The 142,650-nt window shown below is 43.1% G+C and overlaps 3 protein-coding genes and 24 non-coding genes across 27 annotated transcripts; 8 read left to right on the forward strand and 19 right to left on the reverse strand.

Annotated features, from left to right (window-relative positions):
• Positions 1-5,364: 5,364 nt before the first annotated feature.
• On the reverse strand, positions 5,365-21,767 carry LOC120049735 (phosphatidylinositol 3-kinase catalytic subunit type 3). The gene is made up of 25 exons (XM_038996105.1): positions 21,346-21,767; positions 20,144-20,332; positions 19,704-19,847; positions 19,333-19,462; positions 18,216-18,302; positions 15,917-16,015; positions 15,731-15,802; positions 15,441-15,545; positions 15,258-15,350; positions 14,703-14,888; positions 13,430-13,569; positions 13,124-13,202; positions 12,975-13,042; positions 12,714-12,819; positions 12,398-12,514; positions 12,102-12,233; positions 11,686-11,814; positions 11,357-11,426; positions 11,204-11,268; positions 10,791-10,875; positions 10,582-10,656; positions 10,208-10,376; positions 9,990-10,080; positions 9,734-9,859; positions 5,365-5,608 (listed from the first exon to the last, which is right to left on the reverse strand). The coding sequence occupies exons 1-25, from the start codon at positions 21,408-21,410 to the stop codon at positions 5,594-5,596; spliced, it is 2,637 nt and encodes an 878-aa protein (XP_038852033.1). The 5' UTR covers positions 21,411-21,767; the 3' UTR covers positions 5,365-5,593.
• On the forward strand, positions 20,817-26,824 carry msmp1 (microseminoprotein, prostate associated 1). Its single transcript, XM_038996106.1, has 4 exons — positions 20,817-20,936; positions 25,044-25,446; positions 25,750-25,858; positions 26,259-26,824. The coding sequence occupies exons 2-4, from the start codon at positions 25,323-25,325 to the stop codon at positions 26,431-26,433; spliced, it is 408 nt and encodes a 135-aa protein (XP_038852034.1). The 5' UTR covers positions 20,817-20,936; positions 25,044-25,322; the 3' UTR covers positions 26,434-26,824.
• A 7,434-nt stretch (positions 26,825-34,258) lies between these two features.
• trnav-aac lies at positions 34,259-34,331 on the forward strand. The gene has a single exon. It is a non-coding gene; the product is annotated as a tRNA-Val (tRNA).
• A 1,457-nt stretch (positions 34,332-35,788) lies between these two features.
• On the forward strand, positions 35,789-35,860 carry trnad-guc. Its single transcript has one exon. It is a non-coding gene; the product is annotated as a tRNA-Asp (tRNA).
• A 3,310-nt stretch (positions 35,861-39,170) lies between these two features.
• Positions 39,171-39,244, reverse strand: trnan-guu. Its single transcript has one exon. It is a non-coding gene; the product is annotated as a tRNA-Asn (tRNA).
• A 1,438-nt stretch (positions 39,245-40,682) lies between these two features.
• On the reverse strand, positions 40,683-40,756 carry trnan-guu. The gene has a single exon. It is a non-coding gene; the product is annotated as a tRNA-Asn (tRNA).
• A 1,803-nt stretch (positions 40,757-42,559) lies between these two features.
• Positions 42,560-42,633, reverse strand: trnan-guu. Its single transcript has one exon. It is a non-coding gene; the product is annotated as a tRNA-Asn (tRNA).
• Positions 42,634-43,580: 947 nt separating this feature from the next.
• On the reverse strand, positions 43,581-43,654 carry trnan-guu. The gene has a single exon. It is a non-coding gene; the product is annotated as a tRNA-Asn (tRNA).
• A 1,441-nt stretch (positions 43,655-45,095) lies between these two features.
• trnan-guu lies at positions 45,096-45,169 on the reverse strand. The gene has a single exon. It is a non-coding gene; the product is annotated as a tRNA-Asn (tRNA).
• A 1,441-nt stretch (positions 45,170-46,610) lies between these two features.
• Positions 46,611-46,684, reverse strand: trnan-guu. The gene has a single exon. It is a non-coding gene; the product is annotated as a tRNA-Asn (tRNA).
• Positions 46,685-48,126: 1,442 nt separating this feature from the next.
• trnan-guu lies at positions 48,127-48,200 on the reverse strand. The gene has a single exon. It is a non-coding gene; the product is annotated as a tRNA-Asn (tRNA).
• A 1,439-nt stretch (positions 48,201-49,639) lies between these two features.
• On the reverse strand, positions 49,640-49,713 carry trnan-guu. The gene has a single exon. It is a non-coding gene; the product is annotated as a tRNA-Asn (tRNA).
• Positions 49,714-51,154: 1,441 nt separating this feature from the next.
• On the reverse strand, positions 51,155-51,228 carry trnan-guu. The gene has a single exon. It is a non-coding gene; the product is annotated as a tRNA-Asn (tRNA).
• Positions 51,229-57,940: 6,712 nt separating this feature from the next.
• Positions 57,941-58,014, reverse strand: trnan-guu. Its single transcript has one exon. It is a non-coding gene; the product is annotated as a tRNA-Asn (tRNA).
• A 1,439-nt stretch (positions 58,015-59,453) lies between these two features.
• Positions 59,454-59,527, reverse strand: trnan-guu. The gene has a single exon. It is a non-coding gene; the product is annotated as a tRNA-Asn (tRNA).
• A 1,439-nt stretch (positions 59,528-60,966) lies between these two features.
• On the reverse strand, positions 60,967-61,040 carry trnan-guu. The gene has a single exon. It is a non-coding gene; the product is annotated as a tRNA-Asn (tRNA).
• A 1,439-nt stretch (positions 61,041-62,479) lies between these two features.
• Positions 62,480-62,553, reverse strand: trnan-guu. Its single transcript has one exon. It is a non-coding gene; the product is annotated as a tRNA-Asn (tRNA).
• Positions 62,554-63,992: 1,439 nt separating this feature from the next.
• trnan-guu lies at positions 63,993-64,066 on the reverse strand. The gene has a single exon. It is a non-coding gene; the product is annotated as a tRNA-Asn (tRNA).
• A 1,923-nt stretch (positions 64,067-65,989) lies between these two features.
• trnad-auc lies at positions 65,990-66,061 on the reverse strand. Its single transcript has one exon. It is a non-coding gene; the product is annotated as a tRNA-Asp (tRNA).
• A 12,407-nt stretch (positions 66,062-78,468) lies between these two features.
• Positions 78,469-78,540, reverse strand: trnad-guc. Its single transcript has one exon. It is a non-coding gene; the product is annotated as a tRNA-Asp (tRNA).
• A 1,694-nt stretch (positions 78,541-80,234) lies between these two features.
• Positions 80,235-80,308, forward strand: trnan-guu. The gene has a single exon. It is a non-coding gene; the product is annotated as a tRNA-Asn (tRNA).
• Positions 80,309-80,833: 525 nt separating this feature from the next.
• On the reverse strand, positions 80,834-80,907 carry trnan-guu. The gene has a single exon. It is a non-coding gene; the product is annotated as a tRNA-Asn (tRNA).
• Positions 80,908-81,018: 111 nt separating this feature from the next.
• trnak-cuu lies at positions 81,019-81,091 on the forward strand. The gene has a single exon. It is a non-coding gene; the product is annotated as a tRNA-Lys (tRNA).
• Positions 81,092-81,937: 846 nt separating this feature from the next.
• trnak-cuu lies at positions 81,938-82,010 on the forward strand. The gene has a single exon. It is a non-coding gene; the product is annotated as a tRNA-Lys (tRNA).
• Positions 82,011-88,280: 6,270 nt separating this feature from the next.
• Positions 88,281-88,353, forward strand: trnak-cuu. The gene has a single exon. It is a non-coding gene; the product is annotated as a tRNA-Lys (tRNA).
• Positions 88,354-88,718: 365 nt separating this feature from the next.
• Positions 88,719-88,791, reverse strand: trnak-cuu. The gene has a single exon. It is a non-coding gene; the product is annotated as a tRNA-Lys (tRNA).
• Positions 88,792-111,749: 22,958 nt separating this feature from the next.
• On the forward strand, positions 111,750-129,117 carry LOC120049737 (UPF0687 protein C20orf27 homolog). The gene is made up of 5 exons (XM_038996107.1): positions 111,750-111,839; positions 114,830-114,984; positions 116,421-116,559; positions 121,379-121,504; positions 127,496-129,117. The coding sequence occupies exons 1-5, from the start codon at positions 111,821-111,823 to the stop codon at positions 127,594-127,596; spliced, it is 540 nt and encodes a 179-aa protein (XP_038852035.1). The 5' UTR covers positions 111,750-111,820; the 3' UTR covers positions 127,597-129,117.
• The last annotated feature ends 13,533 nt before the right edge of the window (positions 129,118-142,650 follow it).

Raw genomic sequence — 142,650 nt, forward strand, 5'->3', positions numbered from 1 at the left:
AGGACTACTGTGTCGTGGCTAACTTCTCCATCAGTCCGACCACCTTCCCCCAGGCCTCGTCTCCTCCCTCGGACCCCAGCTGTGTCCACCATGCTGGCCCAGGACTAGGTTAGAGGTTTACGTTATGTTAAGGTTGAGTCGGGGTGTGGACATGAAGCTCGGGTTATGAATACAACCCTAATTACAAAATGACATGTGTTTGTTTCCCAGGGTTGCAGCCAGTGTTGTTGGGGATAGGAGTGTGTGCTGTACTCTTCTCTCCTCTCCTTGCTCTGGCTCTGTACCTGCTGAAACAAAAACGAGATGCACCACACGTAAACCGACTCCCCAAGACTCTAGTAAACTGTCCTTATTCTTTTGAAACAAACACATTATGAGTATTTAATTTCATTTGTGTATAGTACTATATAAAATACAGTATTATCTTGAAAGTCCTTGGGTATATCATTACACTGTATTTTTTTAACGCAGGCATCTCTTCAGGCATTCCTCCAGGACTTGCCGGAGTCCCCTTCAGACCCTGTTGACCCCAGTGACATTGTAGACGACCACCTCTCCATCCTGTCCTCTTTCTCCAGCTGTGTCTGCACCAAGGCCCAGGCCCCAAGCCTAGGTAATGGGTACAACAGCAACCCCTTCCTCAGTGACTATAGGTCAGGCAACATGCACTGGAACACTGAGGGAATGGAGCTGGACCTGAACTCTGGCAGCACCATATCCCTGCCATGCTCCACTGTGCCTATAGGCCTACATATGATCCAGTGCAGCTTTGATTCACCTCGACAACCACATCCAGGGCCCAATGTGCCAGTACTACCGTACCCTGGTTCTCTAGCTCTGTCAGAGGCCGTGGAGGGCCAGGTGGTCCCGCTGTGTTCTGTGAGGTTTGGGAGGGTGAGTGAGGGGGACGGGGGTGAGAACCTAGAGGGACTACAGTGGTGTAACCTGTAGCACGTTGCACTGCAGTACTCACAATGCTATGTTAAACATATTCCTATGAACGCCACAGTGCTGAGAGGAGTTAAAAAACTGTATTGACCATTTTTGTTAAAAAAAATAATTTTGTCCTCAGCTTACAGGCATACATTGTCAGTTCCAACCAGACTGTGGTAAGGTCCAGCACCTTACCAAGGTCAACCATAACAAGGACAATACTGGACTGTGTAATCACAAACATATACAGGGGACGATGGATGGGAAACAGTGATTGGCCCTATAGTTCTGGAAACCACATTAGCCTGTGTATGGCTCATAATAATATCACTGTGTCTGGGGGATTTTGATTTATTATGTTGGGGGTTGGATCATGAGTCCAAACTAAACAGTGTGTTTGCCTGCCAATCATAAACGTTACTTCTCAGGCATCCAACAGTGATCGCATCTAACCTTGAACTTTGTTTTTTGGAGCAGCTTTTTATGGGTTCTGCTATATTCAGTCAATTCATCAGGAAACCTGATCGAAGATGGTCGCTTTGTGTGCTGGCTAGCTCTGCAGCTGAGGTGGTGAAGTTGGATTGAGGATTTGTGGTGTTCAACAGGCAGTAAAAAATGTTGGGGGGGCTTGCCTGTTGCATGTTATTTTGGCATTAATAAGTGTCACATCAGTTTGCAAACAATACAATAAAATAAAATAAATCAATGAGTTAATAAAGCTGCATACAAACATGGTCTCTTTTTTGCTTTATAAGGCAGCTCCAAAATGCAGGTGTTTCAGCCTAGCTCAGTGCTTTCTGTGGTGGTGGGGCAGGCAGCGGAAAATACGGAGCGTAGGTTTTGGTAATGTTCTCTAGTTGCGCCGTGATTGGCTCAGTGTTCTGTCACTCATAGGGACACTACATCACCGCCAAGTCTAAGGGTAGAGCTTGAAAATTCAAGCCCCTTGGGTTCTGCCATAGAGTTATATTAGAACTGTCCATCCAAGAAGGCTCAAGGTCATTGGCCACAGGACTACATATCTATAGTATCTTTAAAAAAAAAAAGATATATATTAAAATTATTTTTTTATAAATTTTACCCCCTTTTCTCCACAATTTTCGTGGTATCCAATTACTAGTAATTACTGTCTTGTCTCATCGCTACAACTCCCGTACGGGCTCGGGAGAGACGAAGGTCGAAAGCCATGCGTCCTCCGAAACACAACCCAACCAAGCCGCACTGCTTAACACAGCGCGCCTCCAACCCGGAAGCCAGCTGCACCAATGTGTCGGAGGAAACACCGTGCACCCGGCTCCCTTGGTTAGCGCGCACTGCGCCAGGCCCGCCACAGGAGTCGCTGGTGCGCGATGAGACAAGGATATCCCTACCGGCCAAACCCTCCCTAACCCGGACGACGCTAGGCCAATTGTGCGTCGCCCCACGGACCTCCCGGTCGCGGCCGGCTGCGACAGAGCCTGGGCGCGAACCCAGAGTCTCTGGTGGCGCAGCTAGCGCTGCGATGCATACAGTAGCTTTGATTGGACTGATCATGTCAACATCTTACTTTCAAAATCTTAGCTAGCAGTCATCATCATGAATCAAGTTGACAATCTACTGGCAAATCCTTTTCAATCCTTGTATATGAAGAGAAATTATAGATAAAACGTATCGGTGCTCATCGGCCATTGGACATAAACATTACACAACAAGTTGGAAATCGCAAATTCAAGAGTGGTTTGGAAGGAGTCAGTGGCTAACTGCAAGCATTGCAAAGCAATCACTAGCCTGCTTTTCAGTGGAGTTGCTGTGTGGTCCCAAGTCTCTTTTCCAAGCTTAAAATTATAAACATTCAACGTTGGCCATGCTGTCAATGATGCATGATTCGTGCCATGCTCAAAACAACTTAACTCAGAACAGCGAAATCGTGAGGAAAAAACGAGTTCCGACTCGGAAAATACATTTTGAACGGTCATCCAACTCTGAATTGTAAATCGGAACTCGGGCCCCTTTCTAGAGCTACGACCTGAAGATCACTGACGTCATGATTCAACCTTTTTTGAGTTCCCAGTTGTCTTGAAAGCACCATAAATCCAGAGAATGCCAGACTTTGATGACAAAATTTGCCCACGAAGGACCGCCGCGCCACCTTCCTGTTCAAGTGAGCACAGCACAAGGTGAGTCCAAAAATGTCTTGTATGCTACTGCATAAATTATGTAATATGCCAGGGAGATATGTAAACTGTAGCTAAGAAAGTAATACTAAGTGTGTGTATTCATTTGGTCTATTTTTCCCTCTTAATTTTGCCTACTGTTCTGAATTCGTGGTGCACATATAGCCAGTGTAACGGATGTGAAATGGCTAGCTAGTTAGCGGGTATGCGCTAATAGCATTTCAATCGGTTACGTCACTTGCTCTGAGACCTGAAGTAGGGTTTCCCCTTGCTCTGCAAGAGCCGCGGCTTTTGTGGAGCGATGGGTAACGACGCTTCGTGGGTGACTGTTGTTGTGTGCAGAGGGTCCCTGGTTCGCGCCCGGGTCGGGGCGAGGGGACGTCCTAAAGTTATACTGTTACATTGATGCTGTTGACCCGGATCACTGGTTGCTGCGGAAAAGGAGGAGGTTGAAAGGGGGGTGAGTGTAACGGATGTGAAATGGTTAGCGGGTACGCGCTAATAGCATTTCAATCGGTTACGTCACTTGCTCTGAGACCTGAAGTAGGGTTTCCCCTTGCTCTGCAAGGGCCGTGGCCTTTGTGGAGGGATGGGTAACGATGCTTCGTGGGCGACCGTTGTTGATGTGTGCAGAGGGTCCCCGGTTCGCGCCCGTGTCGGGGCGAGGGGACGGTTTAAAGTTATACTGTTACACCTATAACCTGTTCTAGAGAAATGTAATCATTGAATATTGTAAGAGCTTTCATTGTCTGCTTATATGCCCCCTTTATTTATCCTACGGTTCTGACTTGGTGTACAGGGAGAACACCGTAAGCACGACCCGTGTTCTGAATTCTGTCGCTGTACATTTCAAAAGTGTTGAACAAGTAGTTATATTGACTACATCCGTCCTAGCTCGGTCATACATTTTTTTTTTTTTTTATCCATCCACTTGTCCCCTTATGCCATAGTTTGTACAGCTCAATTGTCAGTTAAGCAAGCTGACTTAAACATTTGTTTAAGCAAGTCAGCCATGTTTTTTTTTAATGTTGTAAATGAGGCTGAATGAACTTTCGCTGGCAAAGGCTCCGCTGATAGCCAGGTGCAGCAGTGGTAAGGTGTCAAAGTGAATAAATGATACATTTGCTTTCCATTCGGTGCATCCTGTTCTGTAAATGTCAAGTTTCATATTAACCAGAGAGGAGGGAGAAACAGATGTATATGCGAGTACAGCAGAGCTTGAAAAAAAACACCACCCACAAGCCTAATAAAAACAGCAACCATGAGTTCAGCTTTATAAGACTTCGTTGCACAATGCTAGATAAGTGTAATTGCTGAAGTTCTTTATGTATAGTTCCCATTCCAACACCATAAGGCCATGTAAATTGAGTGAATAATAAATTTGTCAAGTGTTTTTGTGCAATATCTTGCTTTTGTTTTTCATTTCCTAACCAGTTCTAAATGGATGACCTTAAAATACAGAAGTACTAATTGAGTACTACAGTTTTTTTTTTTTGTATATAAAATAAAAGGCATCTTAAGGGTTGTTACAATTCCACCTGCGATGGGAAATTCATAAAGTCCTGGTACCTTTGAACATGCAATGTGTAGAAGTGTCATGTTTTATGAGGTATAAGAAAGATCTGACATCTAAAAAGCAACTTAAAAATACTACAATAGTGAAGTCTATTCCCTTCAAACAAATTGTTGTGTTGCTCTTGGTCAGGGTGTCAGATCAAACACGACAGAACCACACAGGCATTACCACACAACTAACCACCTGTCATCTCCAGCTACAGCGTCTTCGACTGACCTAGATTTAGGATGAAACCAACCACTCGTTCTAAACTAAATGGACCTTGATTTGTAAAGATAAAACATTGCCTTGTATGATCACGGGGTGTTAAAAGTCCTCTGTTGGAATACGACGTGTAAAATAACCAGAAACGGCATATTGCCCTTTATGACCATGATAAATGACATTCAGCGCTACATATGAAGGAGCAATGGTGGTTCATCTCTCACACAGGAAATCCTGACTCACAGGATGAACTCACCCCACAGCATTGCCATCATAACAACCATCCCATTGTGTGTTGATGCTCAATGGACAGCGCCAGCCATCATAAGTGTCAAAGATTTGCATGGCATCCCTGGAGACAAAGCGGACCATGATACTCCAGTCCTCCGTCGGTTGATACTGGACCTACTACAATAACCATTGTACCACACAAAGGTCCCAACAGATTCTTTTGCGAAGTGTGTAAACGCACGAAAACACAACGCCAGTGTTGTACTGTATCAACATGGTTTTTATTTGTCCATTAGTTTTATATCTATATATAATATATACAAAATGAAAACACATCAGTCATTGTTTTGTTTTTGCAGTAGAGGTTGGCCTCGATCCATCCAGGACACTGCTGAATAATCTCAATCTCTCACACACACAAGGTCGGGGGACCGGGTGTTACTATGGATACAACCCCTCCTGTCCATCCATCGTTCAGATGATCTTTCGGTCCTTCTCATCTGCGCCAGTACTGGAGGAGAGATGGGAGACGGAACACCGCTGTTAGATGACCCTCGCACATCTACAACACACTCAGTCTTTTGCCAATACAGCGTTATAGAAATAAACACTGCTACCTACAGTTAATCAGTAATCTCGGTTAACCCAGAACTAAAGTCTCGCTTAATTGGTCAGATGCTCGATGAAGAATTGGGTCCATATGTGTTAAGAGGAGAGAACAAAGAGCTCCACTTTCTCTCTTTACAAGTCTATGGGCCAAATGTCCCCTCCCGAAATTTTAAAGATGCCAACACCTGCGAAATTGTGATTTGCCCAAAGCACCAGAACTAACGCGGCTAGTTCTCACACATCCTGTTGTATCATGAAAGATCTACGGTACCATTTATGTTTACGTAGTCTGTCCACAAAATATCAAGTAATCAGTCACCCCCCCCCCCCGATGAGAGAGACCCACTAAACTCCTGTTGAGAAAGACACACACACTAAACCCCTGCTGAGAGAGAGAGAGACACACACACACACTAAACCCCTGCTGAGAGAAAGAGACACACACACACTAAACCCCTGCTGAGAGAGAGACACACACAACCCCTGCTGAAAGAGAGAGACACACACACAACCTCTGCTGAAAGAGAGAGAGAGACACACACACAACCTCTGCTGAAAGAGAGAGACACACACACAACCTCTGCTGAAAGAGAGAGACACACACACAACCTCTGCTGAAAGAGAGAGACACACACACAACCCCTGCTGAGAGAGAGAGAGACACACACACTAAACTCCTGCTGCGAGAGAGAGACACTCAATAAACCCCTGCTGCGAGAGAGAGACACTCAATAAACCCCTGCTGCGAGAGAGAGACACTCAATAAACCCCTGCTGCGAGAGAGAGACACTCAAACCCCTGCTGCGAGAGAGAGACACTCAATAAACCCCTGCTGAGAGAGACACACTCAATAAACCCCTGCTGAGAGAGACACACTCAATAAACCCCTGCTGAGAGAGAGACACACACACTAAACCCCTGCTGAGAGTGAGACACACACACATACACATACTAAACCCCTGCTGAGAGAGAGAGACACACACACAATAAACCCCTGCTGAGAGAGAGAAACACACACAACCCCAGCTGAGAGAGAGAAACACACACAATAAACCCCTGCTGAGAGAGAGAGAAACACACACAATAAACCCCTGCTGAGAGAGAGAGAAACACACACAATAAACCCCTGCTGAGAGAGAGAGACACACACACAATAAACCCCTGCTGAGAGAGAGAGAAACACACACAAACCCCTGCTGCGAGAGAGACACTCAATAAACCCCTGCTGAGAGAAACACACACAATAAACCCCTGCTGAGAGAGAGAAACACACACAATAAACCCCTGCTGAGAGAGAGAAACACACACAATAAACCCCTGCTGAGAGAGAGAAACACACACAATAAACCCCTGCTGAGAGAGAGACACACACACAACCCCTGCTGAGAGAGAGACACACACACTAAACCCCTGCTGAGAGAGAGAGAGACACACAACCCCTGCTGAGAGAGAGACAACCCCTCCTGAGAGAGAGACACACACTAAACCCTTGCTGAGAGAGAGAGAGACACACACACTAAACCCCTGCTGAGAGAGACACACACAACCCCTGCTGAAAGAGAGAGAGAGACACACACACAACCTCTGCTGAAAGAGAGAGAGACACACACACAACCTCTGCTGAAAGAGAGAGAGAGACACACACAACCCCTGCTGAGAGAGAGAGACACACACACACACACTAAACCCCTGCTGAGAGAGAGAGACACACACACTAAACCCCTGCTGAGAGAGAGAGAGACACTCAATAAACCCCTGCTGCGAGAGAGAGACACTCAATAAACCCCTGCTGCGAGAGAGAGACACTCAATAAACCCCTGCTGCGAGAGAGAGACACTCAATAAACCCCTGCTGCGAGAGAGAGACACTCAATAAACCCCTGCTGCGAGAGAGAGACACTCAATAAACCCCTGCTGCGAGAGAGAGACACTCAATAAACCCCTGCTGCGAGAGAGAGACACTCAATAAACCCCTGCTGCGAGAGAGAGACACTCAATAAACCCCTGCTGCGAGAGAGAGACACTCAATAAACCCCTGCTGAGAGACACACACACACACACACACACACACACTAAACCCCTGCTGAGAGAGAGAGAAACACACACAACCCCAGCTGAGAGAGAGAGAAACACACACAACCCCAGCTGAGAGAGAGAGAGAGAAACACACACAACCCCAGCTGAGAGAGAGAGAGAGAAACACACACAACCCCAGCTGAGAAAGAGAGAGAGAAACACACACAACCCCAGCTGAGAGAGAGAGAGAGAAACACACACAACCCCAGCTGAGAGAGAGAGAGAGAAACACACACAACCCCAGCTGAGAGAGAGAGAGAGAGAAACACACACAACCCCAGCTGAGAGAGAGAGAGAGAGAAACACACACAACCCCAGCTGAGAGAGAGAGAGAGAAACACACACAACCCCAGCTGAGAGAGAGAGAGAGAAACACACACAACCCCAGCTGAGAGAGAGAGAGAGAGAAACACACACAACCCCAGCTGAGAGAGAGAGAGAGAGAAACACACACAACCCCAGCTGAGAGAGAGAGAGAGAAACACACACAACCCCAGCTGAGAGAGAGAGAGAGAGAAACACACACAACCCCAGCTGAGAGAGAGAGAGAGAGAGAGAAACACACACAACCCCAGCTGAGAGAGAGAGAGAGAGAGAGAAACACACACAACCCCAGCTGAGAGAGAGAGAGAGAGAGAGAAACACACACAACCCCAGCTGAGAGAGAGAGAGAGAAACACACACAACCCCAGCTGAGAGAGAGAGAGAGAAACACACACAACCCCAGCTGAGAGAGAGAGAGAGAAACACACACAACCCCTGCTGAGAGAGAGAGAAACACACACAACCCCTGCTGAGAGAGAGAGAAACACACACAACCCCAGCTGAGAGAGAGAGAAACACACACAACCCCAGCTGAGAGAGAGAGAAACACACACAACCCCAGCTGAGAGAGAGAGAAACACACACAACCCCAGCTGAGAGAGAGAGAAACACACACAACCCCAGCTGAGAGAGAGAGAAACACACACAACCCCAGCTGAGAGAGAGAGAAACACACACAACCCCAGCTGAGAGAGAGAGAAACACACACAACCCCAGCTGAGAGAGAGAGAAACACACACAACCCCAGCTGAGAGAGAGAGAAACACACACAACCCCAGCTGAGAGAGAGAGAAACACACACAACCCCAGCTGAGAGAGAGAGAAACACACACAACCCCTGCTGAGAGAGAGAGAAACACACACAACCCCTGCTGAGAGAGAGAGAAACACACACAACCCCTGCTGAGAGAGAGAGAAACACACACAACCCCAGCTGAGAGAGAGAGAAACACACACAACCCCAGCTGAGAGAGAGAGAAACACACACAACCCCAGCTGAGAGAGAGATACACACACAACCCCAGCTGAGAGAGAGATACACACACACAACCCCAGCTGAGAGAGAGAGAAATACACACAACCCCAGCTGAGAGAGAGAAACACACAAAACCCCAGCTGAGAGAGAGAGAAACACACACAACCCCTGCTGAGAGAGAGACACACTAAGCTGCGAGAGAGAGAGAGACACACACAACCCCTGCTGAGAGAGAGAAACACACACAACCCCTGCTGAGAGAGAGATACACACACAACCCCTGCTCAGAGAGAGACACACTAAGCTGCGAGAGAGAGAGAGACACACACAACCCCTGCTGAGAGAGAGATACACACACAACCCCTGCTGAGAGAGAGAAACACACACAACCCCTGCTGAGAGAGAGATACACACACAACCCCTGCTGAGAGAGAGAAACACACACAACCCCAGCTGAGAGAGAGAGAGACACACACTAAACCCCTGCTGAGAGAGAGAGACACACAATAAACCCCTGCTGAGAGAGAGAGAGAGACACTAAACCCCTGCTGAGAGAGAGAGAGACACTAAACCCCTGCTGAGAGAGAGAGAGACACTAAACCCCTGCTGAGAGAGAGACACACACACACTAAACCCCTGCTGAGAGACACACCTGGGCAAACTTGTGTATCTGCTCCACCACGGCAGCAAACAGAGCTCCCACACTCTCATCAATCAGACTCTGCATGTAATGCACCGCCTCCTCGTCCGACAGGTCCAATCGGAACTTGTCCTGCACCTGGGAGGGGGAGGAGACAGAATATTCAGTGAATGATTGGGGGAGTTCCTTCAAAATGGGACTCTTACAATTCACATAACCATTCGATACACAACATAGCGAAGTGAAATACACACACACACACACACACCTTCTTAACAGTCTTGTCAGGCTCCAGGGCGATGTCGGGAATGTTGGCGTCCACCATGAGAGAGAACAGATTTAGGATGAGGTTAGAGTACCTGAAGAGAGAGGGATGAGAGAAAGAAAGAGAAATTAAAAAGGTTCATCACAGCTGATATAAATGACCAATTAGTGGCAAAAGATCAGAATTGAGCTGCCGGTGTAAACGCAGCGTGTGTGTCCTACCTCCTGAGGTGTAGGAAGGCAGTGTAACACTGCTTCCTGAACTCCTGGTACTGTTCACTCTGCATGCCGCCCATCCCCTCCACCATCTCCTTACTCAACTTCATAGGAGGAGGCAGGGGCTTGGGGTCACGACCCAGGATGTAGCCAAAGTCTATGTGGAACAACTTTCCTGAAGAAACGGAAGATGGAAAGGTATTCAATCAATCAAATGTATTCATGAAGCCCTTTTAACAACAGCAGTTGTCAAAGTGTAGCCTGTCATGTAGAACAGAGTGGAGCAGCATTTGAAGGAAAGGACTAATGATGAGACAATGTATGGTAGCAATCCAACCATAGGGTGTTGGAGGTACATGACATCATTCCTATAGACTCACCAGTCTTTGTGAGCAGCAGGTTGTCCAAGTGTCTGTCCCCTACACCCAGGATGTATGTGATGACACAGTAACCAGCTGGAACAGGAAAGAGTAGAGGAAAGACAAAAAAGACGTGTCATCCCAAAACACACTTTAAAATGAACCCACGCCAAGGCCAGGGATTGGTCAGAGACAGTGAGGTGGGAGGGTGTTAGTGGTAGTAGACTCACCACAGCTCTTGACGTAGGTGTCCATCACCTCAGGGCTGATGCCATAGGGCCCCTTTTCACTGGGGGCGTGTTTTCTGAAAAAACTCTGGAGAGACACAGGAAGAGAGAGGAGTCTTACACAAATCCAAATGGCATTTGTCACATGCGCCGAATACAACAGGTGTACCATGAAATGCTTACTTACAAGCCCTTAACCAGCAATGCAGTTAAGAAAAATAAGAGTTAAGAAAATATTTACATTTTTATTTTTTTTAAAGTATAATAATAACACGATCACTTAAAACAAGTTAGGCCAGAGAAGACATCACAAGACGTGTCTGCACAGACATGCACAGAGCAAAGATGCTAGACAAACACCTTAGATAGCAAATAATGCTAACAGTCTCTTAGCCATGGGTACAGTAAATTCCTACCTGGATGTTTCCTTCAGTGGCCAGGACCTCAGCCACAGGCACTGACTGGACAAACTGCATGAACCCTGGAGGAAGGACAACACACAGGTCAGAGGTCACTTCGCACATGTCCTGACCCAGTATTCTATCGATAGCTACATCGGTGGTGCTCACCATGCTTGGTGCTTGTGGCCAGCACTTTGTAAGGTGTCAACTTCAGGTCCAGGTTCTCTTTCCTGAGCAACTGAGAGAGAATTTACATAATTCACAATACACCAACTCTTAACCTTCTCTAGAACCTTCTAGGCGAGGCTGAAATATAAACAGCAGCCTGTGTATTTACATGTCAGTCATTTAGCAGACGCTTTTATCCAAAGCGACTGACAGCAAGTTTGCAATAAGGTAACATGATAACAATATGCTTGTTTCAGACCATGTCTACAATAATAAATACAGTAATAGGTTTCTACGATAAGGACATGGCAATAATGCTAGTTTCTGACCTTGTCCATGAGAGAGATGATCTGTAGGATGAGCTGGTCTTGTCTCAGGTCGTCTCCGTGTTTGAAGATGACAGGGTACATCGCCCCATCCTCCGCCTTGAAGATCAGCTTGGCTGGCATCAGGGCGCTCTATAACACACGCACAGATATACAGCGGCGAGATAAGAACACGTATGTAAAGGCGCGTTAGCATACAAACATAGCAGCACGTGTATAAAAAATAAAAAAAACTACCGAATAACTGCTACATAACAAAACCAAAGAAGAGGGAGAGAAAGGGAGGATGAAGGAGGAGGAAGAAGAAGAAAATAAGAGGGATAAGTCGAGAGGGAGGATGAAGGAATGGAAGGAGGAGAGGAAGGATAGCGTTGAGAAGGAAGAATAGACCGCGAAGGGAGATGGAGAGATGGGTGCACCTTGAATAGCGTGGCGGTGTCTGGTACGATGCCTCGGATTCTGACCGAGGGTTCCAGTGGTAGCGGGATGGGGTCAATCTCACACAGGTTCACTTTCTCATTGTCCGCCAGCAGAGCCTGCAGTCGCTCCGTCTGAAACACAGGAGGGGGGGGGGGGGGGGGGGCGCCAGTGTCAACCAGCAATCGTAAACACCAGTTGCAGGGAAGACCCGGGTCATGTTCATTTGTGCACCAAAACGGAAGAAAACGGACTGACACAGGGAGGAGTGTACGAGTGCGTCATAGGTCTCTCGTACCTTCTTCTTGCGGTTGCCGCTCTCTCTCTGCACGGCCTTCATCAGCTGCACCAGTCTGTCCACAAACGTCTGTTGGGACGCCAGGAGAGACCGCATCACCCTCACACTCTTATCACCCTAGAGAGAGAGAGAGTACAGAGAAGAAAGTAGGATAATGAAAGAAAGGGAAATTAGTTATACTCATGGTTACCAAGCAAAAATACTTGGTTTGGCGTTTTCCCCCCCCCGACATACTGCGCTGTATCGTTCACTGCACAAGCAAATTCATAGTCCTGAAAGTGTAAATTAACGGAAGGATGAAGTAAGAAAGTCTAACCTTGAGCAGCGCCTGGCTAAACCTCCCAATGACGTTGAGGTACATCTTGTGGGTCTTTAGGTCTCTCTGCTGGGTGTCCTGGTCTTCACACTCCACTATTACATACCTGAGGGAGCACACACAGATTTAGTACACACTTGTGTTTATATATGCACACACACACACACACACACACACACACACACACACACACACACACACACACACACACACACACACACACACACACACACACACACACACACACTAATTGATCCTCACCAGTACAGGTAGTTGGCCAGTGTTGAGTTCTTACAGGCACGGGAGATGAGGAAGGTACACAGGTCCTGCTGTAGAAACACAGAACAAACATTACTACCTCTCTCGTCAGACAAACTTCTGTCCTTTCCTTTCTCCTGTACACTTTTTACCTCGGGATTCTCACTGTCCGCTCCTTCCTTTCCATTCGGGACAGGTGAGGGCACTGCTGGAGCAGTCAAGATCTGGGAACTGGAGACATACAGACAGTTCCTGTTACACTGTTAGAACACAGTTAAATAGCACAGCAGACAACCAACACCAGACATATCTCTAGAGACCAGGAGTTTTTTCCCCCTGTCCAACACCGGCCAACTACCTGACCAGAATAAACTCAGGGCCCTAGGCTATAAATTAGGGTCAGAGTTTTCCCTGATTCGGTCACAACTTTCAACCCTCCACCTTGACCCCCCTCTAACCTGTCTAGGTCCCCCAGGGTGGAGCTCTCTGCCAGGCCCTGGCTGTCCCGCTTGCCTCCTGGCTCCAGCCCACACTGGATGTCGTTGAAGTTCTCATATTTCAGAGCCTGGACCAGCTGGAGAAGGTACATCAGCAGATCCTGGAGCACAGGGAGAGCGATACGTAGATGTGTGTGTGTCTGTGTGTGTGTGCGTGTACGTGTACACACACACACATTCAAAAGTTTGGGGTCACTTAGAAATGTCCTTGTTTTTGAAAGAATAGCAAATTTTTTGTCCATTAAAATAACATCAAATTGATCAGAAAAACAGTGTAGACATTGTTAATGTTGTAAATTACTTTTGTAGCTGGAAACAGCTGATTTTCAATGGAATATCTACATAGATCACTCCTGTGTTCCAATGGCACGTTGTGTTAGCTAATCCAAGATTATAATTTTATGTTAGCACAGCTGAAAACTGTTGTTCTGACTAAAGAAGCAATAAAACTGGCCTTCTTTAGACTAGTTGAGTATCTGGAGTATCAGCATTTGTGGGTTCGATTACAGGCTCAAAATGACCAGAAACAAAGAACTTTCTTCTGAAACTTGTCAGTGTATTCTTGTTCTGAGAAATGAAGGCTCTTCCATGTGAGAAATTGCCAAGAAACTGACGATCTCGTACAACACTGTGTACTATTCCCTTCACAGAACAGTGCAAACTGTCTCTAACCAGAATAGAAAGAGTGGGAGGCCCCGGTGCACAACTGAGCAAGAGGACAAGTACATTAGAGTGTCTAGTTTGAGAAATAGACGCCTCACAAGTCCTCAACTGGCAGCTTCATTAAATAGCACCCGCGAAACACCAGTCTCAACGTCAACAGTGAAGAGGTGACTCTGGGATGCTTGCTTTCTAGGCAAAGTTGCAAAGAAAAAGCCATATCTCAGACTGGCCAATAAAAAAAAAAGATGAATATGGGCAAAAGAACACAGACACTGGACAGAGGAACTCTGCCTAGAAGGCCCGCATCCCGGAGTTGCCTCTTCACTGTTGACGTTGAGACGGGTGTTTGCATTAACGATGTCTACACTGTTTTTCTGATCAATTTGATGTTATTTTAATGGACAGAAAAATGTGTTTTTCTTTAATAATAAGGACATTTCTAAGTGACACCAAACTTTTGAACAGTAGTGTACATGGCTCTGCTGTGTCACTCCCCCTCCCTCCCTCCCTCCCTCTCTCTACTCACACACAACCCAACACACACTCTCTCTCCACCGCCCCCTCCACCTACCTCGTCGTCGGCCTGCTGCAACCTGGTCACAGCGTAGCGTCGTACGGTGGGGTTGGTGAACTGGGAGGAGAGCAGCTCTAGGGAGTCCTCTACATCCATGGGCCTCCACTTCCCCAGCAGCTCCAGGGCCTGCTTAGCCTCCCCGGGCAGCGCCCAGTTCACACACTTTAGGAACTTAGTCAGTGCCTGGAGGGGAGAGGGAAGAGGGGCTCTTAGGTAATCAGCTTAGGCAAGTGTCAACACTCATGGAGTGTATTTGAGTGTTGTTTTGGTGAACATAGGGCTCTGGGTTTTTCCTGACCCTGTGACTTAACCAAGAAAAACTCAGGGCCCCAGTTATACTGGGACAATGCTAATCTAGGATTCTTCCCTAGTCAGGTTACAAGGTCAGGAACACTATGGGCCCTAGATACTGTTCAACTTTGTTTCCATTTTGTAGGGAAATGTATTCTGCTATAAAAATGCACATACTGTGCATCTACATACTTTAAATCACAAATAAATGGACTAAAAAGGACAACCATAAAAGGACTTCAAACTTAGCAGGACGCACACCTTCTCCTGAGTGGTGAGGTAGTAACGGAACTTCCACACCAGGTCCTGTTCCTCTGAGCTCAGCTGCTTGGTCGGAGGGTAATTCACTATGACCTGTAGAGAGAGACATACACACAAGATTGAGTCCACTGCTAAAATCACACACAGACACACATACAGTTGTGGTTGACTAATGGTACTAACGTTGAGCTGATCTCGTGTGGCAGCGTTAGGCTTCAGGTCGTGGTCTGACGGGCCACTCCGAAGGCTACGGGCCAATTTATGGTGCTTGCTCTCCACAAGGTTCTCCTATGGCAGGGGCAGAGGGACATTATACATGATTAATACATTAAACTCAATACATATACGTCAATATTGATATGTTGAAAATAAAACAAATCTCCATTCTAACCCTGTGTGTGTGTGTGTGTGTGTGTGTGTGTGTGTGTGTGTGTGTGTGTGTGTGTGTGTGTGTGTGTGTGTGTGTGTGTTACCATGCACATCTGAGGGTCGGGGACTTTAACGATGTCAGCGCTGGTGAGCACTGGTGAGGCATCATCTCCATCCTGGAGGGGGAGGAGTTAGTCAGTCAGCTACCACATCACCACGGCAATCGACCAATCAATCCCTTTCAGAATTATGACAACAGCTCAATGTCACAGCCATACATATATACCTACCTTCTCATAATAGACAATACTGTACTCTGGCTTTTCTCCAGTTTTGACACGAGGAAACTCCACCATAAGATACATGAAGTTGGAGCTACGCTTCTCACTCTGTGGGAACACACAAACATAAGAGGCTGACTGACTTTAGATAAAAGAAGAGGTCTCGGGCAGAAATGAGTGATGGCCTTCACATATAAAGTACGTAATGTTATGTGTCACACATAAAGCATCTGTGATGAGGCTATTCAAATCAAACTTTATTTGTCACATGCGCCGAATACAACAGGTGTAGACCTTACTGTGAAATGCTTACTTACAAGCCCTTAACCAACAGTGCAGTTCAAGAAGAAGTTAAGAAAATATTTACCAAATAGACTAAAGTAAAAAAGAATAATAAAAAGTACACAATAAGAATAACAAGGCTATATACAGGGGTACAGGTTAGTTGAGGTCATTTGTACATGTAGGTAGGGGTGAAGTGACTATGCATAGATAATAAACAGCGTGTAGCAGCAGTGTACAAAAGGGGGGGGGTCAATGTAAATAGTCCGGGGGGCGATTTTATTAAATGTTCAGCAGTCTTATGGCTTGGGGGTAGAAGCTGTTGAGGAGCCTTTTGGTCCTAGACTTGGTGCTCTGGTACAGCTTGCCGTGCGGTCGCAGAGAAAACAGTCTATGACTTGGGTGACTGGAGTCTCTGACAATTTGATGGGCTTTCCCTGACACCACCTATTATATAGGTCCTGGATGGAAGGCAGCTTGGCCCCAGTGATGTACTGGGCCGTATGCACTACCCTCTGTAGCGCCTTACGATCAGATGCCGAGCAGTTGCCATATCAGGCGGTAATGCCACCGGTCAGGATGCTCTCGATGGTGCAGCTGTAGAACCTTTTGAGGATCTGGGGACCCATGACAAATCCTTTCAGTCTCCTGAGCGGGAAAAGGTTTTGTCGTGCCCTCTTCACGACTGTCTTGGCATGTTTGGACCATGATAGTTCGATGTTAATGGGGGCCTGTTCGGCCCGCCTTTTCCTGTAGTCCACGATCAGCTCCTTTGTCTTGCTCACATTGCGGGAGAGGTTGTTGTCCTGGCACCACACTGCCAGTTCTCTGACCTCTCAAGCCTACCACCGTTGTGTCGTCAGCAAACTTAATGATGTTGTTGGGGTCGTATTTGGCCACGCAGTCGTGGGTGAACAGGGAGTACAGGAGGGGACTAAGTACGCACCCCTGAGGGGCCCCAGTGTTAAGGATCAACGTGGCAGACATGTTGCCTACTCTTACCATCTGGGGGCGGCCCGTCAGGAATTCCAGGATTCAGTTGCAGAGGGAGGTGTTTAGTCCCAGAGTCTTTAGCTTAGTGATGAGCTTCGTTGGCACTATGGTGTTGAATGCTGAGCTGTAGTCAATGAACAGCATTCTCACATAGGTGTTCCTTTTGTCCAGGTGGGAAAGGGCAGTGTGGAGTGCGATTGAGATTACGTCATCTGTGGATCTGTTGAGGCGGTATGCGAATTGGAGTGGGTCTAGGGTGTCCGGGAGGATGCTGTTGATGTGAGCCATAAGCAGCCTTTCAAAGCACTTCATGGCTACTGAAGTGAGTGCTACGGGGCGGTAATCATTTGGGCAGGTTACCTTCGCTTCTTTGGGCACAGGGACTACGGTGGTCTGCTTGAAACATATAGGCATTATAGACTCCATCAGGGAGAGGTTGAAAATGTCAGTGAAGACACTTGACAGTTGGTCCGCGCATGCTTTGAGTACACCTCTTGGTAATCTGTCTGGCCCAGCGGCTTTGTGAATGTTGACCTGTTTAAAGGTTTTGTTCACTTCTGCTACCGATAGCGTTATCACACAGTCATCCAGAACAGCTGGTGCTCTCGTGCATGCTTAAGTGTTGCTTGCTTCGAAGCGAGCATAAAAGGCATTTAGCTCGTCTGGTAGGATCGCATCACTGGGAAGCTCGTGTCTGGGTTTCCCTTTTGTAGTCTGTAATAGTTTTCAAACCCTGCCACATCCGACGAGCGTCAGAGCCGGTGTAGTAGGATTCAATCTTAATCCTGTATTGACGCTTTGCTTGTTTGATGGTTCGTCTGAGGGCATAGCAGGATTTCTTATAAGCGTCCGGATTAGTCTCCCACTCCTTGAAAGCGGCAGCTCTAGCCTTTAGCTCGATGCAGATGTTGCCTGTAATCCATGGCATCCGGTTGGGATATGTACGTACGTTCAGGTGATTGTAAGTGTGTATGGTTTACAGTATAAGGCGTCAACGATTTTAAAACTGATCCCAGATCCTCTACTAACTCACCTCGTTGATCATCTCTATCTCTCTGAAGGTCAGGCGGTCCAACCAGTCTACCTTCACCATGTGACCCTGCCGGTGGGCCTTGGTCAGCTAGAAGGAGAGAAAGAAAGAGGGATGGAGGGAGGGAGGGAAAGAAAGAGGAGGAGAGATTGAGAGGTTAGGAATAAAGGATGCAATAGAGGTGGAGCAGAGATGTGCAGAAAGCTAGCTCGGCCAATCAGAGCGCAGCTTGGTGCCAGTGGCCAATCCAGTGCAAAGGAAGCACTGAACACACACTCAGCAGCCAATCCGCTCAGTCAGTGTGGGTGACAGTAAGCACACCATTCGCCAGGGCTATTAGAGTTCACTCTGAACTTGGTACAAACAGTTTCCAGTATTTACAGCCAGTCAACACACCCATGGGGCACCATTAATCCCTTTTATTTTGACTTCAGCTTGATAAAATGGTCAGTGGGTCTAATTCTTAGTAAAGTACTACAAAATGAAAACCAACACACCAAAGGCTAATGACACATTAGTGCAAGATTTAAATCGGGGTTTCCAAAACTCAGTCCTACAGGACCCCAAGGGGTGCACGTTTTGGTTTTTGCCCTAGCACTACACAGCTGATTCAAATAATCAACTAATCATCAAGCTTTGATAATTTGAATAAGCTGTGTAGTGTTACGGCAAAACCCAAAGCATGCACCTCTTGGGCTCCCGAGCACCGAGTTTAGGAAACCCTGATTTTAATGATATGCATTATACAAAGGTGGTGCTTCTTAGTTGTTTCTCTGGTAAAATGGCAGGGGTGTTTGACGCACCATATTCCTAACAAACATTAACAAGCCACACACACACACACACAAATTCAGCAAGAAGTAGCTATAGGGCCTAATATGTGCACCAACAAAGAAATAGACACAAACAGGCCTACACACACATCCAGCATTCCAACCCCCTCTCCCCTCCTTCCAACCCCTAGTACTCACATCACTGAGAAACTCCAGGTCAGGGGCCTGGAATAGACAGTGATTTAGACTGGTCCTTTCACAGGAGTACATCACACACTCTCTCCGCCGTCAAACACACAAGCCCAAACAAACCCCAAACTCCAGGGGACCCCGGACCCTGTGCTTACCTTGGCCAGTCGCCCCATCTGGTCCTCTGCCAGACTGCTGCTGGTCCTCCCTGGGGTGCTGGTGGGCTCCCCTCCGTCCCCCTCCACCCCCGGCCACACCTTCAGATCATGCATGCCCTGCCGGAACATCCTGAGAGAGAAGAAGGGGAGATGGAGAGGGGACGGGAGATGGCATCAGTCAATGTTCTGGTTGGCTTTCGGAGTTGTCCCCCACCCCAATAATAGCCACATACTTCTTCCATGTACAGTCAGCTAGGGTTGGGGTCAATTCCATTTCAATTCAGAAAGTATACTGAAATTCCAATTCCCTTCCATAGTACAGTAATATACAGTATATGGACATATATTTGCTGAGATGGACTTGGACTCACCCATATTTGCCGAAGAGGGTGACGGTGGTTCCCCCCACAGGGGTGGCTCGGCCCGGTCCGTACACATCCCACACAGTAAGGGCCACCTGGGCACTCTGGGGCAGGTCTGGGTACTTCACTGGCAGCTTCAGCCACTCATTCCAGCTGGGGAAGGGGGAAGAGGAAGGGGGGAGAGAGAGAGCGAGAGAGAGGTGATAGGGAGGAGAGACAGGAAGAGAGGGAGAGAAAGTTTACAGAACAGTTCACAAGGACTATATTATTTTGTATATATTATAGTGAGATGGGACTACAATGTGAGATACAAAGACCAACCAGGTCAAAGAGTTGATTACGGTTGCGTTCCAAATGGCACCCTATTCCCTATATTGTGCACCAACCTGGTCAAAACTAGTGCACTATGTAAGGAATAGGATTTGGGACACAGCCTGGGTGTCACTCACTTCCAGCGTGTACTGAAGGCCTTGTAGGAGGTGCGCACGGGCAGCGCCAGGGGCTTGCCCTCTGCGAACACCTGACAGGTAACATAGAGGTCTGAGCAGTTCTCCTGGTAGAGGCCAGAGAACCGCAACATTGGATCCTGCAGCAGGGCCTTGTAGCTCTTCTGCTCCCGCTTGCCCTCCAAACTGCCTCTGTAGGGGGGAGGGGGGGTACAGGCGGGAGATCATGTGAGACAGACAGAGGGAAGTAGTTTAACACCACCACGGTCACTTGTCATCCTTCCCTTTCAGAAGCAGTATTCTTAGCCACTCTGCTCAGCCAAAGTTCTAAAATCTAGACAAAAGAGTGTAGATCAACACTCGGGAGGTCCACAGATCTATGATCACCTGCAAGTGTGTTCACATTTGGCTAAATTAGTTGTATTGCCACTAGGCTAAATGACAGGTCATATCCCGGAACATATCTTTGTACATTCTGCTTTGTTGAGACAACGTTAACAGTCCCCTGACAAATTGTGACAAAACGCATCACCCTATTATTCCAGTGTGTAACGGCCTAACGGGAAACACTACACTGCACGGTTTGTTGAGAATTATGAACGTTATTTACGGGCCACCACAGCCGAGCCTAGCTCGTTAAGTGACGTCACGAGAGGAGCGCGAGGTAGATGAGCGGTTGGAATGTGCATGATGTCAACAAAAAGCGGATTTTCCGTGTTCCCAAATAAGAGCCCTCACTGGGCACGTTATGGAGCCGTTATACCGGTTGAGTCATGGTGTTGCCATGCTCGCTAAGGTAAATAGAAGACAAACAACTAACGTCAGCTAGGTAGCTAGTAATGTAACGGGATACTTTTGGGACAAATGTTGCAATCATTTTTCATGCATGTAAAGTGGTAGTAGACAACATTAGAGACTCGAGGTGCATTGTAATTGATGTCAACATGCTATCATTTAACAGTACGCAGTTATAGACATAAGTAGGCTAGCTAGGTCACTGAGGTATAATAAGACCTAGGTAGCCAGCTGTAGACTGACATTGTTTATTGTTGACATCAATCAATCACATGTATTTATAGAGCCCTTTTTACAGCAGATGTCAACGTTCTTCTGAGACCCAGCCTAAAACCTAAAAGAGCATGCAAAACATTTAAGGAGCGAACTAGATAGTTAACTTGCTACTTGTACAGTATGGAAATACTTACATTTTCAGTTGAACATTAATGTCCAAGTCACAACTGTAGACATAGTTAAACTTGTCTGTGTCCATCTTATTTAACACATACAAGTAAAAAGCTAGCGAACGTTACTCATAAATTCGCAGAGGCAAATTGGATTGTAGCTAGCTAGCCTTTCCTGACCGTGGGCTAGCTTGGAAGGCCTGAGTGCAAAAATCCCCTTGGTAGCGCACAAACAATAGTTTCTCTAGTTGGCTTGCAAAAATGCTGAAATACAGTCAGTTTACAGACCATCAGTCCGATCGAAATGTCAACTTTTATCGCTTCGATTCACGATAATGACATTATAGCGACACATTTATTTTCGGACTTGATTATGTTTTTTTGTGAGCACAACAGTCTGAAGCTGATATCAGGAAAACTTAATCAATCTCTAAGTCACTGTCAATGAGCGGGTGTGTTGCCAATCGTTGTTTTCAAATGTGGATTTAGCTGGTCTGATAGTTCACTTACTTCCTGGATGGGAACATTGGAGGCGGGGTTTACCATGTAATCTTAAAGGGATAGTCAACAGAAGTACATTTATTTAATTATTATTTTTTTAAATTTTTTTTAACCTTTATTTAACTAGGCAAGTCAGTTAAGAACAAATTCTTATTTTCAATGATGGCCTAGGATGTATGGGATTTGAGTTCCATTATAGATTTGCAACACATCTATTTGCAAATTAAATGTTTTACTTTGAATTGTGTATACGTGACCCTGTTCGTTGGTCTTCGGGTTGGATCACATGCCATGCCATCATACTAGCACAGTGTTTAAATTAAACTGCATCCCTTGCTCTCCACATCTCCATGGGGCAGTCTTGTGGGGTTATTGTCTTGTGTTGGGGTGATGGCAGCAGGTTTAAGAGTGTTGGGCCGGTAACCGAAAGGTCGCTGGTTCAAATCCCTGAGCCGACTAGGTGAAAAATCTGGTGATGTGCCCTTGAGCAAGGCACCTAACCGTAATTGCTCCTGTAAGTTACTCTGCATAAGAGAGTCTGCTAAATGACTAAATTGTATGTTTGAGTCAGCTCAGTCTCTCTTGTGGAGAGAGTCAAACCCTAGAAAGGGAGGGTTTGTTTGGGATTTGGCCAGGTAGAGTTGTTCTATCTGAGGTAGCAAGTTAACGCTCCCTGAGCTCATCTCCTTCCACTTTTGCTGTCAATCTGCAGACAAACAGAGATCATAGAGAAAAACCTGTGATGAGGGAACATGTTTTTCACAATGGACCCCGCGGGCCTCACAATTTGTGTTTTACGCCCGTGTTCCCTCCTACCCCCACAGAAGTCTGGCGGGTGTTGATAGTTCTCCCTCGTCAGCTATGGGTGCTGCTGACAGCAGGGCCCTGACGTGCTCTGGTCCTGTATTGGTGTGACTCAGTGTGTGTGTGTATGACAAAGTTGCCCCTGTATCCAGCTCCACAGCTTGACTTGTCACAGTCTGAGGAGGAACATGCCTCGACTCTGGGACCTTGTCACCTCAGTAACCTGTGCACATTATGGGTGAGTCCCAAATGGCACCCTATTCCCTATATAGTGCACTACGTTTGAGCAGGGCCTATATGGCTCTGCCTGCTCAAAAGTACAGCACTAAATATTCTCCCCTCCCAGAACCTAAGGGTCCTATACAATAAGACGATGACAGATGCTGACGGATTCCCACCCTTTGATTGACGCCATTTGAAGTGGTGCTGAGTAGGAAAACCCTCTTAAAACAAAGGAATTTGTGTCACACCCATTAGTGTCTTCATGGACGAGCAGTTAATTGGTGACATGAGAGTGAGAGAATCTCCATCCTTTTCCATTTGACATTCCAGAGACCAGGCTGTCACCCTAAAATCATGACACATTTCATCCTAAATTGAAGACTGGTTGTATAAAAGCCTACAAATGCATACCTGCCACCTGCCTTGCAGACTGACTGACTGCTGTTGGACAGGGCCCGCATGAGGTCACAGATTGGAGACACGGCTGCACGCCATGACATCATACACATGAGCTCATCCAAATGAGGTAGACTGGGGTCAGTGGAGGCAGTAGGCCCGCTGACTTCATCTGCAGTATGCATCTGTGTTTGCACGTAAGAACGTCTTAGTAACCACATAGTAACACATCTGGTAGTAAAAGGTAACACAGCTAGTCACTCACTGGTACTTTTTTCCTCAGGTGGAATCCTTAGTAAGATAGTAATGAAGATATTTCACTTCAATCCCAATAGGAAAATCTTATGTGAATGAATACAGAAAGAGTTCGGATTTTAATCAATGGAGTTACAGTGGGGCAAAAAAGTATTTAGTCAGCCACCAATTGTGCAAGTTCTCCCACTTAAAAAGATGAGAGAGGCCTGTAATTTTCATCATAGGTACACTTCAACTATGACAGACAAAATGAGAAAAAAAATCCAGAAAATCACATTGTAGGATTTTTAATGAATTTATTTGCAAATTATGGTGGAAAATAAGTATTTGGTCACCTACAAACAAGCAAGATTTCTGGCTCTCACAGACCTGTAACTTCTTCTTTAAGAGGCTCCTCTGTCCTCCACTCGTTACCTGTATTAATGGCACCTGTTTGAACTTGTTATCAGTATAAAAGACACCTGTCCACAACCTCAAACAGTCACACTCCAAACTCCACTATGGCCAAGACCAAAGAGCTGTCAAAGGACACCAGAAACAAAATTGTAGACCTGCACCAGGCTGGGAAGACTGAATCTGCAATAGGTAAGCAGCTTGGTTTGAAGAAATCAACTGTGGGAGCAATTATTAGGAAATGGAAGACATACAAGACCACTGATAATCTCCCTCGATCTGGGGCTCCACGCAAGATCTCACCCCGTGGGGTCAAAATGATCACAAGAACTGTGAGCAAAAATCCCACAACCACACGGGGGGACCTAGTGAATGCCCTGCAGAGAGCTGGGACCAAAGTAACAAAGCCTACCATCAGCAAGGGCATTGAAGATGAAACGTGGCTGGGTCTTTCAGCATGACAATGATCCCAAACACACCGCCCGGGCAATGAAGGAGTGGCTTCGTAAGAAGCATTTCAAGGTCCTGGAGTGGCCTAGCCAGTCTCCAGATCTCAACCCCATAGAAAATCTTTGGAGGGAGTTGAAAGTCCGTGTTGCCCAGCAACAGCCCCAAAACATCACTGCTCTAGAGGAGATCTGCATGGAGGAATGGGCCAAAATACCAGCAACAGTGTGTGTAAACCTTGTGAAGACTTACAGAAAACGTTTGACCTCTGTCATTGCCAACAGAGGGTATATAACAAAGTATTGAGATAAACTTTTGTTATTGACCAAATACTTATTTTCCACCATAATTTGCAAATAAATTCATTACAAATCCTACAATGTGATTTTCTGGATTTTTATTTCTCATTTTGTCTGTCATAGTTGAAGTGTACCTATGATGAAAATTCCAGGCCTCTCTCATCTTTTTAAGTGGGAGAACTTGCACAATTGGTGGCTGACTAAATACTTTTTTGCCCCACTGTAAATCATGTTAGCCATTTATTCCTCTCTCTGTTACTGGTTCTCCACAGGCCTCCCCTTCCTCTCTCCTTTCTATCTCTCTCTCCCTCTCCTCTTTCTCACTTCCCTCCTTCCTCTCACCTCTCTCTTAGCTTCCAAGTCTTAGTCATTTTAGGATGTGTCAGTGTTTCTATCATTTTCGAGGTCATGCCCACTGGAGCGAAGAGGTGCTGATCTCCAGATTGCCAAGGCGGTGCCAAGACACAGACTTTTCCCCTTGCCCCCCCAAACCCAACCCTGTGACACCCCACATGCCCCACACCCCTGCGTCGACCCTGGTCGGTCCTCGTGATGGAGCTAACTAACCCCACCTCCACCCTGTACGCTGCGGTCGTAAAGATGTTGGGGTATAAATTGAGGTGGATGATAGGAATCAGAAAACTCTGAGAACTAGATCTAGAACTATAACACGAGAACTAGAACATGAAGAACATGGTGATGATGGACTCCATTGTTGGGAGAAACTGGCCACTGACCTTCCTGGCTGGGACACTGCTCTGGACCACCTGCCTTGCGGCTCCTATGCAGTGCCACTTCAACTCCAAAGGTAAGCAAAGCCATGCTCTGGGATAGGGTGTATAGCGTTAATCTGAAGGCATTGGGCCTGTTGAATGGATTTCAAGTTCAGAGTAGATTTTTATTACCCAGTGATTCAGGGTATAATTCAGGTTTGTTCTTCTTAAATGAAAGTCCATCGTCAACACTTCCAAGCCCAGGAAGACTGCTTTTGGTACTAAATTACTTGTTTATGGTAAAGTTGTGATTTATAAATTGAAGTTTTGTGGATAAATGAAGCTTGGTTTATGTATGATTGGGGTAACACCTTTGGTGGTGTCTCTCTCTACCCTAGCGCTGTGTGTGTACGAGGGGAGACACTACTCTCTAGGGGAGTCCTGGATGGAGGACGGCTGTCTGCAGTGTACCTGTTTGCACCCTGTCGGCGTCGGCTGCTGCGAGACGTGAGTACACTACGCACCTGTGATCAATGTGCCTTTCTGGGTTGTTGTATTTAGATTTGCAGCGGTGGGAATAGGAACGTGATTGCCATGACTGGGAGAAGCTTGCAATGCAATACAGCCATGAAAATTGTATCCAGGCGCAGAGGTCCTTGTAAGGGAATTTCGCTTTTTATTCTCTAAATATCTGATAATTATGGTTTTTGATTTGAAAATAAATGCAAGGAATTATATTCCCCAGGCTCGGAAATGCTTAGAGCTGTTCTACATGATCTATGTGGCGTTGTTACTTCAGGATATTCATATTGTCATCATCATGCTTTCAGAGAAAGCATATATGTAAAGCAAGCCATTGAAAATGTTTAGACTACCAGCTCAACAACCCCTCTCTCTCTCCGTACAGGGTGCATCACCCGGTGGACTTCCCAGGGTGGTGCGAGGTTCGGGTGGACACTCTGACCTGTAAGATGACCCTCGTTCAGAGCGCTGACCCCCGGCTGCCCTGCAGACCTGGGAATGGAAACAACCTAGACCCCAGCCACGGCTCACTGGAACACTACTTGCAGCTAGCGGAGTAGACGGGGATAGAATCACAGTCGGACAGTGGAGGCTGGTGGAGGGAGAAATCGAAGAACGAGCTCATTTAATTCCAGCCATTACATTTAAAGTGGCACAAGCCTCCACTGAAGTCGAACGATCACCTCCCTCCACCCGTCTGTCTGTGTACTTCAAACGCTCCATTCTCACATGTTGCAGACCCGTAATTTGTTAACATTTAAACCTCATGAATATTACAATATACTGTACCATAAGCAGAAAATTATACTCCGTTGGAATGCAGAGGTGAGCCCACATAATGTAATCCCACATTTATGGCACCCTGTAATGCTCTACTGTAAATATCAACTCTTATAGTAATATATAACAATTCTTGTCGTATTTGTTCTGTATTGCAGTTATATTCAGTTATCCTCTAAATAAAATTCTCATTCAGTGAAACTTTTGTTGATTTGTGTGTTAAAAGCAGTCTCTTCACGGCAAACTCGAAATCCACTTTTTAATTCATGATTCACATCGTTGAACAGTCTTTCGTTCACAATGAAAAAATACAATAGAATACAACTGTAGAGCACAAAGCTCTTGAATATGAAATACAAAAAAATGGAGTGACAAATCAATGGACTGTATTTTGGGGGGTTTTGAATGAAGGGATAAAAATATAGAGAAATGTAAATGACCCCACAGACAGACGGTAGCATTTTACATTGGTCATCATTGTCATCTTTAAGCTATATATAAAAAATATATATTTTTTTTTAAAGTGAGGGAAATCCCCAAAACATAGGACATACTGCAAAATATGTTAAAACACCAATAAATTGATGCTTGCATTACATCACCATTCATGCAAATATAACCCTCCAGTCCTCACGCTCAAATGTTGATGCTGTTGGTCCCTGTAAATTGGGAGACGTAGGACGTCAGGGCGGGATTGGTGGGGATCACTTTGATAGGCAGGTTCCAACTGAACGTATCCACGTCAACATGCTCCGCCCCCGTCCACACAGTGACCTCTGATTGGTTCTGCAGCACGGTGGGCGGTTCCATGGGCTCTCGGGACGTGACAAACTCAAAGTGCAGACGCCATCGCAGGTTCACTGTGTACAAGTTGAACATGTTATAGTTAGTTTAGGTTGTTATAGAAGTGTCTGAAGTATAGTTAGGCTGTACAGGCAGAAGGACTCAGAGGGTTGAGAAGCTACTCCTATGGACGGATTCCCATACAGATTTAACCTAGTCTTTATTGAAAGTCCTTCTTAGACCAAGACTAGACTTAATCTGTGTCTGGGAAACCATCTTATTGTGATGGCACTGTGACTCCCAGAACATGAGCAGCATCCTCAGTCATCTGTAAGAACAATGGTCATTCTAGTCAAGTACTCAAACCCTCTCTGCTAAGCCAGATAATAAACAAAAAGCAGACAGACTCTAGCAGGGCAGGCTACTCAATAATTATAAACCGAGGACAGGGAGACGAGAGTGGAGGGCTCTGTCCCAAATGGCATCCTATCCCCTATACAGTGTCGTGAAGAAGTATTTGCCCCTTTCTGATTTTCTCTATTGTTGGTGTATTTTTTCGACACTGAATGTTTGCATATCTTCAACCAAAACCTAATATTAGATAAAAGGAATCTGAGTGAACAAATCACAACATTTTGATCATTATTTAATTTACTTTATAAAACAAAGTTATGCAACACCCAATACCCCTGTGTGAAAAAGTAACTGTTCCCTTAAACACCAACTGATTAGTGGAGGGCAGCGCACAATTGGCCCAGCGTCGTTCGGGTTAGGGGAGGGATTTACAAGTAGGCCGTCATTGTAAATAAGAATTTGTTCTTAACTGACTTGCCTAGTTAAATAAAAGGTTTTAAAAAAGTATGAATATTAAATTACACAATAACTGGTTGAGCCACCTTTAGCTGCAATGACTGCAACCAAACACTTCCTGTAGTTATTTATCAGTTTCACATCACTGTGGAAGAATTTTGGCCTACTCTTCCATGCAGAACTGCTTTAACTCAGAAACATGAGGGTTTTCGAGCATGAACTGCTCATTTCAGGTGCTGCCACAACCTCTCAATCGGGTTTAGGTCTGGACTTTGACTAGGCCATTCAAAAACATTTACATTTGTTTCTTTTCAGCCATTCTGACTTGCTTGTGTTTTGGATAATTTTCTTGCTGCATGACCCAGCTGTGCTTCAGCTCGCGGACGGATGGCCTGACATTCTCCTGTAGAATGATCTAATACAGAGCAGAATTCATGGTTCCTTCAATGATGGAAAGTCATCCAGGTCCTGAGGCAGCAACGCATCCCCAAACCATCACACTACCACCACCATGCTTGACTGTTGGTATATGAGGCTCTTATTGTGGAATGCAGTACATCAGAATGACTGAAAAGAAACAAATGTAATGTTTTGGAATGGCCTAGTCAAAGTCCAGACCTAAACCCGATTGAGATGGTGTGGCAGCACCTGAAATGAGCAGTTCATGCTCGAAAACCCTCAAATGTTGATTCCACAGAGATGTGAGAGACTGGTCAACAACTACAAAACGGGTTTGGTTGGAGTCATTGTAGCTGAAAGTGGCACAACCAGTTGAGTGTAAGGGGGCAATTACTTTTTCACACGGGAGAATTGGGTATTACATAATAATTTATTTTATAAACGAAGTTATCAAAATGTTCTGTTATCGGTTCACTCAGGTTCCCTTTATCTAATATTAGGTTTTTGGTGAAGAACTAAAAACATTCAGTGTCGAAAAAATTCACAAATACAGAAAATCAGAAAGGGGTCAAATACCTTTTCATGGCACTGTATAGTACATAACTTTTGACCAGGGCACATAGGGAAAAGAGTGGCATTTGGAATGCAACCGGTGACTGAGGAGAGATGGGTCTAGGTAAGTAAGTAAGCAAGCAAGCAGAGTGGGCTACGTATCAATGTATGTCCTGAACCCGGGGATGACAATAGGGGGACGGTGTGTGTGTGTAGAGAGTTGGGATTGGGTTATGTACCGATGTCTGTGCTGAAGCCGGGGGTAACATTGAGGGGGGCAGGGAGGGAGAAGTGGCTGGAGGCCGTGTGGAGACAGGACTCTAGGTGACGACCGTGACCCATCACACTGATCGACTGACCGAGACGCCGCTCTGCTCGATCTCCTCCTCGATCTCCTCCTCACTCTGCAGGCTGACAGAATACTGACGCACACAGACAGACACTTAATATCTTCATTCAGGCAAAAATACGAGTCAGATATACAGTGCATTCAGAAAGTATTCAGACCCCTTGTCTTTCTACACATTTTGTTAAGTTACAGCCTTATTCTAAAATAGATTAAATAAATACAAATATATCAGCAATCTACACAGAATCCTCAATAATGACAAAGCGAAAACAGGTTTTTCAAAATTTTTGCAAATGTATTAAAACAAAAACACCTCATTTACGTAAGTATTCAAATCAAATGTATTTATAAAGCCATTTTAATATCAGCCGATGTCACAAAGTGCTTATACAGAAACCCAGCCTAAAACCCCAAACAGCAAGCATTGCAGGTGTGGTTCGGAAAAACTCCCTAGAAAGGCAGGAACCTAGGAAGAAACCTAGAGAGGAACCAGGCGTCTCTTCTGGCTGTGCCGGGTTGAGATTATAACAGTACATGGCCAAGATGTTCAAATGTTCATAGATGACCAGCAGAGTCAAATAATAATAATCACAGTGGTTGTAGAGGGTGCAACAAGTCAGCACCTCAGGAGTAAATGTCAGTTGGCTTTTCATAGCCGAGCATTCAGAGTTAGAGACAGCAGGTGCGGTAGAGAGAGAGACAGTCGAAAAACAGCAGGTCCGGGACAGGTAGCACGTCCGGTGAAACGGTCAGGGTTCCATAGCCACAGGCAGAACAGTTTAAACTGGAGCAGCAGCACGACCAGGTGGACTGGGGAGAGCAAGGAGTCATCAGGCCAGGTAGTCCTGGGGCATGGTCCTAGGGCTCAGGTCCTCCAGGAGGGGAGAGGGAGAGAATTAGCATACTTAAATGCACACAGGACACCAGATAAGACAGGATAAATGCTCCAGATATAACAGACTGACCCTAGCCTCCCAACATAAATGCTGGAGGCTGAGACCCTTTGCTATGAGATACGAAATTGAGCTCAGGTGCATCCTGTTTCCATTGATCATCCTTGAGATGTTTCTACACACTTGATTGGAGTCCACCTGTGGTAAATTCAATTGATTGGACATGATTTGCAAAGGCACACACCTGTCTATATAAGGTCCCACAGTTGACAGTGCATGTCAGAGCAAAAACCAAGCCATGAGGTCGAAGGAATTGTCCGTAGAGCTCAGACAGGTTTGTGTCAAGGCATAGATCTGGGGAAGGATACCGCAACATTGAAGGTCCCCAAGAACACAGTGGCCTCCATCATTCTTCAATGGAAGAAGTTTGGAACTACTAAGACTCTTCCTAGAGCTGGCCGCCCAGCCAAACTGAGCAATCGGGAGATAGGGGCCTTGACCTTAGTGCTGCCTTTGATACCATCGATCACCACATTCTTTTGGAGAGATTGGAAACCCAAATTGCTCTACACGGACAAGTTCTGGCCTGGTTTAGATCTTATCTGTCGGAAAGATATCAGTTTGTCTCTGTGAATGGTTTATCCTCTGACAAATCAACTGTACATTTCGGTGTTCCTCAAGGTTCCGTTTTGGAACCACTATTGTTTTCACTATATATTTTACCTCTTGGGAATGTCATTCGAAAAGATAATGTTAACTTTCACTGCTATGCGGATGACACACAGCTGTACATTTCAATGAAACATGGTGAAGTAGTAGTTTCTTAGTAGTTTAGTTTCTGCCTCTAACCCTATTACAGGGGCTGAGTCACTGGCTTACTGGTGCTCTTTCATGCCGTCCCTAGGAGGGGTGCGTCACTTGAGTGGGTTGAGTTACTGACGTGATCTTCCTGTCTGGGTTGGCGCCCCCCCTTGGTTTGTGCTGTGGTGGAGATCTTTGTGGGCTATACTCGGCCTTGTCTCAGGATTGTAAGTTGGTGGTTGAAGATATCCCTCTAGTGGTGCGGGGGCTGTGCTTTGGCAAAGTGGGTGGGGTTATATCCTTCCTGTTTGGCCCTGTCCGGGGGTATCTTCGGATGGGGCCACAGTGTCTCCTGACCGCTCCTGTCTCAGCCTCCAGTATTTATGCTGCAGTAGTTTGTGTCGGGGGGCTAGGGTCAGTTGGTTATACCTGGAGTATTTCTCCTGTCTTATCCAGTGTCCTGTGTGAATTTAAGTATGCTCTCTCTAATTTTCTCCTTCTCTCTTTCTTTCTCTCGGAGGACCTGAGCCCTAGGACCATACATCGGGACTACCGGGCGTGGTGACTCCTTGCTGTCCCCAGTCCGCCTGGCCTTGCTGCTATTCCAGTTTCAACTGTTCTGCCTGCGGTTATGGAACCGCCACCTGTCCCAGACCTGTTGTTTTTCAACTCTTAATGATCGGCTATGAAAAGCCAACTGAAAATTATTCATGATTATTATTTGACCATGCTTGTCACTTATGAACATTTTTGAACATCTTGGCATAGTTCTGTTATAATCTCCACCCGGCACAGCCAGAAGAGGACTGGCCACCCCTCATAGCCTGGTTCCTCTCTAGGTTTCTTCCTAGGTTTTGGCCTTTCTAGGGAGTTTTTCCTAGCCACTGTGCTTCTACACCTGCATTACTAGCTGTTTGGGGTTTTAGGCTGGGTTTCTGTACAGCACTTCGAGATATTAGCTGATGTACGAAGGGCTATATAAAATAAACTTGATTGATTGAAGCCCCAAAATTGCCCTCGCTAGAAGCCTGTGTTTCAGACATAAGGAAGTGGATGGCTGCAAACTTTCTACTTTTAAACTCGGACAAAACAGAGATGCTTGTTCTAGGTCCCAAGAAACAAAGAGATCTTCTGTTGAATCTGACAATTAATCTTGATGGTTGTAAAGTCGTCTCAAATAAAACTGTGAAGGACCTCGACGTTACTCTGGACCCTGATCTCTCTTTTGACGAACATATCAAGACTGTTTCAATGACAGCTTTTTTTCCATCTACGTAACATTGCAAAAATCAAACTTTCTGTCCAAAAATGATGCAGAAAAGTTAATCCATGCTTTTGTTGCTTCTAGGTTAGACTACTGCAATGCTCTACTTTCCGGCTACCCGGATAAAGCACAAAATAAACTTCAGTTAGTGCTAAATACGGCTGCTAGAATCCTGACTAGAACCAAAAAATTTGGACCCTGTAGAACATCTATGGTGAATCAAAAGGAACTCCCAACAATAACTCCCAGAGGCTGCATGCGAATAAATACAACGGTTTATTATGAATTTTCATGACAATTACGTTGGCATATGCTACACATTGTATGTCAATTGACCCTTGCTTTTTCGCACGCATATTTCTTTTGTGCGTCTTTATGTGTGATTCCGGCTTTAGGCTTAAGTGCCTTGCTCAAGTGCGCGTCCCACACACACACACACACACACCCACTCGTGGATACCAGCACTGCTATTAAAATGTACCTTTTGTTAAGCAAATCACCTGATAGATGAGGTGAGTTGGAGCGGGTATTTTAAAAATATGTAGGGCACACTCAGTCCTCGTTAGTGTAGTGGTCAGTATCCCTAGGGGAGAGCCAGAGGCCGGGGTTGAATTCCCGGATGGGGGAGGATAAACTCCCCCCCACTAAGCCTGTGTGTGGGAGTTCGATCATGTTGAATGCTCTCTTTTCTTCTTCCCATAGGTCAGGAGTACAGGATGTATAACACATATTAGGTGCACTTCTACGCCACCTTTGCACTTATCGTGCTAAGGCTCTAACTAGCCCTCAGTCTACAATATGGCATTCGTGAGCAAAGCAGGGTGTGGTTGTTATTCTGTGTGTGTTTGCATGTGTGTGTGTGTGCGCACGTGCATGCGTTTACACGTGTGTGTGTGTGGTAGCTCTCTCCCGTCCTGGTATGTGTGTTTGTTTTAGTGTGTGGGTGTGTGTGTTCCCTATTTGTGTATTTTCTTTCAGCTGTATGTGGGGTTTTGTGTGACCCAACAACTAAAATAAAATGTTATTGGTCACATACAAATATTTAGCAGATGTTATTGCGTGTGTAGCGAACAAAAGGACTCCATCTGACGAGTGGCAGTTATTCTCCCGTAAAGGTTGAGAACGTAGTTCCTCATGACCTCGGGAACCAGGTATAGGACAACTACTCACACACACTGCACCAACATTTAGAAACAATTCATAATATGGCCCTTTGAGCTGGATTCATATTCAAAGAAACAATATGGCCCTCGAGCCGGATTCATATTAAAATAAATGATATGGTCCATTGAGACAAATTCATATATAAACTTCTCAATTACACATTGGGTTAAATACTGGTACTGATTTCAGATATGTGCATGTAACTTGGTTGTTCGTGACATACATTGAAGTCAGAGGCACGAAAATGTTGCACTTTGAAAATGTCACCCAATGAGTGAGTCTGTTGTGACCTCTAAATGACGAACAGTGTCAGCACGTTAACGCCTACCTGATCCACGACACGGCCGACTGGAAGGACCTGAACCTGAAGTTAGTCTCTGCAGACCTGCAGGACAATCACCTGATCCAGGATACCCGTCTACCAGTGATAATAATATAATACAACTATTATAGGGATTCTGACTCAGGACATACAGTACATGCAGGACATGTAGTCCATCTACCAGGTAAAACAAAATTTCAGAATTGGGGTGCTTCTGTAGGATTAGTTACAAGGATAAAACTATATAGACAGCAAATGTTTTCATCTGGTTTCCGTAGTGTAGTGGTTATCACGTTCGCCTAACACGCGAAAGGTCCCCGGTTCGAGACCGGGCGGAAACAGTTTTTTTGGCGGGCAATAACTTTTTTCATACACAGTATTTAAGCGTTCAAATTTAGCAGGAGGACAAGTTATGGCATGCAATTATGAAATGGAACGCTTTATCCACAGCTATAATTTATTTGTGGCTAAATTATGCTCTCATCAGTAGGATTTAGAATTATATTATTTATATCTATACAGACATGACTAAATATATAATTTGGGCAAATGTATTTAATAAAAATAATTTCTAATTTTTAAAAAAGTATTTAATTATTTGATACATTTATTTCAAATGTAATTTTATCCCCTTCAGGTTGGAATGGAGTTTGTTCGTTTTTGTAATTTCAAGATTGCTCTCACACCATATTAGTTTTAGATTATAGGAATGATAATATGCTCTCTCTCCGTCTCTGTCTCAGTGCGTACTGTGTGGCTTTGGCTGTGTGTGATGTGTACAAGAGAAAGGCTGGTGGACAATGAGGCTGCCTTCCAGCGATTCAGAGATATATTAGACAGAGGGAGCACTGCCTTCGACAAGCTGCTATGGAACGTCAGTACCTTAACAGCCAGCATTCAGTAATGAATGGGGACTGAATGCAGAAAAAAATGGTTTTGCTTTGTGTTTACACATTCTTCTTCAATTAGTTGGTGTTTATATAGTATAGAGTTTGAATTCAAGCAAAAATTCAAAAACTAGCAACTGAGATTCTGGAATACTAGCGCTGAGCGTTTTACTAAAATGTTGGTTATTTTTTTGTTATTATAAAAAAGAGATATATTCATATATATATATTTTTACTTCGGTTCAGTAATTTGAATTCCATTTCGTTCGTTTTTTTCTGTTACCTCGATTTGCAGTTTCTGTAGAGTTAAATTAGGGAGTTGTAGTTTCCCACAGGCCAATATTCAACATGGTTTTGCGCAGAAAACGTGGTAATTAACTACAATGACCAAAATCCGTTGCGTTCCCGCTTAATCTTGTCCAGTCTGCAGGGCAGACAAACAGCGATCAAGAGGGATAGAAAGCAGGTACTTTGCGAGCCTGAAAGTACATGATTTAAGTGATTGTACATTTATTAAAGTATGAAATATTTACATTGAAGATCTACAAAAATTGTGATTTTGGCAGACAGCGTAGGCAGCAGCTATATAGAGATGAGATCAAATAAAACAAATATTTTTTAAAGTAATGTAATGTGAACGCGATGGTTAATAAGTGATAAGCAGTCAATACCATTAAAGGACTTGTATTAGTTGTTTTATTCTGTGTTGTTACAGCATTCAACCCATATAATGCATTGTGTATTGAATATCAAAAACCGTGATTATTTTTTAATAATCTAACCGAAACCGAACCGACCACAAAAAACATTAATCGCTCAGTACTATGGAATACCAATGGAAAAGCGTTATGTGCCAGTTCCACATACAGGGTGCTTAATACATAACAATTGTATTTAACCCGACCTTTTAGTCCTCGTTAGTATAGTGGTCAGTATCCCCGCCTGTCACGCGGGAGACCGGGGTTCAATTCCCCGACGGGGAGGAATATATTTTATTGCTTTTTTACATTTCTGTCTGTGAGATAAACTTCACAGGCCATTCAGAGCTTGACTTTACGGTCTCTCGGTCTCTTCAGGCCAGTACTACAATTACGACAGCAGTGTGATGTCAGACCAGTGTGCCGGTGTTGTGCCGAAAATCTCCCCCCTGCCAGAATTCTCACCCCCTTTGAATTTCCTTAATTTTGTGACTAAAGTCAAATACTTTCTGTGACACACATGAGTCAAATACTTTCTATAGAACAAACTTCACGACAGGATAGGCAACCGAAATTAATAATGTATTAATGTATGTGTGTTATATTAAACATAGAGGAGGGAGTAAAATGTTGTCAAGCAATCAACATTTCAGAACAACTGTGGCTGAATTATTATCCTTACACTTTCAAAAATACTAGTCGAATAAGACATGGGAGAGATGACGAATTTTGTCAACGAGATTTATTTACAGACTAATACAAAAATCGGTAGTGGATTTAGGTATGGGCGACATGCGAATGCAGAGGGCCCGAGCTCCCTGGTGCGGGCAGAGGCGTACACTGAAGGGAGTTTCGCCCAGGGTGCCATACAAGCTAGAACCGCCACATACTCTTGAAACAAATAGCCAAACCGATAAAGGCAGACAAAAATGCTTTCTTATACTAAGATCAGTGAAATGTAGGCTAAACTGACAACGGAGTGAAGAGCAGAAATCTCAACTAGCAAGCAAGTCGCAGCAATGAAGAAGGCGAAGGGGGGGAGAATTCTGTCAGGGGGGAGATTTTCGGCATAACACCGGCCAGTGATTCCTACGGGCATCTGGACTGGGAGATTGCGAGTTTCAGGTCAGACAAAGCCAAGACATAAAGAGCAATACTATTGTTGACTATTAAAACACTAATAGAAAAGTATTGACTAAACAGCGCCACACACTGGACAAACAGAGGAATATCTTGCCCCTGATCAGACTGCTATTTTAACCCCTGCCGGTCTAGAAATGCATATAGTAATGCTTATATTATTGCTTGTTGCTTTTTTCAAATAGTGCTGATAATCTCTGACTACGTAAAGTCAATTTGGTTTTCTTAAAAAGAGCTTAAAATACAATTTTATATTGTAATTATTATGAATGACTTCCAGACTCAACAACACATTCTGATCACACTTTGAATCTAACAAAACTAAGCACAGCTGTTCTAACCCCCTCCCCAGGCCCTTTCTAAATAAAAGATTTGCAGTGCACTGAAGTCTATGTTTCACCTGAATGTGGTGAGTTTTGCTAGGGGTCAGATGGGTGCGGTCAACGGTATGAGGCCAGAGGGGGTGCCTGACCGTTCCAGTGTCCAGTCAGACTAGGTATAGACCGGGGTGGTGTACGGACTGGCCGCCACTATGATCCAACGAGTGACACATTTTGTACGGTCATTTGAGTAAATTCAACAAACGGTAGAAATGTTTGAATGTTATATTACTTACTATCCTCTCTCATCTTCCACATTTCAAACCAAAATATCCAGACAATTGACCAAATAATAAATCAATCCCAATATCTCAGCCCACTCTCGCTCTGTGTCAGGTTATGCTGGAGGAGGGTATACGGTAGGGCAGAGGGCTGCTACCGGACAGTGTGGGAGCCTACATGAGGCCTCTCAGCAACTGGGCCATGCAGCTGGCCCTGTACACCTCACCACCATGGGACCAGGCCCCCAAGACCACCATCACCATCACCATACCTACTGGCCAGGCCCCCAAGACCACCATCACCACCATACATACTGGCCAAGCCCCCAAGACCACCATCACCACCATACCTAATGGCCAAGCCCCCAAGACCACCACCACCACCATACCTACTGGCCAGGCCCCCAAGACCACCATCACCACCATACCTACTGGCCAAGCCCCCACGACCACCATCACCACCATACCTACTGGCCAGCCCCCCAAGACAAGGCGCCCAAGACCACCATCACCACCATACCTACTAGCCAGGCCCCCAACCTTTAGATTAACAGTCTAACGCGCTAACCAATTGCACCACAGAGACATGCAATTATATTGACGCTCAGCAGGCCAAAGTCACATGGAAGATCACTACAAGTCAGGAAGGGTCTGTTCACGTCGCCACAATCTGAAAAATGTCATCCCTGGGTGGGGTCGAAGCACCAACCTTTAAATTGACAGTCTAACGCGCTGACCAATTGCTTCACAGAGACTTGTGGTGTGTTTGACCCTGACACTTGACCTCTGGCCATCTGTGATCTCATCCAACTGTACATGGAGTTTTCGACAAAATGACACTTTGTTCCAATGGTTGTGTCAACGTGCAACGAAACTGCCGCAACAGTTTCAAGGAATTGTGCCACAGAGAGGAGTGATTATAATGACCCTCAGCAGGCCAAAGTCACATGGAAGATCACTACAAGTCAGGAAGGGTCTGTTCACATCGCTACAATCTGAAAAATGTCATCCCTGGATGGGGTCAAAGCACCAACCTTTAGATTGACAGTCCAACGCGGTAACAGATTGCGCTACAGAAGCTTGTGGTGGAATTGACCCTCAGCCAGGCAAAGTCACAGGGAATCTCAATTCAAGTCCAGGATGTCGCTTCATGGAGCACTACAAACTGAAAACTCTCATCCCTGGGTCGGCTCAAACCACCAACCTTTAGCTTAACAGTCTAACGAGCTAACCAATTGCACAACAGAGACTTGTGGTGTATTTGACCCTGACAGTTGACCTCTGGCCATCTGTGATCTCATCCAACTGTACATGGAGTTTACGACACAACAACACTTTGTTCCAATGGTTGTGTCAAGGTGCAACGAAAGTGCCACAACATTTTCAAGGAAGTAGCCCTGTAGTTTTCTAACGTTTGTTAGCTTTTTGAATGGCCTTAAAAGGGCAAAAATGCCGAGCAATCTTCGTCAGCGCAACATTTTATTAAAAGGCATCTGGCAGGAGTAAATTCAGCCACAATCACGAATATCATTTGATAGATATATATCTTAAACCACTGCATTTTCAAGAATGTAATATATAATCATCAAATTCATTCATAATAATTAGGGGACTGACCCCGGATTAATATTAATAAATGGTATGTTCCTTGGAGACCACAGAATGATCAAGCTATTGAGTAACAGAAGATCACAGAACATTGACAGCCATTTTACCAGTAGGTATAGCAAATTGTCATCTTTCACGTTCAACAACACACCAATCACATAAGATAACAGGAAACACAGCAGGTCAAAAACTAGCCTACTGTAAGTCCAGGAAGGTCTTTCTACAACAGCAGAAATGTAAAGCTTGCATCCCTGGGTGGGCTCGAACCACCAACCTTTAGATTAACAGTCTAACGCGCTAACCAATTGCACCACAGAGACCTGCAATTACATTGTCCCTCAGCAGGCCAAAGTCACATGGAAGATCACTACAAGTCAGGAAGGGACTGTTCACATCGCTACAATCTGAAAAATGTCATCCCTGGGTGGGGTCGAAGCACCAACCTTTAAATTGACAGTCTAACGCGCTGACCAATTGCTTCACAGAAACTTGTGGAGTGTTTGACCCTGACACTTGACCTCTGGCCATCTGTGATCTCATCCAACTGTACATGGAGTTTTCGACAAAATGACACTTTGTTCCAATGGTTGTGTCAACGTGCAACGAAACTGCCGCAACAGTTTCAAGGAATTGTGCCACAGAGAGGAGTGGTTATAATGACCCTCAGCAGGCCAAAGTCACATGGAAGATCACTACAAGTCAGGAAGGGTCTGTTCACATCGCTACAATCTGAAAAATGTCATCCCTGGATGGGGTCAAAGCACCAACCTTTAGATTGACAGTCCAACGCGGTAACAGATTGCGCTACAGAAGCTTGTGGTGGAATTGACCTTCAGCCAGCCAAAGTCACAGGGAATCTCAATTCAAGTCCAGGATGTCGCTTCATGGAGCAGTACAAACTGAAAACTCTCATCCCTGGGTCGGCTCAAACCACCAACCTTTAGCTTAACAGTCTAACGCGCTAACCAATTGCACAACAGAGACTTGTGGTGTATTTGACCCTGACAGTTGACCTCTGGCCATCCGTGATCTCATCCAACTGTAAATGGAGTTTACGACACAACAACACTTTGTTCCAATGGTTGTGTCAAGGTGCAACGAAAGTGCCACAACATTTTCAAGGAAGTAGCCCTGTAGTTTTCTAACGTTTGTTAGCTTTTTGAATGGCCTTAAAAGGGCAAAAATGCTGAGCAATCTTCGTCAGCGCAACATTTTATTAAAAGGCATCTGGCAGGAGTAAATTCAGCCACAATCACAAATATCATTTGATAAATATATATCTTAAACCACTGCATTTTCAAGAATGTAATATATAATCGTCAAATTCATTCATAATAATTAGGGGACTGACCCCGGAAGTATGATATAATGGCGAGTCACTTTCATGGCATACAGGCACACATATACACACAATCACACACACACACACTGGACCAACATTGTCCTTCAAGCGAGATAAATATAAATGCTAAAGTTTTTCATGCCAGATTGATATATTTTACATTGGAATACTAGCCGGATTAATATTAATAAATGATATGTTCCTTGGAGACCACAGAATGATCAAGCTATTGAGTAACAGAAGATCACAGAACATTGACAGCCATTTAACCAGTAACCAGTAGGTATAGCAAATTGTCGTCTTTCACGTTCAACAACACAACAATCACATAAGATAACAGGAAACACAGCAGGTCAAAAACTAGCCTGCTGTAAGTCCAGGAAGGTCTTTCTACAACAGCAGAAATGTAAAGCTTACGTCCCTGGGTGGGCTTGAACCACCAACCTTTAGATTAACAGTCTAACGCGCTAACCAATTGCGCCACAGAGACATTCTGTTATATTGACCCTCAGCAGGCCAAAGTCACATGGAAGATCACTACAAGTCAATAAGGGTCTGTTCACATTGCTGCAATCTGAAAAATGTCATCCCTGGGTGGGGTCGGAGCACCAACCTTTAAATTGACAGTCTAACGCGCTGACCAATTGCTTCACAGAGACTTGTGGTGTATTTGACCCTGACACTTGACCTCTGGCCATCTGTGATCTCATCCAACTGTACATGGAGTTTTCGACAAAATGACACTTTGTTCCAATGGTTGTGTCAACGTGCAACGAAAGTGCCACAACATTTTCAAGGAAGTAGCCCTGTAGTTTTCTAACGTTTGTTAGCTTTTTGAATGGCCTTAAAAGGGCAAAAATGCTGAGCAATCTTCGTCAGCGCAACATTTTATTAAAAGGCATCTGGCAGGAGTAAATTCAGCCACAATCACAAATATCATTTGATAAATATATATATCTTAAACCACTGCATTTTCAAGAATGTAATATATAATCGTCAAATTCATTCATAATAATTAGGGGACTGACCCCGGAAGTATGATATAATGGCGAGTCACTTTCATGGCATACAGGCACACATATACACACAATCACACACACACACACACACACTGGACCAACATTGTCCTTCAAGCGAGATAAATATAAATGCTAAAGTTTTTCATGCCAGATTGACATATTTTACATTGGAATACTAGCCGGATTAATATTAATAAATGATATGTTCCTTGGAGACCACAGAATGATCAAGCTATTGAGTAACAGAAGATCACAGAACATTGACAGCCATTTTACCAGTAACCAGTAGGTATAGCAAATTGTCGTCTTTCACGTTCAACAACACACCAATCACATAAGATAACAGGAAACACAGCAGGTCAAAAACGAACCTTCTGTAAGTCCAGGAAGGTCTTTCCACAAAGGCAGAAATGTAAAGCTACCGTACCTGGGTGGGCTCGAACCAGCCACCTTTAGCTTAACAGTCTAACGCGCTAACCAATTGCACAACAGAGACTTGTGGTGTATTTGACCCTGACAGTTGACCTCTGGCCATCCGTGATCTCATCCAACTGTACATGGAGTTTACGACACAACAACACTTTGTTCCAATGGTTGTGTCAACGTGCAACGAAAGTGCCACAACATTTTCAAGGAAGTAGCCCTGTAGTTTTCTAACGTTTGTTAGCTTTTTGAATGGCCTTAAAAGGGCAAAAATGCTGAGCAATCTTCGTCAGCGCAACATTTTATTAAAAGGCATCTGGCAGGAGTAAATTCAGCCACAATCACGAATATCATTTGATAAATATATATATCTTAAACCACTGCATTTTCAAGAATGTAATATATAATCGTCAAATTCATTCATAATAATTAGGGGACTGACCCCGGAAGTATGATATAATGGCGAGTCACTTTCATGGCATACAGGCACACATATACACACAATCACACACACACACACACTGGACCAACATTGTCCTTCAAGCGAGATAAATATAAATGCTAAAGTTTTTCATGCCAGATTGACATATTTTACATTGGAATACTAGCCGGATTAATATTAATAAATGATATGTTCCTTGGAGACCACAGAATGATCAAGCTATTGAGTAACAGAAGATCACAGAACATTGACAGCCATTTTACCAGTAACCAGTAGGTATAGCAAATTGTCGTCTTTCACGTTCAACAACACACCAATCACATAAGATAACAGGAAACACAGCAGGTCAAAAACTAGCCTTCTGTAAGTCCAGGAAGGTCTTTCCACAACAGCAGAAATGTAAAGCTACTGTCCCTGGGTGGGCTCGAACCACCAACCTTTAGATTAACAGTCTAACACGCTAACCAATTGCGCCACAGAGACATTCGGTTATGTTGACCCTCAGCAGGCCGAAGTCACATGGAAGATCACTACAAGTCAGGAAGGGTCTGTTCACATCGCTGCAATCTGAAAAATGTCATCCCTGGGTGGGGTCGGAGCACCAACCTTTAAATTGACAGTCTAACGCGCTGACCAATTGCTTCACAGAGACTTGTGGTGTATTTGACCCTGACACTTGACCTCTGGCCATCTGTGATCTCATCCAACTGTACATGGAGTTTTCGACAAAATGACACTTTGTTCCAATGGTTGTGTCAACGTGCAACGAAAGTGCCACAACATTTTCAAGGAAGTAGCCCTGTAGTTTTCTAACGTTTGTTAGCTTTTTGAATGGCCTTAAAAGGGCAAAAATGCTGAGCAATCTTCGTCAGCGCAACATTTTATTAAAAGGCATCTGGCAGGAGTAAATTCAGCCACAATCACGAATATCATTTGATAAATATATATATCTTAAACCACTGCATTTTCAAGAATGTAATATATAATCGTCAAATTCATTCATAATAATTAGGGGACTGACCCCGGAAGTATGATATAATGGCGAGTCACTTTCATGGCATACAGGCACACATATACACACAATCACACACACACACACACTGGACCAACATTGTCCTTCAAGCGAGATAAATATAAATGCTAAAGTTTTTCATGCCAGATTGACATATTTTACATTGGAATACTAGCCGGATTAATATTAATAAATGATATGTTCCTTGGAGACCACAGAATGATCAAGCTATTGAGTAACAGAAGATCACAGAACATTGACAGCCATTTTCCCAGTAACCAGTAGGTATAGCAAATTGTCGTCTTTCACGTTCAACAACACACCAATCACATAAGATAACAGGAAACACAGCAGGTCAAAAACTAGCCTTCTGTAAGTCCAGGAAGGTCTTTCCACAACAGCAGAAATGTAAAGCTACCGTCCCTGGGTGGGCTCGAACCACCAACCTTTAGATTAACAGTCTAACGCGCTAACCAATTGCGCCACAGAGACATTCGGTTATATTGACCCTCAGCAGGCCAAAGTCACATGGAAGATCACTACAAGTCAGGAAGGGTCTGTTCACATCGCTGCAATCTGAAAAATGTCATCCCTGGGTGGGGTCGAAGCACCAACCTTTAAATTGACAGTCTAACGCGCTGACCAATTGCTTCACAGAGACTTGTGGTGTATTTGACCCTGACACTTGACCTCTGGCCATCTGTGATCTCATCCAACTGTACATGGAGTTTTCGACAAAATGACACTTTGTTCCAATGGTTGTGTCAACGTGCAACGAAAGTGCCGCAACAGTTTCAAGGAATTGTGCCACAGAGAGGAGTGGTTATAATGACCCTCAGCAGGCCAAAGTCACATGGAAGATCACTACAAGTCAGGAAGGGTCTGTTCACATCGCTACAATCTGAAAAATGTCATCCCTGGATGGGGTCAAAGCACCAACCTTTAGATTGACAGTCCACGCGGTAACAGATTGCGCTACAGACGCTTGTGGTGGAATTGACCCTCAGCCAGCCAAAGTCACAGGGAATCTCAATTCAAGTCCAGGATGTCGCTTCATGGAGCACTACAAACTGAAAACTCTCATCCCTGGGTCGGCTCAAACCACCAACCTTTAGCTTAACAGTCTAACGCGCTAACCAATTGCACAACAGAGACTTGTGGTGTATTTGACCCTGACAGTTGACCTCTGGCCATCCGTGATCTCATCCAACTGTACATGGAGTTTACGACACAACAACACTTTGTTCCAATGGTTGTGTCAACGTGCAACGAAAGTGCCACAACATTTTCAAGGAAGTAGCCCTGTGGTTTTCTAACGTTTGTTAGCTTTTTGAATGGCCTTAAAAGGGCAAAAATGCTGAGCAATCTTCGTCAGCGCAACATTTTATTAAAAGGCATCTGGCAGGAGTAAATTCAGCCACAATCACGAATATCATTTGATAAATATATATATCTTAAACCACTGCATTTTCAAGAATGTAATATATAATCGTCAAATTCATTCATAATAATTAGGGGACTGACCCCGGAAGTATGATATAATGGCGAGTCACTTTCATGGCATACAGGCACACATATACACACAATCACACACACACACACACTGGACCAACATTGTCCTTCAAGCGAGATAAATATAAATGCTAAAGTTTTTCATGCCAGATTGACATATTTTACATTGGAATACTAGCCGGATTAATATTAATAAATGATATGTTCCTTGGAGACCACAGAATGATCAAGCTATTGAGTAACAGAAGATCACAGAACATTGACAGCCATTTTCCCAGTAACCAGTAGGTATAGCAAATTGTCGTCTTTCACGTTCAACAACACACCAATCACATAAGATAACAGGAAACACAGCAGGTCAAAAACTAGCCTTCTGTAAGTCCAGGAAGGTCTTTCCACAACAGCAGAAATGTAAAGCTACCGTCCCTGGGTGGGCTCGAACCACCAACCTTTAGATTAACAGTCTAACGCGCTAACCAATTGCGCCACAGAGACATTCGGTTATATTGACCCTCAGCAGGCCAAAGTCACATGGAAGATCACTACAAGTCAGGAAGGGTCTGTTCACATCGCTGCAATCTGAAAAATGTCATCCCTGGGTGGGGTCGAAGCACCAACCTTTAAATTGACAGTCTAACGCGCTGACCAATTGCTTCACAGAGACTTGTGGTGTATTTGACCCTGACACTTGACCTCTGGCCATCTGTGATCTCATCCAACTGTACATGGAGTTTTCGACAAAATGACACTTTGTTCCAATGGTTGTGTCAACGTGCAACGAAAGTGCCGCAACAGTTTCAAGGAATTGTGCCACAGAGAGGAGTGGTTATAATGACCCTCAGCAGGCCAAAGTCACATGGAAGATCACTACAAGTCAGGAAGGGTCTGTTCACATCGCTACAATCTGAAAAATGTCATCCCTGGATGGGGTCAAAGCACCAACCTTTAGATTGACAGTCCACGCGGTAACAGATTGCGCTACAGACGCTTGTGGTGGAATTGACCCTCAGCCAGCCAAAGTCACAGGGAATCTCAATTCAAGTCCAGGATGTCGCTTCATGGAGCACTACAAACTGAAAACTCTCATCCCTGGGTCGGCTCAAACCACCAACCTTTAGCTTAACAGTCTAACGCGCTAACCAATTGCACAACAGAGACTTGTGGTGTATTTGACCCTGACAGTTGACCTCTGGCCATCCGTGATCTCATCCAACTGTACATGGAGTTTACGACACAACAACACTTTGTTCCAATGGTTGTGTCAACGTGCAACGAAAGTGCCACAACATTTTCAAGGAAGTAGCCCTGTGGTTTTCTAACGTTTGTTAGCTTTTTGAATGGCCTTAAAAGGGCAAAAATGCTGAGCAATCTTCGTCAGCGCAACATTTTATTAAAAGGCATCTGGCAGGAGTAAATTCAGCCACAATCACGAATATCATTTGATAAATATATATATCTTAAACCACTGCATTTTCAAGAATGTAATATATAATCGTCAAATTCATTCATAATAATTAGGGGACTGACCCCGGAAGTATGATATAATGGCGAGTCACTTTCATGGCATACAGGCACACATATACACACAATCACACACACACACACACTGGACCAACATTGTCCTTCAAGCGAGATAAATATAAATGCTAAAGTTTTTCATGCCAGATTGACATATTTTACATTGGAATACTAGCCGGATTAATATTAATAAATGATATGTTCCTTGGAGACCACAGAATGATCAAGCTATTGAGTAACAGAAGATCACAGAACATTGACAGCCATTTTACCAGTAACCAGTAGGTATAGCAAATTGTCGTCTTTCACGTTCAACAACACACCAATCACATAAGATAACAGGAAACACAGCAGGTCAAAAACTAGCCTTCTGTAAGTCCAGGAAGGTCTTTCCACAACAGCAGAAATGTAAAGCTACCGTCCCTGGGTGGGCTCGAACCACCAACCTTTAGATTAACAGTCTAACGCGCTAACCAATTGCGCCACAGAGACATTCGGTTATATTGACCCTCAGCAGGCCAAAGTCACATGGAAGATCACTACAAGTCAGGAAGGGTCTGTTCACATCGCTGCAATCTGAAAAATGTCATCCCTGGGTGGGGTCGAAGCACCAACCTTTAAATTGACAGTCTAACGCGCTGACCAATTGCTTCACAGAGACTTGTGGTGTATTTGACCCTGACACTTGACCTCTGGCCATCTGTGATCTCATCCAACTGTACATGGAGTTTTCGACAAAATGACACTTTGTTCCAATGGTTGTGTCAACGTGCAACGAAAGTGCCGCAACAGTTTCAAGGAATTGTGCCACAGAGAGGAGTGGTTATAATGACCCTCAGCAGGCCAAAGTCACATGGAAGATCACTACAAGTCAGGAAGGGTCTGTTCACATCGCTACAATCTGAAAAATGTCATCCCTGGATGGGGTCAAAGCACCAACCTTTAGATTGACAGTCCACGCGGTAACAGATTGCGCTACAGACGCTTGTGGTGGAATTGACCCTCAGCCAGCCAAAGTCACAGGGAATCTCAATTCAAGTCCAGGATGTCGCTTCATGGAGCACTACAAACTGAAAACTCTCATCCCTGGGTCGGCTCAAACCACCAACCTTTAGCTTAACAGTCTAACGCGCTAACCAATTGCACAACAGAGACTTGTGGTGTATTTGACCCTGACAGTTGACCTCTGGCCATCCGTGATCTCATCCAACTGTACATGGAGTTTACGACACAACAACACTTTGTTCCAATGGTTGTGTCAACGGTGCAACGAAAGTGCCACAACATTTTCAAGGAAGTAGCCCTGTGGTTTTCTAACGTTTGTTAGCTTTTTGAATGGCCTTAAAAGGGCAAAAATGCTGAGCAATCTTCGTCAGCGCAACATTTTATTAAAAGGCATCTGGCAGGAGTAAATTCAGCCACAATCACGAATATCATTTGATAAATATATATATCTTAAACCACTGCATTTTCAAGAATGTAATATATAATCGTCAAATTCATTCATAATAATTAGGGGACTGACCCCGGAAGTATGATATAATGGCGAGTCACTTTCATGGCATACAGGCACACATATACACACAATCACACACACACACACACTGGACCAACATTGTCCTTCAAGCGAGATAAATATAAATGCTAAAGTTTTTCATGCCAGATTGACATATTTTACATTGGAATACTAGCCGGATTAATATTAATAAATGATATGTTCCTTGGAGACCACAGAATGATCAAGCTATTGAGTAACAGAAGATCACAGAACATTGACAGCCATTTTACCAGTAACCAGTAGGTATAGCAAATTGTCGTCTTTCACGTTCAACAACACACCAATCACATAAGATAACAGGAAACACAGCAGGTCAAAAACTAGCCTTCTGTAAGTCCAGGAAGGTCTTTCCACAACAGCAGAAATGTAAAGCTACCGTCCCTGGGTGGGCTCGAACCACCAACCTTTAGATTAACAGTCTAACGCGCTAACCAATTGCGCCACAGAGACATTCGGTTATATTGACCCTCAGCAGGCCAAAGTCACATGGAAGATCACTACAAGTCAGGAAGGGTCTGTTCACATCGCTGCAATCTGAAAAATGTCATCCCTGGGTGGGGTCGAAGCACCAACCTTTAAATTGACAGTCTAACGCGCTGACCAATTGCTTCACAGAGACTTGTGGTGTATTTGACCCTGACACTTGACCTCTGGCCATCTGTGATCTCATCCAACTGTACATGGAGTTTTCGACAAAATGACACTTTGTTCCAATGGTTGTGTCAACGTGCAACGAAAGTGCCGCAACAGTTTCAAGGAATTGTGCCACAGAGAGGAGTGGTTATAATGACCCTCAGCAGGCCAAAGTCACATGGAAGATCACTACAAGTCAGGAAGGGTCTGTTCACATCGCTACAATCTGAAAAATGTCATCCCTGGATGGGGTCAAAGCACCAACCTTTAGATTGACAGTCCACGCGGTAACAGATTGCGCTACAGACGCTTGTGGTGGAATTGACCCTCAGCCAGCCAAAGTCACAGGGAATCTCAATTCAAGTCCAGGATGTCGCTTCATGGAGCACTACAAACTGAAAACTCTCATCCCTGGGTCGGCTCAAACCACCAACCTTTAGCTTAACAGTCTAACGCGCTAACCAATTGCACAACAGAGACTTGTGGTGTATTTGACCCTGACAGTTGACCTCTGGCCATCCGTGATCTCATCCAACTGTACATGGAGTTTACGACACAACAACACTTTGTTCCAATGGTTGTGTCAACGTGCAACGAAAGTGCCACAACATTTTCAAGGAAGTAGCCCTGTGGTTTTCTAACGTTTGTTAGCTTTTTGAATGGCCTTAAAAGGGCAAAAATGCTGAGCAATCTTCGTCAGCGCAACATTTTATTAAAAGGCATCTGGCAGGAGTAAATTCAGCCACAATCACGAATATCATTTGATAAATATATATATCTTAAACCACTGCATTTTCAAGAATGTAATATATAATCGTCAAATTCATTCATAATAATTAGGGGACTGACCCCGGAAGTATGATATAATGGCGAGTCACTTTCATGGCATACAGGCACACATATACACACAATCACACACACACACACTGGACCAACATTGTCCTTCAAGCGAGATAAATATAAATGCTAAAGTTTTTCATGCCAGATTGACATATTTTACATTGGAATACTAGCCGGATTAATATTAATAAATGATATGTTCCTTGGAGACCACAGAATGATCAAGCTATTGAGTAACAGAAGATCACAGAACATTGACAGCCATTTTACCAGTAACCAGTAGGTATAGCAAATTGTCGTCTTTCACGTTCAACAACACACCAATCACATAAGATAACAGGAAACACAGCAGGTCAAAAACTAGCCTTCTGTAAGTCCAGGAAGGTCTTTCCACAACAGCAGAAATGTAAAGCTACCGTCCCTGGGTGGGCTCGAACCACCAACCTTTAGATTAACAGTCTAACGCGCTAACCAATTGCGCCACAGAGACATTCGGTTATATTGACCCTCAGCAGGCCAAAGTCACATGGAAGATCACTACAAGTCAGGAAGGGTCTGTTCACATCGCTGCAATCTGAAAAATGTCATCCCTGGGTGGGGTCGAAGCACCAACCTTTAAATTGACAGTCTAACGCGCTGACCAATTGCTTCACAGAGACTTGTGGTGTATTTGACCCTGACACTTGACCTCTGGCCATCTGTGATCTCATCCAACTGTACATGGAGTTTTCGACAAAATGACACTTTGTTCCAATGGTTGTGTCAACGTGCAACGAAAGTGCCGCAACAGTTTCAAGGAATTGTGCCACAGAGAGGAGTGGTTATAATGACCCTCAGCAGGCCAAAGTCACATGGAAGATCACTACAAGTCAGGAAGGGTCTGTTCACATCGCTACAATCTGAAAAATGTCATCCCTGGATGGGGTCAAAGCACCAACCTTTAGATTGACAGTCCACGCGGTAACAGATTGCGCTACAGACGCTTGTGGTGGAATTGACCCTCAGCCAGCCAAAGTCACAGGGAATCTCAATTCAAGTCCAGGATGTCGCTTCATGGAGCACTACAAACTGAAAACTCTCATCCCTGGGTCGGCTCAAACCACCAACCTTTAGCTTAACAGTCTAACGCGCTAACCAATTGCACAACAGAGACTTGTGGTGTATTTGACCCTGACAGTTGACCTCTGGCCATCCGTGATCTCATCCAACTGTACATGGAGTTTACGACACAACAACACTTTGTTCCAATGGTTGTGTCAACGGTGCAACGAAAGTGCCACAACATTTTCAAGGAAGTAGCCCTGTAGGTTTTCTAACGTTTGTTAGCTTTTTGAATGGCCTTAAAAGGGCAAAAATGCTGAGCAATCTTCGTCAGCGCAACATTTTATTAAAAGGCATCTGGCAGGAGTAAATTCAGCCACAATCACGAATATCATTTGATAAATATATATATCTTAAACCACTGCATTTTCAAGAATGTAATATATAATCGTCAAATTCATTCATAATAATTAGGGGACTGACCCCGGAAGTATGATATAATGGCGAGTCACTTTCATGGCATACAGGCACACATATACACACAATCACACACACACACACTGGACCAACATTGTCCTTCAAGCGAGATAAATATAAATGCTAAAGTTTTTCATGCCAGATTGACATATTTTACATTGGAATACTAGCCGGATTAATATTAATAAATGATATGTTCCTTGGAGACCACAGAATGATCAAGCTATTGAGTAACAGAAGATCACAGAACATTGACAGCCATTTTACCAGTAACCAGTAGGTATAGCAAATTGTCGTCTTTCACGTTCAACAACACACCAATCACATAAGATAACAGGAAACACAGCAGGTCAAAAACTAGCCTTCTGTAAGTCCAGGAAGGTCTTTCCACAACAGCAGAAATGTAAAGCTACCGTCCCTGGGTGGGCTCGAACCACCAACCTTTAGATTAACAGTCTAACGCGCTAACCAATTGCGCCACAGAGACATTCGGTTATATTGACCCTCAGCAGGCCAAAGTCACATGGAAGATCACTACAAGTCAGGAAGGGTCTGTTCACATCGCTGCAATCTGAAAAATGTCATCCCTGGGTGGGGTCGAAGCACCAACCTTTAAATTGACAGTCTAACGCGCTGACCAATTGCTTCACAGAGACTTGTGGTGTATTTGACCCTGACACTTGACCTCTGGCCATCTGTGATCTCATCCAACTGTACATGGAGTTTTCGACAAAATGACACTTTGTTCCAATGGTTGTGTCAACGTGCAACGAAAGTGCCGCAACAGTTTCAAGGAATTGTGCCACAGAGAGGAGTGGTTATAATGACCCTCAGCAGGCCAAAGTCACATGGAAGATCACTACAAGTCAGGAAGGGTCTGTTCACATCGCTACAATCTGAAAAATGTCATCCCTGGATGGGGTCAAAGCACCAACCTTTAGATTGACAGTCCACGCGGTAACAGATTGCGCTACAGACGCTTGTGGTGGAATTGACCCTCAGCCAGCCAAAGTCACAGGGAATCTCAATTCAAGTCCAGGATGGCGCTTCATGGAGCACTACAAACTGAAAACTCTCATCCCTGGGTCGGCTCAAACCACCAACCTTTAGCTTAACAGTCTAACGCGCAAACCAATTGCACAACAGAGACTTGTGGTGTATTTGACCCTGACAGTTGACCTCTGGCCATCCGTGATCTCATCCAACTGTACATGGAGTTTACGACACAACAACACTTTGTTCCAATGGTTGTGTCAAGGTGCAACGAAAGTGCCACAACATTTTCAAGGAAGTAGCCCTGTAGTTTTCTAACGTTTGTTAGCTTTTTGAATGGCCTTAAAAGGGCAAAAATGCTGAGCAATCTTCGTCAGCGCAACATTTTATTAAAAGGTGTCATGTTTTGTCTTTGATCTTCATGTCTTGTCCCTGTGCTTCCCTCTGCTGGTCTTATTAGGTTCTTTCCCTCTTTCTCTCTCTATCGTTCCGTTCCTGCTCCCAGCTGTTTCTCATTCTCCTAACGACCTCATTTACTCTTTCACACCTGTCCCCTATTTTGCCCTCTGATTAGAGTCCCTATTTCTCCCTCTGTTTTCCGCTTCTGCCTGGTCGGATTCTTGTTTGATGTTTGCTGTTCCTGTGTCCTTGTTCCGCCCTGTCGTGTTCTTTGCCTTCTTCAGATGCTGCGTGTGAGCAGGTGTCTATGTCAGCTACGGCCAGTGCCTTCCTGAAGCGACCTGCAGTCTGTGGTCGCGTCTCCAGTCGTTCCTCTCTATTGACGAGAGGATTTGACCATTGATAATATCCAGGAGAATCATTATTTGTTTATTACTGGAATAAAGACTCTGTTACTATTACGTCGCTTTTGGGTCCTCATTCATCAGCATAACAGAAGAATCCGACCAAGATGGACCCAGCGACTATGGATTCTCTCAACACTGCCGTCGAGTTCCAGGGAGCAATGCTCGGCAGACACGAGCAGGAATTGTTTGCTGCTCGTCATGCCGTTGAGACCCTGGCCGCTCAGGTCTCCGATCTCTCTGGACAGTTTCAGAGTCTTCATCTCGTGCCACCAGCTACTTCCTGGTCTTCCGAGTCTCCGGAACCTAGGGTTAATAACCCACCATGTTACTCTGGGCAGCCCACTGAGTGTCGCTCCTTTCTCACCCAGTGTGATATTGTGTTCTCTCTCCAGCCCAACACGTACTCAAGAGAGAGAGCTCGGATCGCTTACGTCATATCACTCCTTACTGGTCGGGCTCGGGAGTGGGGCACAGCTATCTGGGAGGCAAGGGCTGAGTGTTCTAACGATTATCAGAACTTTAAAGAGGAGATGATACGGGTTTTTGATCGTTCAGTTTTTGGGAAGGAGGCTTCCAGGGCCCTGGCTTCCCTATGTCAAGGTGATCGATCCATAACGGATTACTCTATAGAGTTTCGCACTCTTGCTGCCTCCAGTGACTGGAACGAGCCGGCGTTGCTCGCTCGTTTTCTGGAGGGACTTCACGCTGAGGTTAAGGATGAGATTCTCTCCCGGGAGGTTCCTTCCAGCGTGGACTCTTTGATTGCACTCGCCATCCGCATAGAACGACGGGTAGATCTTCGTCACCGAGCTCGTGGAAGAGAGCTCGCGTTAACGGTGTTTCCCCTCTCCGCATCTCAACCATCTCCTCCCACCGGCTCAGAGACTGAGCCCATGCAGCTGGGAGGTATTCGCATCTCGACTAAGGAGAGGGAACGGAGAATCACCAACCGCCTTTGCCTCTATTGCGGTTCTGCGGGACATTTTGTCATGTCATGTCCAGTAAAAGCCAGAGCTCATCAGTAAGCGGAGGGCTACTGGTGAGCGCTACTACTCCTGTCTCTCCATCAAGATCCTGTACTACCTTGTCGGTCCATCTACGCTGGACCGGTTCAGCTGCTTCCTGCAGTGCCTTGATAGACTCTGGGGCTGAGGGTTGTTTTATGGACGAAGCATGGGCTCGGAAACATGACATTCCTCTCAGACAGTTAGGGAAGCCCACGCCCATGTTCGCCTTAGATGGTAGTCTTCTCCCCAGTATCAGATGTGAGACACTACCTTTAACCCTCACAGTATCTGGTAACCACAGTGAGACCATTTCCTTTTTGATTTTTCGTTCACCTTTTACACCTGTTGTTTTGGGTCATCCCTGGCTAGTATGTCATAATCCTTCTATTGATTGGTCTAGTAATTCTATCCTATCCTGGAACGTTTCTTGTCATGTGAAGTGTTTAATGTCTGCTATCCCTCCTGTGTCTTCTGTCCCCTCTACTCAGGAGGAACCTGGTGATTTGACAGGAGTGCCGGAGGAATATCATGATCTGCGCACGGTCTTCAGTCGGTCCAGAGCCAGCTCCCTTCCTCCTCACCGGTCGTATGATTGTTGTATTGATCTCCTTCCGGGGACCACTCCCCCTCGGGGTAGACTATACTCTCTGTCGGCTCCCGAACGTAAGGCTCTCGAGGATTATCTGTCTGTTTCTCTCAACGCCGGTACCGTGGTGCCTTCTTCCTCTCCCGCCGGAGCGGGATTTTTCTTTGTTAAGAAGAAGGACGGTACTCTGCGCCCCTGCGTGGATTATCGAGGGCTGAATGACATAACGGTTAAGAATCGTTATCCGCTTCCCCTTATGTCGTCAGCCTTCGAGATTTTGCAGGGAGCCAGGTTCTTTACTAAGTTGGACCTTCGTAACGCTTACCATCTCGTACGCATCAGAGAGGGGGACGAGTGGAAAACGGCGTTTAACACTCCGTTAGGGCATTTTGAATACCGGGTTCTGCCGTTCGGTCTCGCTAATGCTCCAGCTGTCTTTCAGGCATTAGTTAATGATGTACTGAGAGACATGCTGAACATTTTTGTTTTCGTTTACCTTGACGATATCCTGATTTTTTCACCGTCACTCGAGATTCATGTTCAGCACGTTCGACGTGTACTCCAGCGCCTTTTAGAGAATTGTCTCTACGTGAAGGCTGAGAAGTGCGCCTTTCATGTCTCCTCTGTCACATTTCTCGGTTCTGTTATTTCCGCTGAAGGCATTCAGATGGATCCCGCTAAGGTCCAGGCAGTCAGCGATTGGCCCGTTCCTAAGTCACGTGTCGAGTTGCAGCGCTTTCTTGGTTTCGCTAATTTCTATCGGCGTTTCATTCGTAATTTCGGTCAAGTGGCTGCCCCTCTCACAGCTCTGACTTCTGTCAAGACTTGCTTTAAGTGGTCCGGTTCCGCCCAGGGAGCTTTTGATCTCCTCAAGAAGCGTTTTACATCCGCCCCTATCCTTGTTACTCCTGACGTCACTAAACAATTCATTGTCGAGGTTGACGCTTCAGAGGTGGGCGTGGGAGCCATTCTGTCTCAGCGCTTCCAGTCTGACGATAAGGTCCATCCTTGCGCTTACTTTTCTCATCGCCTGTCGCCATCGGAACGCAACTATGATGTGGGTAACCGCGAACTGCTCGCCATCCGCTTAGCCATAGGCGAATGGCGACAGTGGTTGGAGGGGGCGACCGTTCCTTTTGTCGTTTGGACTGACCATAAGAACCTTGAGTACATCCGTTCTGCCAAACGACTTAATGCACGTCAGGCTCGTTGGGCGTTGTTTTTCGCTCGTTTCGAGTTCGTGATTTCCTATCGTCCGGGAAATAAGAACACCAAGCCTGATGCCTTATCCCGTCTCTTTAGTTCTTCTGTGGCTTCTACCGACCCCGAGGGGATTCTCCCTACAGGGCGTGTTGTCGGGTTGACTGTCTGGGGAATTGAGAGACAGGTAAAGCAAGCACTCACTCACACTGCGTCGCCGCGCGCTTGTCCTAGTAACCTTCTGTTCGTTCCTGTCTCTACTCGTCTGGCTGTTCTTCAGTGGGCTCACTCTGCCAAGTTAGCTGGCCATCCCGGCGTTCGGGGTACGCTTGCTTCTATTCGCCAGCGGTTTTGGTGGCCTACTCAGGAGCGGGACACGCGCCGTTTCGTGGCTGCTTGTTCGGACTGCGCGCAGACTAAGTCAGGTAACTCTCCTCCTGCCGGTCGTCTCAGACCGCTTCCCATTCCTTCTCGACCATGGTCTCACATCGCCTTAGACTTTATTACCGGTCTGCCTTCGTCTGCGGGGAAGACTGTGATTCTTACGGTTATCGATAGGTTCTCTAAGGCGGCACATTTCATTCCCCTCGCTAAGCTTCCTTCCGCTAAGGAGACGGCACAAATCATCATTGAGAATGTGTTCAGAATTCATGGCCTCCCGTTAGACGCCGTTTCAGACAGAGGTCCGCAATTCACGTCACAGTTTTGGAGGGAGTTCTGTCGTTTGATTGGTGCTTCTGTCAGTCTCTCTTCCGGGTTTCATCCCCAGTCTAACGGTCAAGCAGAAAGGGCCAATCAGTCGATTGGTCGCATATTACGCAGCCTTTCGTTTCGAAACCCTGCGTCTTGGGCAGAACAGCTCCCCTGGGCTGAGTACGCTCACAACTCGCTTCCTTCGTCTGCTACCGGGCTATCTCCGTTTCAGAGTAGTCTTGGGTACCAGCCTCCTCTGTTCTCGTCCCAGCTCGCCGAGTCCAGCGTTCCCTCCGCTCAGGCTTTTGTCCAACGTTGTGAGCGCACCTGGAGGAGGGTCAGGTCTGCACTTTGCCGTTACAGGGCGCAGACTGTGAGAGCCGCCAATAGACGTAGGATTAGGAGTCCTAGGTATTGTCGCGGTCAGAGAGTGTGGCTTTCCACTCGTAACCTTCCCCTTACGACAGCTTCTCGCAAGTTGACTCCGCGGTTCATTGGTCCGTTCCGTGTCTCTCAGGTCGTCAATCCTGTCGCTGTGCGACTGCTTCTTCCGCGACATCTTCGTCGCGTCCACCCTGTCTTCCATGTCTCTTGTGTCAAGCCTTTTCTTCGCGCCCCCGTTCGTCTTCCCCCCCCCCCCCCCGTCCTTGTCGAGGGCGCTCCTATTTACAAGGTACGAAAGATCATGGACATGCGTTCTCGGGGACGTGGTCACCAGTACTTAGTGGATTGGGAGGGTTACGGTCCTGAGGAGAGGAGTTGGGTTCCATCTCGGGACGTGCTGGACCGTTCGTTGATTGATGATTTCCTTCGTTGCCGCCAGGGTTCCTCCTCGAGTGCGCCAGGAGGCGCTCGGTGAGTGGGGGGGTACTGTCATGTTTTGTCTTTGATCTTCATGTCTTGTCCCTGTGCTTCCCTCTGCTGGTCTTATTAGGTTCTTTCCCTCTTTCTCTCTCTATCGTTCCGTTCCTGCTCCCAGCTGTTTCTCATTCTCCTAACGACCTCATTTACTCTTTCACACCTGTCCCCTATTTTGCCCTCTGATTAGAGTCCCTATTTCTCCCTCTGTTTTCCGCTTCTGCCTGGTCGGATTCTTGTTTGATGTTTGCTGTTCCTGTGTCCTTGTTCCGCCCTGTCGTGTTCTTTGCCTTCTTCAGATGCTGCGTGTGAGCAGGTGTCTATGTCAGCTACGGCCAGTGCCTTCCTGAAGCGACCTGCAGTCTGTGGTCGCGTCTCCAGTCGTTCCTCTCTATTGACGAGAGGATTTGACCATTGATAATATCCAGGAGAATCATTATTTGTTTATTACTGGAATAAAGACTCTGTTACTATTACGTCGCTTTTGGGTCCTCATTCATCAGCATAACAAAAAGGCATCTGGCAGGAGTAAATTCAGCCACAATCACGAATATCATTTGATAAATATATATATCTTAAACCACTGCATTTTCAAGAATGTAATATATAATCGTCAAATTCATTCATAATAATTAGGGGACTGACCCCGGAAGTATGATATAATGGCGAGTCACTTTCATGGCATACAGGCACACATATACACACAATCACACACACACACACACACTGGACCAACATTGTCCTTCAAGCGAGATAAATATAAATGCTAAAGTTTTTCATGCCAGATTGACATATTTTACATTGGAATACTAGCCGGATTAATATTAATAAATGATATGTTCCTTGGAGACCACAGAATGATCAAGCTATTGAGTAACAGAAGATCACAGAACATTGACAGCCATTTTACCAGTAACCAGTAGGTATAGCAAATTGTCGTCTTTCACGTTCAACAACACACCAATCACATAAGATAACAGGAAACACAGCAGGTCAAAAACTAGCCTTCTGTAAGTCCAGGAAGGTCTTTCCACAACAGCAGAAATGTAAAGCTACCGTCCCTGGGTGGGCTCGAACCACCAACCTTTAGATTAACAGTCTAACGCACTAACCAATTGCGCCACAGAGACATTCGGTTATATTGACCCTCAGCAGGCCAAAGTCACATGGAAGATCACTACAAGTCAGGAAGGGTCTGTTCACATCGCTGCAATCTGAAAAATGTCATCCCTGGGTGGGGTCGAAGCACCAACCTTTAAATTGACAGTCTAACGCGCTGACCAATTGCTTCACAGAGACTTGTGGTGTATTTGACCCTGACACTTGACCTCTGGCCATCTGTGATCTCATCCAACTGTACATGGAGTTTTCGACAAAATGACACTTTGTTCCAATGGTTGTGTCAACGTGCAACGAAAGTGCCGCAACAGTTTCAAGGAATTGTGCCACAGAGAGGAGTGGTTATAATGACCCTCAGCAGGCCAAAGTCACATGGAAGATCACTACAAGTCAGGAAGGGTCTGTTCACATCGCTACAATCTGAAAAATGTCATCCCTGGATGGGGTCAAAGCACCAACCTTTAGATTGACAGTCCACGCGGTAACAGATTGCGCTACAGACGCTTGTGGTGGAATTGACCCTCAGCCAGCCAAAGTCACAGGGAATCTCAATTCAAGTCCAGGATGTCGCTTCATGGAGCACTACAAACTGAAAACTCTCATCCCTGGGTCGGCTCAAACCACCAACCTTTAGCTTAACAGTCTAACGCGCTAACCAATTGCACAACAGAGACTTGTGGTGTATTTGACCCTGACAGTTGACCTCTGGCCATCCGTGATCTCATCCAACTGTACATGGAGTTTACGACACAACAACACTTTGTTCCAATGGTTGTGTCAACGTGCAACGAAAGTGCCACAACATTTTCAAGGAAGTAGCCCTGTGGTTTTCTAACGTTTGTTAGCTTTTTGAATGGCCTTAAAAGGGCAAAAATGCTGAGCAATCTTCGTCAGCGCAACATTTTATTAAAAGGCATCTGGCAGGAGTAAATTCAGCCACAATCACGAATATCATTTGATAAATATATATATCTTAAACCACTGCATTTTCAAGAATGTAATATATAATCGTCAAATTCATTCATAATAATTAGGGGACTGACCCCGGAAGTATGATATAATGGCGAGTCACTTTCATGGCATACAGGCACACATATACACACAATCACACACACACACACTGGACCAACATTGTCCTTCAAGCGAGATAAATTTAAATGCTAAAGTTTTTCATGCCAGATTGACATATTTTACATTGGAATACTAGCCGGATTAATATTAATAAATGATATGTTCCTTGGAGACCACAGAATGATCAAGCTATTGAGTAACAGAAGATCACAGAACATTGACAGCCATTTTCCCAGTAACCAGTAGGTATAGCAAATTGTCGTCTTTCACGTTCAACAACACACCAATCACATAAGATAACAGGAAACACAGCAGGTCAAAAACTAGCCTTCTGTAAATCCAGGAAGGTCTTTCCACAACAGCAGAAATGTAAAGCTACCGTCCCTGGGTGGGCTCGAACCACCAACCTTTAGATTAACAGTCTAACGCGCTAACCAATTGCGCCACAGAGACATTCGGTTATATTGACCCTCAGCAGGACAAAGTCACATGGAAGATCACTACAAGTCAGGAAGGGTCTGTTCACATCGCTGCAATCTGAAAAATGTCATCCCTGGGTGGGGTCGAAGCACCAACCTTTAAATTGACAGTCTAACGCGCTGACCAATTGCTTCACAGAGACTTGTGGTGTATTTGACCCTGACACTTGACCTCTGGCCATCTGTGATCTCATCCAACTGTACATGGAGTTTTCGACAAAATGACACTTTGTTCCAATGGTTGTGTCAACGTGCAACGAAAGTGCCGCAACAGTTTCAAGGAATTGTGCCACAGAGAGGAGTGGTTATAATGACCCTCAGCAGGCCAAAGTCACATGGAAGATCACTACAAGTCAGGAAGGGTCTGTTCACATCGCTACAATCTGAAAAATGTCATCCCTGGATGGGGTCAAAGCACCAACCTTTAGATTGACAGTCCACGCGGTAACAGATTGCGCTACAGACGCTTGTGGTGGAATTGACCCTCAGCCAGCCAAAGTCACAGGGAATCTCAATTCAAGTCCAGGATGTCGCTTCATGGAGCACTACAAACTGAAAACTCTCATCCCTGGGTCGGCTCAAACCACCAACCTTTAGCTTAACAGTCTAACGCGCTAACCAATTGCACAACAGAGACTTGTGGTGTATTTGACCCTGACAGTTGACCTCTGGCCATCCGTGATCTCATCCAACTGTACATGGAGTTTACGACACAACAACACTTTGTTCCAATGGTTGTGTCAACGTGCAACGAAAGTGCCACAACATTTTCAAGGAAGTAGCCCTGTGGTTTTCTAACGTTTGTTAGCTTTTTGAATGGCCTTAAAAGGGCAAAAATGCTGAGCAATCTTCGTCAGCGCAACATTTTATTAAAAGGCATCTGGCAGGAGTAAATTCAGCCACAATCACGAATATCATTTGATAAATATATATATCTTAAACCACTGCATTTTCAAGAATGTAATATATAATCGTCAAATTCATTCATAATAATTAGGGGACTGACCCCGGAAGTATGATATAATGGCGAGTCACTTTCATGGCATACAGGCACACATATACACACAATCACACACACACACACTGGACCAACATTGTCCTTCAAGCGAGATAAATTTAAATGCTAAAGTTTTTCATGCCAGATTGACATATTTTACATTGGAATACTAGCCGGATTAATATTAATAAATGATATGTTCCTTGGAGACCACAGAATGATCAAGCTATTGAGTAACAGAAGATCACAGAACATTGACAGCCATTTTCCCAGTAACCAGTAGGTATAGCAAATTGTCGTCTTTCACGTTCAACAACACACCAATCACATAAGATAACAGGAAACACAGCAGGTCAAAAACTAGCCTTCTGTAAGTCCAGGAAGGTCTTTCCACAACAGCAGAAATGTAAAGCTACCGTCCCTGGGTGGGCTCGAACCACCAACCTTTAGATTAACAGTCTAACGCGCTAACCAATTGCGCCACAGAGACATTCGGTTATATTGACCCTCAGCAGGACAAAGTCACATGGAAGATCACTACAAGTCAGGAAGGGTCTGTTCACATCGCTGCAATCTGAAAAATGTCATCCCTGGGTGGGGTCGAAGCACCAACCTTTAAATTGACAGTCTAACGCGCTGACCAATTGCTTCACAGAGACTTGTGGTGTATTTGACCCTGACACTTGACCTCTGGCCATCTGTGATCTCATCCAACTGTACATGGAGTTTTCGACAAAATGACACTTTGTTCCAATGGTTGTGTCAACGTGCAACGAAAGTGCCGCAACAGTTTCAAGGAATTGTGCCACAGAGAGGAGTGGTTATAATGACCCTCAGCAGGCCAAAGTCACATGGAAGATCACTACAAGTCAGGAAGGGTCTGTTCACATCGCTACAATCTGAAAAATGTCATCCCTGGATGGGGTCAAAGCACCAACCTTTAGATTGACAGTCCACGCGGTAACAGATTGCGCTACAGACGCTTGTGGTGGAATTGACCCTCAGCCAGCCAAAGTCACAGGGAATCTCAATTCAAGTCCAGGATGTCGCTTCATGGAGCACTACAAACTGAAAACTCTCATCCCTGGGTCGGCTCAAACCACCAACCTTTAGCTTAACAGTCTAACGCGCTAACCAATTGCACAACAGAGACTTGTGGTGTATTTGACCCTGACAGTTGACCTCTGGCCATCCGTGATCTCATCCAACTGTACATGGAGTTTACGACACAACAACACTTTGTTCCAATGGTTGTGTCAACGTGCAACGAAAGTGCCACAACATTTTCAAGGAAGTAGCCCTGTGGTTTTCTAACGTTTGTTAGCTTTTTGAATGGCCTTAAAAGGGCAAAAATGCTGAGCAATCTTCGTCAGCGCAACATTTTATTAAAAGGCATCTGGCAGGAGTAAATTCAGCCACAATCACGAATATCATTTGATAAATATATATATCTTAAACCACTGCATTTTCAAGAATGTAATATATAATCGTCAAATTCATTCATAATAATTAGGGGACTGACCCCGGAAGTATGATATAATGGCGAGTCACTTTCATGGCATACAGGCACACATATACACACAATCACACACACACACACTGGACCAACATTGTCCTTCAAGCGAGATAAATTTAAATGCTAAAGTTTTTCATGCCAGATTGACATATTTTACATTGGAATACTAGCCGGATTAATATTAATAAATGATATGTTCCTTGGAGACCACAGAATGATCAAGCTATTGAGTAACAGAAGATCACAGAACATTGACAGCCATTTTCCCAGTAACCAGTAGGTATAGCAAATTGTCGTCTTTCACGTTCAACAACACACCAATCACATAAGATAACAGGAAACACAGCAGGTCAAAAACTAGCCTTCTGTAAGTCCAGGAAGGTCTTTCCACAACAGCAGAAATGTAAAGCTACCGTCCCTGGGTGGGCTCGAACCACCAACCTTTAGATTAACAGTCTAACGCGCTAACCAATTGCGCCACAGAGACATTCGGTTATATTGACCCTCAGCAGGCCAAAGTCACATGGAAGATCACTACAAGTCAGGAAGGGTCTGTTCACATCGCTGCAATCTGAAAAATGTCATCCCTGGGTGGGGTCGAAGCACCAACCTTTAAATTGACAGTCTAACGCGCTGACCAATTGCTTCACAGAGACTTGTGGTGTATTTGACCCTGACACTTGACCTCTGGCCATCTGTGATCTCATCCAACTGTACATGGAGTTTTCGACAAAATGACACTTTGTTCCAATGGTTGTGTCAACGTGCAACGAAAGTGCCGCAACAGTTTCAAGGAATTGTGCCACAGAGAGGAGTGGTTATAATGACCCTCAGCAGGCCAAAGTCACATGGAAGATCACTACAAGTCAGGAAGGGTCTGTTCACATCGCTACAATCTGAAAAATGTCATCCCTGGATGGGGTCAAAGCACCAACCTTTAGATTGACAGTCCACGCGGTAACAGATTGCGCTACAGACGCTTGTGGTGGAATTGACCCTCAGCCAGCCAAAGTCACAGGGAATCTCAATTCAAGTCCAGGATGTCGCTTCATGGAGCACTACAAACTGAAAACTCTCATCCCTGGGTCGGCTCAAACCACCAACCTTTAGCTTAACAGTCTAACGCGCTAACCAATTGCACAACAGAGACTTGTGGTGTATTTGACCCTGACAGTTGACCTCTGGCCATCCGTGATCTCATCCAACTGTACATGGAGTTTACGACACAACAACACTTTGTTCCAATGGTTGTGTCAACGTGCAACGAAAGTGCCACAACATTTTCAAGGAAGTAGCCCTGTGGTTTTCTAACGTTTGTTAGCTTTTTGAATGGCCTTAAAAGGGCAAAAATGCTGAGCAATCTTCGTCAGCGCAACATTTTATTAAAAGGCATCTGGCAGGAGTAAATTCAGCCACAATCACGAATATCATTTGATAAATATATATATCTTAAACCACTGCATTTTCAAGAATGTAATATATAATCGTCAAATTCATTCATAATAATTAGGGGACTGACCCCGGAAGTATGATATAATGGCGAGTCACTTTCATGGCATACAGGCACACATATACACACAATCACACACACACACACTGGACCAACATTGTCCTTCAAGCGAGATAAATTTAAATGCTAAAGTTTTTCATGCCAGATTGACATATTTTACATTGGAATACTAGCCGGATTAATATTAATAAATGATATGTTCCTTGGAGACCACAGAATGATCAAGCTATTGAGTAACAGAAGATCACAGAACATTGACAGCCATTTTACCAGTAACCAGTAGGTATAGCAAATTGTCGTCTTTCACGTTCAACAACACACCAATCACATAAGATAACAGGAAACACAGCAGGTCAAAAACTAGCCTTCTGTAAGTCCAGGAAGGTCTTTCCACAACAGCAGAAATGTAAAGCTACCGTCCCTGGGTGGGCTCGAACCACCAACCTTTAGATTAACAGTCTAATGCGCTAACCAACTGCGCCACAGAGACATTCGGTTATATTGACCCTCAGCAGGCCAAAGTCACATGGAAGATCACTACAAGTCAGGAAGGGTCTGTTCACATCGCTGCAATCTGAAAAATGTCATCCCTGGGTGGGGTCGAAGCACCAACCTTTAAATTGACAGTCTAACGCGCTGACCAATTGCTTCACAGAGACTTGTGGTGTATTTGACCCTGACACTTGACCTCTGGCCATCTGTGATCTCATCCAACTGTACATGGAGTTTTCGACAAAATGACACTTTGTTCCAATGGTTGTGTCAACGTGCAACGAAAGTGCCGCAACAGTTTCAAGGAATTGTGCCACAGAGAGGAGTGGTTATAATGACCCTCAGCAGGCCAAAGTCACATGGAAGATCACTACAAGTCAGGAAGGGTCTGTTCACATCGCTACAATCTGAAAAATGTCATCCCTGGATGGGGTCAAAGCACCAACCTTTAGATTGACAGTCCACGCGGTAACAGATTGCGCTACAGACGCTTGTGGTGGAATTGACCCTCAGCCAGCCAAAGTCACAGGGAATCTCAATTCAAGTCCAGGATGTCGCTTCATGGAGCACTACAAACTGAAAACTCTCATCCCTGGGTCGGCTCAAACCACCAACCTTTAGCTTAACAGTCTAACGCGCTAACCAATTGCACAACAGAGACTTGTGGTGTATTTGACCCTGACAGTTGACCTCTGGCCATCCGTGATCTCATCCAACTGTACATGGAGTTTACGACAAAATGACACTTTGTTCCAATGGTTGTGTCAACGTGCAACGAAAGTGCCACAACATTTTCAAGGAAGTAGCCCTGTGGTTTTCTAACGTTTGTTAGCTTTTTGAATGGCCTTAAAAGGGCAAAAATGCTGAGCAATCTTCGTCAGCGCAACATTTTATTAAAAGGCATCTGGCAGGAGTAAATTCAGCCACAATCACGAATATCATTTGATAAATATATATATCTTAAACCACTGCATTTTCCAGAATGTAATATATAATCGTCAAATTCATTCATAATAATTAGGGGACTGACCCCGGAATTATGATATAATGGCGAGTCACTTTGAAATAATAATAATCACAGCAATAACTTATCAAAAGTCACAATAGTAATTATTACTAAATTCTGAGAAGGAGACAGAGAGAGACAGAGAGAGCAAGATAGAGAGAGAAAGAGACAACGAGAGCGAGAGTAGAGAGATATGGAGATGAGACAGCACCAACTTTTTAAAGGATTTAGATTTGTTAAACAACAGGATTCTTTCTTCCGGAACGGATGGAAGTCACTTAAAGTATGTATGTTTAAGGGGACATAGGAGAACACGTCTACATTTTTATTAAATGCATGGGATTAAATATCACTGATTCCTTACGCTGAGAAATGTACTACATTTGCGACAGGGGGAAAAAAGTGTTGCATTTAGTGGGGTAACAGGAACAATCTAAGGAGAAAAAGCTATCGCATATTTGTTGAACATGGGTCTAGTAATGATACCAGGATAATTGTATCTAAGGGTAGCGCATGTTCAATTAAGTACATATAAACATTGAGGAAGTTTAAAACGAATGATTTCAGGGAGTACAGTGGAATTATCATTATTATTAGGTTTTGTTTGAAGTTAACTTTTGGGTTTCTGTATCGGTGTAGTATAACGAATGCTGACGAAGTGTTTGTGTTTTTTCTGGGAAAATGGGTGTTTCATTGTCTCTCTTTGGAATGTTTCCTGGGGCTATAATCTTGGGGAGAGTGAGTGAGATGGAGGCCGTAAACTACCAAATTGAAAAGGCCTGGCAAGTTTTTGTTTGTTTTTACATTAGGGTTTGCAAATACCCACACACAACAAATAGTGTATAACTATTTGTTGGTATCGTTAAAAATACTATGTTTGATTTGTGTGTGAAACAGAATTCCAAAAAAGACTTCCTCCCCGTCGGGGAATTGAACCCCGGTCTCCCGCGTGATAGGCGGGGATACTGACCACTATACTAACGAGGACTGAATAAGCTTTGACAATCTACCTAGTTTTCACAAGAAGTAACCTGATTCGTTTCCTTTTCCTAAAGCTCTAAAGCTAAAGGTGATGTTGAGTATGACGTCCTCCAGCATATTTTTTGAACTTTTACTGTTGAAAAGTATAAATAGAGTAGAGTACATACACACACTAAAATGTTTTTTTTTTAAATGGTTCTAAAATGGTAAAAAATATATATGTGGAGCAAAATAGTGCTTATTTAGACAACTGCAAACTTCAAAGAGTAGGGCATTCAAGGAGTGGGTCTGATGGGAATAATGAACTTTCTCCATGCTCTTGCATTATCATAGTTCATATGCGCGCCACCAGAAATCCATGCATTAGCATATTTATGCCTATACATCCTGAGAAAATACAACATTTTCTGGCCAGCTAACGTGCCTGAACCTTGTAGGCTAAACTGCAGAGAAAGAAATACTAAATGGTTGCCCAATCAGGCAGGCTAGATGCAGTTATTTCTAAATTAATATGCACTCAATACGCCAGGCTTTTGAGATAGGCTATTTACTGAAGTTGACAGCCTAGATTCGAGTTTTGTAGGCTACTCAACTGAAAACAATAATCCCACTTCTAACACCAATGTAATGAAACAGGCAGAAAAGCAGGTCTCGAACCCTCGACCTTTTAGCCCGAGTTAAGGCGCGCTATCGACTGTGCCGCAAAAGCATGCTCGTGCAGCAGAGTCGATTTCCGCGTTTATAAACCCAGGGTCATTACACTAACGTTCTTCATTACATTGTGTTGTTGTAGCCTAGGTAGGAAGGATACAGTTCTTGTCCCTAAAAAACTGAAACAATAGGGTAGCTTTTAGGCTTTTAGAGCTGGTATCAGGGGACTGGGAGGAAGCGCACTCAGCGCACTCAGCGCAAGCGCACATAGTGTTCAGGCGACCTATGATTTCGTTATCTGATAAATGTATTTTTATATCACTGTGCTAACATTGAGTTTATGAATTATGTGCTAATAGGAATACGCTTCTAATTTAAGCTATAAACTACATCTCGATCCTGTCTGTCATTGTTCTGTTTCGCAATTACGCGCCTGGCCTCTCCATTGCCACGGCTATTCCTCTTAAATCTTGTGGAGTCCCAGGAAAAGCCAGACTACAAAAGCTTGTTGGCCACTTATTTCAATTTATTTCTTTAGCCTACACATAATGGCACGAGATATGCACGCTTGCTCCTGCTTGCTGAATGTGAAATAGGCTACAGCATTAAGAACAGGCAGGGAGTTGGAAAGGAGAAGCCCATATTTTCCTATAGGCCAATCTTAACACTGGGCTACATCCTGACAAAATACATTATATAAGTTGTCTTTTAAACCTTCTAAACTGTTCAGAATAGACCCAAACTGATCCAAATGATTGCATAATCAGGCCTAGGCCGTAGGCCTATGCAGTTACATCAGCTTGAAATAAAACAGGACATTTGAGAGGTTATTCAAATTAGCCTACGTCATTGCAGTTTACAACCTATAGACAATAATTGTATACTCACTTGATAACAATAATACATTCCTCATTGCACTGTGTTGTTGTAGCCCAGGTCTAATAATTTTCTTGTCTAAAAACGTAGGCCAAGGCCTAATCAACAGTGGAGCTTTGCGTGCCCGGGGACCACAGAGTGCAGCCTGGAGGAACGCACTAGATCTGCCATTTCACAATCTGTTAACTTTTTCCCTTGCACATCGACTGGTAAATATTTAGCCTATAACTCTTATATTTAGCTAATGAACTGCCTAATATCTAGCTATACTTACAGTTCAGGATATATATCAGGAAATCAGTCAACTGAAAAAAATGCATTAGGCCCTAATCTATGGATATCACATGACTGGGCAGGGGTGCAGCCATGGGTGGGCCTGGAAGGAAATAGGCCCACCCACTGGGGAGCCAGGTTCACCCAATCAGAAAGCGTTTTTCCCCACAAAAGGGCTTTATTACAGACAGAAATAATCTTCAGTTTCATCAGCTTTCCGGGTGGCTGGTCTCAGACAATCGCCCAGGTGAAGAAGCCGGATGTGGAGGTCCTGGGCTGGCGTGGTTACACGTGGTCTGCGGTTGTGAGGCCGGTTGGTTGTATTCTCTAAATTCTCTAAAATGACGTTGGATGCGGCTCATGGTAGAGAAATTAACATGAAATTCTCTGGCAAAAGCTCTGTTGGACATTCCTGCAGTCAGCATGCCAATCACACACTCCCTCAAAACTTCAGACATCTGTGGCATTGTGTTGTGTGACAAAACTGCACATTTTAGAGTGGCCTTTTATAGTCCACAGCACAAGGTGTACCTGTGTAACGATCATGCTGTTAAATCAGCTCCTTGATATGCCATACTTGTCAGGTGGATGGATTGTCTTGGCAAAGGAGAAATGCTCACTAACAGGGATTTAAACAAATTTGTGCATAAAATTTGAGAGAAATAAGCTTTTTGTGCTTATGGAACATTTCTGGGATCTTTTATTTCAGCTCATGAAACATGGGACGAACCCTTTGCATGTTGCATTTATATTTTTGTTCAGTTTAATATTTAGCTTCACACGTCGGCTATACATCCCTAACGTCTCTCTTCCAGTTGTTCCAGTGCGCAACATGCTGTAGCAGGGGTCGGCAACCCTGCTCCTGGAGTGCCGCTGGCACTTCATGTTTTTGATTGAACTGACCTGGAAGACCAGATGTGTTGAATTTAGGCAATCATTGAACTGATCACTTGACTTAGTTGGTGTGGTGCCTAGTTGGAACAATATCTTAAAGTACCTGCGGCACTCCAGGAACAGGGTTGCCTACCCCTGGGCTATAGGCTACACAAGCCTCTCCGGAGTAGGCCATTCCGCTTCTCGTGAAATTGATATTATTGGGTGTCTGTCTGAATAGTATTAACTCCAATCTCTACAAAGAGCACTTTCAACCATAGACATCAGGCAGATAAATAAATCGGCGTGTAAATATAAAATAAAGACACCACAAAACCAATATAAACAGATGATATGTGCCCGTATGTATGAGAGTCAGGCATACACAGAAATGCACACGGATAGTGTTTGAGGTGGATTAATGGTCAAAGCAGATGAAATCATCCTATGATGGAACCACGGATATGTATGTTACCACACACACAAATCCTACACACACACACACACACACACACACAATACCCCAAAAGCATCTATGCATTGGCCCGGGAATCAAACGCAGGCCTCCAGCGAATTTGACCACGGAACCGCAAATGCTTAGGTGTCGGTGGTAAGGGTAGTGGGTCACGCCAAATTTTAGGGACAACCATTTGAAGGGGCATGAATAAAGTTGAGGAGATTACTGGGAATTGTGGAGGAACCGAGCAGGCGAGTTTAACGATGAGGCCAAAAGGTTTCTGAACTGTTCACGTTCTGCCAGTTCACGTTCGTTAGCATTCTCATAGAGAATGACTGGTGATGTTAGCTAGTTAGCTAATTACACTGTATCAAATGCTCGTTATCCATTCAGCCTGGATCCCTTTTAATTCAAAGATCAATACGTGAAATTGCAATTTTGTTAGACAAAATATCAATGACAGAAGTCAGAAAGCGTGCCGAAATGTTTTATGTAGATTACATCAGCATATTTGAACTTTGAAGAGTGTACAGGACGTAAATGTTGGTATAGTGTGTGTGTGTGTGTCTATATGGATGTGTTTAGACAGGCAGCCCAATTCTGATATTTTTTTCACTAATTGGTGTTTTGACAATTCAGACCATCTCTGAAAAAGATTTGATGTGATTGGCCAAAAGACCAATTAGTGAAAAAAGTATCAGAATTTGGCTAACTGTGTAAGCACAGCCTTTGTCCACCTATAGAAATGCAGGTTAGCGTTTTTTGTCATGAAACTTTTTGTCATGAAACCCTAAATCTCAGGAATTTGTGAGCTTCTGCTCTCCCAACTTGGTCATCGAATTTCGCCGTTTTTACCTTCCGAGAGAGTTCTCTGGGATTATCGTCACGGCTGTGTACATCTTGCCCAAAACGGACACCAAAAATACTCTCAAAGATTTTCATTGGACCTTGAATAAACTGAAAAGTATAGGGACAAAGTGGAGGAGCAATTCAGCGGGTCGGATACGTATGCGGCCGGGGCTTCTAACGATCACAGATTACAAAAAGAAAGCCAGTCACGTCGCAGACACCAACGCCACCCTACCAGACGAGCCAAACACATTTTTCCACGCTGCAAGAAAAATGACTGAGCTGCCGAGGAGAACCCATGAGAGCTAGGCAGACTACGTGCTTACGGTCTCCACGGAGGATGTATGTAAGTCATTCAAACATGTTAACCCTCGCAAGACTGCTGGCCCAGACGGCATCTTTAGACGCGCCCCCACAGCATGTGCAGACCAGCTAGATAGCTGTTGTGTTTTCTGACATTTTCAATCTCTCTGTAGCTCAGGCTGTTATCCCCACATGCTTCTAGATCACCCCCCTCATCCCTGTGCCCAAGAAAGGGAAAGTAACTGAACTAACTACCGACCCATAGCGCTCACTTCCGTCATCAGGAAGTGCTACGAGAGGCTAGTCAAAGTAGTGTTGCACTGTATACCGAAATGTAGGTACTTTTCCGATACAAAAAAACAAAGGTATGTTACTACAGATTTTGAATCTAGTCTGTATCAGCTCAGGCCCTTTATAGCGTGACGAGCAAAGTGCATGCTCCACTTATTCATTCATTGTTAGAGCTGTCTGGGCTGCATTACCTTCCCACTCATGCTGCACAAAATTTGACACACTTAAAAAATGCAACACGGCATGTAGACATGTTTAAACTGTTCATTACTGTTTGCAAAACAATTTCCATATAGACTAGAACACTTTTACACAACGCAAGACGAAGCAGGTAGCTTCCAGCTTTAATTGGAGGCTAACATTCCTTGCTAGCTTACAGCAGATTTCACTGCCCTAGTACTTTGTTTGTGATACCATAACACAAAATATGCTGATTTCAAAGCTGATGGTCACCTAAAACTTTATTAATTCACTTTGTCTCCCTCGCCACCAAAAACGAATTCACTTCATCGTCTTTCTTTGCCTCCCGTCTGGTTTCAACTAGATTCCATAGCCACAAAGTCAGATTCCACAGCCACATTCTTCCTGGCGAATAAAGTCATTAATTTCTTAAAGAGACAGTGCACACGTTTAGAAAATAAATGATTGCTTCTTCGATGCAAATGTTTTTAATCAGTAAAATAAAAAAAGTCCTAAATGGAAGAGATTGTTTGTCATCTGTAGCCGCATGAAATCAGCTTAAACAAGCTCAATAACTCAATAACTCTTATTGAATAATAAGAGTGGTATTTAGAATCATGATGGTATTGACTATTGTGATTCTAAACCTGGTATCGGTATCGAGGTCAAAATTCTTGTATCGTGACAACACTAAGTCAAAGACTACATCACATCCTACCTCCCAACAAACTCGACCCTCTGCAATTTGCCTATCGCCCGACACATCCAAGGATGACGCAATTGCCATTGCACTGCACAGTGCCCTCACCCACCTGGACAAGAGGAATGCACGTGAGGATGCTATTCATCGACTACAGCTCGGCCGATTATGGCCGATTACATTGCACCCCACGAGGATGCTGCGTGGCAGGCTGACTACCTGTTACGCGAGTGCAGCAAGGAGCCAAGGTAAGTTGCTAGCTAGCATTAAACTTATCTTATAAAAAACTATCAATCTTAACATAATCACTAGTTAACTACACATGGTTGATGATATTACTAGTTTATCTAGCTTGTCCTGCATTGCATATAATCAATGCGGTGTCTGTTAATTTCTCATCGAATCACAGCCTACTTTGCCAAACGGGTGATGATTTAACTTCTTTGGGGTAGGGGGCAGTATTTTCACGTCCGGAGGAAAAGCATGCCCAGAGTAAACGGCCTGCTACAAAGCCATAAAAGCTAGAATATGCATATTATTAGAAGATTTGGATAGAAAACACTCTGAAGTTTCTAAATCTTTTTGAATTATGTCTGTGAGTATAACAGAACTCATATGGCAGGACGAAACCTGAGAAAAAATTGAACCAGGAAGTGGGAAATCTGAGGTTGGTCGATTTTCAACTCAGCTCCTATTGAAGATACAGTGGGATATTGGTAATATTGTGTGGCTCTCTGCAAAATCAAAGGATGTTTTGGAACTTCTGAACGTAACGCGCCAATGTAAACTCAGATTTTTGGATATAAATATGAGCTTTACCGAACAAAACATACATGTATTGTGTAACATGAAGTCCTATGAGTGTCATCTGATGAAGATCATCAAAGGTTAGTGATTAATTTTATCTATATTTCTGCTTTTTGTGAATCCTCTCCTTCTCTTTGTGAATCCTCTCTTGTTATTCTGTGAATAGGCACTCACCTAACATAATCGTTTGGTTTGCTTTCGTCGTAAAGCCTTTTTGAAATCAGACACTGTGGCTGGATTTACAACAAGTGTATCTTTTAAAATGGTGTAAAATACATGTATGTTTGAGGAATTTTAATTATGGGATTTCTGTTGTTTTGAATTTGGCGCCCTGCAGTTTCACTGGCTGTTGAAGAGGTGGGACGCTACCGTCTCACGTACCCTAGAGAGGTTTTTAACAAGCGCATTCGCGAAAAAAGCACGGTCGTTGCACCAATGTGTACCTAACCATAAACATCAATGCCTTTCTAAAAATCAATACACAAGTATATATTTTTCAACCAGCATATTTAGTTAATATTGTTTATCAGCAGTTTTAAGGGTAGCAACGTGTTTCTTTATCACATTTGGTCATCAAAATCACTTACTAGTGTTTCAGTTCATCTTTAATAGCTGGGCATCGGCACACACTTCTGCAAATAAACACCTGTTTCCAATAAACGGGGGGTCTAAATGAATTGTTTGAGTGAACTTCAGTGACTACTGTAAAGATTGCGCAAAAGAAGATAAAGAAGAGCAACATCATTCCCAAGGATGAGACAGCAGTGTGGTTTGACATGGTCGGCTCAACTACAGTGGATATAAGAGGTGCAACGAGTGAGAGAGAATTGGTTCTGTATCGGGGGTGTATGATAGGCGGCCTTTGCAAGTTCTGCGATGGATTTGTTATTATAATGTTTATACTGGTCACAAACAGTGTTGTAGTCTTTTCAAAATTTTATTGAGCAAAAGCTGAGAGCGTTATATTGAATTAATTTACAGTTTTGAAGTCATATCCCCCGTACTTGACTTCTCCTAATTAAGTCTATATAACACACTGTCGTTGTTAGAATCTTAATGTCATTCCCCCTCCCGTCCCTCATTCACCGCCAGTCATTTACCGCCAGTCAGCCTGCCCAGCTGATGATGGCCCATTGAAACTACACCTAAACTATATCGAAACAAATTTCACACATATAACAGAGTTAGCCTAAAGACAAGATTATATTGACAATAGTCTGATGGGTGACAATATTATAAATTTTTAAATTGTATATGAAGAATCTGATGAACAGCGCAGCTTGGAATTGACACAGAGGCAGGGAAACAGAGGTGACTTATCATTGCCAAAAAACTCTTAAAAATTACCCCTTGAGCTCTATTTCAAAATATAACTTTATGGCAGAAATACCGCGATTCCATGCACTCCCCACGTGCACTCGCAACACTTAAAGAACAGTTGTATATTTAAAGGGAATAATAGATTTTGGCAATGAAGCTCTTCATCTACTTCCCCAGAGTCAGATGAACTTGTGGATACCATCTTTGCGTCCGGTATGAAGGAAGTTAGAGGTATGCACATGCCAATGCTAACTAGCGTTAGCACAATGACTGTTCCCATTGACTTCCAGTCATTGCCCTGACACTAGTTAGCAATTGCGCTAACGCTAGTTAGCAACTTCTTTCAAGCTGCATGCAGAAACACAAAAATGGTATCCATGAGTCCATCTGACTCCAGGGAAGTAGATAAAAGGCTTCAATGCAAAAATCCCGAAGTATTCTTTTAAACTTGAAATATACCATTCTGTTCTTTTGAAATGCATTTTCTTAATTTCATAATGTTCCTTAAGACCTGCCCTTAATGAATTATCTTAGTGATGGTGTTCATTTCATGGATTTTAACACTTGCATTTTGGTGTTTTAGTTGTTTTTCGTTTGTACATTGGCTATACCCTACAGTTACATAAACTAATGAAAATACTATTGTGTTTGTTGAAATACATTTTGTTTCGTATTCAAATCAAATAATTTTTTATTTGTCACATGCGCCGAATATAACAGGTGTAGTAGACCTTACAGTGAAATGCTTACTTACAAGCCCTTAACCAACAATGCAGTTTTAAGAAAAATACCTTAAAAAAATAAGAAATAAAAGTAACCAAATAATTAAAGAGCAACCAAATAATTAAAGAGCAGCAGTAAAATAACAATAGCGAGGCTATATACAGGGGGTACCGGTACAGAGTCAATGTGCGGGGGCACCGGTTAGTCGAGGTAATTGAGGTAATATGTACATGTAGGTAGAGTTATTGATGTACTGGGCCTTACGCACTACCCTCTGTAGTGCTTTGCGGTCAGAGGCTGAGCAGTTGCCATACCAGGCAGTGATGCAACCTGTCAGGATGCTCTCGATGGTGCAGCTGTAAAACCTTTTGAGGATCTGAGGACCCATGACAAATCTTTTCAGTCTCCTGAGGGGGAATAGGTTTTGTCGTGCCCTCTTCACGACTGGCTTGGTGTGCTTGGACCATGTTAGTTTGTTGGTGATGTGGACGCCAAGGAACTTGAAGCTCTTAACCTGCTCCACTACAGCCCCGTCTGTCACGCCCTGGCCTTAGTATTCTTTGTTTTCTTTATGTTTTTTAGTTAGGTCAGGGTGTGACATGGGGAATGTATGTGTTTGTAGTGTCTATGGGTGTTGTATGTGTATGGGGCAGAGTAGAGTAATGTTGTCTAGTTATGTCTATGGCTGCCTAGATTGGTTCTCAATCAGAGACAGCTGTCATTCATTGTCTCTGATTGGGAGCCATATTTAAGGCAGCCATAGGCAGTAGGCTTTTGTGGGGTGTTGTCTATGTCTATGTTCTATGTTGCAGTTGTGCACTTAGTTCTGCACTTAGTTCTGTTTAGCTTCACGATCGTTTGTGTTGTTCATTTTGTAAGTGGTTGTTTTTTCCTTCATTAAAGAAGATGTATTTTTCACGCGCTGCGCCTTGGTCCTCTCTCTCACGAAGACGATCGTGACAGAACACCCCACCTTCCATGGATCAAGCAGCGTGTGAGGAACCAGCAACAGGGGGGAAAAAAACAGGACTCGTGGACATGGGAGGATGTTTTGGACGGAAAGGGTTGCTACACATGGGAGGAGATCCTGGCTGGAAGAGATCGCCTCCCATGGGAACAGCTGGAGGCGATTAGGAGAGCAGAGGCAACCGGAGAGAGGAACCGGAGTTATGAGGGTACACGACTAGCAAGGAAGCCTGTAAGTAAACCCCAAAAATTTCTTGGGGGGGGGCTAGAAGGGAGAGTGGCGAAGTCAGGTAGGAGACCTGCGCCTACTCCCTGTACTTACCGTGGAGAGCGAGAGTACGGGCAGACACCGTGTTACGCAGTAGAGCGCAGGGTGTCTCCTGTACGTGTGCATAGCCCGGTGCGGTACATACCAGCTCCTCGTATCGGCCGGGCTAGATTGAGCGTTGAGCCGGATGTCATGAAGCCGGCCCAACGCATCTGGCCACCAGTGCGTCTCCTCGGGCCGGCTTACATGGCACCAGCCTTACGCATGGTGTCCCCGGTTCGCCTACATAGCCCGGTGCGGGTTATTCCACCTCCCCGCACTGGTCGGGCGATGGGGAGTATACAACCAGGTAAGGTTGGGCAGGCTCAGTGCTCAAGGGAGCCAGTACGCCTGCACGGTCCGGTATTTCCGGCGCCACCTCCCCGCTCCAGCCCAGTACCACCAGTGCCTACACCACGCACCAGGCTTCCAGTGCGTCTCCAGAGCCCTGTTCCTCCTCCACGCACTCTCCCTGTGGTGCGTGTATCCAGTCCAGTGCCTCCAGTTCCGGCACCACGCATCAAGCCTCCTGTGCGTCTCCAGAGCCCTGTACGCACTGTTCCTTCTCCCCGTACTCGCCCTGATGTGCGTGCCCTCAGCCCGGTACCACCAGTGCCGGTACCACGCACCAGGCCTATAGTACGCTTTGAGAGTCCAGTGTGCCCTGTTGTTGTTCCCCGCACTAGCCTGAAGGTGCGTGTCTTTAGCCCGGTACCTCCAGTTCCGGTACCACGCACCAGGCCTACAGTGCGTCTCAGCCGGCCAGAGTCTGCCGTCTGCCCAGCGGCGCCTGAACTGCCCGTCTGCCCAACGGCGCCTGAACTGCCCGTCTGCCCAACGGCGCCTGAACTGCCCGTCTGCCCAACGGCGCCTGAACTGCCCGTCTGCCCAACGCCGTCTGAACTGTCCGTCTGCCAAGCGCTGCATGAACTGCCCGTCTGTACTGAGCCTTCAAAGCCGCCCGTCTGCCATGAGCCTTCAGAGCCGTCCGCCAGACAGGAGCCGCTAGAGCCTTCCGCCAGACAGGAGCCGCTAGAGCCTTCCGCCAGACAGGAGCCGCCAGAGCCTTCCGCCAGACAGGAGCCGCCAGAGCCTTCCGCCAGACAGGATCAGCCAGAGCCTTCCGCCAGACAGGATCAGCCAGAGCCTTCCGCCAGACAGGATCAGCCAGAGCCTTCCGCCAGACAGGATCAGCCAGAGCCTTCCGCCAGACAGGATCAGCCAGAGCCTTCCGCCAGCCATGACCAGCCAGAGCCGTCAGCGAGCCATGACCAGCCAGAGCCGTCAGCGAGCCATGACCAGCCAGAGCCGTCAGCGAGCCATGACCAGCCAGAGCCGTCAGCGAGCCATGACCAGCCAGAGCCGTAAGACATAACAAATTATTTGAAAAAGTTAATGTGGTAGTTGTTACCCATGTCTAAAACTCCCAATACTGTACGTTACTATATTGACGTGATGAGGCCAAATGTAAAGCAAGTGCCGTGCTAAGAAGGTTCAAATCTGTAGAACAGACCTTTTTGTAAAACCTGCTAAATGTGTATGTTTATATTTATGCTGTTGTCTGTGCCCAATGATGTTTGTACCCTGTTTTGTGCTGCTACCATGTTGTGCTGCTGACGTGTTGTTAACATGTTGTTGTTGTTGTGTTGCTTCCATGCTGTGTGGTCATGTGTTGCTGCCATACTATGTTGTTGTCTTAGGTCTCTCTTTATGTAGTGTTGTGTTGTCTCTCTTGTTGTGATGTGCGTTTTGTCCTATAATTCTATTTAATTTTAGTTGTATTTTTAATTCCCGCCACCGTCCCCGCATGAGGCCTTTTGCCTTTGGTAGGCCGTCATTGTAAATAAGAATTTGTTCTTAACTTACTTGCCTAGTTAAATAAATATGAAACAAAATAAATAAATAAATAAAATCTGCTCTTTGCGATGGGTATTCCTCAACCTATCAGAGTAAGATTGATGTGACATTGTATTGCCAAGAAGTATGGGAAAGTCCTGAGGGTGTTTCACATTCATCGGACATCTTTTGACTGAAATATAAGGTAAAACTTTTTCATTTTCAGAGACATGAAAAAAACAGCAGGTTACAAAGTAGAGCTTCATATCTACGTTTTGATGTATGGGTTGTCAGGAATGTCAAAATTCACATTTTGACACACCCATTTCTAGTGCTAGCTTGCTAGATGTGTGGGAGTGCCTGATGCCTGTTCACTGAGGCAACAAGCCAGGCAAGAGGCTGCTTTGGCTGTATTGTGCCAGCAGCACATTTTATGACTGATGGTTTTATTCTTTCAAGTAAAAACTACCAGAATTCAGTGGCTACAGGACTTAAATATTTTGTCTTGCCCATTCACCCTCTCTGGGCTTAAAAGTCTTTATTTAACCTATCTCCTCCCCTTCATCTACACTGATTGAAGAGGATTTAACAGGTGACATTAATTAGGGATACTAGCTTTCAGCTGGTCAGGCTATGCCATGGAAAGAGTAGCTATGCCTAATGTTTTGTACACTCTTGCACATCCATGCTTTAGATTAACAGTCTAACGTGCTAGCCGATTGGGCCGCAAACTAAATTGCTGGGACCCTGACCCTTGACGTCTGTGATCTCATTCTACAATAAATTTCATTTTACATCGGGATATTCTACACCATATTCAGGATGTCGTCATAGTATGACAAAATATAGAGGGGTAAAGGCTAGATTGGAACACCCGTATACAATGAGGTTTATCTCACAGTCAGAAGTATAAGGAAAAAAATGCATCCTCCCTGTCGGGGAACACCTGTATACAATGAGGCTAATCTCACAGCCAGAAGTATAAGGGAAAAAATCTTATCCTCCCCGTCGGGGAATTGAACCCCGGTCTCCCGCGTGACAGGCGGGGATACTGACCACTATACTAACGAGGACTGATTATGATCTGAAGTTTTACTTTTTTTAAATAATATATTACCCGAGGTGTTCTCTTTTCCTGGAGCCAATTTTGATTTTGGACATGAGTTACAGTTACTGTCTAGTGACAATCTCACTTTAAAAAAATGATATTCTGTTAACTCATTCCCAGAGCATACGTTTGGGTATGAGTATGCTTTGTGGCTTTGCGGCCAAAGCATACGTTTGAGAAGAAAAAAAAATCTTAAAAAACTCCACCTCAAACTTGTATCTCAAACAGACCGTTAAAAAAATGCAAGCTATTTCCTCATAGAGTATGATGTCATACTCCTGAGGAGGATTAGCTGGCCAAGCAGCGGTCTACTTGCATGAATATTTTTTAAGACCGGTATATGCCTACACCATTCCAATACAGAAAAGCTATTTTTAACATAATTATAATTTTTTTGAAGGAAAGCTATTTCACTAATATTGTATTTAATTAAGTCATATTTCATAGAAATCTGGAAACACTGGACAGTTACTTCAACAACACAACAATATCCTGTTCCACTTGTTGTCCCTATTCAATTTATGATGCCCCGCCCACGCTTGACCCAGTTCCTGATCAAGCATGATTGATTTCCGCCTACCGGCACATTCACAAACAAGCTAAACATGGTTAGATATGAATTAAATGTAAAAACGATTAAATAACTTGCACAGAATTGAAAAGATATGTTAATTCTGTTTTAGATAGTCAGCATATTAGAATGTATCGAATGGTAGTTGTTATCCATATGCCTTTTCAATCAAAGATCAATACTTCAAATGACAATGTTGTTAGACACAGAATATCAATGACAGAAATGTTTTTTGCAGATAACATTATATATATATAATGATGTAAATATTTACAACCTGTTGTGCCACAAAGTAACACTGCCAGTCATTATCTAAGAGAACACTAACAAATGTTGCTACAGAATGCTTATACTACGTGAAAACAAACGTTTACATTTTTTCAATAATTTCCCGCAACATAGAATGAACATACATTTCAAATTCTGTGCATGTTATTTAATATTTTTGACAAATGTAATTCATATTTAACATTTGGCTTGTTTATGAGTGGGCCGGAAGGAGGAATGCCAATCCCAAAAAATGGATGCGCCCTTGTTGCCAGGCATCATAAAGTGAATAAACTAAAATGATATTACATGCTCCCCTCTCGTCTAAACCCTTCAATCATCTTGGATCGTTACACCTTGTAGCCATGTAGACTACGGACTAGGTTTTTACCAATAATTTATATACACACACAAGATGACAGAAATGGGGCGCTGTTTTGAAGCCGCCGCACCATCTTGGCACTCCCCCACCATAATAAAACATATTTTTAGAAGCGATGGAAACGCATGTATTAAAGTCTCGATTTGTTTTTGTCACGTTCATTCTATTACAGACACTTTAATGCATACTTTTAAATTATATTATGTGAGCAAAATGTTTTCATTCAAAGATATATAAAAACATTTTCCTTAAAGGTATATAATTGTTTGAAAGTTCTAATGTTACTGTCCCCACTACACCAAAAATAAATACCAATATGGCCGACCGGTGGCTTCAAAGCCTCTCATTGACCAATACTTAGTATCAGCGATCCAGGGTTTATATACATCATTGTTCTTTTACAGAATATAAACCTTCCTCCCTTTCTCTACAACACCGTGTCTCTGTGGCGCAATCGGCTAGCGCGTTAGACTGTTAATCTAAAGGTTGGTGGTTCGAGCCCACCCAGGGACGAGAATTTTCCTTTTAGCAAATGCTAAAGCATTAGTGACTCATATCATTTTAGCATTAGGGATTCATAACTGTTGTTTTGAAGTCAAGAAATGATGCTCATATTTTTTTCTATATTTAATTAAGTGGTACCTAGTTAGTGTGTTAGTAAACCATAATACCATGTTTTTCCCATGTTAAACTCACACTGCACTGCACAGATGTACAATGTAAGAGACAGGCAAGAGGGGCACAACACAACGACAAACAAAAGACAACATTCAAGAAAGACAGAGGAAAGTTGCATTTACTGGGGGAGGGGAGGATTGCCAACAATCTCCATGTGCAACAGGCTACAGCCCTCCGATACTCAGTACAACCAATATATGTATATATGTAACTTTTGCAATATATGTACAATGAATCCTACAACAGTAAGAGAACATTCCGACAATCTCAGGAGAGGTTCATTCTGATTTGAGTTTGAATTTCTGAGGATCATTTCCTGACTTTAAAACAACTCTTATATGAATCCACTGCTAAAAGGACCGTCCCTGGGTGGGCTCGAACCACCAACCTTTAGATTAACAGTCTAACGCGCTAGCCGATTGCGCCACAGAGACAAGGTTGTTAACATTGCACGAGCTAAATCATTTTGTTTCTGAGGTAGCACATGAGCGTCACGAGTAGGGGGTTTCAGTTTTAAAATGGAGGTGCTGAAAATAGTATACACCGCCCGGCTAGCTCAGTCGGTAGAGCATGAGACTCTTAATCTCAGGGTCGTGGGTTCGAGCCCCACGTTGGGCGCTATCTTTTGAATAGGAACTGACTTCACAACAACCCTGGCAGTAATCTGAAAAGTTTAAAATGTTCACACTTTAATAAACTGAAAATATACTATTTATACATTTGGTAATACTGTTACATATAATATCATATTTAAATATAATTTACATTTTATTAGTAGTGTTTCTCTTTCTCTTTGGACTTCAAAACGTCCAAAATAATTTTCATGAAACCAACAAAACTATTTTAATTTGATGTTTTATTCAAATTTAAATAAATCAAATCAAATACTGAACACTGAGATGAGTGCTACAATCAGGAATGGTTTGGTGAGGGTTAGTAGGGGCAGAGATACCTTTGAGGAGATGGGAAACTCCATTGGAATAATATTAAGGTCCATTATGTACGTTGCCCACACGTCGTCAATGGGCCGTGCCGTGCATTCTGGGTGATTTTGGGACAAGGAGCGCTCTCCTTCAAGGAGTGAATGGGAGTAAATTGGGCGCTAGCACAAAAACACCAAATTAGCATGAATTTCGTCAACAAGAAGTACAACATTACAAATATTTTCCTAGATGTGAGATAATGAACTTTGTAATATCGTATAGCTTTGATATCGTAACATTACGTACTTTGGAGGAAAATTGGCCGGTTTATCGACTCATACCCTTTGAGAAGGGATTGCGTGACGATATTCTTAGCAATTGCGTGACGCAGCATTACAACGTGAACCTGATTGGTCAACAGTCTGACGGGTTACAAGTTTTGCCTCTCATTTCCAGTGGTATTGCTATCTCCTCCTTTCTTTAATATCTCTGGTAGGGGGTTGCATGTTTACAAAAGGAGGGGCTATACCATATACACACAGCCTGGCTAGCTCAGTCGGTAGAGCATGAGACTCTTAATCTCAGGGTCGTGGGTTCGAGCCCCACGTTGGGCGCTGCCTTTTGAATATTAGGTGTTTTTATATTCAATTTTATTTGTCAAGCTGCTTGAATAAAGGCGAAGTAGACTTCACTGTGAAATGCTTACATACGAGCTACAACACCGTGTCTCTGTGGCGCAATCGGCTAGCGCGTTAGACTGTTAATCTAAAGGTTGGTGGTCCAACAATGCACAGTAAAAAAAATTTAAGGAAATAGCAACACAATAAAATAACAATAACAAGGCTATATACAAGGAGCACCGATACCAAGTCAGTGTGCTGAGGTACGAGGTAGTTCAGGTAATATGTACATGTAGGTAGGAGTAAAAGTGACTAGGCACTCAGGTTTGATGATAAACAGATAATAAACAGAGTAGCAACAGCGTGTGTGAAAAAGTGTGAAAGTGTCTATGTGTGAGTGTGTGTGTAGGTTTTGTGTGTGTGTGAGCGTATGTAGTATACGTTTGAGTGTGTGGGTAGAGACCAATGAGTGTGCATAGAGTCAGTGCAAAATATTTTTATATAAAGAATATATTAATACAAAACCTTCCCAGCAGTAATCTGATAACCTTGTAGCAATGGAACTTAATTCCCATTACATTGTTATAATACTACACAGTATGAGTCATAATACCCATAAAACAAAGTGATCAAATGGTTCCAATCGTTTTTCCACCATTAAATTTTATCCTTTGTGTATTTTAGAAATACTTCAAATAAGGGCTGTGTTTTATGTAGGCTTAAGGCATCAGCATGCTTCAGTTCGACTGGCGGCTAGCCAGCTAGTTCTTTGTTTCTAGCCATTTTGAGCCTGTAATCGAACCCACAAATGCTGATGCTCCAGATACTCAACTAGTCTAAAGAATGCCAGTTTTATTGCTTCTTTAACCAGAACAACAGTTTTCAGCTGTGCTAACATCATTGCAAAAGGGTTTTCTAATGATCAATTAGAACTCGCATTAGCTAACACAACGTGCCATTGGAACACAGGAGTGATGGTTGCTGATAATGGACCTCTGTACGCCTATGTAAACAATCTGCCGTTTCCAGCTACAATAGTCATTTACAACATGTCTACACTGTATTTCTGATCAATTTGATGTTATTTTAATGGACTTTTTTGTTGTTGCTTTTCTTTCAAAAACAAGGACATTTCTAAATGACCCCAAACTTTTGAACGGTAGTGCAAATATATTAAAAAATATATCCAAAATGTGACCAGAGGACAATATTCTGAAAGTTTTTCAAAACCCACACAAAGTAGGCTATTTGATTGACAACGATTCAAACAACTATTCAGAGTCTATTTTAAAATATGGACTGACTCCAATTCTGGTCGAGTGTTTGTCAATTCAATTTAGTCATTGTCTTTTGTTTGGAGCGCTCCTGTCAATGTTGAGTAAGGACGCGCACCTGATTACGCTTAGAAGTAGGCCCATAGGCTACTTGGACTGCGTGCAAATGTAGGCATATAAATGTGCCCATTTGGGGATCTGATAGTATTTCTGATTGGCTTAACGCACCACCACTGTGGACCAGCTGTAGACCTTCTCAAAGTAATGTTTTCTTCAACTTAAAAGAGCAAGCAAACAAAGTCTGTTTTTATATCCATTGAGAATGACAATAGTTCCTCAATGTATTTGAAAAATCTTTCCAGCTTTCTCCCTTTCGATAGCCACTCAGCATGTAAGGGGAAAATGCCATGCTCTGATCCAGTGGAAACGTCATAAAATAAGCCTACCTGATTACTTCTTACCAATACTTGACTTGTACTGAAATAAGTTCCGGTTCTCAATTTGGGTGCTGGTACTGTTTATATTTAGGTGCAGGAGCACCACAATACTTTCGAGCTAATATTCTATAAGAGGAACAGGAGCTCAAGCAGTAGAACATTTGAGGTGTTGGTACTCAGCTCCGGTGAGCTCCTGCCAAAGTCAAGCACTGCTTCTTATCCCTTGCACAAATACAGTGGTTATTCCTGTAAAAGTTGCTCATACTGCAGCACACCACGTTAAGGGTCAGCCATTGTTGCCATTAATGCTAGTTAGTGCTAGTTTGACCACCAGAGGGCATCTTTGAGAAGCATTTGACTTTTTGTAATATTGGTTGTACTAGAGAATGTAAAATATTTTTTTGTAAGAACATAGTATATGGGATTGATTTTAAATTTAGCTTAATTAATTTGATTAATATTATATTCCAAGAAAAATGAAACCCTCAGGGTTATGGCGCTGTACAATGTGACCATTTCCACACCCTAATTGTAGGCTAACCAATACCCAAATGGAGATTTAGTGAAAATAAAAATCTCATTGATTTATTAAGACCAGTCCCATGCTTGTCTCAGAGCAGCGTGAAACGGTGCTGAAATAGTTGACCACACCCAGGTAGTCTATTGCTTCAAATCCTATTAGAACAATAGGATGACGGCGGGCTAGACACTATATATTTAACATGTTTAACATATAATACATTTCAGTGACAATAAGAGAATCATTTTGATCTGATTACGCTCATAAAATCTCATGTCTATTCAATTATTATTTTTGTCTATTTCTCTGTGCGTTGATTGGTGGGGAAAAACAGGTCTACATAGCTTACTGTAGGCTACACTACCTTTTAACGTCAATATTTGTTCAGAGCAATTTGCGTGATAGCAAGATACAATGTCGCTCTCAAAAAGTATCAAGAAGAAAGGTGGATAATGAAAATCGAAGTTTCAGAGAAGAATGTACAGAGAGATATGCATTCGTCTCTCCCCAATGCCAAGCCAGTGTGTCTTATTTGTAATGAAAATATCGCTGTTTGCAAATAATTCAATCTCTGACGTAATTATGAATCTAAGCATAGAACTTTCAGTGGCCTTCCCACCCCATATAGAGGCCCGAAGCAAAACATTGAATTGTTAACTGCAAGCTGCACACTGCACACACAGCTTTTTTTGCGGTCATTTTCTGTAACTTAAACGGGTTACATTTGCAGTTACAAGGAAGAGGGAAACAGTCGTGGACATTGGAGAAATTTGAGGCCTTTACTAGGAAGCTTGAGTTGTTCGATTTGGTCTTGTCATCTGGAAGGCTACTGCACTTCAGCACACTGAAGAAGCATCAGACAGAAGGACCAGGCTGCAGCATTGTCACAGAGGTCATGGATGATTTCATCAAGCAGCTGAGGGACAACTTATCCACCAGATTTGATGACTACAGCATGCCCAAGGATATTAACTGAACTGATTGAATTCCAGACATCGAGCCAAATCAGGGAAGCGCTCAGGAGTGACGAGTCCCTGTGTGCGTTGTGGGTGGCATGTTCAGAGGAATACAGCACAATAAAGAAACTTGCATTTTATAAGCTAACAATGTTTGGATCGACTTACACTTGCGAGTCCTCATTTTCCTCTATGAACGCAATACAGACTCACGACAGGAACCGACTTTCACATAAGTCAATCGTGGACTGCCTGCACATCAAAATCACAACCATCAAACCCAACACCAACAAGATTGTGTCCGAGGGGAAATGCAACTTTTCTCATGGAATAAGTAACTTAGTGGCCTATATGACTGTATTTAGTAAATACTAATATTACTGTGGGAGTTTATCCAGAGATATTTACGTCTCAAGCTGACAGTATGTTCTGTTAGTTCTGTCGTTACAAGAGCAGGCTATCCCGACACAGACAGACTTTTTTTCTTTAAATTATTGTTTTATGTAGGATGCTACATTTTTGACCAGTTGCAATTGTAAGTAGGCCTAATTAAAAAAAATATATACTACTTCTATTAGGCTGTTAAACAACTTCTTGTCAATAGGGGGGCGCTGTTTTCACTTTGGAAAAAATCGTGCCCAAATTAAACGGCCTCGTCCTCTGTTCTAGATCATACAATATGCATATTATTATTACTATTGGATAGAAAACACTCAGAAGTTTATAAAACTGTTTGAATTATATCTGTGAGTAAAACAGAACTCAAACTTCCTGCAAACAGAACTGCAAACTTCCATACAGGAAGTGAAAAATCTGAAAACGAGGCTCTGTTTCAGGGCCTGCCTATTCAACTGGCTTTTATTTATCGATATGTATGCACTTCATACGCCTTCCACTAGATGTCAACAGGCAGTGGAAGGTGGAATGGGGTGTCTAGCTTGATCTGAGGCCGAATAAGAGCTTTTGGAGTGACAGGTCCGGTATTTTCTTTGTCTTCGACGGCGCGCGGGGGAGCTCGACATTGTCTTCTGAAAAGCGTTCGGTATATACGGCGAATATCTCCGGCTCTGATTTTATTTGACATATGATAAAAACATCATAAAGTAGGTTTTTTCAACCGAGTTTTATCAGTTTATTCAACGTTTATTGGGACTTTTGGAGTTTTCCGTTCTTTGCGCCAAGAGAGGATGGGAATGTTAGCAACCTTGGCTAGCATTGTGGCGCGAATTCGACAGAAGAAATGGACATTCTAAAACCCAACAACGATTTATTCTGGAAATAGGACTCCTTGTACAACATTCTGATGGAAGCTCAGCAAAAGTAAGAAAACATTTATGATGTTATTTCGTATTTCTGTGTAATATGTTGATGCCTATTCTCCGCCGTGTTGGTGAGCGCTGTCTCACAATAACCCAAGCTGTATGTTGTGGTAAAGTTCTTTTAAAAAATCTAACACAGCGGTTGCATTAAGAACCAGTGTATCTTTCATTTGCCATACAACAAGTATTTTTATGTAAAGTTTATGATGAGATCTTTGGTCAGATTAGGTGAGTGTCCAAAATATCTCCGGACATTCTGGGGAAATGTTGCTACGTATTCACAATGTATAACCACGATTTGCAGCTCTAAATATGCACTTTTTCGAACAAAACATAAATGTATTGTATAACATGATGTTATAAGACTGTCATCTGATGAAGTTGTCCAAAGGTTAGTGATTAATTTTATATCTATTGCTGGTTTTTGCGAAAGCTACCTTTGCGGTGAATAAATGTCGTTGTGTGTTTGGCTATTGTGGTAAGCTAATATAATTCTATATTGTGTTTTCGCTGTAAAACACTTAAAAAATCGGAAATATTGGCTGGATTCACAAGATGTTTATCTTTCATTTGCTGTACACCATGTATTTTTCATAAATGTTTTATGATGAGTATTTATGTATTTCACGTTGCTCTCTGTAATTATTCTGGCTGCTTTGGTGCTATTTTTGATGATGGCTGCAATGTAAAACTATGATTTATACCTCAAATATGCACATTTTCGAACAAAACATAAATGTATTGTATAACATGTTATAAGACTGTCATCTGATGAAGTTGTTCAAGGTTAGTGATGAATTTTATCTCTATTTTGTCGGTTTTGTGAAAGCTACCTATGCGGTGGAAACATGGTGAAAATATGCGGTTGTGTGTTTGGCTATTGTGGTTAGCTAATAGAAATACATATTGTGTTTTCGCTGTAAAACATTTTAAAAATCGGAAATGATGGCTGGATTCACAAGATGTTTATCTTTCATTTGCTGTATTGGACTTGTGATTTCATGAAAATTATACTATATGATATCCCTGTCCCGTTAGGCTAGGCTATGCTAGTCAGCTTTTTTGATGAGGAGGATCCCGGATCCGGGAGGGTGATGAAGTAGAGGTTGGCTGTTAAGCCTCATAGCCTACCTTAGCCAGTTAAGTTATTTTATATAGGTCTAGGCTCCGAAGAAATAGACTCCAATTAAGCCCTCTTGTTGTTTGTAAAGTCAAATTAAAATGAAGATTATTGTTGAAATGAATTGCCTGACAGGTGTAGGTTTTCTCCATCTGTTGGTGTGCAACACTTGCATTTTCAAATCTGAGAGTTAATAAAACCGATTATATTGTCCAGAGAGACTTACATGGTTATCAAAATGTCACGATAGGGTAAGCCTACGCAAAACACAGCCCTTATTTGAAGTGTTTCTAAAATCCACAATGGAAAAAATTAATGGTTGAAAAACCTTTGGAGCCATTTCCGTGTTTGACCGCTAGGTTTTATGGGTATTATGAGGTGTCCACTGTGGGGCTCAATTACAATTACTATAACATTTATAATATTTGATTAGTTTCAAGTTAGTATCCTTTAACTTCAAAACGTCTAAAATAATGGAGTACAATTAAACCAACTAAAATAAGAAAATTAATTTAATGTTTTGTTTAAAATTAAATAAATAAAATACTGAACACTTGTGAGTGCTACAATCAGGAGGGGTTTGGGGAGGGGTAGTAGGTCGAAGGTATACAAAGGGAGGGGCTAGCCACATACACACAGCCCGGCTAGCTCAGTCGGTAGAGCATGAGACTCTTAATCTCAGGGTCGTGGGTTCGAGCCCCACGTTGGGCGCTTCCTTTTGAATAGGAAGTGATTTCACAACCTCCCTGGCAGAAATCGGAAAAACTTAAGCAATGGAATTTAATCCCTATTATATTTTTCAGTATATAATAAATCTTTAATAAGGTGAATTTCTCAAAGTAAAATTTATAACACTATTAAAAATACTAACACAAATATTTTTGTAGTATTTAGGTTTTATTAGTGGTATTTCTCCAACTTCAAAAACTACTAAAAGAATTGAATAAAATTAAACCAACTATAAAAATTAAATATTAAAATGTATAAAAAAAATAATAATGTGAACACAGATGAGTAGTACAATCTTGTCTTTACGTCTATGAGCATAGTAAGGTTAGAGGTGCAAAAACAATGTGCGCCCAACGTGGGGCTCGAACCCACGACCCTGAGATTAAGAGTCTCATGCTCTACCGACTGAGCTAGCCGGGCAACTGACGGGAAAAAGGAAGGAGCCCACTAAGAACATAACATAAACACTCCCCCTCAACTCTTTGCAATGGTGGATGTATTGTGTGTTTTTCTTGAGACTAGGGCTTGGGTTGACCTGGAATGTGCTTGTGCCCTGACACGAGTGAGTGAGTGAGCGTCTATCTGGGGAAATGAGAGCAGAGGGAGAGCAGCTTGTTCTAATACAATCGCTGCAGCAGGCTCAACCAATACCCCGCTCGTTTCTTTACAGACAGAAGAACTAGGCAATAGTTGTTTAGAGAACGCAGCACTTCACTGTTTGAGTGAAAGAGACGTGCGTGCTAGCAGCTACAAATACATTTTTCGGATCAAGGATTATAAAAATATAAAATAAAAACTTGTTATACTTGTATTTGGAAAATTCTCTGTTACAATACTCGTTTTGTCAGAGTACTCGGCACACCCCTAGTTGCTAGTTAGTTAACGTTAACTAACGTTAGCTCAGTAGTAGTGTTGTCATGATATCAGCATTTTGACTTCAATACCGATACCAGGTTTAAAACAATGAAACAATGGATACACTCTACAAGAGAGCCAAGGAAATGGTTACAGTAGGTATGGGTCATCAAGTTATAGCAGCAATCTACCTCACCAAGCAAAGTGAGAAGAATAAGAGCACCACATTGAAGCTACCCAGTAACACCCGTATGGGTGGTGTTGTCATCATGTTTGACAGTCTCCTGGAGGGGAAGGAGTCTCTCCAAGAAATGGCCATATCACAGTCTGCCGATATGGACAGCCCCATCAAGAGGATCCTCCTGGATGATCTATTTTGGGAGAAGGTGGTAAGCAGCCTGAAACTCCTGTAACCTATAGCAGTAGCCATTGCACGGATTGAGGGAGACAATGCCATCCTGTCTGATCTTCAGACTCTGCTTGCATATGTAAGAGAAGAAATCCGTACTGCCCTGCCCACTTCACCGTTGCTCCAATCAGAGGAAACTGCAGTTATGAAATACATCAAAAAAGTGTGAAGACTTTTGCCTGAAGCCCATACACGCCGCAGCATACATGTTGGACCCCAAGTATGCTGGGAAGAGCATCCTGTCTGGTGCAGAGATCAACAAGGCCTATGGTGTCATCATTACCGTGTCTCGCCACCTTGAGCTGGATGAGGGCAAGGTTCTTGGCAGTCTGGCGAAGTACACTTCCAAGCAAGGGCTTTGGGATGGAGATGCAATATGGCAGTCGTGCCAACATATCTCATCAGCCACCTGGTGGAAGGGACTTTGTGGATCTGAGGCTCTTTCCCCTGTTGCCTCCATCGTCCTCCAAATCCCACCAACATCAGCCGCCTCAAAGCGCAACTGGTCCTTGTTTGGGAACACACACACCAAAGTACGCAACAGACGGACCAATACAAGGGTTGAAAAATTGGTGGCCATCCGGGCAAATTTTTGTATTTTTGAGCCTGACAACGAGCCATCCTCAACAAGGTTGGAAAGTGACAGTGAAGATGAGGCCTCAGAGTCTGATGTTCAAGAGGGGGACATTGAGGAGGCCCAGGGAGAAGACATGGAAGCCTGAGAGGAAGACAACCAAAGCTTTAGTTTCTAGACTATCATTTTACAAATGTATGTTGAAAACGTTTTTGGGAGATGCGATGGATCATTGGGGATCATTCAATATTCTCTTTCTTTTGTTGTTCAGTGAAATCATCCCATGTGAAGAGTCAACTCATTTAATTAAAGTTCAATTCGTAACTACATTTTTATTTATTTTTTATATTGGAACGATTTAATCATTTGCAATTATGTCTACTTATGATAAGGTAAAAGGTTTATGTTTCTGTCTCCATATGATATGGTAAATATATCCGATGCAAAAAAAATCTACATTTAAATGGTATTAATATTAATTTGCATATATTTCTGTTAATTCCCATATTTTACTGTTAATTCCCACCTCTGAGTATTCCCCACAATGTGCAACCCTACAAATAACATTTTATTATATTTGTGAAAGATGTTTTGATCACATTTGATCACAAATTATGGAAATTTGATGTTCCGTCAACTTTAATGGGTAGTGCAAGTGTATTGCCTAACATAAAAACAATATAATGTACTCTAATTTACAGTACTGAAGCATACTACATTCAAAGGTCAATTTTTAAACATGTATCTTACATTTTTTGCTATTGGACTAACTGGTTGTTAAAATAACTAAATTGAGAAAACATAATGATGTCGTGTTTTGGTGATTAAATCGAAGTACACATTATATTTCATAGTAAACTTTTTGGATCAATGGTTGTGTGGTGAAAGATGTATGCACAATTATAGGTTTTGAATGTTACAAGTATTACCCGTTTGGAGTTGAAAAGTCACACATACTTTTGAAAATAGTACCAAAGCAATAAAAATAAAAAACTGCAATTCTGATCTTTTCTGTGCAGTTTTATTAAATAGAGAATACATCTACTGGGTTCGATACTGCGACCAAAACAGTCGCATATGCGACCGTTTGACTTGGCAGTGCGACACACATTTTTTTTACTGGTTGCAATTAGAGGTCGACCGATTATGATTTTTCAACGCCGATACCGATACCGATTACTGGCGGACCAAAAAAGCCAATACCGATTAATCGGATGATTTCTTTAAATGTATTTGTAATAATGACAATTACAACAATACTGAATGAACACTTATTTTAACTTAATATAATACATCAATAAAATCAATTTAGCTTCAAATAAATAAACAATTTGGTTTAAATAATTCAAAAACAAAGTGTTGGAGAAGAAAGTAAAAGTGCAATATGTGCCATGTAAAAAAGCTAACGTTTAAGTTCCTTGCTCAGAACATGAGAACATATGAAAGCTGGTGGTTCCTTTCAACATGAGTCTTCAATATTCCCAGGTAAGAAGTTTTAGGTTGTAGTTATTATAGGAATTATAGGACAATTTCTCTATACCATTTGTATTTCATATACCTCTGACTATTGGATGTTTGTATAGGCACTTTAGTATTGCCAGTGTAACAGTATAGCTTCCGTCCCCCTCCTCACCTCTACCTGGGCTCGAACCTCCACAAAAGCCACGGCCCTTGCAGAGCAAGGGGAACAACTACTCCAAGTCTCAGAGCAAGTGACTTCACCGATTGAAACGCTATTAGCGCGCAACCCGCTAACTAGCTAGCCATTTCACATCGGTTATGCCATTTCACATCGGTTTCAAACGTCACTCGCTCTGAGACTTGGAGTGGTTGTTCCCCTTGCTCTGCAAGGGCCACGGCTTTTGTGAACATGTTTCATTTTATTTGAGGCTAAATTGATTTTATTGATGTATTATATTAAGTTAAAATAAGTGTTCATTCAGTATTGTTGTAATTGTCATGATTACAAATACATTATTTTAATTGGCCGATTAATCGGTATAGTTTTTTTTTGGTCCTCCAATAATTGGTATCGGTATCGGCATTGAAAAATCATAATCGGTCGACCTCTAATCCTGACTGGTTGCATCACTGCCTGGTATGGCAACTGCTCGGCCTCTGACCGCAAGGCACTACAGAGGGTAGTGCGTACGGTTCAGTACATCACTGGGGCCAAGCTTCCTGCCATCCAGGACCTCTATATCAGGCGGTGTCAGAGGAAGGCCCTAAAAATGGTCAAAGACTCCAGCCACCCTAGTCATAGACTGTTCTCTCTGCTACTGCACGGCAAGCAGTACCGGAGCGCCAAGTCAAGGTCCAAAAGGCTTCTTAATTAACAGCTTCTACCCCCAAGCCATAAGACTCCTGAACAGCTAATCAAAGGGATACCCAGACCCCTTTTTTATGCTGCTGCTACTCTCTGTTTATAATCTATGCATAGTCACTTTAACTCTACCTACATGTACATATTACCTCAACTAACCAGTGGCCCCGCACATTGACTCTGTACTGGGTTTTACTGAGCCGGACAAACTCCTCTCTTCGAGGAGAGCCCACGCTCTTTATCAATGTTTGCGCAGATCAAATATGCAGACATGTGCGCAGTCTTGCACGAATTGGAACATTTTCAGGCTGGCGCTCGCATTGCCTTCCTTTTTGTTTTCCTTACAAATAACAACTTTGGACATGTGGACGTTCCTATCAAAGTAAGTTCCTTATTTTCTCTATATCGTGTTGTTTCTACTGTAGGCGCATACAGTATGTATGTATGTATGTATGTATGTACGGAGCACAATGTATTTACAGTTTTATTCACGGTTTTAAGTATTGGTGACAAATAATGCATTCCGATTATTGCATCGATTGTAATGGACACCTATGATGTGTGTAAACTACTTTTTTGAAGGTTGTACTGATTATAATGAGCTAATGCTAAGCTATTTGCCAGCTATGTGTGGCGCCATGTTTGCTGACATTATACAATGCATTCTGGGTGTCATGTTAAACGTCTGTCAGACCAAATATGTTATAATGAGGAATGGTTCACTCATCTTTTGGGTAAACTTCCGGAAGTGAATGAAGGGAAGTGAATGATCGTAGACGACACACCCCCTTCAACATGCATACTATAAACAGACCAAACTCATATAGTCTCCTCTTATTATCTTTGGTTGATGGAAAAAACAAACATGGCGGCACGCACAAACTACCCATCAACGTATTACTTTCGATTTCTAGAAAATGTTTTACTCAATTATTTCGATCAATGGTGAGCTCACCGTGATGTGATTAATTATAAATAGTAATTGCTATTAGCTAATTCATATTGTATATTTCTGTCAGCTGAGAGTTATAAAAATATGACCGTTTGTGTTACATCAATCTTTCCTCAGTTAGCACTAGGACAAATGTAGCCTACATTTTCCGGTTTGGATGATTGTGTTATGCTGTAGATACTTCTGTGAATGTCTGAACATTGCATCCAAAAATAAACTGGTCACATTCTGGACATAACTTTTTAAGGACTGTGTTCGTGCAAAATGTTTCTGTGAAAAAACAGTGTCCAGCTCAAATGCTGATTGTTGCGTCAATCGAAACTGGACGTTCTAAATAAGCATTAAAATCACACTGGTTGGAGCGTTCGCTCCAGGGACCACAGTAGAATGATCACACTGGTTTGTTGGTACCTGTGAAAAAGGTTATAGTGGTAATGCATACTTTTTTTGCATACATTATAGGGGGAGTTTTTTCTATAGGCTATTACAACAATTAAATATTACATGTAAAAATTAAGTGAGTTTGAGAGGGAAAACCTGAAAACGGGGAAATCACAGTGCTTCTCCCCCCTTAGAATCTTTTTTTTGCAGTGGCATCGTTTTGGTATCAAGTATGTTTTTTTCAAATTCTGCCCTCTAGAGGATTTAGCAGAAAATAACACATTTGAAATCTGCAATAAATACACTTTGCACTTTATTTTAAGTCTCTTTTCTTTGCTATCCAAATCAATGTAAGAACACAAGGGCATGCTAATTTAAAAGATGGCTTGTCATTATTAGCCTGGTTCTGAATGGAATACAGGCACATTATGGGACACAGGCCAGGTCATTATACATTTCTGTATAATTTTTTGTTGTTGCAACCAAATCTTGTGCTGGTGCCACCAACTGAAAAAGTTGGTTAGCACCAGTGCCACCAGCGGAAAAAGTTAGTGTAGAAGCCTGCATCTAAATGTTACATCAAATATATCCCTAAAATAAAGTAAAGATAAATGGCTGGTGCGTTTATTTATTTTGTTGTTTTATTTTATTGGTCATGTATGCCAACCTCACGTGTTGCAGTGTGAGTAGACTGGACTTATCTGAGTGCTGACCTCTATGCATGATAGGCTGATGAGGTATGTTATGACTGGAGGTTTGTATCTGCTTTTTTTCACATGTGCTTTGATAGTTATTGTGTAATGAACAAGGCCTATTTCTCTTTTATCAGGATACACGGATGGAAGACATGTCAGAAACTCAACTCAATCAAGGCCAGCTGTCACCCAGCAAATACACTGCATTGCAAAAAAGGCACATGACACATGCAATGTTCATTTCTTCCCATGAGAACAGACAGACAGAGTGCTTAACTGATTAATCCTATTTTCAGACTGGAATAAAGCTGGGGTCCTACCTGGTGTCAAACATTAAGCCCTCATGGATGGTAGGGCTTTCTGCTTCAAGTGAGCTATTCATAATTAAAGCTACAATAAAATATCAGGGTAGAGGTGGTATTGTTATTGATGTTGCTGTATTTGTGATATAACCAACGACAGTTTATTTTCCTGTAGATTAAGGAAGAACAGCTCTGAGATCCCTAATCAAGAGATGACTATCTGGCTGTAAAGATGTGAAGATAGGCCTTATTTGGAGTTCTGTACCGCCTTTACCCAAAGTTATTTTATAGCATATGAAATTGATATTTTGGTCAATAAATCATCTTGATTACTTTGATTTGTACAATTTGTGCTATGGCTGTGCATAAGAGTTATAACGTGAGTGATTAGTATTTATAACTAATAAAACATGAAAACAACAAATTCTAAAATGTCTAGAAACGTCTTAAGACGGATGTCTCAAGACATTGGTATTTCTATGGACTGTCTTAAAGACGTCTTCATTTTCTAAGACAAGTTGTAAGACAGGTATGCCTCAAGACGCCTTCATTTATATGTCTTAAGACATCACAGGGGAATCTCCAAATCAACCTGGTCCCAGAGCATTTCGTATTATTCTGTACGTAAATCCGAGACACACCATTTATTATGATATGTTATGCTTCGTATGGTATGTATTCATTTGTCGGTGTCTATCACTCATTTCGTATGATAGGTTACAAATTACAATTAATTTTATATTTTGAATTTGCAAAACATACAATATGTTCCGAATTAGCAAAACGTATGATATTTTATGAATTCTAGCTAGGTGGCCAACGTTAGCTAGCTGGCTAATGTTAAACTAGGCTATGGGTTAGGTTTAAGTTTAGGGGAAGGGTTAGCTAACATGCTAAGCAGTTGCAAAATAGCAAAAAAAATTGTAAGTAGTTGAAAAGTTGCTACTTAGCTGAAGTTGTCCTTGACGAGATTCGAACTCGCAACCTTTGGGATGCTAGACATTCGTGTTATACACCCGACCAGCATAACTACTTTCATTTTTGCCTTAAGTAACCATCAGTCTTATGTACCCATACCAAACGTTACATATCATACTACTGTTCGGGATTTACATTTAATATGTTACGTCTAGTCTGAGACCAGGCTTTCCCAAAGTGAAAGTTGTGAACTGAACTGAAAGAGATAAAGGGCTCACTCAGCCATATAAATGGGTAGAGGCAGAGTACCACCATTCAACTTCGAAGAAGACTAAGTAGAAGAATAAGCTATATCAGACAGATTCTTACATTTACAAAATGGGCGGAATCTACAGTTATTTCTACCCAGAGGTAAGTAACCTACATTTGACTATTCTTACTATGTTTTTTCTTCACTAAGATCCTTTCTGTTGGCAACTAGTCTGTAATCTGAAATCTATTTTGCAATATTCTGAGAGAACATCCACAATTTCATAATTTCAAGGTGCCGCAAGCATGAACGTATGCATTCTCCAAACCATAAAATACAAGACTTACATTTCAATGCATTATTTGTCGCATGAGATACATGATCAGGAAATATAAGGGGAGGGGGAAATCCTGTATGATTACTTCTCACTAATTAGAGTGAACTAACTTAAGTCTGTTTTGCCCCAGTCTTCAGGGGAAATCACAGTTGTCGCTCAGACAGAGACCTATCAGGACACAGACAGGTGAGCCTAGAACCTAGAGTCTCTCTCTCCTTGGTCAAGTCAATCAAATTAATTTACAAACCCTTTTTACATTAGCAGATATCACAAAGTGCTTCACAGTAACCTGGCCTAAACCCCAAAGTGTAAACACCCCTGTCTATCTTTCACTTTCACTATAATTAAACTTCCCCTATCCCCACCCAGGTCACCAGAACAACAATGAGATAAGACAAACACAGGGGATTCCCAGCCTTCAAGGAAGAGCCATGTTGGCCCTCAATAAGAGAGCTCAGACAGGGAGGGGAAACAGTCTAAAATTTGTTTACCTCTGTGTGTGGGGGGGGGGGGGTTCTTCTATCCTTGTGCGGAACTAAAATTCCCCAAAGTCCCTACATGTATAGTAAAACAAGGAAAAGTCTCCCTCATGGGAACATTTCCCACATCCCAATTGGACAAGGGCTATTATAGGTTTAGGGGTTATGTTAAGGGTTAGAATTAGGGTTACGGGTTAATGCTAGGGGTTAAGGTTAGGGTAAGTGTTCGGTTTAGAGTTAGGGACAATAGGATTCTGAATGGAAATTAATTTTACATAACGTGTGTGTGTGTGTGTAAATACCCTGGTTTAAGCCTTATTATCTCTTTTACTATTGCTTTGAAAAGTGAACATCTGTTTCTGTCCACCCAGGTCACCAGAGCAACGAGGTGATAAGACTAACACAGGGAATTTCCTGGGGGGATCACCAAGTGCCTTAGGTGTAAGTAGGCTCAGCTCTGTATTTGACTGAAACAAAGACCAACTCAAGGAAATTATGTTTATGAGTGTGGGGTTTCCCCCCCTAATCAAAGCAGCTGATTGGGTTAACATTTAGGGGAAATAGTTAAGGGTTTATTGTTTATATATTATCACCACAATATGAAGCTTTTTAAAATGATATATTCTGACTTGTATATAACCCCCGTTTTTCTCTGATGATTAAATATCTGTGTGCTCTTTTTATTAAGGCCAATGACAACATTGAGGATGTGGACAAGTTCAATGTCCTTGTGAGGTGTGCGGGAAAGACCTTGGACATAGACGTGTTCCCTCTGGAGAGAATAGCAGTTCTGCTGGAAAATGTATGTCAACAGGCAGGAAAGAAAAGCAGCACAATGAAGCTTGTTTACAACGGTAGGCTAACTATCCACATGACGCATCCTTATGAGTTAAAGCAGTACGCCAGTTGTTTGTTTCATATGGATTGTTGTTTTGTTGTTGACCGATGTAGAACAAGGTAATGAGAATCTTACATAGGCTAGGTAATTCGCAGATAAACACTTAGCTGTAAAAGTATTGTATACTAAGATATGAATGGAAATTGTCTTTCTTTAATAATAAAAAGATTGGTTTGATGACTTCTGTTTGCAGGGGAAATACTGGATGAGAGCAAAACAGTGAAACACTATAAACTACGAAGAGGAAACTCAGTCAACCTCATTCATGCCTGTTAAAAGTATGTAGCCTAAGTCAATGTGTTACTTATTCTTACTGTATGTGTCATCATAGATGCAGAAAGCAGAATATAACATCAATTGGTATCTTTGTGTCAAAACTAAGTAAGGCTATAAGATGCACTACACATAAATTGTATTACATAGTATCATCACCTACAATTTTATAAGCTAATCTTTGAGTGCTGGTGCCCTAGCATTACATTGTAAAAACCTTTTGAGGCCCTATACCCTAGCATTACATTTTACCATTAGGCCTACCTGCAATTTTGTCCTGTCTATTTGCTTTTAACAATAAAACTGATATTTATCCAGACTTGTGATAATTGTAGGCTACTTATTCTACAAGATCACAATGAATATTCAATTCTTATAATGTTAAGAAGCTAAAACTAATGCAAGAAATCATCAGGATACAACAGCAAACTAGATTATAATCAAATATTGAGCTAACGTTAATATGCCTACATGGTTCCCTGACAAAAAGGTGTAGTCCTAGACCAGGCTTCAAATGACCGCTAACACATGTGCAGCGAAACTGTCACGCCCTGACCATAGTTTGCTTTGTATGTTTCTATGTTTTGTTTGGTCAGGGTGTGATCTGAGTGGGCATTCTATGTTGTATGTCTAGTTTGTCTGTTTCTGTGTTTGGCCTGATATGGTTCTCAATCAGAGGCAGGTGTTAGTAGTCTCTGATTGGGAACCATATTTAGGTAGCCTGTTTTGTCATTGTGGGTGATCGTCTATGTTAGTTGCTTGTGTCAGCACATTTCTTATATAGCTTCTTGTTCGTTTATTGTTTTGTATAGTTTGTTCAGTTGTCTCTGTTTATTAAATTCATGATGAACACATACCACGCTGCATTTTGGTCCTCCGATCCTTCCAACTACTTCTCCTCGGACGACGAGCGTGACAGAATCACCCACCACAACCGGACCAAGCAGCGTGGTATCGGGCAGCAGCGAGTTCTGGACTCCTGGACATGGGAGGAGATTTTGGATGGTAAAGGACCCTGGGCACAGGCTGGGAAATATCGCCGTCCCAAGGCAGAGCTGGAGGCAGCGAAAGCTGAGCGGCGGCGATATGAGGAGGCAGCACGGCAGCGCGACAGGTGTAAGAGGCAGCCCCAAAAATTATTTGGGGGGGGCACACGGGGAGTGTGGCAGAGTCAGGTTGGAGACCTGAGCTCACTCCTCGTGCTTATTATAAGCAGCGCGTGACTGGTCAGGCACCGTGTTATGTGGTTTTAAGCGCACGGGTGTCGCCAGTACGTGCCCATAGCCCGGTGCGCTATAGGGCAGCCCCCCGAAAGTGTCATGCGAGTGTGGGCATCCAGCCAGGGCGTATTGTGCCTGCTCAGCGTGTCTGGTCTCCGGTACGCCGTTTCGGTCCAGGGTATCCTGCGCCGGCACTGCGTGCTGTGTCTCCGGGGCGCTGGGAGGGTGCAGTGCGTCCTATGCTTGCGCTCCGCTCGTGCCGGGCGAATGTGGGAGTGGACCCCAAGGGAGAGGTGCGCGTAGTAGGCACTAGATCTCCAGTGCTCACCCACAGCCCGGTTCAACCTGTGCCTGCACGGTTGTCCTTTTTCGACAAGAATGAAGCCTATATTACTTGTAATTAAATGCACTTTCACGCAGGGTGATTGACAGGTAAGTGCAGCTACAGGCTGTGTTTACATATTCGCGAACCACCCATCACTATATAAAACCCTGACGAGATTAGAGACGCGTTGGTTTTTATCCATTTCCACTGTCCTCCAAATTGCTGAATCTCATCCTCACGTCAGGTACAAGAAGCGGCCACAAAGGCGCGACATAATACAATTAATGTAGGTGGTTGGAAAGACTTTATCGACCGATGCACCTTTGATAGTTCTTAATGTAGACTTTATTTGTGTGAATTTAACGTCTGATCGTATACATACATAAACAACATAGGCAAACGCTGTAATTTACTGTAAAGCATAGCTACTACTATCTCCTAAATTGGATAGCAAACCACGTGACAAATGCGGAAGTTGGCGCCGGTCGAAATCCAGCGAAAGGGGAGTTGATTCGTAGCTCAGTGGAGTGGATGCATCATTTGTTCATCCTTCTTCGTTGTTTGAGGTTCCATATTATTTTGTCTCTCAGTGACTTGGACACAACCGATAAGGACACTAACTGCACTGTGTGCGAATTTAACCTCAATTGCAGAATTTACAAGGTGAGTTCTTGGAGACCAAAATACGGTGATAATTATTTCCAAACTGAGTTTGCTACCATAGAGATCCTATATTAAATTAGTAATTTTATGGTTGCCACTTGCCAAAGCGCTCAGCACTGTCGTAAACTTCAAGTCCGAAGAGACCGCACGTGTCAAGACAGCAGGCGGCAACTCGTTTCAGGACGTAGCCGCATATTATAGAAATATCAGACTATAATCTAATATTTGTACAGAAATACAACAATTTTTTACTTTTGTAGTTGACTAAATGTACATTAACTTACGCAAATCTACGTAAAGGTTCAGTTAACTAGTAGACTAAATTTATTTCAAGTGAGAGAAAGCCTTTTTAGAACCCACAATAGTCAACGGTAGCGTAGGTGATTTGTTAAACGCTTCGAACACACCGACAGTGAATTTGGCTTTTAGTAGACCAGAATTACATTAATTTCCAATGAAACGCTGCGTTTGCCTTGCATCATTGCGTTGCAGAGGCAGCTGCAGTGCGTTCGATGTGGTGCATACGTTGGATTTATCGAACGTATGCGTCAAACTGTGCGTAAACGGCTTGACAGAAATGATAACAGAAAGTTAATATTGAACGTTTGTTGCATACATATCCAGATGATGCGGCATCGAAGTGTATTTGCTCTAGGCCAGGGTTTCCCAAACTCGGTCTTGGGCCCTACATCTATCTCATTATTAAATTGGTTTGAATGGAATACTGTATTAGTCAGCTATAAGCAGTAGCGGTGTGTGGGGGTAAAAATCACAATCCAAGCCCCCCCCCCCCAAAAAAAACAGCATATTACAACTTAAGTGTTGTAATAATTGTGTTTTTGCTATAATCTGTGATCAGTGGTGGGAAAAGTACCTAATTGTCATACTTGAGTAAAAGTATAGATACCAAATAGAAAGTTGTAAAAGTGAAAGGCCGTCATTGTAAATAAGAATGTTGTTATTAACTGACTTGCCTAGTTAATTTAAAAAAAATAAAGTAAATGGAATTGCTAATTTATTCAAGTATCAAAAGTATAAATCATTTCAAGTTCCTTATATTAAGCAAACCAAACGGAACAATTTTCTTGATGGATAGCCAGGGGCACACTCCAACACTCAGACATCATTTACAAACGATGCATTTGTGTTCAGTGAGTCTGCCAGATCAGATGCAGTAGGGATGAGCTCTGTCAGTGACCATCGGGTTCTTGGTCACCTCCCTGACCAATGCCCTTCTCCCCCGATTGCTCAGTTTGGCCGGACGGCCAGCTCTAGGAAGAGTCTTGGTGGTTCACCTCTTCCCTTTATGGAGGCCACTGTGTTCTTGAGCACCTTCAATGATGCAGAATTGTTTTGGTACCATTCCCCAGATCTGTGCTTCAACACTATCCTGTCTCTACAGACAATTCCTTTAACCTCATGGCTTAGTTTTTACTCTGACATGCACTGTGGGACCTTATATAGACAGGTGTGTGCCTTTCCAAATCATGTCCAACCGATTTAATTTACCACAGGTGGACTCCAATCAAGTTCTACATCTCAAGGATGTTCAATGGAAACAGGATGCACCTGAGCTCAATTTCGAGTCATAGCAAAGGGTCTGAATAATTATTTAAATGAGATATGTTTTTTTATTTTGAATACATTTGCAAAAATGTCTAAAACCCTGTTCTCTTTGTCATTATGGGGTAGGTTGATGAGCGGGAAAAAATAATTTAATACATTTTCGAATAAGGCTGTAACGTAACAAAATGTGGAGAAAGTCAAGGGGTTGAATACTTTCCGAATGCACTGTAAATAGTAAAGTACAGATACCCCCCAAAACGACTTAAGTAGTACTTTAAAGCATTTTTACTTAAGTACTTTACACCACTGACTGTTAGGCCTATATATTGCGGTTGCAAGGCCTGTGAACTAAGGCCGAGCCAATAAGAAGACGGTGGTTGAATGAGTTAAACCACACCTGTGTTTCATCACAAAACTGGAGAGCAAAGAAAACAGGAGCTGCCTTCACTATTCCAGCACCATTTCAACTTCAACATTTTCAACATAATCAAATGACCTATGCTTAGTCTAATACAGTGACAACTAAAAGATACCAAAACATTTTTTGTCCAATCAACATAAGCTAAATATGGTGTGCGTGCGAGTAAAAAAAACATTTTGACTCACCCTACTTGTAGAGAAATGCCATCCTCCTCTCTTTCATGTTGTTGAAACGGTTTATGACTCTGTCATACAGTACACGCATTTATTTTCTTGTCGTCCTAGGCTACTTAGGCTAGCGAGCAAGCATCTTAGCCAACTTCCTTTCAAGGGCAACATTAGCCAGTTAACATTAGCCTTCCACATCTAGCTACATATTGAACTTCCACCCTCTCAGGCCAGGGGCACAATATATTAATTTATGATTGGATCAGAATAATATAATTGTTGGCCAGTACAGAGAATTAAAGGGGAATTTCACCCAGTGGGAATGTGAGCTTGTTTTCATCATGTCTGAGGCATTTCTAGGACTGTGAGATGTGTTTCACACATAATTACCTAGGCGGAAGGGAGGTCAACGCTTTGCGTACTGAATGATACACCCTATGATGGCTTCCGGTGTATTGATTAAATTAATGTTGTCCTGCTTTGTGGCATTTCGCAAAGGCTCTGTTATACTGATCACACTATAGGTTGGGTGTAGATATGGTTTTCATTGTTCGATAGAGCCACTAGACGACTTTTGTTGTCCCTATCGATGCATTCATTGCTAAGTATTCAAGCATACACATGTTTTCCTGTCTTTGAAAGACTACAACTTGTGTTGGGCGGTGCTTCATGCCCTGGCACCTGTCCCTCCCCCAAGCTGTGCTTTTTTGAAAAGGAGGCAGACACTAACAACAATCCTTTGGGCAAAACGGAAAGAACGGACCAAACACAATGGCTTCAAGTGATTCATCTCATCAACACGAATTTGATGGAGTATCTGTTAGCTTCATGATTCAACCACACATGTTTCAACCGGAATATAGCGAAGATGATTAGAAACAAAGATTTTGATTTATCTAACGTTAGAAGCTCCGCTAACGTTACTACTGATACCAGCACCAAGAGGGCAGATGACAAATGCATTGCCTAGCTGAGTTATTTTTCCTGCAAGCCACAAAGCTAACTTTAGTTTATCTACTCAAACCGATATTGTGTATTGCTGGCAAATATAATACTGTGATACAGTGGGGGGAAATCTATGTATTTTTCTGTTTGCTAATTTAGCTAGCTAGGTACACAACTACCAGTAGCCACATCTATGACTAAAAATAGAGGTTTTACAAAAGATTGCCGATTGTATCTCGATTGTGAAACCTCTTCTTTTTAGTCATAGATATGGCTAGCTACTAAACTGCAACTTACAATGTTACAACCAGCCACCTAAAGCTAGGTTTACCAGCAAAAGTTAGCCACGCCTCTCATTTTGTAACTTGTTAGCAAACATGTAACATCAGCAACTGTAAATAATTTTACCAGCTAGCTATGTAACGTCATTGATGAAGGTTGACATTGGTTGTGATTATGACCTTGGATGCATTTCAATCTCACAAAATTATAGGCATGACGCAAGATAGGATTCCAAACAGAGTAACAAGTTTTGCATATCCAGCAAGCTAAGTTCACTAGCAAACAGTGAGGAGAAACAATAATACAATTAACATTTGTAAATCTCTAAAACGGAAGCTGGTTGTACTATAAAAATATTTCCCTAAGCATGCCTGATAGACATGGCTGTAGGTATCCACTGTCTGCTTACATACTTAGACTAATTTGTATCGCCTGGTTACTGTGCAAAGGTTGAGAGTTATGTCATATTTCTTTCTATTAGGCTAGATATCTCTGCCTGTGCATGCATGTTCAACTATCCTAATGTTGATGTTATGCTTGCACGGTTCAACTGTTATTCAAACTGTACAATAGAGTATACAGACAATACCGTGTGGTGCCTGGTCTTCTTGGAGTAGATTCTAGATACAGAAATATAATTCCTTTCCCTGCGTGTCATTGTAGCAGAACTGTATCCTGTGAACTGTGTCCCTCTCGAGGGATTAGACATTATGTTGGATTTCAAGCAGATAACTCAAGAGGAGTTGACAGTTTGTTCATAATAAACACAGCTTTACAAGTATTCCCTGAACTTACTGTAATTTTCTTTGGCATGGCAATTTCATCATGACCACCTCTCCCATAATCTGATCACCAGTTCTCTTAGCTACAGATTGTTACACCAGATAATGTGATTTAGCCAAAGATTTTTGTTATCCATTACTGGTAGTTAAAGGATAGGTACTGTTTGGTGTAGCCAGTGGTGTAAAAATACTTTAAAGTACTACTGTGTTTGGGGGGTATCTGTACTTTACTTTACTATTTATATTTTTGGCAACTTTTACTTCACTACATTCCTAAAGAAGATAATGTACTTTTTACTCTATACATTTTCCCCGACAACCAAAAGTACTTGTTACATTTTGACAGGAAAATGGTCCAATTCACACACTTATCAAGAGAACATACCTGGTCATCCCTACTGACTCTGATCAGGCGGACTCACTGAACACAAATGCTTCATTTGTAAATTATGTCTGAGTGTTGGAGTGTGCCCCTGGTTATCCGTCAAGAAAATTGTTCCGTCTGGTTTGCTTAATATAAGGAACTTGAAATGATTTATACTTTTGACACTTAAGGACATTTTAGCAATTCCATTTACTTTTGATACTTAAGTATATTTACAACCAAATACCTTTTTTTAGACTTTTACTCAAGTTGTATTTTACTGGGTGACTTTCACTTTTACTTGAGTCATTTTCTATTAAGGTGTCTTTAGTATGACAATTGAATAGTTTTTCCACCACTGTGTAGTACAGAGAATGTTCGACCAACATTAGCGATGCCGTCTTCGTCCTCGATTCGGGGGGAAAAGGAGTCTCTTAAAATGTCCGTATCCAGTTGCAGGGGGTCAGTTTGAATTTATGAAATATTCCGTTTATTATAATAAATGTTGGTCCATAAAGAAATTAACAATATGTGCTCCGCCATTGTCTATTTCAAGTCTTCTCACTCGTTGATCGAGACAGGTCTCTGTCATCATTACATGCAGCACTTTGGGGTGGACACCCACCTGTCTCTATCAATTAGAGAAGACTTGAAATAAAGATGTCGGCACAAATATTTGAGTAAATCATTATCTGTTGTAACAATCTGTAACTACAGTTTTCTGCACTTGTCTCGCTACACCTGAGACGCACTCGGACGCACTGAACTGTACTACACTGTTCATACAAAAAAAATAATAGTATGTTACTTTTACCATTTAATGTTGTTGTTGAATACCCAGTTCTCTTGAGTTAGCATTAAATAGTGTATACTCTCTTGTATTTTAGATTTTGACAAATAAACAAACATTCTTTGGATATCTGAATGTCTAGCATCTGTTTGATGCTACAGAGCCCTGTACAGCTTATATAAATATCTTCTGTGAATCCATAAGGGCAGACAAATTTTAAAGATTGATAGAAAATATCCATATTTATTTGGTGGTGGTTCTACATCAGGGCTCTCCAACCCAGTTCCCGGAGCGCTACCATCCGGTAGGTTTTCACTCCAACCCTAATCTAGCACACCTGATTTCACGTAATTAGCTGGTTGATAAGCTAAACCAGGTTAGTTACAACTGGGGTTGGAGAAAAAATCTACAGGAGTGTAGCTCTCCAGGAACAGGGTTGGATGCCCCGGTATGGTCTTATGCTGAGAGTTTATACAGGGAGCCCAATTCTGATATTTTTTTCCACTAATTGGTCTTGATCAGATCTTTTTCAGAACTGATCAAAAGACCAATTAGTAAGAAAAACTTATCAGAATTGGGCTCCCTGTATAAACACAGTCATAATCGTTTATCCGGCTTTGGTACACTGGCAATGGTGGGCTGGGGAAGCTGAGACTCTTTGTGCTTATGGCGATGGGCTTGTCCTGTCTGCGGTGAACGGCAGCTGGATAAGACTCTTCCGAAAGCGGTGTACGGATTCTTAACCATCAACTGTTTGGTCCTCTTGCAAAAGATTAGCTGGTACTGCACGTCTTCTGGGAAGACATTGTTGTGGTCTCAGCATTTTACACTTTTTGTGGAAGGGATGTAGGTCAGCACGCCTTTGTTGGTCAAGGTATCACCCGAATGGGACCGTCTAGCGTATTGTTTAGGGCAGGAGTTCTTAAACTTTTTCAGCCTGGAACCCAAATGAGAAATTCTGTGTTTTCCTGGGACCCAAGCTTATGAAAACATCCAACTATACATAAATATCGGTACATTTAATTTCGTTTATGCCTAAAACAAATGCAATCTAGATAAAAACAAATCGCAATGAAATACCCAGTGGTGGAAAAAGTACCAAACTGTCATACTTGACAGTTTGTAAACTGTAGTAAGTAAAGATAGCTTAATAAACTCAGCAAAAAAAGAAACGTCCCTTTTTCAGGACCCTGTCTTTCAAAGATAATTTGTAAAAATCCAAATAACTTCACATATCTTCATTGTAAAGGGTTTAAACACTGTTTCCCATGCTTGTTCAATGAACCATAAACAATTAATGAACATGCACCTATGGAACGGTCATTAAGACACTAACAGCTTACAGACGATAGGAAATTAAGGTCACAGTTATGAAAACTTAGGACACTAAAGAGGCCTTTCTACTGACTCTGAAAAACAATAAAAGAAAGATGCCCAGGGTCCCTGCTCATCTGCGTGAACATGCGTTAGGCATGCTGCAAGGAGGCATGAGGACTGCAGATGTGGCCAGGGCAATAAATTGAAATGTCCGTACTGTGAGACGCCTAAGACAGCGCTACAGGGAGACAGGGTGGACAGCTGATCGTCCTCGCAGTGGCAGACTACGTGTAACAACACCTGCACAGGATCGGTACATCCGAACATCACACCTGGGGGACAGGTACAGGATGGCAACAACAACTGCCCGAGTTACACCAGGAACGCACAATCCCTCCATCAGTGCTCAGACTGTCTGCAATAGGCTGAGAGAGGCTGGACTGAAGGCTTGTAGGCCTGTTGTAAGGCAGGTCCTCACCAGACATCACCGGCAACAACGTTGCCTATGAGCACAAACCCACCGTCGCTGGACCAGACAGGACTGGCAAAAAGTGCTCTTCACTGACGGGTCGCGGTTTTGTCTCACCAAGGGTGATGGTCAGATTTGCGTTTATCGTCGAAGGAATGAGCGTTACACCGAGGCCTGTACTCTGGAGTGGGATCGATTTGGAGGTGGAGGGTCCGTCATGGTCTGGGACGGTGTGTCACAGCATCATCGGACTGAGCTTCTTGTCATTGCAGGCAATCTCAATGCTGTGCGTTACAGGGAAGACATCCTCCTCCCTCATGTGGTACCCTTCCTGCAGGCTCATCCTGACATGACCCACCGGCCATACTGCTCATTCTGTGCGTGATTTCCTGCAAGACAGGAATGTCAGTGTTCTGCCATGGCCAGCGAAGAGCCCGGATCTCAAGCCCATTGAGCACGTCTGGGACCTGTTGGATCGGAGGGTGAGGGCTAGGGCCCCCCCCCACCCAGAAATGTCCGGAAACTTGCAGGTGCCTTGGTGGAAGAGTGGGGTAACATCTCACAGCAAGAACTGGCAAATCTGGTGCAGTCCATGAGGAGGAGATGCACTGCAGTACTTAATGCACCTGTTGGCCACACCAGATACTGACTTTTGATTTTGACCCCCCCTTTGTTCAGGGACACATTATTCCATTTCTGTTGTAGACATGTCTTTGTATTGCGTTTTGAGAATCTGCAGAGAGAATAATGAGGTGATTGTTTCATGACTGTTGTAGTCTTGATTTTCTACCTTTCCGTGTCCCTTCTGCCCCACAATCTTGATGTGCTCCATAACCGCAAGGTATGTCCGCTCCCTCATGCTTGTGTACTCTGCGGTCCTCACTCAGGCAACCTCTATCCACCTGTAACCCCATAACACAACAATACAAACACTACCCAATTCATGTTTATTCCGTGCTTACTGTAAATTCTGTCATCTTAACCGTCAGCTTGTAAATGTTTTGGCCAATATACCTCCACCTTGTGCAGCACTAGGGGTTGGAAGCACATGTTTGTGGAATCAGATTCTGTACCACCTACAACAAAATACACAATTAGTGGTTTGGTTAAATTGTGCGTTGTTGTATCTCTTAGACTAAGCAACATGGACATTTCAATATTGTCAGCTTGCTGTTTAGCTAACTAGCATCACTAAATTAGCAGCAACATTGCTAGCCAGCTTGAGACTCTGAGAACCAACTAACTAACCACAGACAATGTTATACACATTCATCATTGCTAGCAACACACAGAGAGTGATTTAGCTATATCAACAATTCTAATTTTAGTAACGGAGTGTTTTCCAGACAAGGTGGAAGAGATGGCTACCAAATTGAGATGCTCTTTATTTGGTGACATAAGTTAGCTTACGTTAGCTAACGTCAGTCAAAGATAGAATGAACAAACAAATATGTTTACTCTGCTGACGGTAGCTACCAGTCTAGCAGTGACTACCATGGCGTAGGTGAAATTGTTTGACTGTGTGTATACCAAAAGATAGCTATATGATTTAGCTGATGGCTTTCAGAGTTCAGTACGGGATTGTAACGTTAACTAGCTAGCTAACTTGCCCAGCTAGGCTAGCTAAAGTTAAGTTACCTCTAGTTGAGAATCTTCCGTTTTGTTATGAAGGAAAAAGAAATTGTCACGCAGGTCTTTAGCTATTGTACACATGAAACTGTGTCATTCTGAACTGTATCTGCAACGTAATATTCTATTTTGTTGTGACTCGAGCGATACCGATCCGTCCGTTGTACAGGTAACTGCCAAAACAAAGGAAACACTTAAGTAAAAGGGACACAAAGTATATTGAAAGCATGGGGTGCTTCCACACAGGGAGTTCCAGAACACTTGTAGAATCTATGCCATGGCGCATCGACGCTGTTCTGGCCCAACGCACTATTAAGACACTTTATGTTGGTGTTTCCTTTATTTTGGCAGTTACCTGTAGCAGCAGGCTACACGGAGAATGGAATAGCTGGATAAGGGAAATGGCTCAAGCAGCGCAAAAGGGAATGTAACATTGCAGATAAAATTCGTAAGGACACAATTTCATGTGGTCAACATCTTAAGACCTGCATCACTATACTGAGAGCTTTGCCGTTTCTAAAAGGAGGTATTTGAGCCTTTGTTCATGTTTTTTCGGGGCCCCATACTATACAACGAGGATGAGGAAGGGATTTGCTGTTTGGGGTAAGTTTCTCATGTGAAATCACAAAAAAGGTGTCTGAACCCTTCTATAACATTCCATTTACATAAATTTAGATTTGGTTGTAAAAAAATAACTTCTCCTTTAATCACCTCCCTCATGGATGCTTCTTCCTTCTTTGCAGGATAAAAAGGAAGGAGTGTCAGTATGTTTAATCGTTTCTTTCCCAGGATCTTTGAACCAACTTGGTTCAAACCTCCAGCGGTTTTTGGTCCCTTGACTTCTGACAGAGTTACTATTTCTCACTGTTCACGTGGTTAAATTTGTGAGGGTGCAGAAGTCATTTTAGAACGTATCAGGCCTCTGTTGCCGTGATAAAAATAGCTTAGCCACAAGACATAGCATATAAAATGTTCGATGTAGATCACTCACACAATCCATTATTTAATGCTTCTTTATTTTTTAGAGGTGCATTGTATGAGCACATCTTGTTATGGTACTCTTCCAATAGTGGCTAATCCCAACGGACAATACAACAACCTCTTGCTGTAGCTACTGACTGATCTGAAACAACTGAATAGGAAAATGCAATATGGTGAAACAAACTAGTCATTGGTCACCTCAACCTACCTAAGTTATTTTCAGGATGGTGGTTATACAGTTAGTCAGAGCAACTTGTTCATTTTCGTAGTATGTCAGCACCCCCCTATGACCCTCACTTGACGCAATTTCAATCACTAAGAGTGCTGCGTCCTTCGACAACCTTTTAAGATGCCTGCCTCCCTTGGTTTTTGTTCGGGTATTATTTTGTGCTTTCTTTTACAGAAACCTGTGAGAGAAGTTTCCCTGAAAATGTAATAATAAACCATCAATCTCCTCGGTTTACATGTAATCCTCTTTGAATGTTTGTTGTTTTTCTTTAATTCAAGTCACAGTCAGGAGCCTCTCCTCTCCCTTGGAGATGGAGCCTGGCACACACAGCTGGGTGCTGTTGTTTGACCTGCAGAATTAGTAACCTGGGGCTGGGATTTATTAAAGGCAAATATTAGCTTGTCTTTCAGAAGCATTTATTTCCTGATTTCATTACTGTTACGTCACTTTTTCCTTTCTTCCTTTAGCTCTTTCTTTCTTGCCCTCCCTACTTGTGTTAAAGCTAGAGTCCTTACCAATAACGAAGCGGCACCCCACCTCTGTTTTGGTAAAAAGCTGAGGTATGGGCCTGGACAAATGTGACCACTCTTTAAGTTGATAGACTGAGCTATGGACGCAAGGAGTGACCATCCACGATATAAAAATTATAGTTCTAACCATGTTTTGAGTACTATCGCAATATTTTTTTATATGTCAAAATTCACACACAAAGGAGACTAAACTCTTTGGACCTTTAATAACATGAAGTATGTTAAAAAAAATATTGTGTGCTATAGCTTGGAAAATAAATAAATTAGGGCTGTTTAAAGTTCAATCCGCTTTGTGTTTTGTTTCCTTGCCGCGATACTGGCATTGTCCCGGCCCTCGTTTTGCGGCTATACAGTGTTTGTTTTACATTTACATTGTTTGAACACCATTGGTGTAAAACAAGCACAAGTTTTGGGTTCTGATGGGGTACGACAGTTTATTATGCTTATGAGGCATTTTTAAGTTATATTCTTCAAGAATCAATGGGTATATATCATTAATACATCCAAAATGGATGTAGCAACTATGGATTCTAGCTATTTACATTTCATTTTATGTATTTCTCCCCAAATTCGTGGTATCCAATTGGTAGTTACAGTCTTGTCCCATCGCTGCAACTCCCGTAATGACTCGGGAGAGGCGAAGGTCGAGAGCCGTGCGTCCTCCGAAAAACACAACCACAGCCACGCCGCGCTGCTTCTTGACACACTGCTCGCTTAACCCGGAAGCCAGCCGTACCAATGTGTCGGAGGAAACACCGTACACCTGGCGACCGTGTCAGCATGCATTGCGCCCGGCTGGCCACAGGAGTCGCTAGTGCGCGATGGAACAAGAACATCCCTGCCGGCCAAACCCTCCCCTAACCTGGACAACACTGGGCCAATTATGCGCCGCCCTATGGGTCTCCCGGTCACGGCTGGCTGCAACAGAGTCTGGACTCGAACCAGGTTCTCTAGTGGCCTTAGACCACTGCACCACTTGGGAGGCAACTTTCATACTTTATCATTGAATCCTGTCCTTTATCCTCTTTCTCTGTCTGTCTCTCTCTCTCAGGGTTGTTTTGAGGCTGGGCCATAGAGATGACCAGGCTGTGACGGGTGGATTCTGTATAGGATTGACCCTGGCATGGCTACTGCTAGGAAGAGTAAGTATCGTCCTTGTTTTGTTGCTCTGAGATTTGTGTTTTCCCTATTATGTGGTGTTCATTGCAAGAATTGGTATTTCAAAAGTGTGTTCAAATTCAAAACATGGTGCAGCTGAGTGAACCTTAACCTTAGCCTAAATCCTTTAATACGTTTCTTTATTCTTCTTCGGGTTGGCAGACATTGTCGACGTCTGGATCAGGCTCCCATCAGTCTCCCTTATACTGTCTGTTTTCAAAATGGTACCCTATTGCCTAGATCGGTGTTTCCCAACGCCGGTCCTCAAGTAACAGTACATATTTGTGGTGTGGCCCCAGTCAAGCTCACCTGATTCTACTTGTCAACTAATCATCAAGCCCTTGACAAGCTGAATCAGGTGTTTTTGCCTGGGGTTACAACAAAAGTGTGCGCTGTTTGGGGTACTCTGTGTGCGCTGTTTGGGGTACTCGAAGACCGGCGTTGGGATAGTGCGCTACTTCTGACTAGACGCCTATGGGCCCAGTTTCCAAGGGCTCCATCACTGCTCTTAAGTTTGCTATCAAAATGAAGCCCCCCCAAAATCAGGTTTTTTTCACTGATCGAACAGCACACGGTACTCAAACCTGTAATAGTTTTTTGTTTGTTATTTCGGGGGCTTTGTGGCAGCAACACGGGAGGTATTGGCATGGAGATGGTAAAGGCTTTCGCCCTCTTTATTTCTCTCCCTCTGCCCCCCTCTTTCCCTCTCACCCTCCCTTATGTTATAACAGTATACAACAGTATACAAATACTTAGTAAGTGTGTAATTTAAAGAAGTGATCATCAGGCAGGGTACAGGCAACATGAGACAAGAGAATAAGACCTGGGAGACAGTGGCTGGAATTCAATCCAAACCCTACATGGCGATGTTTACGTATGCAATATCTTTGTTTACAATGCACACATACTACGTCTTAATTCTGAGAACTACACTTATCCAGTTAGTCTAGTTGTGGGCAAAACCACACTGTGGGCTTGATTGAATTAAGCCTGAAGTGTGTCTGTGTGTGAGCGACAGTGTGACTGAATGTGATGCACATGACAGATAAGCAGGAATTGTTCAGGGAACCTCATAGAAGCACAGCAAGATAACACCACCTGGGAGACGGGTCACTGTCATTAATACCACCGTCCCCGAGGAGATAGGGTCTTTGTTTCTGCACACAAAGAGCTCATCTCTCCCTGGGTCTTTGTCCTCACTTTGATTCATTTAAGCTGCAGACTGAATGAGAGACTTTCTATTTGGTTTCACCTCAATGTATTTTTAATGTGTCTGGGATGTAGAATGGAGGGCGAGAGTGAGTCCTGGAAGGACATTGGCTTGTGCAATGTAATAGTCCCAAGGCAGGCTCACTTAAATGCTCCAAAGTACTGTCTGGGCTTGTGTCCAGAGAATGTGGATTAACCAAACGGTCTTGTTTAAAGGGCTGTGGATCTCTTAGCATTGTCTGAATCCACAAATTTAGTGTATCCTAGTAGCTAGGCTTCATACTGGAGTGGACACAGAGCTACAGAGCTACTCAGAGGGTGCGTTCTAATAATTTCTCCTTTCTCCTTAAGTGTACACATTCATTACCTCCCACTAATATTATAGCATTGGGTTGGTCGAGGCATGGGGTAGAGGGAGTTTCAACCTTTCAAATCAATGAAGGGAACAAGTGTACACTTTGGGAGGAAGGAGAGATGATTGGGGCGTCGCAAGAGTTATATGTCACACTTCCATAACAGTTCTGTTCTTCTGTACTGCAACTTTCCCCAAATTCCCCGGTTTTCCAGAAATGGGAAGATTGGAATCACTAGAGTATAAGCAGGAATTCCGGGAATCCTCCAACCAGGATTTCTGAAAAACCGGGGAACTTTGGGAAGTTACCATAATTTTGCTCTGGTGAGAATGCAGGCCAAGGAAGAACTGGGACATTTTCATCTTCCAGGAATTGTGTACAGATCCTTGCGACATGGGGCTGTGCATTATCATGAAACATGAGGTGATGGCGGCGGATGAATGGCACGACAATGGGCCATAGAATCTCGTCATGTTATCTCTGCGTATTCAAATTGCCATCGATAAAATGCCATTGTGTCCGTTGTCCATAGTTTATGCCTGCCCATACCGTAACCCTACCGCTACCATGGGGCACTCTGTTCACAACGTTGACATCAGCAAACCACTCGCCCACACGATGCCATACACATGGTCTGCGGTTGTGAGGCCGGTTGGACGTACTGCCAAATTCTCTAAAATGACGTTGGAGGTGGCTTATGGTAGAGAAATGAACACTAAATTCTCTGACAACAGCTCTGGTGGACATTCCTGCAGTCAGCATGCCAATTGTATGCTCCCTTGAGACATCTGTGGCCATGTTTTGTGACAAAACTGCACATTTTAGAGTGGCCTTTTATTGTCCCCAGCACACAGTGCACATACTGTTTTAATCAGCTTCTTGATATGCCACAGCTGTCAGGGGGATGGATTATCTTGGTAAAACATAAATGCTCACTAACATGGATGTAAACAAATTTGTGCACAACATTTGAGATGAGCTTTTTGTGCATAGGGAACATTTCTGGGATATTTTATCTCAGCTCATGAAACATGGGACCAACACTTTACATGTTGCGTTGATATTTTTGTTCAGCGTAAAGAGGGATCTGAGTTTCCCAGACATTTGAGGGCACCAGAATGACACGCACCCCAGACAAGCAGAAAATAAGTGGGTTTACAATCAAAACGTTCAAGTTGCCATGTTCTTCTCGCTTGTAAAGAAAACCATTTTATTTTTGTGACTTATGCCAGTGACACTCAGGAATAAGAAAATAGATTGCATAGTGAACTGTTGTACCAGAGGCCCTTGCAATTTGTGTGTGATTTGTGTGTGTGCTGTAAAAGTGTGTGTGTGACTGTGTCAGTACTGTGACTGAAGGTGTGTGTCAACGCTGTTGTTTATGTATACTGAGGTGGTTGTTCTCTCCTCAGGCTCTGCGGCAAAGGCGGGGGCCGTCAGTTTCTCAGAAGAGCCAGCCACCGCTATTGCTGCCGCCGGCACCCCCTCCCATGTCCACTTTGACGAGAAGCTCCACGACTCTGTCGTCATGGTGATCCCTCAGCCCGATGGGAACTTCATGGTCAAGGTGTTTTTTTTGGGATGGGCAAATTTAACATGTCTGACGTGACAATGACCATAACAGTTGGCATAATCGGCACACCCAGAGAGCTAGGATACTCTGAAACGTACCCCTTGAAATCTCTAGTGGTCCCACAGTCACCCTTCTTTACTTGTAAAAGTCAATACAGCCAGTGTTGCCATTTTAAACTACGACCCTGTATGACAACTAAGGGGAGGAGACAAGCTTTTCTCTCATCTCTTCTAATTTCCGGGTCTCTGTTTTTAAGGTTCAGTTCCACTTATGCCAGATAGATCTCTCCTTACTACCTGCTCCCATAGGCCTCCAACCATCAACTGTTCACGTTAGGGCTCTGAGTGTATTCTGACCATGTGACCTGTGCAAGAAAAACACTTCCTGGGCTCCATAGTTAGTGGACCCTAGGAAGAGTAGCTGCTGCGTGAGCAACAAGCTAAGTGGGACCCTAGTAAACTAAACTAATCTACACTTCGCTAGTAGCTAGCCACATTTTTTTTGACTGTTTGAGGAGCCATTAGCCTGGTCACAGATCTGTTTGTGCTGCAAATTGCCAAGTTGGCTATACAGCACAAGGAGATGTGGAACCAGGCATTGAAGTGGATCAGAGAACCTCTGTAGTCTCTGCAGCACTGTAACAGTAGGCTTGGGCAGTATGACTGTGCTGTTCTGACCGCCCTTTTATTCCACTGCCCTGGTGTGGGAAGCGGGATCCACCAGACAGACGGCAGGGTTGAATGTGCCGTGTGTCTGAAGTTCTCATCTACCCACTAGGAACCTCGGGGTTGCCATGGAAACGGGCGTGGGGGGGGGGGTGGACCAACCGTAGCCAGATGTGGTGGGCTGTAGTGTGTGGGGTGGTTGGAGATGGACGATACGCTGCATAGCTGCATAATCAAAGCACTGGGTTTGTTTGTTTTCACACTCTTCCCTCTCCATCTTCTTCACTTGTTTTGTTTGACGTTGCTAGAGGGGCATTTGAGGCTTGGGTTGCTTGTTTGAGGCATTCGAGACTCAATGGTAGTGCTGAGGGTTATCTTTTGGCTCCTCTCTTCCTCTGGCTTGCTCTTTTCTCCCTCATCTCTTCTCTTGCAGCTTTTTTTTGCTTGCTCGCCATTTTTATTTTTATATTTTTTTAATCTTCACTCTCTCTTTCTCGCTGTTGTTAAATTGCATTGTGTCATTTTTATGAAGTCACATGAACCAGACAGGATGTTTATCAGAGAGAGAAAAGCAAGTTTCTTTTTGTAGCAATTTTTGTCATCAGATGAAACTTAAGGATGTGCATGTTCAAAACCGGAAGCTTCTTTGCAGGGTAGCTCTAATTGATCTTTTATTGCTCAAATGCCTTTCCTGGGCATTTGTGTATATGGTGAATGAATTAGTCTCTCTTTGTCTCCCGTCCATCTCTCTCTCTCCCCCCCCAGGTTGGTTTTCTGAAGACCCAGCACAAGTATGAGATTGTCTTCGACCTCCCTGAGGTTCTGTCACTGGGGCAGGCTGTGTGTCCAGCTCCTGTACCCAACCAGCACATCTGCATCACCGATATCACTCCTGTAGCAGAGGGTATGTCAGAGTCTTGGTCAAGCCGGCCTCAGCCCTAGTCCCTGTCCCACCCGTCCATCTAACCCCAGACTCCAGCCCCAGCTACCTCGACCTACTAGCCCATGCGTCGGTTTTACCGTAGCTGTCAGCCCAACCCCCAGATACAGCCTTTTCCCTACACCCAGACGTAATCCAAACCCTTTTGAAATCCACTGGTCTTTGTCCAGTCTCCAGTTGACCAGACCTTCATATCAGTCATTCTTTATATTAGCTGGACATCTAATATGTACAGGAAACAGTGAAAGATTGCTAACATCCCCCAGGGGGTTTCTGTAGTTCGTAATGAGGGTTTTTATTACCACCCACTCACTACAGTAGTTTGTTCTAGCATTGACTTTAGTTCGTCGTTCCATTCCACCATCTGCTGGGATACTGTTACGAATCCCTTTGGCCCGACAGTCTAGGGGGGATGGTAATGGGACCCGTAACACAACTCATGCAAATTATAGTAGTGAAAACGTAACAGTGAGAACAAATAACACAGACAACTTAATTACCGTCAAACACTAAATGTTTATTTATAAACACACGGTAAATGGGGGGGGAGCAGGAAAAGGGGCTGAGCGGGACCCAAGGAATGAAAGAATAATAATTCAAAAACACCCCTAAGCTAGACTAGCCTACTTCAAACAGCTAACTAACTAACCAAAAATACAGGGGGTGGTCCGCCCAGTTCTAACTAGTGTTTTTAACAATGTTTAACTACGGGTAGTGTAGCCCAAGGGCGACTTGTCTGGTTACCCCCTTTTCCCACCATCAAACAAACACTCAAACACCATAACCAAAACAATACTCACAGGTGGGGACAAAGTGACATGTAGCTGCAAAACACACAAGCGATCTACAGACAGAAGGCATGTTACAAAGAGATTGAGCTGAGCTGGGGAGAAAACAACTGACAGGGGTTTTAAACCAAGGGAAAGGGACTGTGATTGGGTAAGGGAAAAGGAGCAGGTGTCTTCCGATTAGCGACTGATTGATGACTGATTGGGGAATGATTATTGTCACCTGTGAGTAGGGGAGAAGGAGAGAACAGAGATACACACAGGATACACACAGAACACTTGTATCCGTAACACTCCCACCCTTAAAAGCGCAACCCTAGGGATTGCGAACACATTTACAAAACATACAAACATCATTATTTTTACTCACTACCGGGGCTGTAATCCTTCGCAGAGGAATGGCCTCGGGGTATCTTGTTGCCATACACATAATTGTCAACAGAAACTGGTTACCCGAGTTTGTCTTCGGTAATGGTCCAACACAATCAACCACCACATGTTCGAATGGTTCACCTATGACAGGTATTGGACAAAGAGGAGCGGGAGGAATAACCTGATTTGGTTTTCCTGTTATCTGACATGTGTGGCATGTACGACAGTACTGAGCCACATCTTGTTTTAAACCTGGCCAAAAGAAATGGCGAAGAATCCGATCATAAGTTTTTGTGATTCCTAAATGACCAGACCACTGGTGATCATGAGCAAGGGATAACACATTTTGTCGAAAGGCTGTAGGAATCACTATTTGGTAAACAGCATTCCAATCTCCGCCCGCGTCATCATGGGATGTCCATTTACGCATGAGGAGATTACCATCAATGAAGTAAGCCACGTTTTTCTTCTTTACCTCTTCCAATGAGACAACACTAGAAAAACATTTAGCAAGCTTGGTGTCAACCTTTTGGTTAGCAACCAGCTGCTCACGAGTGACTGGTAACTGTATTGCATCAGCAATAAGTTCAACATTCTTCGCTTCTTTCCTGGGCTGTTTGTCAGAGGTGATCAGCTCCTCAGAGGTAGCACACAACCCATCCTCTTGATCATCCTCTTTGAACAGAACAGTGTTCGACAAATCTATCACGTCACTCTTGTCGTGCCTGAGCACGAGTGACAGCACAAGCAGGGAACACATGTGGATAACTCTGTGCCAGCTCATTGGAGAGAAAGTGGTCACTTTTATCCAATACTTCCAATACGGGTCCTACCTTTCCTCCGGCAATATCGTTACCCATTATAAAGGTCACACCTTTTACTGGCAACATAGGACGTACCCCCACTCTGAATATTCCACTGATTAACTCAGAGTGTACTTTCACAAAGTGCAATGGCACTGGGACAAAACCCATTTCTATACCCTGAACTAACACACTGGAACCACAGTATGTATCGTCGGATAAGGGCAACACATCAGACAATATAAACGACTGCGCCGCACCAGTATCTCTAAGGATTTTAACCGGACGCTGAGACGCTTCGTCATTCGCTAGGGACACAAACCCCTCAAATGAACGGTTCATAACTACGGTCGGGAACTGGGTCTTTCAAAATACATTTACCCTTAGGCACCTGTTTCGTTTCAGACCTCACAACCGTACGAATTAGACCAACACCTGTTGGTGGCTTGGCACGAAGAGGCCCCCTTTGTTTACGTTTTAGCAGGAAGCAATTATTAATCATATGTCCCACCTTATGACAATAGAAACAGGGACGCTCATTTTTCTGGCGTGCTTGATATACTGCTGGCCGACTAGGGCTATAAGTAGGCAATTCTGTAACTCTACTCTCAGTATGAGCCGAAAACACACTCTTGTGCGTCAACACAAACTCGTCTGCCAACACAGACGCTTCGGACAGGGAGGATACTTTCTGTTCGTTTAGGTACACTACAATGCGTTCAGGTAAGCAATTTTTAAACTCTTCCAACAAAATTAACTCCCGGAGAGAGTTAAAATCAGTTACCTTGCTAGCAGCATGCCATTTACCAAACAGATTTCCCTTCTCTCTAGCAAATTCCACATAAGTCTTACTAGAAGACTTCTTATGAGACCTAAATCTCTGTCGGTATGCCTCAGGCACAAGCTCATAGGCGCGAAGAACAGTAGCTTTGACCACTTCATAATTTAAACTGTCTTCAAGAGGTAGCGCTGACAAAATCTCTTGGGCTTTACCAGTTAATTTACACTGAAGTAATAGGCACCATACCTCTTTAGGCCATTTCAAGGCTACGGCTATACGTTCAAATACACAAAAATAGGAGTCAACCTCTGACTCTCTGAACAAAGGTACTAAAGCAATCTGCCTACTAATGTCAAAAGTGTTGGGATCTCTAGTTGGTGAGGACGGCTCACTAACAGTCACTGCAGGAACGAAGGCTAGCCTCACTGTCTCTGCCTCCAGTTCCATCTGGCGCATTTTTAACTCCATCTACCGCTGTTCTCGTTCTGCCTCAATTTTACACATCTCCAACTAGAGAGTCTCTCGCCTAATTTGGGCTCTCTTCCGCCTCCAGTTGGAACTGTATTGACCGGACATCCCTCCTGGTATCACCGGTTGACTGTGGGGAGAGTGGATCAAAACGGGGCAATGTGGCTGGAGCTTTAGCCTCGCCCTCAGACACCACTGGGCTTAGAGGAGCAGCAACATCCCCTACAGGGGTAGTAGGCGCAGGCAGCGGTAATACAAGCACCTGTTCTTCCAACAAAACATTCAACACTAGTTGTTTAACCTCCGCTTTAACTACATTCTGTGGAATCAATACTGAATAATGGTCAGCCAAGGTCATTAAATCAACTCTACGACACCTATCAAAAACCTCCCACGAAGGGTTATCCAAAAAGGACTTCAAATCAAATGTAGCCATTTTTAAATACTACACAGAGCCAACAAATAGCAAACACTAATTCTACTTAAGCTATAACGTTCAACACTGAACTAGACCACTAAAACAATCTGCACAAGCGGTATGGGTGTCAGTAATGACAGATCCCGGATGAGCCCCCACTTATGTTACGAATCCCTTTGGCCCGACAGTCTAGGGGGGATGGTAATGGGACCCGTAACACAACTCATGCAAATTATAGTAGTGAAAACGTAACAGTGAGAACAAATAACACAGACAACTTAATTACCGTCAAACACTAAATGTTTATTTATAAACACACGGTAAATGGGGGGGGAGCAGGAAAAGGGGCTGAGCGGGACCCAAGGAATGAAAGAATAATAATTCAAAAACACCCCTAAGCTAGACTAGCCTACTTCAAACAGCTAACTAACTAACCAAAAATACAGGGGGTGGTCCGCCCAGTTCTAACTAGTGTTTTTAACAATGTTTAACTACGGGTAGTGTAGCCCAAGGGCGACTTGTCTGGTTACCCCCTTTTCCCACCATCAAACAAACACTCAAACACCATAACCAAAACAATACTCACAGGTGGGGACAAAGTGACATGTAGCTGCAAAACACACAAGCGATCTACATACAGAAGGCATGTTACAAAGAGATTGAGCTGAGCTGGGGAGAAAACAACTGACAGGGGTTTTAAACCAAGGGAAAGGGACTGTGATTGGGTAAGGGAAAAGGAGCAGGTGTCTTCCGATTAGCGACTGATTGATGACTGATTGGGGAATGATTATTGTCACCTGTGAGTAGGGGAGAAGGAGAGAACAGAAATACACACAGGATACACACAGAACACTTGTATCCGTAACAGATACCATGACCTTCTACTTTCGTGTGTGTGTGCGTTATTTGTAGTGTTGGCCAGCTGCGTTAATGTGCTTGACCCCAGAGAGTTTTTCCACTCTGGTTGACATTTCGCTCCCCTGGCCCTGTGAGTCTGGCATCTCTTCCCACTCTACCCATTCAAGAGAAACAACAATAAGAAGTGAGAAATACAGAAAAAAGAAAGAGGGAAAAGTAAACAAACAATACAATTATTGCAGTCATAACAAGTATCTCCCTCTCTCCCTTCCTCCCCTCTTCCCCCCCTCCCCAGGTGGTCTGAGAGTGACGTGTGAGTACATGGCCCATCAGGAGGGGGTGCTATGTGAGGAGGTGATGCTGGTCAGTGAGAGCCAGGCGGAAGTCTGTGTGGGGGTCAAGGTTCAAGCCCGCGTCATGGGTAAGTGTAGGGGGAAGTTGTCCCTAGACTCTGTTTTTTCCCACTCATGGTTAAGATTGGGATTGAGGAAGGATAACCTGATCCTAGATCTGTACCAAGGGGAAACTTCACCCCGCTGCAGGTAAGTCTACAGTTACAGCCATGATAACAAAACCAATTTGTTCCAAGTTGTCTTTATTGCAGTCACGCTGTGCAGGAGATCTCGCAATGCCTGGAGAAGTGTTTAGCGACCAAAATGACATAGCAGGACTTTGAGATGTGAGCATGTGTAGATCTCAGAAGATTTCTGTATCATGTCAGTGTGGTTCCTGAGATGTTCAACACTTCTCCAGGCGTTGTGAGATCTGATCACCTGCACACTTTTCATGCAACTAAAACTTGTAGTCACCACTTCTTTTTACATTTATTGTTATTTCACCTTTATTTAACCAGGTAGGTCAGTTGAGAACAAGTTCTCATTTACAACTGCGACCAGCCAAGATAAAGCAAAGCAGTGCGACACAAACAACAACACAGCGTTACACATGGGATAAACAAACGTACGGTCAATAACACAATAGAAAAATCAATATACAGTGTGTGCAAATGTATTAAGATTAGGGAGGAAAGGCAATAAATAGGCCATAGTGGCGAAATAATTACAATTTAGTATTAACACTGGAGCAATAGATGTGCAGATGATGATGTGCAAGTAGAGATACTGGGGTGCAAAAGAGCAAAAATAAATAACAAAATGGGGATGAGGTAGTTGGGTGGGTGGGCAATTTACAGATGGGCTGTGTACAGGTGCAGCGATCGGTAAGCTGCTCTGACAGCTGATGCTTAAAGTTGGAGAGGGAGATATAAGTCTCCAGCTTCAGTGATTTTTGCAATTCGTTCCAGTCATTGGCAGCAGAGAACTGGAAGGAAAGGCAGCCAAAGGAGGAGTTGGCTTTGGGGATGCCCAGTGAAATATACCTGCTGGAGTCCGTGCTACGGGTGGGTGTTGCTATGGTGACCAGTGAGCTGAGATAAGGCGGGGCTTTACCAAGCAAAGACTTATAGATGACCTGGAGCCAGTGGGTTTGGCGACGAATATGAAGCGAGAGCCAGCCAACGAGAGGATACAAGTCGCAGTGGTGGGTAGTATATGGGGCTTTGCTGACAAAACCGATGGAACATTGATAGACTACATCTAATTTGCTGAGTAGAGTGTTGGAGGCTATTTTGTAAATGACATCGCCGAAGTCAAGGACCGGTAGGATGGTCAGTTTTACGAGGGTATGTTTAGCAGCATGAGTGAAGGAGGCTTTGTTGCGAAATAGGAAGCCGATTCTAGATTTAATTTTGGATTGGAGATGCGTAATGTGAGTCTGGAAGGAGACTTTACAGTCTAACCAGACACCAAGGTATTTGTAGTTGTCCACATATTCTAAGTCATAACCTTCCAGAGTAGTGATGCAAGTCAGGTGGGAGGGGGCGGACAGCGATCGGTTGAAAAGCATGCATTTAGTTTTACTAGCATTTAAGAGCAGTTGGAGGCCACGGAAGGAGAGTTGTATGGCATTGAGGCTCGTCTGGAGGTTTATTAACAGTGTCCAAAGAAGGGCCAGAAGTATACAGAATGATGTCGTCTGTGTAGAGGTGGATCAGAGAATCACCAGCAGCAAGAGCGACATCATTGATATATACAGAGAAAAGAGTCGGCCCGAGAATTGAACCTTGTGGCACCCCATAAAGACTGCCAGAGGTCCGGACAACAGGCCCTCTGATTTGGTCACACTGAACTCTATATGAGAAGTAGTTGGAGAACCAGGCGAGGCAGTCATTTGAGAAACCAAGGCTGTTGAGTCTGCCGATAAGAATGCGGTGATTGACAGAGTCGAAAGCCTTGGCCAGGTCGATAAAGACGGCTGCACAGTACTGTCTTTTATCAATGGAGGTTATGATATCGCTTAGGACCTTGAGCGTGGCTGAGGTGCATCCGTGACCAGCTCGGAAACCAGATAGCGGAGAAGGTACGGTGGGATTCAAAGTGGTCGGTGATCTGTTTAACTTGGCTTTCAAATACTTTAGAAAGGCAGGGCAGGATGGATATAGGTCTATAATATGGGTATAGATTGTCTCCCCCTTTGAAGAGGGGGATGACTGCGGCATCTTTCCAATATTTAGGGATTTCAGACGATACGAAAGAGAGGTTGAACAGGCCAGTAATAGGGGTTGCAACAATTGCGGAAGATAATTTTAGAAAGAGAGGGTTGATCGAGGGTTGATTGATTTAGAAAGAGAGGGTCCAGATTGCCTAGCCCAGCTGATTTGTAGGGGTCCAGATTTCGCAGCTCTTTCAGAACATCAGCTATCTGGATTTTGGTGAAAGAGAAGCGCGGGGGGGGGGGGGGCTTGGGCAAGTTGCTGCGGGGGGTGCAGAGCTGTTGGACGGGGTAGGGGTAGCCAGGTGGAAAGCCAGCCGTAGAAAAATGCTTATTGAAATTCTCGATTATCGTTGATTTATCGGTGGTGACAGTGTTTCCTAGCCTCAGTGCAGTGGGCAGCTGAGAGGAGGTGCTCTTATTCTCCATGGACTTTACAGTGTCCCAACACTTTTGGGAATTTGTGCTACAGGATGCAAATTTCTGTTTGAAAAAACTAGCCCTTTGCTTTCCTGACAGACTGTGTATATTGGTTCCTGACTTCCCATAAAAATGGCATATTTCAGGGGATATTCGATGCTAATGCAGTATGCCATAAGATGTTTTTTTGCTGGTCAAGGGCAGTCAAGTCTGGAGTGAACCAAGGGCTATATCTGTTCTATGTTTTTTGAATGGGGCATGCTTATTTAAGATGGTGAGGAAAGCACTTTTAAAGAATAACCAGGCATCGTCTAATGACGGGATGAGGTCAATATCCTTCCAGGATACCCGGGCCGGGTTGATTAGAAAGGTCTGCTCGCTGAAGTGTTTTAGGGAGGATTTGACAGTGATGAGGGGTGGTCGTTTGACTGCGGACCCATTACGGACGCAGGCAATGAGGCAGTGATCGCTGAGATCCTGGTTGAAGACAGCAGAGGTGTATTTAGAGGGTAGGTTGGTCAGGATGATATCTATGAGGGTACCTGTGTTTACGGATTTGGGGTTGTACCTGGTAGGTTCATTGATAATCTGTGTGAGATTGAGGGCATCTAGTTTAGATTGTAGGACTGCCGGAGTGTTAAGCTTATCCCAGTTTAGGTCACCTAACAGTACGAACTCTGAAGATAAATGGTGGGCAATCAATACGCATATGGAGTCCAGGGCACAACTGCGGGCTGAGGGGGGCCTATAGCAAGCGGCAACAGTGAGAGACTTATTTCTGGTAAGGTGGCTTTTTAGAAGTAGAAGCGCAAACTGTTTGGGCACAGACCTGGATAGCATGACAGAACTCTGCAGTAGATTGCGACCACGTCCCCTTTGGGAGTTCTATCTTGGCGGAAAATGTTGTAGTTGGGGATGGAAATTTCAGAGTTTTTGGTGGCCTTCCTAAGCCAAGATTCAGACACGGCTAGGACATCAGGGTTGGCGGAGTGTGTTAAAGCAGGGAATAAAACAAACTTAGGGAGGAGGCTTCTAATGTTAACATACATGAAACCAAGGCTTTTACGGTTACAGAAGTCAACAAATGAGAGCGCCTGGGGAATAGGTGTGGTACTGGGGTCTACAGGGCCTGGGTTAACCTCTACATCACCAGAGGAACAGAGGAGGAGTAGGATAAGGGTACGGCTAAAGGCTATAAGAACTAGTCATCTAGTGCGTTGGGAACAGTGAGTTAAAGGAGCAGATTTCTGGGCATGGTAGAATAGATTCATGGCATAATGTACAGACCAGGGTATGGTAGGATGTGATTGGAGGTAAACCTAGGCGTTGAGTGACGATGAGAGAGATTTCGTCTCTGGTTAGACCAGTTAAGCCAGGTGAGGTCTCCGCATGTGTGGGGGTGGAACAAAAGAGCTATCTAAGGCAAGGTGAGCGGGACTGAGGGCTCTATAGTGAAATAACACAATAAGGACTAGACGAGGCATATTGACATTAGAAAGAGGCATAAAGCGGTCACAGGTGTTGATTGGGAGAGCTAAGACAACAACGGGTAAATGGTGATGAATGGGCAGAGCGGGTCAGTTAGGTACATACAGGACCTGAGTTCGAGGCTGGGGCCGACAGATAAACAAAATGAGGTACTGTGTTATTGAAACAGTCCAGGGGGCATCAGCTGTGTAGCTGAGTGATCATAGGGTCCAAAGAACAGCAATAGGTGAGTCAGGGAGCCGTTCAGTAGTCAGTACTAGGCTAGGCGAGTGGGAGACACGACGCTTAGAAAGCTAAGGGGTCCAGAAACAAAGGGTCCAAGCCAATTGGCAAAAGAGGTATTGTAGCCCTAGAATTAGCTGGAAAATGGGCCTAGCTCAAGGCTAACTGGTGCTTGCTTCGGGACAGAGGCGTTCGCTAACAGTAGCCACTCGGTAGCAGCTAGCTAGCTGCGATGATCCGGTGTAATGATCCAGAGTGGCAGGAATCCGGTGATGTGGTAGGGAGAACCTGTCCGATATGCTCTGGCGGTGTCCGAGCTAAAAGGTGAAGACTGCTAGCTGTGGCTAACAAAGACTGGTAGCTAGTTAGCTGGCTAGCTCCTGATGGAGGTTCCAGTTATAAGGAATAAAAATATCAGATCTGTACCAAATTGAGTGAGGCGGGTTGCAGGAAAGTATATTTAGTTCGAAGATAAAAAATGAGATTAAAATGTATACGAGAAAAGAAAAAATATGCTATTTACACGGGATAAGACAAAGACAAACACAACACACGGCCGACTGCTACGCCATCTTGGAACGATTACAAACCATCTGTCCGTCCTAAAAATGAGTACTTGTGTTGTATCTGTATCATGCTGTATGTGCTCTGTGGGGGTAGTGGTTCTCAAACCTCTCCTCTGGGACACACAGCTGTTCTATGTATTTGAACTATTCCAGATCTAATCCAACTGATTTAACTTGTCAACTAATCATCAAGCCCTTGAATAGGTGAATTACTTAAGCTAGTTCAAGGATACAATTAAATTGGGAAATGTCTGTGGCCCCTGAGGAGAGGTTTGAGAAACACGCTGTACAGTGAACCCTCATAATTTACTGTGTACACAAGTGCTGAAAACCACCTCCCTTCTTTCTCTAATAATATCATTTCTAAATAAGAAAGGGAAAGGGGATACATAGTCAGTTGAACAACTGAACGCATTTAACCGAAATGTGTCAGTTATTTCTGAGTGTGTCCGTCTAGTTTTACTGTAGCCAACGAGTCATTGTCTTCCCAAACAAGGCAAGGCAATGGTGTAGTGTTGTTGAATTGAGTAACAGTCTAGCGCCTAGGAGTCTGATACTGCTCCTTAACAATTCGTTTTTGAATAATAGGTTGAGAACAATTATGTAGTAGTGTGCTGTTGCCACCTCCTGGTGAGTCTGAACAGCATGGGTTAAGCATCACTGACGACTTCAATAATGTGGTAACTTGAGTAAAACGAAGTGAATCACACATAAATAGGGAGCTTGTTAGATGGGTAGATGGGAGCGTTCGTGTTCACATGCAGTGTCACAAATGGCACCCTACTACCTATTTGGTGTACTACTTTTGACCAGAAAGTATTGCACTACATAGGGAATAGGGTGTGATTTGGGACGTTCATGTTCGCCTTCCTGCTCTGTACCTACATCTGTAGGCAGGCAGGCAGAGGAGGGAAGGGGATGTTGTGTGTGTGTGAAAGCGTTTGTGAAGGGGCCGGGAAACAGATCGCACAGCTTAAATCCTTTTGGCCTTTACTGACCCTCTCTCTCACTCTACTTTACTAGCACACACTGTAATAGAGGACTGGCACTGGTCTGATGTTGTAGACTAAACCATTTCTGAGAAATAACCTAATGGTATTTTCTCTTTCTTTCTCTCCCCTTTTTTTTAATTTTCTCTGTTTTCTCTCTCTCTCTCTGTTTTCCAGACCGTCACCATGGTACACCCATGTTGTTGGAAGGAGTGCGTTGTGTGGGTGTGGAGCTGGAGTATGACTCTGAACAGAGTGACTGGCAAGGATTTGACTAGACCAGGCAATGCGACACACACACACACACACACACACACACACACATTCAAACAAAAAGACAGTGCCACATATATTGGAATTCATCATCCACTCCAAACTATCCCTGACCATTCAAGATGTTTTGGTCCAAAAAGAGGATGAAATTAGGAAATAGACAGTGGTTCTTTTTTTTTAAAGCAAGGCTAATGTGATCAGATCTCTGTTGAGCATACCTCCAGTATAGTTAGTTAATGCATCTGAAATGCATTGAAACAGGTACTATTTTTTAATTGTCATTAGTACTGCAATGATATACGTCATCCAACTGCCCATGCCTTTACACTGCATGCCCCTATGTTGTTGAATATGTTTTCTGAGTAAACCTATAGGGGGCAGCAAAGCTCACGTAAACAATTCAGCCCATTTCACCCAGCCTGGCTTTAACAGTACCCATAGGGGTCGACAAAGACCACTAAATGTATCCCTCCCATCTGACATGGAGGGATTGAAAATTACTTATTTTAAATTCATAATAATAATTATACGCTATGAATCAATTGCAAGTGCCTATGTTGCTGTACAGCTTTTACCATCAACAACTGCCTTCTATCCCTTGCCTAGTTAAATAAAGGTTAAATAAATGAAATAAAAATTTAACAAAATAATCCATCTACCAATCACTAACCTGCCCTCCCTCCCCCAAACCCCTCACCGTTCTCTCTGAGCACTCATACTCTTGTTGCAAACTAATCTCTTTGTAAGAAGTATAGTTAGTCACTGTTTACTGTCAATGGTTAGTCACTGTAAATTAATATTCCCATCAATTAAGAATATCTAGTACAATCAATCTCTGTATTTCATATAGCTAAGTGGAATTAAACCTGTTTTCTTTATCAAATCAGACAATCTACATATGTTAAATGTGTTCGCCCTTAATTTTTTTTATATTTGTGTATAATAGATTCTGTAATGTCTTGAAGTTATCTGGTGTCCATACTAAATCCACGCTCCCAGGTTGAGGTCAATTTCATTTAAACTCCAATCAATTCACGAAGTACACTGGAATTCCAATTGTCTTCCATGCTTTTCAATGTGGATCATTCGGAATTGGAATTTGGTTTGCTTTCTGAATTGACCCTAACCCTGCCATGCTTCAAACGATAGTGAAACGGATCGTGGATTCAGTTTGGATACCATCCGATCTTGTCCCATCGACAGGTTAAGAGTAGAAAAAGAGGGGGCACTATTGTTCATGCAGTCAGACTGATCAAAATAATATTCTCCACCCACATTGTGATAGGCATCATGTCTGTTCTTAGCAGGGTTGGGTCAATTCCATGTCAATTCAGAAAGTAAACCAAATTCCACATTTCTAATTCAAAAGCGTTTAAAAGAATTGGAATTTCATTGTACTTCCAGAATTGACCCCAACCCTGGTTCTTAGGTTACTGTAATGAGGGATTACTGTACTAGGAGGGGTGTAGCATTTTGTCAGTCAATACACTACACAATACATGTTCCCTTATAGATGTTGGTTGTTGTGATCGCTCTTATTTTGTTATGCCATGAAAGAATAAAGTTTATGTATTTAAAAATAAGTACTTTTGTATAACTGCTTTTGTTTCACTATTGCAAAACTCTGATTTTCCGCTGGAGGGTGGTCCTTACTGTACCATTTACTGTGTTCGGTTGATTGTAATGGAGCTACAGGATACATCTATCTTCTGAGGTTTATAGTGTTTCACATAGGCTATGGGTGTGCTGTAGTCTAGATATTGGAACCGATCCATAGATTAGGTTGAAAATTGACCCCCCCCCCCCCCCCCCCCCCCCTTACCCTGACGCACCCGTTTTCCTAGTCGCCTTTGTCTCGCTCTTGCTTCACCTCCATTTCCCTCTACCTCACACATCCTTGTGTGTCCCTGTCTCAGTCCCAATCATGACACAACTTGCCCTACTGCTGCAACCACAGATTAAAATCTTACAAATGGTCAAGACCTCTCTAGGTTGGCGTGTGTGTGCTCTTTGTTCCTCGACTATAAAAGCCTGGCCAGTACCTCATGGCTCCTCTCGTGTTCTGGTTCCATCATGACCGTAACTAGCCGTTAGACCCCAGATACAAGACTCGATTCCGTCCCCTTTTTAGATGACCCTTATGTAAATTGACTTTACTTATTTTTTTAAATGCATAATGTGTTTTATGTGTAACTTCACAATCCCTTCATTTGGATGAGGGGATGTAAACATGACCCAGTAGTACCCTAGTTGACACACACACACACACACACACACACACACACACTGTTCACAGTCAGTCCACTTAGTTGACACGATCACAGAGAATTCCATTGTCTGTACTCTGTCTCTCTCATTTCGGTTCTAGTTCCTGTTCCTTCTCATTCCCAGCCAATAACCATGAGGCCAGTGTGACTGGGTGGGAAAGAAATGGCAAGACCTCTCTAGAATCTTTGTCCTGGTTCTCCACCCTTCTCTCGAAGTGTGCACTTGCACGCTTCCCGTCATGGATGTAAGTTAACAATTGTGGTAACTCCCTCCAAACAATTCTTACACCAATGCAATGCTTAAATCAATGACTTAGAGTGTGCAAGTGCACATTTACTTTGGGAGGAGGGTAGAGAATATGGACATAGCATCTCCCTTGTAGAATGGTGTGCTAGTTTTCAGGGAACAACTCATTAGCGCTCAACCTTAAAAAGAGCTTTTAGAAAATGATCAACTGGCCAAAATGATTGACAATGATGCACTAAACAGAATATTTAAATGACAGCATTAGAAAGTGTGTACTGTTAAACCGTTCTCCTTTCTCTCTAGGAATATAATATTTATCATGATACTGAGAGGATGATCGAACTCCATACATTTCAGTCACTGCTTCAATAGTAGGTCTACATCACTGAACTAACTTATAGGCCTCCTAGGCATCGAAGTTTCCCACCCCTCTGGTGCAAAGTAAACTACCCACCTCGCATGATAACTATATGGAAAATAAAATGAAGGATCCAGAAGCAAGGCATTTGTCATTTAAATTAAATATTAAGATTGCCATGTCAAAATGGCAGTGATAATAACAAGCTTACACTGCTATTATACTTTGGATTGTTGAAAGTGTACAGGCAAAGCAGTAAACCAATCATTGTTTGTATACTTTTTCTCTGATTAGGCTATCATTACTGTTAAACTATTTTAGGAGTCATATTTTATTTATTTATTGTAGAGTAGGTCAGTATAGTAGGCTACATGGTCTAATGCATTCACTCTAAATCTAGAAGTACATGAAACTCACCGTTTGGATTCAAGATTTAAAGGACTGCAAACCTCCAATATTCATTAGCCTACTTTGAACGTCTGTTCTTTAGATAATATTAAATATATGAGCCTTTGTAGACTATTTGAACATTTAACTAATACATTTTCTGTGCATCGTTTTTGGCTAGCGTTACTCTGTCCGTAACCTATAGGCATACACATTTAACGCGCAAAACAAGACTACCGCCATTTCGATACAGTCTGAACTAAATTCTAAGCCTTGAAATCACAGCGTTCACCAGAGCAGGGACAACGGGTGTTGGTCCCTCAATCGAAAATGTCTCATTTGTTTTGTGGACAGTTGTTTGTGAAATCATTTAGTCATCAAATCCGTGCTAAAATGGACGGATTTGCATCATCTTCATCCATTAGCCTATGTAGACATCAATTAACGCCTAAAGACATATCACTTGTTGGCTACGGTTATAATGGCTATTTTATGCATACGAAATTATGACTTTGTATACATCACTTATAAATTGTGACTTGTGTTACAAATAAATATTAAGACATGTGTGACCTGATATCAAAATAAATATACCATCTATATACCTGTATTATGTAGCCTATACATCTTCCCAAATAAAATATACAGTTAATTAAAAATGTTCCAAACATTTCTCCTTTCATTACATATCAGAGTTTTTGGTGGAGACCAAACTTTCCATTCTACTTTAATGCTTTGACATGCAGATGTAGGCCTAAATTAGTTAAATTATTTTTTGCCTACACTGTAAACGGCCGCCAACCACCTGTTGGTAACAAAAGGTGCAGTAATGTTACCTTCCAAATAAACTTTGATTTAACAGTAAAACAAAAATATTGTCTTTATCATATACCACCACAGACACATTGCAAGCAAATTTAGTAAATACAATATATTCAATCTGTTATCTTAGAAAAAGTTTATAATTTCAGTTCATCCATGATTAGAATTTAAGTGATGAATGATTGGTCTTACCGTTCCATGAGGCAAAATGCTATCATTAATTCAACGCATAGGCTATACAATTCAACAGTTGGTTAAAGGTAGGCGCAATTATGTTCACTATTCAGACGGTGTTGAGGTTCATGCAGTTGGGACACCAGACTACAGGCTTCTGGCTCCAGAAACAGGACTGCTGCATCGGATATTAAAGCCTAATCGTCACCAATCCAATAGTTTGACACATGACAGCATGGGTAATATGTTTCATGTTCAATTATCACCCTTTGTCTCTCTCTCTCTCTCTCTCTCTCTTAAAAATATCTGAAATGAATAGAATTATGCCCCGAGAACATTGTCTCGCTCTACCGGGAGGCAAAGCCTTGTATTTGGGTATGATAGGCGAGACCCACCGAGAGTGTTCGAAACTCTCTCATCTCTATTCTGACGAGTTGAATCTGTTTGACATCAACCACAGAGCAAAGCGCAAATATAGGCTAAGGTTGGCTACAAAAAAAGATTAGCCTACAACAAAATCATGATATATATATTTATTTGTATAGGCCTATGTTAATGAGTTAACACATTTCAATGAACGTGTATTGTATGTACTTGTGTTGTTGCTATAGTTGCGGGTCTTGGTGCATGGGCCTAAACCCACGATGAACACCTGTCTTCACTAATTGCCGTGCACCCCCCCCCCCCCCCCCCCCCCGCTCTCTTCAGAACCCCTCTGTTCCAATGTCCATTCTACTTTAAAACATGTAACACATTGGAAGAATTGCAGAGACAATGATATGCCAATCAAGCATCATGAACGTTTTTAATTGAAGAATAAGCCTATATGATAATTAGTAACTTTAGATATTTTTTAAATAAAAAATGTTATTTTTAGTAAAGACAATTAAGATGTATGAAAATGAATATATAGCTGTAATACTTTTAGCAAAAATGTAGTCTAAAACCAATGTCATGACCTACAATGCATGCTGGAACAAATGTCGATAGTAATTTATAAACATCTTTACAGATACTATACTAATAACAATAATGAAAGCCCTGTAAACCCCAAGATAGCAATTAGTTATCGTTAACATTTAACAATATTATGTTTTAAAAACACCAACTCCAAGCATGGCAGGGGACCAGTATCGGAGAATGCAACCGAAATTGCTATATTTTATATATACATCTATCTGACTCAAATAGCTCGAGGCTAACTCCTGGCAAAGCCTATAACGCAACACAACTTGTTTGCAAAAAAATATTTTAAAGATTTGGTGGTGTAAAGCCTGTTTATATATGAACACTGCATGGCTTGCTACCCTAAGAGTGACCCGATGGGTTGCAGTAATCTGGATTGACTGATAGAATCCATGTCCACTGGGAGTTGAACCAGACGCACAAATACTATATAAACTAACATTCGTCTGCTAGATTAAGTTTACATAGGCTAACGAACGATTCATTATAGAGTCTGTATCGTTACCTGTAACTATGTTGTATGTGCAGCCTATAACCTTTTGGTAGCCTAACCGTTGTGAACTTTGTAAAACAGTAATTAGTTATGGGAAATACAATTGTACGAAATAGTTATACAGATGGTGTGTGAAGATTTGAAGATGAACACTTGCTCACAGCTTTAAGTAGGATTCAGCAGATGTGTGAAATGGGCCTTATATAGGGGGGAATGGAACAGACGTCATAATACTGTTTAGATGACTGGGAAGAGATTGAAGCATTCAATTAAATTCAACTTTATCCCCACAGGGGAAAGTAAGAAAGGCAAGTCAATTGACGAAATATTAACCCAACACCCTCCACTTAAAATACAGTATACAACAGACATCATTATGTGATTGAAACGATTATGGTCCCGCTGCAACACAGTCTCACATTCAATTCGCGCATATATGTACAAAATGTATTTCAGCAGATTTCGTGCGTTTTTGTGCATTTTTGGGGTGTTTTGGGGTGGTTCAATTCGTTTGAAAATACACGAATTTCTGTGCTACTTAATTCGTGCGAAAAGACACAAATTTAACCAGTAGGTGACACACAAGCCGTTGCAACAACCATGTAGACGCGATAATTTGTATTTCATTTTTGTTCTTCTTAATGGCTAATTCAACGTCATGAATATACAGAAATGTTGTCTTTGTTTAACCATGTTTTAAAATGTGTCGTTGTATGCCTATATGTACTGTTTTAGACTTGCTGAACAGAATTTTTGAGAAAAGACGCACATTTACCTGCGACTTAATTCGTGGGAAATATTGTTTTATTAATGCCAATGCTGTTTTCTGTGCTTGATTTCGCTTAATACTTTGGATACTGGTGCACTTGTAATCAGAACGCCTTTTTGTCATGTAGGCAACCATACACGATTTTCTTCATAACCCATTTCATATTTCGTGGAGCCTAAATTACACAATTTTCTTCATAATGCATGTATTACATGTTAATGTAAAATAATGAATTATGTTGGCTTACACTTATGGCCTTTCCAAGGCCTTTCCATACCTTAAGGGAACATTTTAGCACTCGCCATATGGTTAGTGAGAAACGCCACATTGCAAATGTAAGGTCCCTTACTAGACGTCCTGCAACGTTTCTAAAATTCGCGGACGGCGTCGGGCCGTGCGCGGGGGAGAGATCTTTCAGGAAGTCATCAAACTAAATCTCTCGGACGTTCGGTTTCCGTTTTATAAAAATAACACATTTTGGTCATTTTTCCGCAGTCTAGGAAATTCCCACCAGAGGGAAAATAAATAATATTGCAAATGCACAAGCACATTGCAAATGCATGTGGCCTTTTCTCCTAAACGGAAAATATTTCGAAGACGTAATGGACAGTTGGCCCCAAACAAGATGGCGTCGAGGCCTCAACGCTTTTTGAGTTATGGCCATTTTTCTGGGATTAAAGGTCAAAAACGTAAAGTAGGGTGCTAATTTGACCGCTTCACGTCAAAGTACATAAGCATACGGTGTCAGGAAAAAAAAAAACAGCCATTTATCTATCGTAATTTAAGAGAAATCGTACATTGACAAATTGGTCATGTTCACAAAAAGGAGTTAAAAAAAAAAAAATTACAGATCCAGTTGCAGTGTGTTCAGACGAACATTTTTTAAGTGGGTCTCGAAGCTCTGCCACTGCATCGCAGTGCTAGCTGCGCCACCAGAGTCTCTGGGTTCGCGCCCAGGCTCTGCCGCAGCCGGCCGCGACCGGGAGGTCCGTTGGCCTAGCGTCGTCCGGGTTAGGGAGGGTTTGGCCGGTAGGGATATCCTTGTCTCATCGCGCTCCAGCGACTCCTGTGGCGGGCCGGGGGCAGTGCGCGCTAGCCAAGGGGGCCATGTGCACGGTGTTTCCTCCGACACATTGGTGCGGCTGGCTTCCGGGTTGGAGGCGCGCTGTGTTAAGAAGCAGTGCGGCTTGGTTGGGTTGTGCTTCGGAGGACGCGTGGCTTTCGACCTTCGTCTCTCCTGAGCCCATACAGGAGTTGTAGCGATGAGACAAGATAGTAATTACTAGCGATTGGATACCACGAAGAAAAGGGGATAAAAGGATGGAGTGAAAAAGTACGGTGCTTAAAGACACACAAAGCCTGCAATGGCATTGCCATTATCTCCAGGACGTGCCGAGTTCAACGAGATGCCCCGCTTGACCGTAGCTAGCTCGGTCTGAGTGCAGCGACAGGGACAAGAAGAAGGACCCAAATGACCCTTTGACCTCAATTTCATAGTTTTTTGCTTTTGGGAGACAGAGAGAGAACCGTTAAGGTTAGAAGCACAATTTGACCTCAGGAACGTTCCTAAGGTCCTCCCGATCTGTGCAAGCCTAACATTGACCGTGTGGCATTAACCCTTAATAGTTAAAAGAAGGTGTTTACATCAAACAGTTTACAATGACATGTCTCCCCATAGGAATACATTGCCTGCTCCCCTAAATTCAACCTGAAGCCTATGTGGGTTAATAATGCCTTATGAACCTGTCTTCGATGACAATCCATCAGGCCACTATGAGGTCTACCTGTGTCGATTCTAAGCTTCCTGGAGCAACCGGAAGTGGTTAAATCACCCTAAAAGTGTTTGCCATACCCAACCTGCAGTTTGAGAGAAATAGTGCATTCAACCCTATGTAAATCAGTGAGTTCTTAACGTATAGACTTAAAATTCAGGATTCTGTAAAAGCCCACTCCAATGAGGATATGTGTTTACTTTCAGCTTCCTGTGCCAACCGGAAGTGCCATAATTGGTGTCAAAAGGGCTGTTTCGAAGGGTTAAAAAAGTCAAATCTTTCCAAAACTTAATATATGTGAATAGGCAACCCTCATGAACTGTAAATCAGTCATTCATCCCATCAGATTTCAAGGAAAAATTTACACACCCACACAGAAAGGATGGAGTGACACACTGAGGGGCTTAGAGGCAGACAGTGCCTGCAATAGTTACTTTTGTTTGAACTTTTAAAGAACCGTCAGACCTAGAGTTCTGAAACTTTACAAACCTGTTCTAGAGCTCAGGTCGATTAAGCACGGTGAGTTATGTGGCTCTAGAAGGTTCTCGGACCGATAAAAAGCCTCGGTGCATTTGCATTGACTTCAATTCATTTTGAGCATTACAAAATGGTGACATTTAGAAAAGTCCCAGAGTTGCAAGACTAGGTGCATTGAAACCGGCCCGGCTCATAGAGACGGACCCCGACATTTCTGTCCGATAGCTCATTCAAGGACCCCGTAGCAAGGCATGGAAAAAAGTGGAATTTCAGCACCAATTAAGGTTTTGCTCGGGCACCGAATGACCTATCGAGCCGAAACTTGGGATTCGAGGTCGCCTCACATAGGGCTAAACATAATGTGAAAACTGGACCCGCAGCTAGAACATAACTACGTATTATTTGTTTTATTATGGTTTAAATGGAAGGCGCTGTGAATTTTGGGCCTGCTCTGAAATATGTGATAGTTGGCTTCTAAACGAGTTGGAAAAAGTGAGTTTGGAGTCAGATGGTATCAGTTTGGTAACTGAAAATATCTAATTAGCTGATGGACACTGACTTGCTAGTTGACTTTTGTGCATTTGCAATATGTTTCAACAGTGAAAAACCACCAAAATAGCATTCTGAAATCACCACTAAAAATGACATCACCATAGCCGTGCCGAGTTCAACGAGATGCCCCGCTTGACCGTAGCTTGCTCGGTCTGAGCGCAGCGACAGTGACAAGAAGATGACCCTTGACCTACATTTCAAGTCTTTTGCTTTTGGGAGACAGAGAGAGAACTGTTAAGGTTTAGAAGCACAATTTGACCTCAGGAACGTTCCTAAGGTCTCTGTGCAAGCCTAACATTGACCGTGTGGCATTAACCCTTAACAGTTAAAAGAAGGTGTTTACATCAAACAGTTTACAATGACATCTCACCCCATAGGAACACATTGCCTGCACCCCTAAATTCAACCTGAAGCCTATGTGGGTTATGAATGTCTTATGAACCTGTCTTCAATGACAATCCATCAAGCCACTATGAGGTCTACCTGTGTTGATTCTAAGCTTCCTGGAGCAACCGGAAGTGATAAAATCACCCTAAAAGTGTTTTGCCATACCCAAACAGCAGTTTGTGATATATAGTGCATTCAACCCTATGTAAATCAGTCAGTTCTTAACGTATAGACTTAAAACTCAGGATTCTGTAAAAGCATACCCCGATCAGGATATGTATTTACTTATAGCTTCCTGTGCCAACCGGAAGTGCCTTAAAATGGGGTCATAGGTGCTGTTTCGAAGGTTTAAAAAAGTCAGATCTTTCCAAAACTTTAAATGTGTGAATCGGTCAACCCTCATGAACTGTAAATCAGTAATTTCGCTAAACAGATGTCAAAGAAAAGCTCTCTCACACACACACACACACACACACACACACACACACACACACACACACACACACACACAGCAAGGATGGAGTGAAAAAGTATGGTGCTTAAAGACACACAGAGCCTTAAATGCTTTTAGGGGGGATCCAGACTTCCATACCCGCTCTGGGAGCGCTATACTACCGCCCCAAATCAATGGGTGCTGGCCTGAGTGATTTATGGAGGTTTTCAAAAAATATTCTAAGTCCAAACTTTTCATGCACCTGGTATTTTTTTGGGGTTACCAGGCGTCATTTTTCAAAACGGTTGAAATTGCTTTTAGGGGGCATCCAGAGTGTCACATGACCGGATGAGGTAACTATTCTTGTTCTTCTTGTAACTTTCCGGTAGGCTAGAAGCTTTCCGGTGTTTTGCTGCTCGACACAGGTCGACGCAGGTATTGCACTTGATTTATCGTTATCGTAACCGTAGGTGCAGCCAAGTGGAAATACGAAAGCTTTCTAGCTATTTCGCACTGACGGTAATTTGAACACAAGAACGTTTCTAGTGAAAAGGTGCTTACACTCAGAGCCATGTATTTACACTCAGCCACCCTAGCCTTATTACGGGTTAACGTTTTGGTAATTTTGGTTGGCCAACAAAATGTGAGACTACAATGACTGCATACGTTTCCCCAAATGTTATACGAAAAAAAAATGTTTTGTTATTGATGGACAATGGCAAGGCTGCCATTGTATTTTCAGTTACATTCTGTTCAATAAAAATGGTTTACACGTTTATTTTTTAAGAAATACATGGAACTACAACCGAATAAAACACCATTAACCATCATGCATTGCTTACATTCATTCTATCCTGAAAAGTCTGTTCAGAAAAAATCGAAAACAGTACATATAGGCATAAAACCACAATGTTTTAATAGGGATTAAATAAAGACAATATATATATAACCTCTTATGGTTAAATGGTTAAAAAAAGACAAAATATCTATATATTCATAACGTAAAATAAATAAATAAAGGCGATCGCGTCTATGGTTGTTGCAACGGCTTGTGTGTCGCCTACTGGTTAAATTCGTGTCTTTTCGCACGAATTAAGTAGCACAGAAATTCGTGTATTTTCGCACGAATTAAGTAGCACAGAAATTCGTGTATTTTCAAACGAATTGAACCACCCCAAAAATGCACAAAAACGCACGAAATCTGCTGAAATACATTTTGTACATATATGCGCGAATTGAATGTGAGGCTGGGCTGCCCATAGACATTCGTTGTTGTTTCAACTATGCTTGTCAGACTGGTAACATATTGGATGTTCAACTTAAGACATTATTTGCAGTGGAAATGGAAAGGGAAAAACGATGATTGGCAATGGGTAAGTGGAGATACTATTTAAAATTTTGAAAACTTGGGATGCATTTTGAATAGTTGTATAGTTCATCACGTGTGATGGCTAGGGAAGCGGGATTGCGCTTGTGGAAGGGTGTATATGATTATAACCAAAACACATTTTGTGCATGTGTGCGTGTGGTTTATACTCCCTCACACAGAGCTGTTGTGGCAATCAGTCGTCTCTTGTCTTGCTGCTGAGCGGAGGATCTGATTGTCAGGTCCATTCAACGCATTGACAGATTACAACATCTGAAACGAATAATGAGCAATTTGAATAATTATCATCTTCCTACCTGGCAAAACTGTTATTATGTAATCCCAATCATTTACAATGTGGATGTTTTTTGCTTTATAATTGTGTAGGCCTACAACAGACAGACAATCACATGCAGTTGTTCCCAGTTACAATTAGCAACAGCCACAATTAGGCCTACTGCGCAGTCATAACAACGGTTTAGGCATTCAATTAACTCGAATTAACTAAAAGCCTTTTCAATAGGGAAAATTCAATGGCTATTCAATGTGAATTTGAGCGAGGTAGTCCACGTTTTTGTATTATATTAGGCCTAATGGGCAGATGGAACAAAGCTAAATAATTTAGCGAAGTTAATGTGTTTCTGAAGAACTGTGGTTATAGCCTATAGGCCCGCGGTTGGGAAATAAATAACAATATGAACATTAAATGAAGCCATCCAGTAAAGTAGTTCTACTTTTCAATATTGAAGTCTCTTTTTTATAGACTCCTGCAACTTTCAGTTGGAACTCTTAGTTGACAAAAGTATATATTACCATCAAAGGTCTTGTCCGGGAGTTGTGGAAAATGTGTTGCGTAATCAAATAGATGCATTTTTGTTACAGAAATTAGGCTGTGTAGGTAGACTATAGATCTAAGCAAGTGAACCTATTGGCCAAATCCTTTCTAGGGAACAGCAAAATGTAACCTAGGCTACACTCTTCGAAAACAAAATGTGCTATCTGGAACCGAAAGGGTTCATCGACTGTCCCAATAGAAGAACCCCTTGAAGAACCCTTTTTGGTTCCAGGTAGAACCCTTTTGGGTTCCATGTAGAACCCTTTCCACAGATGGTTCTACATGGAACCCAACAGAGTTCTACCTGGAACAAAAAGGGTTCTCCTATGGGGACAGCCAAAGATCCCTTTGGAACCCCATTTTTCTAAGAGTGTATAGGCCTACCACGAGTGGCCACTTCTGTTTTATCATTGACGTTTTAGCTATGCTATTATCCTATTAGTAGGATATGTGCATTATACACCAACTTGGTCTGTAATTGGCCTATCAAACATTCCCTGAACTCTAAGCATCCTCTCTATTTTTTTGTTTTCTTGGAATGCCCATACTATGGAAGCCGGTTTCCGACACCAAAAAAAGAAAATCTCATTACGAATTATGAGATACCATCTCATAATTATGACTTAAGTAAGTTATTACGAGATATGTAAATTCATAATTAGGAGATAGTGTCTCATTATTCCGACTTTCTATCTCCTAATTATGACTTTCACATTTCAAAATAATGACTTAACATCTCATAATAACAGCTTACTATCTCATAAGTATGACTCATTATTCTGACTTACTATCTCATAGCTCGTTAGGTTTTTTGTTGGCAGGAACAAGCTTCCATACATTCCAGATTTGTAGAAGGGAATTTCATGATTTTCCTCTCAAAATAATGGCAAAATAGCTTACCGTGGTTTACTGAACTCATTGCATCCATTGACTATTCCAGGCTTCGAGTAGTTTCGTTTATAGTTTTTTTTAAATTAAGTTTAAACTAGTTTGGAAAAAATGTCTATAGTGTTCCATTGTTTATTTTATTATTAGAATAAAAAGCACACTGTTAAACTTAATAAATAAATACAAATCTAGTTGTTTCAACTAATTATTATTCAGTAGCTGGTTTCACAGACTTTTTTTTTTTACTCACCTTTTCAGTCCAAGTGTTAGATGAACAAAAAAAATGTTGGCCAAAATTCATTTTCAATTTGAGAGAACGTAGGCAAAAATTCAGTCAACTTAAAATGATGTGTTTGCTCAACTTGTCTCATATGTTCATTGAGCTGTAAATTATTATTTGAGCATCTTACCTAAGCAAATGTATGGAACTAGTTACACACAGTGCTTTTAACATAATGTTTCCAACTTACATATTTGATCACATTGTACAGTAACTAATATTTAACATGTCCTCTCCTGGGATTTAAACTCACAACCTCTTAGTTCATGCCATTCCGATCTTCCTGCGCTGCCACCATGTCAATTATCAGTTAATCTGACTATTCTCTCATCATTGATTTGATTTACTTATTTCAGCAATTTGGGGGGGGGGGGGGGGGGGGGGGGGGTTCTGTATAACACAGACATGGTGGCATAGCAGGAAGATTGGAGTGAACCAAGAGGTTGTGAGTTCAAATCCAGGTAAGAACATGTTGAATATTCATTACTGTATAAATTAACATGCATAATGTAATCATGTAGCCTTTGTTAACTTTTGTCAAATATGTCAATTGAAAACATTGTATGTTAAAGCACTGTGTTTGTGTAACTAGTTCCACAGCCTTTTTTAGGTAAAATGCCCAAATAATAATTTCTAGTTGAATGAACATATGATACAATTTGAGAACACATAATTTTAAGTTGATTTAATTTTTGCCTACATTTTCTAAAGTTGGGCCAAATATTTTGTTTAGGTTCAGTTAACAATTGGACCGAAGAGTTGAGTGAACTAAAAAAGGCTGTGGAACCAGTTACTTAATAATAATCGTTTTTTTTTTAATTGTTTTTTTTTTTTACAGTGAAGGGTTCTTCGGCGGTATACACTTCTTAGAACGTACACTGACTGATCTGTCTGTTTACCAATCAAAGACGAGCAAACCGGATATTACGTTGCTGGTGACAGCCTCTTTAAAGTGCACCCTGCCACAACATTATTGTCCATATGACTGTCACACCGTCAAGACAAAGCAAAATGATCGCCACCAAGATGATCTGAACAATCATACAAGACGTATAGGCTACACACAGTTAATGGCTCGGTCAAGCCTTACTTGGTTCGTTTTGCCTCATGTGACCCTTTCCCCTGTTTGAACGCCCCTCCTCAACATTCTCTACACATACATTATTGCGCTCTCCAAAGGAAGAAGACCCCGAGCAGACCACCAACAACCCAACATCCGTGACCACGCCAAGACAGCTCCACCGAAACCAACAACTCAAACGGTGGTAAACTAAATGATTTCAAGCCCATGCTCTGGGGTGCCTGGTTTATAGGACAACAAGTTTCCTTTCTTGGATGCAGAGAGTGAACTGACTGTGCTGTTCAGAGGCTGAGACTGTTCTTCTGCTGGTTACGCGCTCGTCTTTCATTTTATTTATATGTGGGTGAGCAAGTGTAGCACCTCCCAGCTTCTTTGGTCATAGATCTGGTCTCTCCTTGTAGACTATACACTTACTGTACGTACAACATGCATGTTAGATTTAGCGCGGTCCTATAGCTGAGGAGGGACCCTAGGCTTGTCCAAAGGGCCCCCTCATTCTCACCAC

This window comes from Salvelinus namaycush, chromosome 6 (assembly GCF_016432855.1).
Source record: "Salvelinus namaycush isolate Seneca chromosome 6, SaNama_1.0, whole genome shotgun sequence".
Classification (NCBI taxonomy): Eukaryota; Metazoa; Chordata; class Actinopteri; order Salmoniformes; family Salmonidae; genus Salvelinus; species Salvelinus namaycush.

Bases quoted from the DNA above. Each gene is read 5' to 3' on its own strand.
- LOC120049735 (XM_038996105.1), bottom strand. From the start codon at position 21,410: ATGGACACAGACAAGTTTAACTATGTCTACAGTTGTGACTTGGACATT. The intron at 13,203-13,429 runs GTTAGAGGGGGG...GTATGTCTCCAG, and splicing joins ACCCTGGGGGACCTAGACAG to TTCCCAGATCTTGACTGCTC. The intron at 11,427-11,685 runs GTCAGAAACTAG...ATTCTCTCTCAG, and splicing joins TCATCTCTCTCATGGACAAG to TTGCTCAGGAAAGAGAACCT.
- LOC120049737 (XM_038996107.1), top strand. The intron at 116,560-121,378 runs GTATGTCAGAGT...CCCCCTCCCCAG, and splicing joins TATCACTCCTGTAGCAGAGG to GTGGTCTGAGAGTGACGTGT. The intron at 121,505-127,495 runs GTAAGTGTAGGG...TCTGTTTTCCAG, and splicing joins GGTTCAAGCCCGCGTCATGG to ACCGTCACCATGGTACACCC.
- msmp1 (XM_038996106.1), top strand. From the start codon at position 25,323: ATGAAGAACATGGTGATGATGGACTCCATTGTTGGGAGAAACTGGCCA. The intron at 25,447-25,749 runs GTAAGCAAAGCC...TCTCTACCCTAG, and splicing joins GTGCCACTTCAACTCCAAAG to CGCTGTGTGTGTACGAGGGG. The intron at 25,859-26,258 runs GTGAGTACACTA...CTCTCCGTACAG, and splicing joins GGCGTCGGCTGCTGCGAGAC to GGTGCATCACCCGGTGGACT.